The sequence below is a fragment of the Indicator indicator genome, chromosome 11, assembly GCF_027791375.1.
Source record: "Indicator indicator isolate 239-I01 chromosome 11, UM_Iind_1.1, whole genome shotgun sequence".
Taxonomy (NCBI): domain Eukaryota; kingdom Metazoa; phylum Chordata; class Aves; order Piciformes; family Indicatoridae; genus Indicator; species Indicator indicator.
The window spans coordinates 10255818-10398741 of NC_072020.1; the positions used below are offsets into that span (position 1 = coordinate 10255818).

The 142924-nt window shown below is 45.3% G+C and overlaps 3 protein-coding genes across 7 annotated transcripts in view; 2 read left to right on the forward strand and 1 right to left on the reverse strand.

Moving 5' to 3' along the window:
• Nucleotides 1-10283, forward strand: part of PDIA4 (protein disulfide isomerase family A member 4) — a 12408-nt gene extending 2125 nt beyond the window's left edge. The window contains exons 2-10 of the mRNA XM_054384879.1: nucleotides 1816-1987; nucleotides 2765-2970; nucleotides 3864-4002; nucleotides 4581-4786; nucleotides 6233-6391; nucleotides 7447-7598; nucleotides 8461-8617; nucleotides 8712-8945; nucleotides 9592-10283. Of these exons, the coding sequence (XP_054240854.1) occupies nucleotides 1816-1987; nucleotides 2765-2970; nucleotides 3864-4002; nucleotides 4581-4786; nucleotides 6233-6391; nucleotides 7447-7598; nucleotides 8461-8617; nucleotides 8712-8945; nucleotides 9592-10007 (1841 nt within the window). The 3' untranslated portion in view covers nucleotides 10008-10283. The remainder of the gene's footprint in view (nucleotides 1-1815; nucleotides 1988-2764; nucleotides 2971-3863; nucleotides 4003-4580; nucleotides 4787-6232; nucleotides 6392-7446; nucleotides 7599-8460; nucleotides 8618-8711; nucleotides 8946-9591) is intronic.
• Nucleotides 10284-56982: 46699 nt separating this feature from the next.
• EZH2 (enhancer of zeste 2 polycomb repressive complex 2 subunit) lies at nucleotides 56983-83887 on the forward strand. Of its 5 annotated transcripts, none has more exons than XM_054385180.1 (19): nucleotides 56983-57099; nucleotides 57910-58038; nucleotides 61445-61561; nucleotides 62713-62833; nucleotides 65676-65819; nucleotides 66346-66448; nucleotides 67101-67273; nucleotides 69295-69386; nucleotides 70321-70561; nucleotides 71688-71857; nucleotides 72242-72336; nucleotides 76365-76405; nucleotides 77534-77659; nucleotides 78667-78845; nucleotides 80797-80892; nucleotides 81833-81914; nucleotides 82892-82972; nucleotides 83059-83143; nucleotides 83827-83887. In XM_054385180.1, the coding sequence occupies exons 1-19, from the start codon at nucleotides 56983-56985 to the stop codon at nucleotides 83885-83887; spliced, it is 2253 nt and encodes a 750-aa protein (XP_054241155.1). The 5 variants fall into 5 exon arrangements, with proteins under 5 accessions (XP_054241155.1, XP_054241156.1, XP_054241157.1 ...); XM_054385181.1 differs by having other exon boundaries at nucleotides 67101-67264; XM_054385182.1 differs by having other exon boundaries at nucleotides 57910-58011; nucleotides 67101-67264.
• A 2970-nt stretch (nucleotides 83888-86857) lies between these two features.
• CUL1 (cullin 1) lies at nucleotides 86858-118811 on the reverse strand. Its single transcript, XM_054384714.1, has 21 exons — nucleotides 118603-118811; nucleotides 113294-113468; nucleotides 112118-112285; nucleotides 111083-111133; nucleotides 109994-110084; nucleotides 108424-108587; nucleotides 104647-104809; nucleotides 102945-103075; nucleotides 101748-101855; nucleotides 101542-101648; nucleotides 100244-100292; nucleotides 98115-98246; nucleotides 97045-97162; nucleotides 95767-95843; nucleotides 94461-94592; nucleotides 92668-92760; nucleotides 91053-91100; nucleotides 90877-90959; nucleotides 89697-89802; nucleotides 88222-88335; nucleotides 86858-87341 (listed from the first exon to the last, which is right to left on the reverse strand). Exons 1-21 carry the CDS (start codon nucleotides 118740-118742, stop codon nucleotides 87261-87263), a joined length of 2331 nt encoding a protein of 776 aa, XP_054240689.1. The 5' UTR covers nucleotides 118743-118811; the 3' UTR covers nucleotides 86858-87260.
• Between the last annotated feature and the right edge of the window lie 24113 nt (nucleotides 118812-142924).

Consider the following 142924-nt stretch of genomic DNA (forward strand, 5'->3'; position numbering starts at 1 on the left):
GCAAACTGGCTTTGTCACCAGTACAGACCCCTAAGTGTGTGACTGCTGGAGATTGGCTCCAGGAGCACTTGGCAGTTCAGCCCCTTGCACTGCTCACAGAGGCAGTGACACAGAAGGCATTGTTTGCCTGTGGATGGTGCTTTTAGCTGCCTCCCAAGTCAGGTGAAATGGTAGGTTTCTTTAACAGTAGTTAATGAAATTTAATCTCGGTGGCCACTGTTGTGTGTTAGTTGATCTCCTCTGTGATCTCTCCCCTCCACAAAAGCTTTTAATGTTTTGGTGGTGTCTGTAGTTGGGTTCTAATCAAAATGAGGGCATTTTCCCCAGGAGCTCATTTTGTTTTCCAAGACCATATGGCCTTCTGAGTTTTGATAGTTTCTACTAGCAAAGAAAGAGCCAGAGCATTTTTTTTGGCATCACTTTCTCCATGGTGAGCTTGTTCCTGTGGTCTGAAAATAGTGGGGGTTGGTTTATTCACTTTTTCATACCTGGATATATCTTTATCATTCTGTATTTGTGAATACATCATTGCCATTCCTAACTCTCAAATTCCAAGTGAACTCTGAATGCTTTCAGAATTCTTGTCCTGAATAACTAACTTACCTGTATGTGATTTGCTGTCATAGAATCATAGAATTGTTTCCGTTGGAAAAGGCCTCCAAGATGATCAAGTCCAACCATCAACCCAACACCACCATGGTCATTAAACCATGTCCCAAGTGCCCTGTCCACACATTCTTGAACACCTCCAGGGATGGTGACTCTGTCACCTCTCTGGGCAGCCTGTTCCAATGCCTCACCACACTTTCAGGAAAGAATTCTTACCTAATATCCAGCCGAAACCTCCTGAACACAATTTCAGGCCGTTGCCTCTCCTTCTATCACCTGATATTAGGGAGAGGAGACTGACTTCCACCTCACTCCAGCATCCTTTGAGAGAGTTGTACAGATCAATGAGGTCTCCCTTCAGTCTTGTCCTGCTGCAGCAACTTCTGTCTGCTTTGTCAAAAGCCAACTGAAGCTAAATAAGGAGTAGTTTTCAGCAAGAAATTTTAAAGGTTTAAATCCAAACCCTTAAGCTCCCAGTGGTGGAAAGGCCCTTAGTTGCATTGCTGTTCAGTTTTCTCGTGGGATGAGATGTTTACGAGAAAGTGGCTGCTCATGGCTTGGAGTGAAGAACTGGCTTGATAGCCAAGCCCAAGGAGCAGTGGAGAATGCAGTTAAATCCAGTTGCTAGCTGGATGGCGTCCTTTGCTGCTCAGTTTAGGGTCACCTCTCCTGTCTCCTCATCTCCGCAGCTGCAGCCTTTTCCTTCCTGCACCCCAGGGTGGCACACAGGATGGAGCAGTGCCCTTGGTCTGTAGTCCAGCTTTTGATGCTAATTCTCCCCATCAGTGTTGTCACTGCCACAGTAGCCACTGTGTGCAAACCCGCCCTGAGCTGCAGAAAGTGCCCCCCTGATCCAGAGACTAAGCTGGGCAGTCACAGCACCGAGCAGAGTCAGTGCTGGCCAGGCTCACACCAGGCCATGTCTCAGTTCCCCCATTTCAACAAGACGCCTTGGTAGAGACTGTCCCATGGGTCTGTGTACGCCAGCTCCAGATTGCAAAACACACATTGACACTTTTACTGAAATGTGGCTCTTTTTAGCTGGGTGGTGTGAACAGAAATCAAAAAGTCAAACATGGGAGTCCAGCTCTGTCACTGTGGAACAGATGCTTTGCTTTTAACTGTCAGATGCACATCTTTAACCGGACAGTGCTACTTCTGTGTGCTTGAGATAATCTCATCCGTGTTGCCTTTTTGCTTTTCCAGAATCTCTTGCAAAAGAAGCTGAGGAAGATGGTGATGATGATGATGAAGAAGATGATGATGAGGATGACACGGAGGTGAAAGAAGAGAACGGTGTGTTAGTCCTGAATGACGCAAACTTTGACACCTTCACTGCAGACAAGGACACTGTGCTGCTGGAGTTCTACGCACCCTGGTGAGCTTGCAGCCTGTGGGACCTTCTTAGGTGCAGGATAAGGTGGCTATTGGGGACTTCTCTGACAGGACATACTCCTAAGAAGTGAGTTTGGTTTTAAAGATTAGATAGCTGTGGCTTGGCTGCAGAAGCATAGGACTCCATTCCAGGGTAGGAGGCAGTTGTGGTGGTGTGGAGGTACCCTTTTCCCTGACCCCTACCATGCATCTGCACCCCTGCTCTGTACCTGTCAGGGAACAAGAAGGGTCGCAGTGAGCCCTGGAGCAGTCATGCAGTGTGGTCTGCAGCTTGCTGTCATGCCCTTGTGCTGACTCACTGAGAACTGGTTTCATTAGGCCAACTTAACTGCTGGTTTGTTGTTTGATTCAATTGAAGTGAGGGTGCTGCATAGAGAAGATGAACCTAGGTTAAGCTGCTGAAGTCTGAAATCTCATTTACAAGGGGACAGGGGGGAAGGAGAAGCACAGTGTGAGGTTTGTTGTAACAGCAATTAGTGAGGTTTTTTGTGTGAAGGTTTTAGAAAAGACCTGGAAATACGCTTTCTTTTGTTGGAATGAAGGGAGAAAACCAACCTGTAAGAGGTCTGGAGTGGCACAAACAGCACAGCAGTTATGGTTACCTTCTGCCTCTCTATCCTCTGAAAACATTGCAAGACACCATTCTCTTGCTGCGACTATGACCATCTGTCAGAAGGTGTCCTGTAGCAATGCAGAGCAGCAAAATACCCCTGCGGGCCTGCTGTGCATTGATGTGCCTGCTTGTGTCTTCCTCTGGCAGGTGTGGGCACTGCAAGCAGTTTGCTCCTGAATATGAGAAGATAGCCAAAACTCTGCAGGAAAACGACCCTCCTATTCCAGTTGCCAAGATCGACGCCACTGCAGCCACTTCCCTGGCAAGTCGTTTTGATGTCAGTGGCTACCCAACCCTCAAAATCCTGAAGAAAGGCCAACCTGTTGACTATGACGGTTCCCGGACAGAAGATGGTGAGCACCACCCGTGGTATTCTCTGTAACAAAGGCAGGAAGTCCATGCTCTTGCTTCTTCATGTGACTCTTTGGAAGGACTGTAATCTTGATCTAGTTCCTTAAGTAGAATACTGTTATGAAGGCTGAAATTTTGTCTGTCTTCAGTTGGCTGCCTGCTAGGCTGGTGAAGGGTCTGGAGATCAGATCTGGTGAGGAGCAGCTGAGAGAACTGGGGTGGTTTAGTCTGGAGAAGAAGCAGCTGAGGGGAGACCTTTTGGCTCTCTACAGCTCCCTGAAAGGAGGTTGGGGTGAGGTGGGGGTTGGTCTCTCTAGTATGAGGTGATAGGAGAGGAAATGGCTTGAAACTGTGCTGGGGAGGTTTAGGTTGGATATTGGGAAAATTTTTTTTCTCCTGAGAATAGTCAGGCATTGGAGCAGGCTGCCCAGGGAGGTGGTGGAGTCACCATCCCTAGAAGTGTTCAAAAAATGTGTGGGCATGGTGTCTGGTTTAATGACCATGGTGGTGTTAGATTAATGTTTGGACCTGATGACCTTAGAGGTCTTTTCCAACCCAAGCTATTCTGTGATTCTGTTATAGAGGATAATTTTTGCAGGTGGTGGGTAGTGCTGTTTCTGACAAAAGGTTTTTAGAAACATGAAGAGGGAGTAGTCTCATGCTTGCTGAAGGATCAGCTTGTAGCAACATCTGGTCTGTGTGCTGACTGCTTACAAAACAACCACTTGTTTCTTGCTTAGTGACTGTGTCCCACCTTCATTCAGAGGAGGTTCTGTTCAGTTGAAGGCCATGCTTGCCACTCTGACTTTAAACTCTTGCTACAAACACTTGTATTTGGTATACTACTGGTGTAGTACTGCAGACTTGCCAATTGAGCTGTTCAACTATCTTTCAGCAATTGTGGCCAAGGTCAAGGAAGTTTCTGACCCCAACTGGACCCCACCACCAGAAGCAACCCTTGTGTTGACCCAGGATAACTTTGACAACATTGTGAATGATGCTGATATAATCCTGGTGGAGTTTTATGCTCCATGGTAAGCAAGAAGGCTGTCATCTGTACTTTCCTAGCACAGCTGGGATGAACAAACTTGGTGACCCTGCCCTCTGTTGTTGTGCTGCTGCTTTTAATGGTTGGACTCCATCTTAAAGGTCTTTTTCAGCCCAAATGATTCTGTGATTCTCAGGAGGCTTTCCTCCTGCCAGGTGTGTATGTAGCTCTGGTGTATCATAGTTCCAATTTTGAGGTAGGATCATAGCACAGCTTACTCAAAGGCACAACTGGGTCTGTGTCTCAGCAAGGGATGGCCTCCACACCTTCACTAAAGATTCTCTTCTATAAATTAGTCAATTTGGCACATAGAAATACTGAAAACTAGAGGCAGTTGGTCCTCAGTTTTAAAAAGGCCTCCAAAAAATGAAGTTATGTCTAAGAATGTGGGGCCAGACACAGAGGCTAGCTTCCGATTGGAGAGACAAGGCTTCCTTGATTGAAGTGTCCTCTGTAGATAGAGCAACCTCATTTCTGCTTTCTCCTTCTGGAAGGTTTAACCTCTTCCACTTCAGAGGTAGGAGGTACCTAGAAGGAGTCATGGATTCTCCTCTCCTTCCCTAGGTGTGGCCACTGCAAAAGGCTTGCTCCAGAGTACGAGAAGGCTGCCCAGGAGCTCAGCCAGCGCACGCCTCCAATCCCCTTGGCTAAAGTTGATGCCACTGCTGAGACTGAGCTGGCAAAGAGGTTTGATGTCAGTGGCTACCCAACTCTGAAGATATTCCGCAAGGGCAAACCTTATGACTACAGTGGGCCACGGGAAAAATACGGTACTGCAGCTCCTCTTGCTTTGTGTTTTCTGAGAGCTTGACTGCAGATGTTCTGATGTCTCTATGGCAAAACAACCCCATGAACGCTCCAGGCTTGGGGCAGAGTGGCTGGAAAGCTGCCCAGCAGAAAAGGACCTGGGGATGTTGATGGACAGCTGGCTGAAGATGAGCCAGCTTGTGCCCACGTGGCCAGAAAAGCCACCAGCATCCTGGCCTGGATCAGCAAGGGTGTGACCAGAAGGACCAAGGAGGAAGGGATTGTTCCTCTGTGCTTAGCACTGTCAAGGCCACACCTTGAGTACTGCATACAGTTTTGGGGCCCTCACTACAAGAAAGACATTGAAGTGCTGGAGCATGTCTAGAGAAGGGCAACAAAGCTGGTGAAGGGTCTGGAGAACAGGTCAGGTGAGGAGTGGCTGAGGGAACTGGGGTTGTTTAGCCTGGAGAAAAGGAGGATGAAGGGAAACCTTCCGGTTCTCTAGATCTCCCTGAAAGGAGGATGTCATGCGATGGGTGTTGGTCTCTTGTCCCTACTAACAAGTGAGGGGATGAGAGAAAATGACCTCCAGTTGCACCAGAGGAGGGGTAGGTTGGTGGTTAGAAGAAAATTCTACACTGAAAAGGTTCTTAAAGATTGGCACAGTCTGCCCAGGGAGGTGGTTGAATCCCCATCCCTGGAGGTGTTTCAGAGAGGCAGAGATGTGGCACTGAGGGACATGGTTTAGCACCAGAATTAGAGAATGGTTGAACTCAATGATCTTAAAGGTCTTCTCCAGCTGAAACAATTCTATGACTTGCAGACTTGTTAACATCATAGTAGTGGCAGCTGTGGGAACCTCCAAACCTGTGCTCTCATACCTATGTAGGCCAGCAGTATACATCTGTCTCTATAACAGCTTACAGTGGTGCTACAGCTCCTAATGTGAAGAAAGTTCAGTCCACAGAGTGGAGCAGTGGCAGCATGAGTAAATGAACAGCCTTGAATTGCACTGGAGTGCACTGTAAGTGCTGACAAAGTGCTCAGTATTTGGGTTTAATAAAAGGGAAGACTTAACCCTGTCTGAGCAGAACTTTGGCTCATAGCATTGCCAGGAGACAGTGAAGGGTCTGGAAGCTCAGAAAGGAGGATCACTGGGAAAATCAGCTCCTATCCATAGAACCTGTGCTTGGTTGAGTCTTCTGAAACCAACCTAAAAGAGAATACCCAGAACTGCAGCTTGAAAAGCTTGGATTGAGGTCTTGCTTATTTGGTCTTCTTAGTTATTGTGGGAAGACTGCACAGAAAGAAAGGTGTCCATGGGCAGTGTGGTGTGAAACAGTGCTATGGAGGGATGCCTGACTCTCCCTTCAAAAGGTGTTCTAAGCAGCTTTCTGAGGATGGGTTTCTCTGATGGAATTGATTTGGGGACCAGAACTCGTCTCTGCATCGTGGTATTTCTCTTACAGGTATTGTCGACTACATGATTGAACAGGCTGGTCCTCCATCCAAACAGATTCAGGCTGCCAAGCAGGTACAGGAATTCCTGAAGGATGGTGATGATGTCATCATCATTGGTGTCTTCAGTGGAGAGAATGACAAAGCCTATCAGCTCTATCAGGAAGCAGGTAAGGAATGTTTTTAAAATAGTAATAAAATGTATGTTTTGTTGGGACTTTGGACATGGAGAGATCTCGTTTGTACTCCTAGTTTAGTGAGGGAGATTGGAAAGGAGTAAAAGGAAAGAGAGGGAAGGGTGATCTGCTTTGACCCAAGAAAAAAATCTCACACCAAATTTTAAGGATACAGCTCAAGTATCAGCCAAGCCATTTACAGGAGATACTTCCTCTTGGAACTGGTACCCAAGAAACTGCCAAATGGAGCAGGGAGAAAATTCCCAGGTTAGGAACAAATTGCAATTTCTTGCCCCCTTTCCATTTGTTACAGCTTGCTTTGTATCTGACAGTTCAGAAGCTGGGCTCTGAGGAGCTTACTCGGAGTGAGGAAAGACTGAAGAGAGCTAAACTGATCCAGAGGTGGATGGTGATTCTAAGCCATGGTTACTAAACCCCTTTGACATGACACAGTGGCAGTCCTGTCACTTCATGCACTCAGTCCCATCAATCAGTCCCCGTGTCTCACATGATTGAATCACTTGCAGACACTCTTGCTTTCTGTCAGAGCTTTGAGAAGAGCATTGTGGATAATTCTCCTGCCCTTGGCTAAGCCTGCTTCTGTGGCCACCATTGTTTATAGTTGGATTAGGAGCTGATTTGGTTGCTCCAGCATGGCAAGATACTCAACCGTTTCCCAGGCTGCCCCAAAGCAAACAGATGGACTGGGTGACCTTGTGGGTTCTTTTCCAGCTCTGCTTTCTCTTATCTGGGGGGAAGCCAAGAGGTAGGAGGCTGACAAACAAATGTCTATGTTTTGGAAGCTGTTCAGAGTTTTGAGATATGTAGAATAGCTCATCGAGGAGATGGGTTGTTGAACATCATTCACATAGTGCTACTCCAGCTGTATGTGTTATACAAGCTTTGCACCCCATATGAGCCTCTGGGTTGCTCTGTGTTCCATTGAGAATGGAAAGAGTTTCCCTGCAGTGCATTCTCCTGATTTTCAGTTGGAGGCTATCAGTTCACTTCTTGATGACCATTCCTTTTCCACAACCTTCATTTTCCAGCTAACGGCTTAAGAGAAGATTACAAGTTCCACCACACGTTCAGCAATGAGATTGCAAAACTACTGAAAACATCTCCAGGAAAACTGGTTGTCATGCAACCAGAAAAATTTCAGTCAAAGCATGAGGCCAAGATGCATGTTTTGGATCTTAAAGTGAGTAACTGGTCCAGAGCTAGAAAGTTTGTGAGCAGATTGAAGGTTCTTTCTCTTTGCAGGTATGAGCAGTGGGCATCTTCTTATTGGAAGTACTCCACTACATAATCTGAGGTGACTTGTTTTGTCCCTTGACTCTTGAGTGGGTCCAGAAGGGGCCACAAAGATGATCACAGGGCTGGAACACCCTTTCCCTGAAGACAGGTGGAGGGAGCTGGGGCTGTTCAGCCTGGGGAACAGAAGGCTCTAAGGAAACCTTATAGCAGCCTTCCAGTATCTGAAAGTGGATAAAGAAGAGCTGGAGAGGGACTTTTTACAAAGGCATGGAATTACAGGTCATGGGGTTAATGGCTTCAAACTGGAAAAAGCTGGATTTAGGTGAGACGAAGAAATTCTTCCCCATGAGGGTGGTGAGACACTAGAATGGGTTGCCTAGGAAAGTTGTGATGCCCTCTCCCTGGAGGTGTTCAGTGCCTGGTTGCAGAGGCCTTGAGCAATCTGATCTAGTGGAAGGAGTCTCTGGGTGTGGCAGGGTGGTTGGAACTAGATGATCTTTAAGGTTCCTTCCAAGCCAAACCATTCTATGAAATCATACTTCTCTCTTTGAGAAAGCTTCATTAAATTAGCCCAGGGGTTACCTAGGCAAATAATAATTCTCAATGTCCAGATTCAGTGTAAGAACAGAACACTAAATTATCTTCAGTGCTTATGGTTCTGAAGACTATGGTGACAGCATTGTCTATGACATGTCCCTCTTTCTCCCTCATGCACACATCACTATTAGTTTTCAGTAGAAAGCAGCAAAAATGGCACTGAAATCCCTTTGTTTGAGCTTCTTTTTCCCAATTGTTTTAAAACCCAGGACTCTACAGATGGGTCAGAGATTAAAGGGCACGTGCTCAAACATGCTTTGCCTCTGGTTGGTCACCGCAAGCCTTCCAATGATGCCAAAAGATTCTCCAAGCGTCCTCTAGTAGTTGTCTATTACTCTGTAGACTTCAGCTTCGACTATCGTGTTGGTGAGTTACTCAGGGTTAGCAGTGCTCCCCTTGGGGAGGAAGCAAGTGGTGACCGCTGAGACATTGCTGATCCCGTTGTGCTCTGGTTTTTCAGCTACACAGTTCTGGAGAGGCAAAGTCCTGGAAGTGGCCAAAGACTTCCCTGAGTACGTGTTTGCGGTTTCTGATGAGGAAGATTATTCTTCTGAAATAAAAGATCTGGGCCTGCTCGAGAGTGGGGAGGATGTCAATGTGGCCATTCTGGATGAAGGAGGCAAGAAGTACGCCATGGAGCCAGAGGAGTTTGACTCTGATGTGCTCAGGCAGTTTGTAGTGGCCTTCAAAAAAGGTACAGCTTCTAAAGCGGGGTTCTTTGAGCTGTGTGCTTTGGCTTACCTTTCTTTGCCAAGAATTTTTGCTGAGGCAGTGGCTATAATAAAGGGGAAGTTTATGTTGGATATTAGGAAAAATTGTCTTTCCTGCAAGGGTGGTCAGGCATTGGAACAGGCTGCCCAGAGTGGTGGTGCAGTCACCATCCCTAGAGTTGTTCAAGAAACGTGTGAACGTGGCAACTGGGACATGGGTTAGTGGGCACGCTGATCTTAGACTGATGGTTGGACTCAATGGTCTTAGAGGTCTTTCCCAACAAACACACTTCTATGGTTCTATGATTCTAACCCTGAGCAAGCCTGTTGCAGCTTTGAAGTGTGAGCTGCTTGTTCATATTTGGGACTGATACCACCAACCATCATCTACTGCAGTGTGAGTGGGCAGCCATGAGCAGAGGGAGAAAGGTTCTAGGGAACTGTGAAACTGCTTGTCAGCCCATTTCATAATTGGGTTGTGTTAACACATGCCCAGCAAGCTGGCCTGTGCTTCGTGCAGAGCTGGTTTCATTCCTGGTGCCAGGCTTCCCCCTTTTCTCCCTGGCAGAGATCAGAAGAGGATGGCTTTCAGCATGTCCTAACCATGCTCTGTGTTTCACTTCCTCCTAGGAAAACTGAAGCCTATTGTGAAGTCCCAGCCAGTGCCGAAAACCAACAAAGGTCCTGTGAAGGTGGTGGTGGGTAAAACGTTTGATGCCATAGTCATGGATCCCAAGAGTGATGTTCTCATTGAGTTCTACGCCCCGTGGTGTGGACACTGCAAGAAGCTAGAGCCAGTGTATACCGAGCTGGGCAAAAAGTACAAGAGTGAGAAGCACCTGGTGATTGCCAAGATGGATGCCACTGCCAACGACGTGCCCAACGACCACTACAAGGTGGAGGGGTTCCCCACCATCTACTTTGCTCCGAGGGACAAGAAGAACAACCCCATTAAATTTGAAGGCGGGGACAGAGATTTAGAGCACTTGAGCAAATTTATAGAGGAGCATGCAACAAAACTCTCCAGAACAAAAGAAGAGCTTTAGATGGGATGGGAGCGGTGAAGAAAAGCCCTTGGTGTGCTCTAGGGAGAAGCAAGTTCCTGACATGACTCAAGCTAGAGAAGGCTTGAGCAGCTGGAGGCAGGAAATTGTTGAGCAGTAAGGCAATTGCAGTACCTTTTGGTTTTCATGTATGGCAGAAGAGATTCTCTGGACACTGAACTTCTCTGACACAAATGTCTTCAGTTAGTTACTGTATGAACTTTTGGAGAAAAATACAGCTTTTATTTTTTGTGACTATCTTGAGCTTGATTCTTTGACTCCAATGCAGCTGTTAAGAGATGTTAGCAAAAAGAGAACCAGATCCCTCTGCTGAACAGATTGTTTGTCTTATTTGGTGGCATGATTATGGCGTGGAGCAGTGGTTTGAGCCAGTCTGTCTTCTGTGATCGTTCTGTGTACCTCTGCGTGGAATCACGGAATCATTTTGGTTGGAAAAGACCTTTCAAATCATCCAGTCCAACTATTCTCTAACAAATCTGTGGCTAAACCACATCCCTCAGTACCACTTCTCTGCATCTTTGAAACACCTCCAGGGTGGGAATTCAATGTACACCCTGGGAAGCCTTGTTCCAGTGTTGGAGAACCCTTTTAGTGAAGACGTTGCTTCCCTATCCAAACTAAACCTCCCCTGGTACAACTTCAGGCCACTTTCCGTTGTCATTGTTCCTAAAGAGAGGAGACCAAGTTGTTTCTACAGAAAGCAAGTTGTCCCCTTTCCTTCACACTAAACAGCCCCAGTTCACTGAGCTGCTCTTCAGACCCTTCTCCAGCTTCATTGCCCTTCTCTGGACACTCCCCAGCACCTGAACATCTTTCTTGGAGTGTAGGGCCCAAAACTGAACTCAAGGTATGGCCTCACCAGTGCTTGAGTCCAGGGGGACAATCCATTCCCTGGTCCTGCTGGCCACACTGTTGCTGATTTAGACCAGGATGATGTTGGCTGCCTCCAAGTTTTGGGACACTTCAAAAAAAAAAAACATTGAGGTGCTGGAGTGCATCCAGAGAAGGGCAATGAAGCTGGAGAAGTTGTCTAGTGATAATCAGCTGAGGGAACTTGAATTGTTTATCTTGGAGGAAAGAGGACAAATTCTCACTTTCTACAGCTCCCTGAAAGGAGGGTGGGGTGAGGTGGGTGTCAGTCTCCCAGGTAGCAAGTGACGGGATGAGAGGATGTGGCCTGAAATTGTGCAAGGGGAGGTTTAGGTTGGACATAAGGGACAATTATCTACTGCAAGTGTGGTCAGGTGTTGGAACAGGCTGCCCACAGCAGTGATGGAATCATCATCCCTGGAAATGTTCAAAAAACATGTAGGTAAGATGCTGAGGGATACAGTTTAGTGGTGGACTGGGCAGTGTTGGGTTGGACTCAGTGAACTTGAAGGTCTTTTCCAGCCTGTATGATTCTGTCAGCAACTGGGTTTACGTTGTGCCACTGTGCTGTTTGTGACCCTTTCCAGCATTGCTTTCTGCACCGTGCCTGAATGTCTGGCCAAGCTCCACACCCATTAACACCATGAAATCTCTAGTGCCATGTCTTGGCAGAGACTAGGTGAGACTGTGGGCATGGAGGGAGTTGGGTGTGGAAGGGCATGGCTGTCCTCCAGATTGATTTCTGCATAGAGGAAAGAAGAGACCTGCTCTGTGAATGCCCATGGGTCTTTACCTGAAATGCCAATTGCAGAGATGCTTGTTCAAATCCCAAGCTATGTGTGGCTTCATTGACAGAAAGGGAAAGGAAATGAAGGTGAATTTAAACCAATCGTGCAAAAGCATTCCACAGCCACCCCATCTGAGGTGAAAGGTCTGGAAAAACAGGGCTTGTGTGGAGCAGCTGAGGGAACTGGGGTTGTTTAGTCTGGAGGAGGCTGAGGGGAGATCTGGCTCTCTATAGCCATCTGCCAGGAGGTTGCAGGCAGGTGGGGTTCAGCCTCTCCTTAGTAACACAGGATAGGTGGAGAGGATATGGCCACAGTTGCAGCAGGGAAGGTTTAGGTTGGGTATTAGAAGTAGTTCCCTGTTTTTCTTGGAGAGCTCAGAACTGGATGCAGTACTCCAGCTGCGGCCACACCAGGGCAGAGTAGAGGGGGTGGGAGATTGTCCCTTAACCTGCTGCCCCACTCTTCTTGATGTACCCCAGACTACTGGTGGCCCTCTTGGGCAGGAGGGCATGTTGTCCACCACTTGCCATGTGCTGTAACTGGCTGCAATTCCTTTCAGTTCATTTTTGCACTGTTTACTCAGTCACACCCTTCTTAATGCATGCCAGATCTTTGGCTTTGCTTTTGCACCTACCAGAAAGTTCCCCTCCAAAAACTTATTTCATACTTGTTAGATAAAACTTCTTCCACTGCCTTCAGCACCTCTGAGGCTGGCCTCTAGACTGGGAGCTGCAACCTGCCTCTCCTTGGGCTGGGGGCAGGGGTGGCAGGACTTGGTGTATAGCGAAGGGTAAAAGACCTTCAAGCCAGAGGAGCTCAGGGAGTCAGGAGAACCCTCCCAGTTTTCTGGCAGCTCAGCAGCCCAGCTGCTCCAGCCCTGAACCTTCTCTTCCAGCTGCATAGCCTTCTCCCTCCCCCTGCCCTTGTGCGTGTCCTGGTCCCCCACCAGCACCAAGTTGCTGAGCTGGGGCAGCACCCCGTGTGTCAGTGGCTTTCCTGTCCTGGGGAGACCAGAATAGGACACATGCAGCCGCAGAAGTGCCAAAGGAGGGAGGAGAGCATTTTTTGTTTGGTTGGGTTTTTTAAAGAAACAGTTACAAGCTTTTCATTAAAAGGTGGTGACCAGCAATGTCCAGCGTCGTCCAGCGGTGTCTGCTGGTCTCCGATAATCTTCGCCGGCTTCCACCAGGGTCCCTCAGACCCCTCTGTTGCTTGTTGCGCTCCCCTGACCCCGTGGCCGGGCTCCAACAGGCTGTGCGGAGCTGCAGGTAGTGCAACAGGCTCTGCCGTGCTCTGACGTCCTCCGGCGGTATTCCATGGTCCCTGACGCCCTCTGGTGGTCTCTGACTCTCCTTCGCTCTCCGCTGTTCCCATGGGGCTCCTGCGGCTGCGGGCAGCAGGTGGCAGCTGCTCTCCGCCTCTTGCTCATGGCTCCGGGCAGAGGAGATGCCCTTCGTGAGAGGTGGTCTGGGGGGTGGTACAGCAGGGCTGAGCTGCGTCTGGGCGGCCGGGCGAGTTCTGAGGAGCCGCTGTGGATGGCTCTGCTTACAGCCGGCGGTGGGACCGGTGCCGCTTGTTTGCAGCCGGGGGCTTGGAGCATCCCTGGGAGCCCCCGGCCGTCCTCGGACGCTTTGGGCCCCATGGTGCTGCAGGCAGCTGGGCCATGGTGGAGGAGTGCCCCAGGAGGCTTGATGACATTGGCTCCACCTCTATGGGCTGTGGCAGGTCTTGAGGTGGATCCACCTCCATGGGCTGAACGGTATTCTTTAGAGGGTCAGCCTCCATGCATGAGGCTTTGCTCTTCCTTTCACTCCTGTGATTTGTCTCTTGCCTGGCTTTGACAGATCCTCCTCTCCCAAGCACATCTGATGTCACAGTATGGCTGCACAGCGAGCTGTGGGCCAGGCGCAGGCCTGCTGGTTTGCTTGGGCAACCAATCACAGGCTGCTGCTGTCACAAATGGAAATCGCTGTGGCCAATGGGCTTGAGGGCCCCACTGGGGCAGTCAGTTGAAGGCTCTGATGGGAGTGACCATTGAAGGCCTGACTGGGGAAGCCACTGAAGGCTCCACAGGGAGTGACTGTTGAAAGCCCCAATGTGGGAGGCCATTGAAGGCTCCTCTGGAGGAAGCCATTGAAGTCCCCATTGGGTGTGGCCATTGAAGTCCCCATTGGGGGAGACAAGAATCAAGAATCAAGAAGACTGGAAGAGACCTCAAGGATCATCGAGTCCAACCTGTCACCCTACACCTTATGCCTATCTAAACCATGGCACCAAGTGCCACGTCCAATCCCCTCTTGAACACCTCCAGGGATGGTGACTCCACCACCTCCCTGGGCAGCCCATTCCAATGGCCAACCACTCTCTCTGTGAAGAACTTTCTCCTCACCTCCAGCCTAAACCTCCCCTGGAGCAGCGTGAGACTGTGTCCTCTTGTTCTGGTGCTGGTTGCCTGGGAGAAGAGACCAAACCCCTCCTGGCTACAACCTCCCTTCAGATAGTTGTAGACAGCAATGAGGTCTCCCCTGAGCCTTCTCTTCTCCAGGCTTCTCTTCTCCAGACCTTTAAAGTTGTCATTGTGGGTGGCCAATGAAGGCACCACAGGGTGAGGCCATTGAAGTCCCCATTGGGAGAGACCCTTGAAAGCCCCACTGGTGGAGACCATTGATGAGCCCTTTAGGGGAGGTCATTGGAGGCCCCACTGGGGAAGATCATTGATGTTCCCACTGGGGAATGCCATTGAAAAGACCTCTAAGTTCACTGAGTCTAACTGTCAGCCTCAGACCACCATGGCCCTTAAACCATGTCCTACAATGCCAAGTCTACATGTTAACACTTACTTCTGTGGATGGTCACTCCACCATCTCCACCCTGACCAATCTGGCTGGCTTGAGTTTGCTCCAGGTGTATCCCAGACCGTCAGTACCACACTGAGTATAAAGGGGGAATTTTGGTGTGAGGAGGAGAGCCTCCTGCTTGGGCTCCTCTTCAGGCCTCCCCTCACCCTGTTTCTCTTGTCTTCCTTCTCCTGCTCTCAAGGATACCTTCCTGTATGGTGGGACTGCTGTGCCCTTTCTGGGCTGAGTGTAAATTTAGATGCTTTCTGCTGGTGTCAGTTTTGCTGTTTCATTAAATCTATTTCAGATGCAGATCATTAGCTATGTGAGTGCGGGAATATCTGGGAAAACCTTTAGTCAGAGAAGTGCAACAACTCAGACACAAAATAAGTAGAGCAGTATGAAGATGAGAATTATAGATCTTGTTTTACTGTTTGGGAGGGAGCACAGGGGAAGCCACAATACTGGTTTGGTCTGATGCTTTCCTTTTGTCGCTTTCCAGTGATAAAAGTTTCCAGTTTTATGTTTCCACTTTTCTTATCACTAGCTGAAGCCTGTAACCAATTTCATAGAACCACAGCATGGTTTCAGAGGGAAAAGATCTTTAAGATCATCAGTTCCAACCTTTCTCTAACTCTGACAAGTCTGGTGCTAAGCCATGTCCCTCAGCACCACACCTCTGCAGCTCTGAAACACCTCCAGGGATGGGGATTCAGCAACCTCCCTGGGCGACCTGTTCCAGTCTTTGGGAACCCTTTCATTCAAAAAGTTTCTTCTAATGTCCAACCTAAATCTCCCCTGGTGCACCTTGAGGCAATTTCCTCTTTTCCTGTCACTTCTTACTAGGGAGAAGGCCACATGCTTTTTGTGGTGATAAAAGAATGAATGAGTGTTGCCTGACTCAGGACAGGTGCTCTTCTGAGAAGCAAAGAGACCAACACTGACATCAGAGTCCATCAGATGTACTCAGAAGTGTACTGCTTCACTCATCTGTTTGCCACCAGAAACAAGTGGTTAGTATGTGGTCCTCTGAGGTCTGTGGTATCTCCTTCCTCCTAGGCCAAGTTTCCATTCCAGTAAAAGACTCAGTACTTTAGGTAACTGGTCCTTGCTGTGGGTTGTAAAGTCTGAAATTGGGTATTGGGGATGCACCTACAGGAGAAAAATCCTCCTGGGTAGGGAGAAGAGGGTAGTGAGTAAGGAGCGATCAAGCCCCAGTCAGCATGAAATGCTGAGGAAAGGGCCTCAAAGCCACCTCTCTTCCAGGCTTAAGGCAGACTTTGTGAGCCCACAGTCTGTACTGACCCTCAGCATCAAAATGTCTCTGGAGAGCAAGTGAACAACTTTCCCCATTGAAGACCTCTTTATGCAGGTGTGACCCTCCACATTTTTTATTGGTGGTTATAGCACCTGCCTGAGATCAGGGAGCTATCTTCCCCTCAAAAATGCTTGGATGTACATCTCTTGAGCCAATGTTCTGGCTCTCTACCTGCCAGAGACAACCAGGGTGCCTACTCTGCTTCATCTTCTGTCAGCATCAATACAGGCTGGGGGATGAGGTGCTTAAGAGCTCCCCTTTGGAGTGCTGGTGGGTGATGAGCTGGACATGAGCTGACACTGTGCACTCCCAGCCCAGAGCCACCATGTCCTGGGCTGATCCCCAGCAGCATGAGCAGCTGGTGGAGGGTAGGGCTTCTGCCTCTGCCCTGCTGAGACTCCATCTGCAGTCTGCGGCCAGCCCTGGAGCCCTCAGCACAGGAGAGACATGGTTGTTGAATCTCTGTCTCTGGAGGCCTTCAAAACCTGCTGGGACGTGTTTATAGATTCATTGAATGGTTTGTGTTGGAAAGGACCTTGAAGATCATCTGGTTCCAGCCTCCCTGGCATTGGCAGGGACATCCCCCACTAGAACAAGGTTGCTCATGGCCTCACTGCTCAAGGCCATGTTCCTGTGGGATTTATTCTAGGTGATCCTGCTTTAGCAGGGGGGTTGAACTAGGTGTTGGAAGGAACCTCTGAAGAACACCTAAGAGGGCGCTTGGAGATAACAGATACTGGATCAAAATAAGATTTTTAAAAAGCAAACTCTTGAATATATTTACGTTTCATGGATCTTGTGCCACACCAAGCAGAGGGGATGGTGGGGGTAGCTTAAAAGGGCCGTGGGGCCTCGCTGAGGTGCAAAAGACTAGTCAAGTGCAGTAGTGGGAAGGGGGGAAAGAGAGAACGAGGAGATCAATCTGTAACTGACTGTGAACAATCAATTGAGATGCCCCACTACCTTCGGACCAGCCGACAGCATCTTACCATCGTAGACGTATTTATACCTTCGTGATCTTGTCGCTTCGCACTTGTGGCTACTTGCAGAGTACTGTCCCTTAGTTTTCCCCGGAAATGCACTCCCATTTCTAATAGGATACCAACAGAAAGTCACAGAGCAAATCAGAGCAAAGCCCTTTGAAGAAGCTCAGAGAGATTGCCTCCCTCGGGACGGAGAGACCTCGCAGCATTCTGGGAGGGCGGTATGCAAATCATCATGCACCGCCCCGCCTCCCGCCCGCCCTCCTGCGGCGGCGGATCCGCCCGCACTGACTGACGGGGCTTGGGTCGCTGGGCAGCCGAAATAGCTCCAGCGATGAGATGTGACATGCCCAGGGTGCTTGAGGTTTTAGTGATGGCTGCAAAAGAGACATAGCTATTTCTGTCTTCAGAGTGCCAATAGAATCGTCCCGGTCGGAAAACCGCTCTAAGATCACCCAGTCCAACTATTAGTCCAACACTGCCAAGCCACATCCCTCAGCTACGCATCTTTTAAATCCTTCCAGGGATGGGGACTTCACTGCTTCCCTGGGCAGCCTGTTCCAGTGACTGAGAACCCTTTCAGTGAAGAAGTTTCTTCTAAGATCCAAAGTAAACCTCACCTGGTGCAGCTTGAGGTCATTTCTTCTCAGTGTGTCACGTACTACCTGGAAGAAGACATTGATCCCCACCTGGCTCCAACCTCCTTTCAGGAAGTTGTAGAGAGTGAGTTGTCCCCTCATCCTCCTCTTCTCCAGGGTGAAAAACCCTGGTTCCCTCAGCTGTTCCTCATAAGACTTTCAGCTGCTTCTCCAGACTCTTTGCCAGCTTGGCTGCCCTTCTCTTGACATGCTAGAGCACCTCAATGTCCTTCTTGGAGTGAGGGTCCCAAAACTGAACCCAGTACTCGAAGTGTGGCCTCACTAGTGCTGAGTTCAGGAGGACAATCACTTCCCTGGACCACACTATTGCTGATCTGGGCCAGGACACTGGTGGCCTTCTTGTCCACTTGGACACATTCTGGCTCATGTCCAGCCAATTGTTCATTCAATGCGTGTGCATAAGGAGACTGTCTCTCACCCACTGCTATGTTTTCTCTTTAACCCTTCCCAGAACCATGGCCATATGTGCTTTTTTATTCCTGTGGCCTTGCAAACTGCTGCTGTGATTGCTATTGCATAACCTACTGAGAAGAGCCCCAATGAGAAGATGAAAGTTGGCTGAAGCAGATTGTTAAAGAAGCCTAGTGGCTCCCTTGAATCTAGAGCAACTGTGATTAAGGGCAGAAACATGAGACAGGTAAAACTGACTGCAACAGGAAAGGAAACTCACCACTATGTAAAAACTCAGCTTTCAGCAGGGTTCTCTCATATGAAGAAGTCAGCCAGGTCATTTCCGTCAGCAGCAGTAAAACCTGGCATGGGAATGCTCGGAGGAGAGGAAGAGAAAGGGACAGCAGAGGGGAGGGGGAATCCTTCAAAGGCTACACTTGCTGCACTTGGTTTAAAATCGTATGATAAGTTCTCAGTGTTATCCCTGTAGCAGAGATCCCTTAGGATTTTGAAGGGCCATTCCCCTGTGGAAAGGAGAGGAATGCCTGCAGGTGTGGAATTTTTTGGAGTCCTGTGATGGAGACACGGCTGAGTACAACCAGCACACCCACGGCCAGGCTGGGAAAGGGAGCACAACTGTTGTCACCTTCAGTCAGTGCTGAGTTAAATATTAATGTGTGGCAAAGGAGAGTTACTGGAAGGTTACCTTTGGCCCTCATTAAGAAAAGGTTCCACACCCTTGGAGAAGGGATGTAGTGAAATACCTTTAGGGAGGGAATCAGGAACTAGCAGATAAAATCCTGAAAGAGGAAGAAAAAAAATATTGGATTGAATGCTATGGCAGCATGCAGGTTTCCACCAGTGTGTTCATGTTGTTTGGGAGTCTGTAAAGGTCCTGACACTTAGTGCTGTGCCTGCTCACAGTGCAGCTGCACCTCATCACCTTTGTGTGTTCGGTCTATGGACACAGTGAGAGGGAGGTGGTGGAGATGGTGATGGGAGTGTACCCTGCAACTTGGCCTCTGCAGCTTAGTCCACAAAAGGAACCTTTTGTTCATACTCTGTGTCTTTGAGGGGCTGGAAGGCATTCGTAAGGTAGCTGAAAGGAAGGCAGTGGAAATAGAGAGGTGAGTGGAAAAGAAAGGTAAACAGGAACAATAGTGGTTTAGCCAGCAGGCTTCAATAACTGCACAATAAATGCTGGTATAAGGAACCTACAGGAAAATGAATCTGAATTGGCTGAGAGTATGTCCCTCTCAGCACAACTGCCATCTCATGGCTGACTTAAACCCCCAGTCTAGACAGAGGGGGCTCAGATGGCTCAAGGTTTTGTGCTTCCCACCACCTGTGAGAAGCGATCATCAAAGAAATGACTGACCTGGGGCCATTCAACCTGGAGAAGAGAAGACCGAGAGGGAATGTTCTTAATGTTTACAAATATCTGAAGGGTGGGTGTCAAGAAGGTGCCAGTCTCTTTTTAGTGGTGTCCTGTGTTAGGGGCAATGGATACAAACTGGAATACAGGAGGTTCCATCTCAGCATGAGGAAAAACTTCCTTATTGCAAGGGTGCTGGAGCACTGGAGCAGGCTGTCAAGAGAGTTTGTGGAGTCTCCTTCTCTGGAGGCTTTCAAGAGCCCTCTGAATGCATTCCTGTGTGACCTGCCCTAGGTGATCCTACTCTGGCAGGATGGTTGGACTTGATCTCTGGAGATCCCTTCCAACACCTAGCATTTTACGATTTTATGATTCTATGAAATATTTGAGGCTCATGATGACCAAAAATTAAGCAGCTTTGTGCATAAACCAAAGGCCTCTGTCTTGCTTGGCTGCTGTTTTCCCTGCTAATCAAATGGCACATTTGCTTGAAGCACCTAGAGCAGAAATTCTTGTGCCTTGTATGTGAAAAGTTTAGGCAGCCAGCATTTCATCTTTGCTGTTTATCTTTTTGTCCTGCTTCACTGAGCTGTGAACAGCATGCTTGAGGTTGTAAGCATGATGTGGCATAAATGAAAACCACATAATTAAATCAGAACCTCAGGTGAGTGAGTCTTTTCCTCCTCAGTCCCCAGCAGTGAGCAACACTTTCAACTGTCGTTGCACTTTAAACACCTCTGAAGTCCAGAGCCTGTGTTGTTAACAGTGGGAAAAATCAAGGAGCAGGCACTGGCTTGACAGAGACTGGGAAGAAAGCATATTCCACAATGGATTAAGATTAAATATATGTGTTCTGGTCTCAATGCTCATGTATTCCAGAAAAATCAGAGGCTAACAACAAAATCTGTCTCTTTACAAATTAAATTAGGGAATGGAAGCTATAAAAAGATTTAAAGCACTTGGATAAGCAGAAATGGGATGGGGAAGGCTGGATGACAGGTATCCCTGGACCCAGGAAATGTCCCTGACTCCATGCATCCTCTGCCTTGTCCTGCTCTGGGGAGCTCCACACAAACGTTATTGCTGTCATGTCCAGCAGCAAAAGACTAGTCAAGTGCGGCAGTGGGAGTGGAGAAAGAACAAAGAAATCTGTAACTGACTGTGATCAATTAATTATAAATACCACTGCCATCGGACCAGCCGATAGTGAGGTTTTGCAACAGAGCTAATTACAGCTCAGAGAACCGTAGACCATTTTAGTCATGATGCTGGTTCCTGCCCTTCAAAAATCAAATGGATGTGATTTTCTCTCCTTAGAGCAATGCAGCTGAATCTCCCTTAAGCGCTAGAGTGTAAGACATTCCCCGGGAATATCTTACTTTAGATAAAACTGAGCACCGCTGCATGATGGGTAAGATATATGCAAATCAGACTCCTCCAGCCAGCCGTTCCAGCCAGCCGCGCAAGAGTGCTGCTGCCTGCTTCTTTTCCCAGCAGCAAAGCAGGCGTGAGAGGTGAGCTTTGATAGGAGAACTCCCCCCACTGTTTCCAGATATTCTTTCCCATGGGAAGCGTGTAGAATTGACAGGAGCAGCCCTCCATCCACTGCTGTATTTCTGCATCTGCAGCCCTCCGGAGACTGGCAGAGTCATCCATACTGACAGAGCCTTTCACCGATGTGTGCTGGAGTTCCTAAGACCACACGCACCTTCCTCTGCTCGGGAGGGGCTGCTGAAGCCTTAGCTCCTGCTCCACAGCACGGCAGTGCTGCAGAGGAGGAGATGGGAGACAACAGGAGATGATGAGCTTGGATGGGATCACAGAATCTCAGCGCGGTGGGGGTTGGAAAGGACCTTTGGAGATCATCTGATCCAACCCCTTTGCTAAAAAGCAGGGTCACCCACAGCACCTTGTGCAGGGTCACAGTGTCCAGGTGAATTTGAAATCTCTCCAGAGCAGGAGATTTCACAACCTCTCTGGGGAGCCTGCTTCAGGGCTGCAGCACCCTCACAGCAAAGAAGTTTCCTCCTTATGTTTAGGTGAAACCTCCTGGGTTCCAGTTTGTGCCCATTGCCCCTTGTCCTATCACTGAGCACCAAGTCCTCAAACTGAGGATCTTTTTCCCTTTCCTGATGTGTGGTTTGGTTGTTTGGTTGTTTCGGGTTTTTTTTCCTTCCAAAAGTTGCAAGATTGGGCCACCATCAGCTGCCTCTCAGTGCTTTTGTGCCACTGCTGTAGCAGGTTCCTGCAAGTGAATATGCATTGGAATTAACCTCCATTTTGCCCTTAAAAAGGGGCTTCTCTTTTCCTTGTGCTTTCACACCCCTGTTTTCATACGCAATGTTCCACAACTGAGACCTACTTACCCTCACAGAGACACCTTTCACCTACTGTGGAGGTTTTCAAGGGATGACAGGATTAGACCTGTAAGAAAAATCCCTTATCCTGGCAAAGACCCAAAATATTTGTAAGACCTGTCAGGCAACAGGAACCTTGGGCCATCCCACAGGAAGACATCAGGATTGTTCCCATGCTTATTACTGCTGGCTTCATCTTTGGCCTTGTTCCAGCCACATCTCCACAGGCCACAAATTCAGTGTTGTTTTAGCAGCCTAATTAGATACTCTGCAGCATGCACTGGGTTCAGAGCTAAAGCAGGAGATATATGTCATCTTTTATACCTCCTTTTTCAATATATGTGTAATAACACAGGCTGGAGCCTTGCTGTCTCTTGTGGAGGACACCATCTACAGTGGAGACCCACTTTGAACATGACAGGACAGGGTTTTTTACAAGAGTTCAAGAGGATTTCTCTAGATAGCTTGTGTTAAAGTCTGTTGTGAGCCACTACTCTTCCAGCTACCTCTGTTAAGTTTAATGCTGTCTTCTTTCTCATTATCCACTACCTGTCTGCTTAGCTGAGTCCTTAGAGACTTAACTTACCATCAAAATATTTGACATGTTAAGTTAGAAAGTTAATGTTGCTTCAGAAGCCTTCATGATTGCATTTTTGTGGTTACTTTTAATTAATTCATGCTGATCTGCTCGTGTTGTCTCCCATCTCCTCCTCTGCAGCACTGCTGTGCTGTGGAGCAGGAGCTAAGGCTTCAGCAGCCCCTCCTGAGCAGAGGAAGGTGCATGTGGTCTTAGAGGCTCCAGCAGACAGCAGTGAAAGGCTCTGTCAGCATAAATCCACACATGACCCTGCCAGTCTGTCTGTATGGAGCACTGCAGATGCAGAAATGCAGCACTGGGTGGAGTGCTGCTCCTGTCAATTCTACATACAAGAGTAGCTGGAAACAGGGGGTTCTCCTTCTTGGAGTTAGGAGCACAAAACTGACCTAAATACTTGAGGTGTATCGAGTGCTGACAATCCCTTCCCTGGTCCTGCTGGTCAGACTATTCCTGAGCCAGGATGTTAGTCTTTTTGGTCACTTAGGCACACTGCTAGTTCATCTTCAGAAGGCTATCAACCAGCACCCCCAAATCTTGCCCTGTATATTGTTCTGACAGTTCTGAGCCTCTCCACTCAGAAATCTCTATTTCAGTTTAAATTGCCAAAGTCTCTAGCTAGTTGCTGTACTTCATCTTTCTAACCCGACTCATTCTTCCAAAGCTCAATTGCCATTGTGATTTCCTAATTTATGATCACACGCAGGAACTCCCAGCTGCTGAAATCTTAACACAGAAGTAACATTTCACCCTGCATAAACCAGTAGATAATTACATTTGTCTTTGGAACCTCGATGTTGAATTGCTTTTGTTAGTCCAGATCACAGTATGAAACTTTGTCATGGGGAGAAGAGGGATTTAACTATAAACATCCAAATGATGGCCATGGATGTCAACACAATCACAATCTAAAATACCTTTTTTCCAACTAATATTTAGGGCTACCCCTGAGAAGTTACTAGCACATCATGGTTGTAACTTAGTGTGTTAATTAATCTTCATTATCAGTACTTTGCATTGAGCTTCCCTTCAAGTCAAAAACCTAAAATAATAGATGGCTCTTTGTGCAAGATTTTACTTACACCATGTGTTTTTATTAAAGTTACAGCCTTATAATATACAGTCAGTTTATATGTGAGCAGTTACATGGTTCATGGCAAAGTGCTCCTTAATCAAATCTCACTTAGTCACACTGACAAATGAAGTCATGGTCTGGCAAAATATTTAAATATTGGCAGTACTGTAATCGTGAGGTTCTTGCTTTAGGTGCTGAAAATATTGTGCATGAGCTTAATGACAGAATCCCAGACTGGTAGGGGTTGGAAGGGACCTCTGCAGATCATCCAGTACATCCCTCCTGCTAATGCAGAGTCACCCATAGCAAGCTGCCCAGGATCACAATGTCCTGATGGGTTTGGAATCTCTCCAGAGAAGGAGGCTCCACAAGCTCTCTGGGCAGCCTGCTCCACAGCTCCAGCACCCTCACAGCAAAGAAGTTTCTCCTTAAGTTTAGGTGGAACCTCCTAAGCTCCTGTTTGTGCCCATTGCCCCTTGTCCTATCACTGGGCAGCACTGAAAAGAGTCTGGCCCCATCCTCTTGTACCCCACCCTTTAGCTCTTGCTGAGCATTGATCAGATCCCCTCTCAGGCTGCTCTTCTCCAGGCTAAACAGCCCCAGGGCTCTCAGCCTCTCCTCCTCACAGAGATGCTCCAGTCCCTTCAGCATCTTTGTAGCCTCTGTTGGACTCTCTCCAGTAGTTCTGTGGTTCTTGAACTGGGGAGCCCAGAAGTGGACACAATACTCCAGCTGTGGCCTGACTAGGGCAGAGTAGAGGGGGAGGAGAACCTGAATGCTGCATCAAGGTCATATAGGTTTCCATCTACTCTGCTTGTCTAGACTCTGTTACAGATGTTTTCCTTCAAGAGCTTTGGCACACTGCTTATGTGTGCTACAAATGGAAATCAGTCTTCTTCTTGCCGTTTTCTCAGTAACTCTCTCCCAAATGATGGTGTTAGAAAAGACCAAGGCTTAGAGACACAAGAAATTTAGGATAATTCAGTCCCTGCCAAGCAGATGTCAAGTGACTCCCAACGTTTTTATGTCTGAATGCTTCTGCAAAAGTGAGTCTCAGTGATCTGCTACATGGCTTTAAGGAAACAAAACTAACTCATCTTTTACCTTTTCTCTCCCTTGCATCTGAGGTTTAATGTTAACATCCAAAAGAAGACATCTGGTCTGCTAGAAACCTAAGTCATAGAATCCTAGAATCATAAAATGGTTTGGGTTAGAAGGGACCTTAAAAACCATCTATTTCCAAACCCCCTGCCATGTATGGGCAAGAACACCTCCTATTTATTAGTCCAGGGTGCTCAAGCTTACGTCCAGCTTAGCCTTGAACAACTCCAGGCTTGGAACCTCCGCAACTTCTCTAGGCAACCTGTTCCAGTGCCTCACCACCCTCACAGCTACCTTCTACAATTCAAAAATGCACTATGGCATGTGAGAGCACATTTTTGTTGAAAGACTGCTGTGTGCTAGGAAAGAAGGATGCAAATTTGGAAAGATTCTCGTGGGTTTTCTGTATCAAGGGAAAGCAAAATCAGTATGTTACCCTTAAGCTAACAGCTGCAATTTTAATTTGTATTCCGAGTTGTCAGTCACAGCTAATGAGGGATTTCAACTGCAGTTGAAATTCTTCTAGGAGAGATTCACAGATTGCATTGAGTTGGAAGTGACCCTCAAAGGTCATCTTCTCCAACCCCCCTGAGGGTGAGCAGGGACCCCTCCAACTAGGTCAGGCTGCTCAGGGCCACATTAAGTCTGATCTTAAATGTCTCCAGGGATGGAGCCTCCACCACCTCTCTGTGCAGTCTGTTCCAGTATTTCTCTGCCCTCGCTGTGAAGAACTCCTCCTAATGTCCAACCTAAATCTACTCTGATCCAGTTTTAAACTATTGCCTCTTGTCCTGTTGCAACAGCCCCACTTCAGCCTTTCTGTAGGCCCACTTCAGATACTGAAATGTTGCTCTAATGTCTCCCTGGAGCTTTCTCTCCTCCAGGCTGGACAGCCCCAGCTCTCAGCCTGTCTTTGCAGGAGAGGTGCTCCAGCCCTCTGAGATGAAGTAGTGATGTGATCCTTTAAAAGGTGCTTTATAAGACCTTTGAGCAGCACTGGGCAAGCACATACACACACATGACTGCATAAATTCAAGCACAAGTAACGCTTATGTTGCTACAACAGTCAGGAATGACCTAAGGGATTTGAATTCAGTGTACATCTGTAGCTATGCAGGCTGTCATCCAAGTCAAGCCAGAGATTCTCACTCTGAAGGGCTTCCTTCTAGACTTTCTCTCCTTGTGTTGTAAAGCTTTTTTTAAAGAGCAGTTCCATGAAAACTGCTACAGTTGAAGTTCCTCCTGAGTTTGGGTTCAAACCACAGCATTTGGGTACAAAAATCCCATGTGTTTGAGGTCCTCTTCCCCTCTCTCTTTTTATTAAGTGTAGAATTCCTGCCTGTGAGCACATATTTCATTACTTTTGTTCATGCTGAGTGACAACATGAGCTTTTAGATTATCAGGTGCAATAGTAACATTTTCCTAATGGTTGTACTCTGTGATCTTAAAGGCCTTTTCCAGCCAAAATTATTTTATGATTCTATGATTCTATCTCTGCTTTTTACCTGCTAGCTTACAGAAACTGGTAAGAACATTGCAATGTAGAGTCACTAAGACTGCTATGCAGTCTTAATAGAGTTTAGTTTACTTCCAAGCAGAAACCAAGTATAGAACTGCAAAATCATAGAATCATATCAGTTGGAAAAGACATCAAGATGATCAAGTCCAGCCATTCTCTAAATCTACCAAATCTGGTGCTAAGCCATGTCCCTCTGCACCTCATCTCTGCCTCTTTGAAACACCTCCAGGGTGAGGAATCAACCACCTCCCTGGGAGGCCTGTTCCAGTCTTTGAGAACCCTTTCAGTCAATAAGTTTCTTCTAATACCCAACCTAAGCCTTCCCTGATGCAAACACTTCAGGACTGGAAATCATGGCTTTATTACTTCTGCCAAACAAACAAACTAACAAAATAGAAACCAGGAAACTCAGTGCTCCTGACACCATACATAGAACAGTTACTCACTCTTGTTTCTGAGCTAAGAGCATCTTGCACTGAAACATGTCCTGGAAAAGTTACACTAGGTGGTGAGTACTGAGAGGCACAGTACAAAGAATTTGTCTGAGAAGAAACAGCATCACTTTAACTACAGACTAATAGGTGTGGCCAGCAGCTGGCAACCTGTCAGGAAAGCAGGTGCTGGAGAGGCATCCAAAAGACCAGTCAAGGCCAGCAGTGGGGTGGGATATAGAAAGGTTAGTTTAACTAACAGTAATAATTTCTGCTAACCCACTACCTTCGGACCAGCCAATGCCAAGGCTCCTTCAGCTTTTAGATAAACCTCTCCAATCCCTGTTGCACTCTAGTTAGGATGATTTATTTAACTAATCCAGCCAAAGAAGATGTTTAATGTACGATATGAAATCATGTCATGAACACCTATTAACCAACTCTGTGTTCCCTTTCCCCATTTCTTTGCCACTTCAGGCAGTGAACTAGTTCTTGGACTGCAACAAATTTGCATGATGGGAAATATAAGCAAATGACTGAGCTGTAAACTCCTGTCTGTGCCATCAAAATATTGAGCTGAGCCACTGCTGAGAGAGGCCTACAAACAGCACTGGGTGCTTTGAAACTGGTGCAGAGAGATGGGGTTTTGGAGGGCTAGTTCTACTTTCTGAGCATCTAATGAAGAAACAAATCCTACTCCATGAACAGGGTGATAAAATGCAGCAGATGGCAGCAACATACAAAGGAAGCAGCACCCTTTGCTTATCTCAGGATTACCCTGAGCATACAGACTGTACCCTTCCTCACACTGACCCACTGGCCTAGAGCCCATGAATAGCTCCATTTTACTTGTCTGGATTTCAACTCATTTTAATTTCTGCAAGACTTCTGCAAGGATTCAACAATGCCAAATGCCAGGTCCTGCACTTGGGTAATAACAATCCCATGAACGCTTCCAGGCTTGGGGCAGAGTGGCTGGAAACTGCCTAGCAGAGAAAGACCTGGAGGTGTCAATTGACAGCCAGCTGAAGATGAGCCAGGACATGCCCAGGTGGCCAAGAAGGCCAACAGCATCCTGGCCTGGACCAGCAATAGTTTGGCCAGCGGGACCAGGGCAGTGATTGTCCACCTGGACTCAGCACTGATGAGGCCATACCTTGAGTAATGGTTCTCTTTTGGGCCCCTTACTATAAGAACATTGAGGTGCTGGAGCTAGTCCATGGAACAGCAACAAAGCCTGTGAAAGGTCTAGAGAACAGGTCTGGTGAGGAGCAGTTGAGGGACCTGGGGTTGTTTAGCCTGGAGAAAAGGATACTGAGGGGAGACCTTCTCACTCTCTACATCTCCCTGAAAGGAGGATGCAGTGAGGTGGGTGTTCGTCTCTTCTCCCTAATAACAAGTGATAAGACAGGAGGAAGTGGTCTCAAATTGCACCAGCAGGGGTTTAAGTTGGATATTAGAAAAAACTTCTTGTCTGAAAGGGTTCTCAAAGACTGGAACAGGCTTCTTAGGGAGGTGGTTCAGTCTCCATCCCTGGAGGTGTTTCAAAGAGGCAGAGATGTTGTGCTGAGGGGCATGGTTTAGCACCAGACTTGTCAGAGTTAGAGAATGTTTGGACTCAGTGACCTCAAAGGTCTTTTCCAAATGAACAATTACATGATTCTGTAACTAGTTATTTGTCAGCAGGTGTCTTAAATTAAGAATCAGACGGGAAGATTCAAAGCTGAATGCCTTTACATGTTCAAAAGAGCATCACTGAGATTCTGTCAGCATAAATAAATAACCTGAAAGGAAAGAGCTGCTGATATTAAGATGCACCTACTTCAAATAAGAGCATCATTTTGACTTCATTTTCACTATCTTTTTAAAGCATCTGAGCTAACAATTAAAAGGGTGAATCAGATGAGGGGCAATGTTTTGAAATTGGAGCAGGGTAGATTTAGATTGGACATTAGGAGGAAGTTCTTTACAAAGAGAGTAGTAAAATACTGGAACAGGTTGCCCAGAGATGTGGTTGAGGCCCCATCCCTGTAGACATTCAAAGTCAGACTTGATGGAGACGATCTTGTTGGAGATATCTCTGCTGAGTTCAGGGGGGTTGGACAAGATGACCTTTGAGGATCTCTTCCAATCTGATCCAATCTGTGATCCTGAGAACATAATAAAGGGTGATCTTAAAATTATATGTTCTCACACGTAAAAGTATCTGTCCCTACTCTGTAGGAAGCCGGAAGGGATAATTACAAGTGCAATCCATTTGTTTTGTGGATGTAAAAGGGACATTTTGTATGGACGGGCTTGAGAAGAGAAGGCTTAGGGGAGACCTTGTTACCGTGGACCAGAACATAAAGGGTGGCTACCAGGATCATGGAGACTCCCTTTTCACAAGGAGCCCCATGGAAAAGAAGAGGGGTGATGGGTACAAGTTACTGCTGAGGAGATTCCCATTGGACTTCAGAAGAAAATGTTTCCCCACAAAAACAGTCAGACATTGGAATCATCTCCCAAGGGAAGCAGTGGATTCCCTACATTGGTAGGTTTTAAAACTCAGCTTGGCAGGGTGCTGGACCATCTCATTTTGACTTAACTATCACCTAGAAAGGTTGGACCAGATGATCCTTGGGGTCCCTTTCAAGCTGGCATTCTGTGATTCTGGGACATTTTATCTGCTCATTTCATTACTGTTTGAACTGTTTCACTTTAAATCATGCCACAGACTATTTATACAGGCTCAAACAGAATATTTATTAGAAGTGACGGTGAAGCCTGAATATAAATCGAGATGTTAAGTGAGTAGTCTCAGTGGACATTTATAATTAGCATGTGAATGTATAAGCAGATATTAAGTGCCAGCTACCCAAATCTAGTGTTTTCAGTATGAAGGGGGTTGGGTTTTATATGGTTGCATTTTCTCATGCAGCACATCTGGGTAAACATGGATTCTCTGGGCTCTCAGGTCCCCTGAACCCAGAGCACAGAGATTTTCTTAATGACTGGGGGGCATTCCTTAGTCACAAAAGAAGCTGGCTAGGACTGCCATGCCCCCAGGATGGTCTTCTTACAAATCCTCCAGAGATAACAGTTGTGTGTATGCCAAGTGGTGTGCAGGCAGCATGTTTAAAGAGCATTCTGCTGACTGTAGTCCCAGAAGACCATGGCATGAGTGCCTAAATAGAGTCTCGCATTCTCTCTGGCCCTGTCATCACATGGGCATTGCTTACAGGATCACAGAATGCCAGCTTGGAAGGGACCCCAGGGATCATCTGATCCAACCTTTCTAGGTGATAGTGTAGTTGAAATGAGATCACCCAGTACTCTGCCAATCTGAGTTCTAAAACCTAACAACGTAGGGGAATCCACTGCTTCCCTTGGGAGATGATTCCATTGTCTGACTGTTCTCATGGTGACAAATTTTCATCTGGAGTCCAATGGGAATCTCTCCAGGAGTAACTTGTACCCATCACCCCTTGTTTTTTCCACGTGACTCCTTGTGAAAAAGGAATCTCTGTCCTCCTGGTAGCCACTCTTTTTGTACTGGTCTGTGGTGCTAAGGTCTCCCCTGAGCCTTCTCTTCTCAAGGCTGAAGAAACCCAGTTCTCTCATCTTTTCTTCTTATACTGCAGCCTGACAGTGATCTGAGTGCTCACTCTGCTTCCCATACTGCTGCTGGTAGGGAGGGAATTGGAATACAAATGGCACTTTCATTAGGGATTCACAAGTCCCAGTAAAACCCAGCTCACTCCAACACCTGTCTCACTATGTCGTGCTAATGGCAGTTAAGGGTCTGGTTGTGTCAACAGTACAAGCATGTAAAAGTCAGGGAGAGAAGAACTACATCATGTAGTGAAGTAACAGTTTTTAGAGATGTATGGAACTGTTAGATTGCATCCAGAGGAAGCCCTGAAGATGATCTGGGGGCTGAAGCACCTCTGTTGCAGAGAAAGGCTGAGAGAGTTGGGATGTTCAGGCCCGGAAAAGAGAAGACTCCTGAGTAAGTCAAGAGCAAGAAGTTCATGTGCCCACTCATCTGGATTGAGCACACACTCACGAGGACCTTGCAGTGCCCCAGAGTGACAGGGATGGGTGAGGAACCACTGTCTCAAAGAAAACATACTCCCTTCAACAGACGCTTCTCTGAAGATAAGATTAGCATCTAAAGTGTTTTGTTGCAGGTCTTTCTGCAAGTTCTGTTGAAAGATTTCAACACCAGGGCAAAAAAAAGTAAAAATGTACATGTTTAAGGGAATAAAAATAAGGCCAAGCAAACATAATTTGTCTTGAGTGACATTTTGCAGGACAGGTGTTCATCTGTCTTCCCCAAGTTTCACTCTTTAGGACAAACTGATTTTTGATGTAACAGAAAAAAGGGAAAAAAACCAACTGTAAAACAACAGACTTCTTTCTGCAGGCCTATAGCATCTTTATGTCACACATCAAAGGTGGCAGATCTTCAGAAAGTAGCCACAACAGGGCCCTCTGTAATTTTTCATGAGTACCTAACTGTCCACTTGTACATTCATAGAATCTTAGATTCATAGACTAGTGTGGGTTGGAAGGGATGTTAATGATCATCCAGTTCAAACTTCCCAGCCATGAGCAAGGACCCCTTCCACTTGACCAGGTTGCTCAAGGCCTCATTCCATCTGGCTTTGAACAGTTCCTGGAAGGGAGCATCTACCACCTCCCTGGGCAACCTGTTCCAGGGACTCACCACCCTCACTGGAAAGAATTTCTTCCAAATATCCAGTCTAAATCTACCCTCTTCCAGCTTAAAATCATTGCCTCTTGTCTTATCACAACAAGTCCTTGTAAAATGGTCCCTCCACAGCTTTCTTGTAGCCCCCTTCAAGTACTGGCAGGCTGCCCTAAGGTCTCCCTGGAGCCTTCTCTTCTCCAGGCTGTACTGCCCCAACTCTCACAGCCTGAACACAATACTCCCTCCAGCTGTGGTCTCACCAAGGAAGAGCAGAGGGGAGGATAACCTCTCTTGACCTGCTGGTCACACCCCTGGACACCATTTGCCTTCTTGGCCACAAGGGATTATTTGTTGTCCACCAGCCCTCCCAGATACTTCTTCATGGACATGCTTTCCAGCAGGTCAGCCCCTAATGTGTACTGGTGCATTGGTTTGTGGCCACTCTCCTGTAGCAGCTTCACAGTTAATATCTGGAACTACCTAACTAAACTGCCCCTGCTTGTTTGGAACAATATAATTAGACCCTTGCATAATAATAAAATACAGCTCGGTAATTAAATTATCAGAATCCATTGACTGCTGTGCTTCTGCTTCTTAATGCCTACTGTAAAACAAACCAGATGGACGCTGTGACCAAATTAATGTTGCTGTAGGAGCTTAATAGTTGCGTGTTGTGGTTGCTAACATCCTGCATTAGTGAGTTAGAGAACAATTCTCTGCTGTAGGATTATTTTTTTTTTCATTATCTTCTACTTGTTATCCTCAAGTGAAAAACACCCAGAAAAGTGAGTAAGCAAGAGAGGACTCCCAGCACCACTCTGCTGAGGGAGCTTTAAAATGTATACTCTTCCAAGAACTGCTGAAAGGGCTGTAGTAATTAGCATGTTCTTCACTAAGTAATGTGTGTTATTTGGCAGCTTGGTATCTGAACAACTTTTCACACACAACAGGCATTTCTGAAACATTTTTATAGTATCACTGACACTGCACATTGCTGGGTATCACAGACTCATAGAATCACAGAGTGGTGTGGGTTGGAAGAGACCTCTAAAGGTCATTTAGTCCAACCTACCTGCAGTCAGCAGGGACATCTACAACTTGGGTAGATTGCTGAGAGTTCCAAACAACCTGACTGGGAATGGTTCCAGGGATGGGGCATCTACCACCAGGTTCCAGGGTCTACACCCTCATTATATAAAAAAAAAAAAATCTTCCTTTTATCTAGTCTAAATCTCCCTCTTCTAGTTTTAACCATCACCTGTCACAACAGGCCCTGCTAAAAACATTGTCCTTTTCTTTCTTAAATGCCTCCTTTAAACATAAGGACTACCCAGAGACTTCTCCAGGCTGAACAACCCCAACTCTCAGTCTGGCTTCACAGCACAGAGTTTCCAGTGCTCCTATCATTGCTGTGGACTCCTCTGGCCCCACTCCAACAGGTCCATGTCTCTCTTGTGCAGAGGACTCCAGAGCTGGCCCCAGAACTGCAGATGTGATCTCAACAGATCAGAGCAGAGGGGCAGAATACATTCCCTCCACTTGCTGCCCGTGACTTGGGGGTGTCGGTGGATGAAAAACTCAATATGAGCTGAAAAAATGTGCTTGCAGCCCTGTGGCCTGGGCTGCATCAAAAGCATGACCAACAGGACTAGGAGGTGATTCTGCCCCTTTACTCTTCTCTGGTGAAATCCCACCTGAAGCACTGCATCCACTTCTTTTGCCCCCAGCATAAGAAGGACATGCAACTGTTGGAGCAGGTCCAGAGGAGGCCATAAGGATGATCAGAGGGCTGAAGCACCTCCCCTGTGGGACAGGCTGAGAGAGTTGGGGCTGTACATCCTGAAGAAGGAAAGACTCCCAGGAGACCTTAGAGCACCTGAATGGGCCTACAAGGAAGCTGCAGAGGGACTTTTTACAAGGGCTTGTAGTGAAAGGACAAGAGGGAATGAGCTTGAAGAGGGTAGATTTAGATTAGATATTAGGAAGAAATTCTTTCCAATGAGGGTGGTGAGACACTGGAACAGGTTGCCCTGGGAGGTTGTGGATGTCCCCTCCCTGGAAGGTGTTCAAGACCAGGTTGGATGAGGCCTTGAGCAACCTGGTCTAGTGAAAGGTGTCCTCGCCCATGGCAGGGAGTTGGAACTAGATGATATTTAAGGTCCCTTGCAACCTGAACTATTCTATGAATCTTTGAATCTGTGATCCATGGTAGACATCAAGCCACAGCCAGATGGTGACCTTTTGAAGATCTGCAAGAACTACACGTAGACAAGCATTTGCTTGCTGTGTGGTGTAACCAACATGGCACATTGCCCTTGCTTATCTGAAAAGCTGATCCAGCTGTGGACAAGGTTTCTCTCCCTGTGTATTTGGCCACCCAAAACAAATATGACATGATTTAACTCCTAGTTATCTGCTGATCCTGCATTTCAATATTGCATGCCAATCTTACAATCAAGAATATACTTTGAAAATAAATTAAAAATGTCATAAACATGGATGTCAGTGGCAACTTGCTATGGTACATTCCCATCAAAGAATGGCACCCTGAGATGCTGAAGCCAGCTTTTCTCTAGGAGGGAAAAGTGCTCTGTAAACATTCATTAATTCTCTCCTCATTTTGGAAATGTGAGAGTTACAGGATCACAGAAGCCCAGCATGGTGGGCATTGAAAGAGATCATCTAGTCCAACCCCCTGCTAAAGCAGAGTCACCCACTGCATTTTGCCCAGGATTACAATATTTAGGTGGGTTTGGAATCTCTCCAGAGAAGGAGACCCCTCTCTGAGCCTGCTCCAGAGCTCAAACACCTTCACAGCAAAGAAGTTTTTCCTCATGTTTAGATGGAACTTCTTGGGTACCAGTTTGTGCCTATTGCCCCTTGTCATGTCACTGGGCACCACTGGGAAGAGTCTGACCCCATCCTCTTGCTCCCCACCCTTTAGCTCTTGCTGAGCATTAAGATCTCTTCCCAGGCTGCTCTTCTCCAGGCTGTACAGCCCCAGAGCTCTCAGCCTCTCCTCCTCACAGAGATGCTTCAGGCCCCTCAGCAGCTTTGTAGCCTCTGTTAGACTCTCTCCAGTAGTTCCCTGTCTCTCCTGAACTGGAGAGCCCAGATCTGGACACAGTACTCCAGGTGTGGCCTCTCCAGGACAGAGTAGAAGGGGAGAAGAATCACCCTCCACCTGCTGTCCACACTCTTTGTTTATCTCAAGGTTTGATGGTTTTTTGCACAAGACCTGGACAGAATCCTAGCCTACTTTTTCCACTACATGGATAACTGGAACATACCTACATGACTCCATCAAAGCAGAAGGCACATATTTTTACCTTTGGCACTGGGCTTGCACATACACAAATGAGTAATCTGGTAGATTCAGAGAGCCCTTTTGGCTTGGCAAATCCCTAACAGCCCCCGAATTGTTCTTCTCTTTAAAGCTACTTTAAAGCATCCAACTCAAGGCCAAATACACTTGGAAAAAATGGCATACACAGAACATCAGCATTATGCTAACTTGCAGTTTGTTTGCCAAACCGTGTCCTTCTCTGGAGGACTGCCATCCCAGACCAGGAGGATGTCAAAAGCAAAGGAGAGCTGTTTTTTAAAGGATGACAAAATGGTGCAGAACACAAGATTTATGAAAAAATACTGCCAGCTGCTCAATTTGCTGAGACATACTGAGAGTGCTGTGCAGATGAGAGGGCAGGTTTTGGCTGGGGAACAGGAAATATCTTCTGCAGGAACAATCAGCCAATATGCAAGAAAAAGCCTGAAAATCTGCACTTGGGTCACACCAACCTCATGAGCGTTCCAGGGATGGGGCAGAGCGATTGGAAAGTTGCCTGGCAGAAAAGGACCTGGGGATGCTGCTCAACAGTCAGCTGAAAATGAGCCCATGTGTGGCCAGGCGACCAAGGCAGCCAACAGCGTCTTGACCTCGATCAACAATAGTGTGACCAGTAGGACCAGGGAAGTGATTGTCCCCCTGGACTCAGCACTGGGAAGGCCACAACATGAGTACTGGGTTCAGCTGTGGGACCCTCAGTCCAAGAAGGACATTGAGGTCCTGGGGCAGGTCCAGAGAAGGGCAATGAAGCTGGTGAAGGATCGCAAGAACAGGTCTGTTGAGGAGTGGCTAAGAGAACTGGGGTTGTTTAGTCTGGAGAAGACAAGGCTACAGGGAGACCCTAGCTCTCTACAACTCCGTGAAAGGAGGCTGCAGTGAGGTGGGGGTTGGTCTCTTCTCTCTACTATCAGGTGATAGAATGAGAGGAAATGGCCTGGAATTGTGTCAGGGGAGGTTTAGATTGGATATTGGGAAAATTTTCTTCCCTGAGTGGTCAGGCATTGAACAGGCTGCCCAGAGAGGTGGTGGAGTCACCGTCCCTGGTGTTCAAGAAATGTGTGGACATGGCACTTTGGGACATGGCTTAGTGGCCATGGTACTCCTAAGCTGATGGTTGGAGTCGATCATCTTGGAGGTCTTTTCCAACCAAAACAGTTCTATGATTCTATGAACCTGTAGGATTAATTATATCATATCTATCTTTCCCATAAGCTAAGATTTCAGACTAAGAATAATTTACAATAGTTAAAAGTATTTCAAGACATCACAGTGACTAAAATGCTGGTAACTACAAATGCTCAATTTTTAATTATTTTTTTTATAACCTTTCCCACTACTGGAAGTTATAAATTGTTTAAATTTGGGGGGATTTTGGCTGGTTTTTATTTTTGAGAGAAAGTGCGGGGTAATGAAGGCCAGTGAGTCCCCAGAAAAAAAAGAAAAAAACAAACAAAACCCCCCCAAAGAAACCCAAACCAAACAAACTAGCCAACAAACAAAAACAAAACAAAAAACCCAAACCAAACAAGCCAAAAAAAGAGCAACAATTACATAGAAAGGAAAAGCCTGTAAGTTTTCAAAGATTCTAAGCTATTTCTTTTATCCATACATCACTCCCATGTTTTTATTTGATTTTAGCTGTGTAGTGTTGACTCCTAACCTCTTAATTACATGCAGCTACAAAATGAATCACAGAATCACTGAATCGTCTCAGTTGGAAAAGATCTTTCACATCATCCAATCCAACCATTCTCTAACTCTGCCAAGGCTGGTGCTAAACCATGTCCTTCAGCACCACATCTCTGCCTCTTGGAAACACCTCCAGGGATGGGAATTCAACCACCTCCCTGGGCAGTCAGTTCCAGTCTTTGAGAACACTTTCAGTCAAGAAGTTTCTTCTGATGTCCAACCTCAGTCTCCCCTGGTGCAACTTGAGGCCATTTCCTCTCGTTCTATCACTTGTTACAAGGGTGCACAATCATTTCTTCTAGCACATCACTTGCTCTAGGGCCCAAGAATGGTCTGGAGAACTTCTGAGGAGCAACTGAGGGGTTCAGCCTGGAGAAAAAGAAGGTCAGGGGAGACCTTCTAACTCTCTGTGGCTCCCTGGGGGAGGTTGGAGCCAGTCTCTTCTCCTGTGGAACAGATGACAGAACAGGAGGAAACGGCCTCAAGTTGAACCAGAGGAGGTTTGGGTTGGGCATGAATATCATTGGATAAGAAGAATGGTTTCTTCACCAGAAGGTTGTTAGGCCCTGGACCAGACTGCCCAAGGCAGTGGTGGAGTCCCCATCCCTGGAAGGGTTTTGAAGCCGTGGATATGTGGTGCTGAGGAACATGGTTTGGTGGTGACCTGGCAGTGCTGGGTTGTTGGTTGGACTCAATGATCTTCAAGATTTCTTCCAACTCAAACGATTCAAGGATTCCGTGATTCTGACAAGACACCAACATCTGCCTCACTCCAACCTCCTTTCAGGGAGCATAAGAAGATCTCTCCTCAGCTTCCTTTTCTCCAGACTAAAAGTGACAATAGAACATGATTTATACATGACAGAACAGAACAAAGTTTTGTTCTGCTCTCTCTGTTATTTGAAGGAATAAGCTTTTAGATTGCCAAAATTCTTGCTAGCCTTGTTAACTACTCTGGAAGCAAAAGAGCTGACACAAAGACAGCCAAATCTGTTCCTTTATGAAAGTGTAGTAAGACAGAAAATCATTTTATTGTCAGCTAATGCTTCAGTTTATACGACACAATTTAACTTGCAATAAAATAGAAACAGATTGGGTCATGTCACTCATAACAATCATCCTGGCAGAAGCAAGGGTGAACCATTCCACTTCCCAGTGCTACTGGGCTGAAAGCAACCTGCTGTGGATTACCCAGTCCAGTTAACACCAAAACCAGACTTAGGCACATTATTCTTTGTATTTTTTTGTCCCCAAAACTACATACCAAGCTTAGCTTTAGTCTACACATTTGGCTCATAAGTCTAATCAAACGATGGGAAGAGCACACGGATATCTGGATTGCTCAGCAAGCCTGACCCTGCTCATTCACACACATGTAACAGCCCTGCCATTGACTGCTGTGTGGAACTGCTCACTAAAGCAAACAATGCCTTGCTCACTCATTTATTTCACCACCTAGTCACTGTTTCACTCACTTGGTTGACTCCTTCCTACTTACAGCCTTAGCATCTCATCTTGCTTTCCCAGTGAGTAATGCCAATTAAAATTCACTTAAGACCCACATAGACTGAGAAAAGCAGAATCACACCCTCAGTCTGAGAGATACTGAACTTCATCAAACAATCTCTCAGCATGACTTGGAAGTATTTTAAGAGCAGCTCTGAGGAGAATGACTTGGGGATGCTAGTGGATAAAAAGCTGGACATATGATGGCACAGTGCACTCCCAGCCCAAAGCCAACCATGCCCTGGGCAGATCCCCAGCAGTGTGAGCAGCAGGTGGAGGGAAGGGATTCTGCCTCTCTGCTCTGCTGAGACCCCACCTGCAGTGCTGAGGCCAGCTCTGGAGTCCTCAGCACATGAGATACATGGACCTGTTGCAGCAGGGCCAGAGGAGGCCACAACAATGATGGGAGGGCTGGAAGCCCTCTGTTATGAGGCCAGGCTGAGAGAGTTAGGGCTGCTCAGTCTGGAGAAGGCTCTAGGGAAGACTTTCTGGTGGCCTTTCAGGACTTAGAGGGTCCAATCAGAAAGCTGGGGACAGACTTTTTATCAGGGCCTGTTGTGACAGGACAAGGGGTGATGGTTTAAACTAAAAGAGGGAGATTCAGACTAAAGAGAAGGAAGGCATTTTTTACACTGAGGGTGAGATGCTGGCCCCAGTTGCCCAGAGAGGTAGTAGATGCCCCATCCCTGGAACCATTCCAGGTCAGGTTGCTTGGGGCTCTGAGCAACCTTCTGTAGTTGAAGTTGTCCCTGCTCACAGTGTCTGTGGGGTTCGGACTAAATGACTTTTAGGGGTCATAAAGCATCCTGTGATTCTATGATTCTTAGATCTTAAGTAAGACTTCAGTGCTGCACAGGCCTTGCCTGGTCTTCTTTTGTTCTCCTTTTCACCCCACTTGCCTTGAAAGTGAAGGATGAGGTTCTACCTTTGGGTTTATTTATCTAAGTAAGTGTTACGGAGAGCTAAATGTGGCCTTTTGCATGTAAATGAAAGCCAAGGTTTTAACACTTCCATAGCTGTCAGCAGTTCATCCTTCATAACACACTTCTCAGCATCAGTCTGTGCAGACACTCATTTACTTCAACATTTCTTTGGCTAAAGTCCAGTTCCCTTGATTTCTCTTAATTATATGTTTCATACCCAGCATGAAGGCTTCAGAGAGGTGCCCCATCCCTGGAACCATTCCAGGTTGGGTTGCTTGGAGTTGTGGGTGGCCTGCTCTGGTTGGAGGTGTCCCCACTGACTGCACCGGAGTTGGGCTGGGTAACATTTGGAGGTCCCTTCCAACCTGAACCAGTCTGTGATTCTATGCAAGTGGCTGTGTAACATCTTCAAGTTGTAAAACCAATGACCTCTTTTATTCTATGATACAAGTTAATGCAGTGGGTGATTCTTCACATCACATCCCTGACCAGCATCTTCAGCTCACTCCTAAAATGTTGTGTTGTCTGCCCATCTCGTGGCCAAGTCCTACATCACTGCACAACAGACTTTAACACACAGGTCTGTCTATTTATGTACACGTGCATAAAGCACTGCACTGCTGATCCTGTCTGTCATCAAGCACCAAACACTCTCATCATCCTCCAGTTTTAGAAAGGGAATGTTATTTTGCCAGGAACAGCTTTCTCAGACCAGCAGTAGAGTGAATTTTGGGTTTACTATTTTGATCTTCGGAGATATGTGTATGATAAAGAAACACATATTTGGCTGCCAAAAGGACTGCCTGACAACTAGAATTCACAGAATCACAGAGTCCATCAGGTTGGAAGGGAACCTCAGAAGTCATCTTGTCCACCCCCCCCTGCAGTCAGCAGGGACGTCTCCAGCTAGATCAGGTTGCTCGGGGCCCTTGCTGAGGGCCCCAGCAAGTTTGACCTTGAATGTCTCCAGGATGGAACCTCCACCACATCTCTGGGCAACCTGTTCCAGTACTTCACTGTTCTCATTGTGAAGAACCTCCTATTAATGTCCAACCTAAATGTACACTGCTCCAGTTTCAAACCAGCCCCTCATCCTATCACTACAAGCCCCCAGCCTTCCTGTAGGTCCCCTTTCAGGTACTGGAAGGCCACTGTAAAGGTCTCCCTGGACCATTCTTTCCAGGCTAAACAGCCCCAACTCTCTCAACCTGTCTTCATAGGAGATGTGCTCCAGCCCTCTGATCATCTTTATGACCTTACTCTGGACCCTTTCCATCAGGTCCGTGTCTTTCTTCTGTTGGGGGCCCCAGAACTGGACACAATACTCCAAGAGGGGTTTCACCAGAGCAGAGCAGAGTGGCAGAATCACCCCTCTTGACCTCTGGCTGCACTTCTTTTGATGCAGCCCAGGATGTCATTGGCTATAAGGGCTGCAAGTGCACCATTCCTTCCAGCTCAGAAGTGAACTGATTGACACAATGTCACAGGAGGGAGCGGGGCTGTAGATTCCTTTTTTTACAATTTGCATTTATTTGTGAGTATTTTTGTCAAGGCTAAAACATGGGAATAAACTTAGCTTACCACAGGCTCTCCATAAACATGCAGAGAAGGAAGAGGAACGGGGCAGCAATGTTGTATGGTCCTGGACCTGACAGAAGCTTTCTGCAACTCATGCCTAAGGGATGAAATGTGGAATAGCTATGATTTCAAAATGCTCCTGAGTCAAAAGAAACACCAGCACAACCCAGAAGCATATTCAATTGGATATATATTGGGTACCTGGCATCTCTCCATAAACCTGTGTGAAGAACACCTTGTTTTTATGATTTGCACTAGAATCATAGAATTTTTGAGGTTGGAAAGACCTCTAAGATCATTGAGTCCAATTATCGACCTAAGACCAACACAGCCATTAGTGGACGAGAAGCTCAACATGAGCTGTCAGTGTGCACCTGCAGCCCAGAAAGCCAACCAGATCCTGGGCTGCATCAAGAGAAGTGTGGCCAGCAGGTCAAGGGAGGTGATTCTCCCCCTCTACTCAGCTCTGCTGAGACCCCACCTGGAGTACTGCATCCAGTTCTGGAACCTCTATGTCCTCTAGGGATATGGACATGCTGGAAGGTGTCCAGAGAAGGGCCACCAGGATGAGCAGGGGGCTGGAGCCCCTCTCCTATGAGGACAGACTGAAAGAGTTGGGGCTGTTCAGTCTGGAGAAGAGAAGCCTCTGAGATGACCTTCTTGTGGCCTTCCAGTATCTGAAAGGGGGCTACAAGAAAGCTGGGGAGGGACTTTTTAGGTTATCAGGTAGTGACAGGACTAGGGGGAATGGAATAAAGCTGGAAGTGGGGAGATTCAGGCTGGATGAGAGTGGTGAGAGCCTGGAATGGGTTGTCCAGGGAGGTGGTTGAGGCCCCATCCCTGGAGGTGTTTAAGGCCAGGCTGGATGAGGTTCTGGCCAGCCTGATGTAGTGTGAGGTGTCCCTGCCCATGGCAGGGAGGTTGGAACTAGATGATGCTTGTGGTCCCTTCCAACCCTGACTGATTCTATGATTCTATGATTAAACTATCTCCTGAAGTGCCATCTCCACACATTTTTGAACACCTCCACCACCTACCTGGGCAACCTGTTCAAAGCATGACCAGTGGGAGCTTATTTACTGAGCAGAGGAGTATCGTTATATTTTTACTTCCTCTCTGAAGTCTTTCATCTTCTTAATTTGGCTTTCTGGAGAGTATAATTTCACAGAATCACAGAATATTAGGGGTTGGAAGAGACCTCAAAAGATCATGTAGTCCAATACCCCTGCCAGAGCAGGATCACTCAGAGTAGGCCACACAGGAATTTATCCAGGCAGGTTTTGAATGTGTCCAGAGAAGAAGACTCCACAACCTCTCTGGGAAGCCTGTTCCAGTGTTTTATCACCCTCAGAGTGAAAAAGTTTTTCCCTATGTTCACATGGAACCTCTTATGCTCCAGCTTGCAGCTGTTGCTTAATCAGTGCTGAGCCCTGGGGGACAATCACTTCTTTGGTCCTGCTTGTTGGGAAAAAAATAGTAATTGTTGGGTTTGTGTTTTTTTGCTGTTAAAAGCAACAGGTTGGAGGAGGCCTTGAGCAATCTGGTGCAGTGGAAGGTGACCCTGGCCATGGCAGGGGACAGGACAGCAATGTGGCTAACACTTCCTTGACGTTACCTGCTTTTCTCAGAAGCACTATTGCACATTGCCATCACTAATTCACTCTTTTCAGAATGACTCTTCAAAACACCAATTTGTCATTATTTCCAAGACTTTTGCCTGAAGATGATGTCTGAATGTCTCTGTGTGAAGTAGATCCATGTTCAGATGGGTGTTCTTTAAAAATACAGCAGAAACAGAAAACCATTTGGGAGGTTTATTCTATGAAAGCAGAAAGCCTGCATGAAGGTCATTGCAACATTAATCTGCCCTGTGCAGAAAAAAAACCCACAAACAACTAACCAACTGCTAGAGGAGTTCTGGGTTTTGAGGCAACCTGATGATTCCATCAGAAAATGGACACCTAACAGATTTTGTCACTGGGAAGCATATTGCTTTGAGAGTCTAGAAGGGAGCTTTGGTGGAAAGGTTGTTTTAGAATCATAGAATCAGTCAGGGTTGGAAGGGACCACAAGGATCATCTAGTTCCAACCCCCCTGCCATGGGCAGGGACACCTCACACTACATCAGGCTGGCCAGAGCCTCATCCAGCCTGGCCTTAAACACCTCCAGGGATGGGGCCTCAACCACCTCCCTGGACAACCCATTCCAGGCTCTCACCACTCTCATGGGGAAGAACTTCTTCCTCACATCCAGCCTGAATCTCCCCACTTCCAGCTTTATTCCATTCCCCCTAGTCCTATCACTACCTGATATCCTAAAAAGTCCCTTCCCAGCTTTCTTGTAGCCCCCTTCAGATGCTGGAAGGCCACAATAAGGTCACCTCGGAGCCTTCTCTTCTCCAGACTGAACAGCCCCAACTCTTTCAGTCTGTTTTCATAGGAGAGGTGCTCCAGCCCTCTGCTCATCCTGGTGGCCCTTCTCTGGACTCTTTTGCTACAGTGCAAAAGAGTAACTTAATTCAAAACGTGTTTAATTTTCTAGTAAGAGTTCAGTTATAATGGGTGAATAATCCTCTGTGCAAGAGACAGATGAAGCGATCTGTGCAGAGGGTAGTTTGCAGGGTAGGTTCAACGGCAGAGATTTTTCCACCTTGTGCCTTTTAAGTCACTCTATGCTTATTTAGCAATGATTTATGTCTACTGTCTGACTAAAACCAGACTCCATGAAGTTCAACTCTTACAAGAAATTACAAACTGTAGGTTCTGAAGAGGCTGGGTAGTCATTTTGGTGGTGGCTGCCAGCTTGGGGCAGAACAGATTCAAGTAGCTGAATATCCAGAGATAATATCTTTTTGCAGATCTGAGAATTTTAAGATAATCTTACCAAATTGTCAGCCACTGCACTAGATATAGAGGAAGGGTATGGCAACCTGCTGCACTGATACGTAACTGTAAGAGGAATGATTTCTGATGCACACTTTTTATTCTTAAACTTTCACAAAGTTAACAGTAAAAATAAGCCACTAGTAGAAATCTGTTTTCAAGGCCATGAGGTAACTCAAAACCAAACTGTGTAGGAACGCCCATTCTTAAGATCTCATTGAAATGCAATGAAGTCAGGAAATGTGGAGCACTTACACACAGAAAGACAGAGACTATAAAAACACAGAAGCACATCACCTTCAGAAGGGACACTGAGCCTCATTTCACATATAAGACAACTTCATGAATTGGGAATGAGGATTGCATTATGGTGGTATCTGCTTGAGTATGGAGCTTCGCCCCTGAAGATTCTGGAGCCCTTAACACAAGAAGGACATGGAACTGTTGGAGGGGGTCCAGAGGAGGACATGAAGATGATCAGAGGGCTGGAGCACCTTTCCTATGGGGACAGATTGTGAGAGCTGTAGCTGTTCAACCTGGAGAAGTCTCTGGGGAGGCATTCCAGTACCTGAAGGGGGCCTACAAGAAAGTTGGGGAGGGACCTTTTACAAGGACTTTTAGTGATAGGACAAGAGGGAATGGATTGAAGATGGAAGAGGGTAGATTTGGACTGGATGTTAGGAAGAAATACCTTGCAGTGAGGGTGGTGAGACATTGGAACAGGTTGCCCAGTGAAGTAGTGGATGCCCCCTCCCTGGAAGTGTTCAAGACCAGGTTGGATGAGGCTTTGAGTAACCTGGTCTAGTGGAAGGTGTCCCTGCCCATGGCAGGGAGGTTGGAACTAGGTGATCTTTAAGGTCCCTTCCAACCCAAACCGTTCTATGATTCTACATAGAAAGGTAATCAAAAGAAAAATGGGAGTAGCTCTTCTTACTCTTTGAGGAACAGGATAAGTTAGGATGATGGGAACAGACACTGGAAACATGGACACAGCTCATGCTCCAGTACACCTCAGAAGCAGCATTTAATGTGGATTTTGCAGAAAAGGGATATGGTCACAAGGGAAGGCCTAAGCACCCATTAGGGAACTTGTTTTTCACTACTGATGATACAGAAAGGCTGGAGTGACCAAAGACTGAGATGAAACCTGACAAAAGTAGAGGGAATCCTCAAGGTTTAAACACAACTTCAGCAACAAGACTGTTGAGCATGGCTCACAGATTAGAAATGAGGGAAAACAGCTGGAGGTTGGAGACATAACAAGCACTGAGATGCAAGCCTGGTGTCAACATCTTACTGCTGCTGTGGTTTATTACTGCTGCCATGACAGGGTAGGGCAGTTTTTACAGCAGAGAAAACAAGGGAAATGGCAAGGTGCACAAAAAAACCCAGGGCAGACGCTTGCGAAATTTGAGTTAGCAAAGGTCAGACAACGAGAGGATGACGCAGTGAGGTGGGTGTTGGTTTCTTCTCCCTAGTAACAAGTGATAAGTTGGGAGGAAAGGGCCTCAAGTTGCACCAGGGGAGGTTCAGGGTGGGTATTAGAAGAAACTTCGTCACTGAAAGGGCTCTCAAAGACTGGAACAGGCTGCCCAGGGAGGTGCTTGAAGCCCTATCTCTGGAGGTGTTTCAAAGAAGCAGAGATGTCGGGCTGAGGGACGTGGTTTAGCCTTGGTAGAGTCAGATACTGGTTGGACTCGATGATCTGAAAGGTCCTTTCCAACGGAAACGATTCTATGATGCTATGGTATCACGAAACATTAGAAAGTGACTCAGACAGCCGACATCCGCCGGGGCCCCGGGGAGCGGCCGGAACGCCGGGCGGGAGCCAGGCTGTGTGTGTTTGAGCACTTTTCTCGGTTCACAGAGCCAGCCGCAATCTTCTCGCTGTGGCGCCGAGACCCCAGCGGAGGCGGGAGCACAGGAGTCGGCGCGGAGAGGCCACCCGTACCCACGGGGGGAAGCAACAGGCGAGGAGAGGCAGCAGTGGCTGAGGGGAGGGAGAGACCGCCCGGCCCCCGCCTCACCCACAGCGCTGCCGCCTCCCGCCCGCGCAGCTGTGGGACCGTTAAAAACGTTACAGCTCCCACTTTCGAACTGATTCAAACTCGGCGACCGCCGAACGGCGCGGCCCCTCCCCGGCCTGAGCCGCACTCCCCGCCCGCTGCCCGCCAATCCTCTCTCCTCCCCTCCTGTCCCCTCCCTCTTCTCCCACACGCTCCACGTGAGGCGGCGGAGAGTTTCGGGCTTCTCGCAGCCCGACGCGCCCCAGCCCGCTGCGGTGAGGGGGGGACCGGGGTCCGGGAGGCGGCGGGCGGGCAACGGGAAAGGGGAAACTCGAAGCCCAAGCCCCGGGCCCCGCGGGCGGCAGCAAGAGAACAAAGAATCTTACCCGCCCCTCCCCCGCTCCGCCATGCACGTGGGGAGTGAACTCCCGCCCCCCGCCCCGCCCCTGGCGCCCGATTGGCGCGGGCGGGCCCCCTGTCCGCCTCCATCCAATGGAGGCGGCACTCGGTGCTCGCCAATGAGCGCGGTGCCGATTGGGCCGCCGCGTTTGGCGCTCGGTCCGGGAGGGTGAATCCGGCAGCCGGAGGCTGGAGGGGAGGGACGGAGAGCGGGCGGGCGAGCGGAGCGGAGCTGGCGGTGGCGGCAGCGGCGGCGGCGGGGCGGCAGCGGCGGCGTGAGGCCGGGGGGCGGGTGAGTGAGCGGGCGAGCGACACCTCGCGGGCTTGAGACGTTGGCGCCGGGAGCGGCTATTTATAACCGGCTCCCTTTGTAATGGCGGGAGGGGAGGAGGCGGCAGGGGCGACGGTTCTCGAGGGGTAGCCACCTTTCCTTCAAGGAGCAGCCGCCTCCCGGCCCCTTCCCGCCGGCGCGGCGGGTGGCGGGCGCCCGGTGAGGGAGTGTGAAGGGGAAGCCGGCAGCGAGACAGGCGCGCTGCCGGCCGGTGACAGCTGGAGGGGAGAGACATGGAGTCTGAAGTGTCCTTTGTCTAAGTTGGCTCCGTCTGGCCCGGCCGGCGGTTCCCGTTCCGATCCCTCGCCCGGCGGAGCGTAGCCCCGTGCTCAGGACAAGCTCGTCGTCGGTCCTCCCCGCTCCCTCTAGGGGTGGTAGGCGGGGTGCTGAGGGGAGAAGAGGGGAAAGGGGAAGACCCGGCGGTTTCCTTCCCCTCCTCCCAGTTTTGCCGACTGCATGCGACGGCGGCGGCGGCTCCAGGCACAGTTGGATTCAGGGGCAGCGGGGAGGTGCATGTGTGCCCTCAGCACTATCGGCCGGCAAATCCGCGGACCTGCGGCGCAAAGCTCCCCACGGCGAGGCACGCTCCCGGGAGGCTCGGACCGGGCCGCTCCGGCTCGGGCGCTCGCAGCCTCCCGAAAGCTGGCGCTCGGCGGGGCGAGCCGGGCGAGGAGACTTGAGTGCGCCCCGGGCCCTGCAGATCAGTCATGGGCTGGGGATTGGCCGCCCTTCGGGGTCCGCTTCTGGTCAGGGAGGCTCCCTGCTTAAAGGAGGGAGCCGAAGAGGGCGAGGCGGTAAATGAGAGGTGGATCCGGCCAACTTCCTAACGGGGAAAGGCACCGCGCCATCCTCATCATCCAGAGCGCCGCAAGAAAGTTCGTAGGGAGCTGGAAATTGTGGCAGTTGGATCTGATGTCACCAAGGACGGGTATACAGAGCTTACTCCAAAACCGGGATATCAGGGGGCTTGCGGAGGACGGTGCTGGGCAGAGCCGTCCCTCCTCAACACGTGTGTTGCAGGGTAGAGATGAAGAAATCGCTGTGTGGTGGCATCATGCAGCGTGCCTGACACCAACAGGTTTTCAGGATGCTCCAGAAATTGGTATTAGCAGGCAAAATAAGAGCAGGCTGTGCACAGAATGTGACAGAAATGGGATAATAAACTTGTACGTTACTCAAGATCCTCATTTCTCACCTCTAAAGCGCTATCTTTATTGGAGCTAGAGAAAAGTTTTGGATTTCATTGTTAACTGTGGAGCTGAAAGTTCAGACCGTCAGCCTCCCTAATAAGCGTATAAGAGTTTGAACACGGTAGTTAATTGTTGCAAGATGGCTTTGTCTTTGTTTAAGCCTTGCAGCTGTAGTTGTGAGATTTCAGTGAAGATTTTTACTGATGTTTTTAGTGTAATCTTCCAAACTGGGATATCCTCATAGGTAGCTTCACCTCTGTTTTTTTTGTTTTGTTTTGTTATCCTAGGGATTGGCAGATTCTTTATGTGATTGATAAAAGTTAAAAGGCCATTCTTTGTCTCCAGTATCTCTATCAAACTGGGGAATCTTATTTGGAAACAATAAAACATCATCAGAAGGCTGAATGTTGCTTGTACGCTTAAGTTTAATTAAGATTGCTCTCACTTAAGATTATTAAAATGTGGCTATTTAAGGTGTACGCACGTAGGTAGCAGACATCTTTCAGAGGAGACGTCTTTCAGAGAAGAAGACGTCTCCAGGATATTTGGGGACAGGGCTCAAAAGTTATGTGTTTTTAACTTGGAGAACTAGTGCTTTATCAAGTACTGGCTTTTTGTTACGTCAAAACAGGCTACATTTCTTATTGTGGAGTTTCTTTTACCAATAAACAGGAAAAATACCCTTTTTCTTCTTTCGTCCTCCCCACCTCGTCCTTCCTCTGTCTCCACAAAGAATGAAAGTATCAATTAACCTGTGGATATATCTGCAACAGTAAAATATTCCATGTGATGCTAACAGCTGTTTTTGTCTGGAACTTTGGAAGAATTCAAGATTGTAATTTAGGACAAATATTAGGGAAACACCCCTCTTTTATTTTTCAGAGTTTTTTGGGTTTGTTTTTTTCTTAATCTGTAATTTCAGTCTGGAAAGTGACAGACGTGGAAAATCCTCATCCTCAAAAGGTCATACGATGTCTTGACTCAGCTTAAAACAAACTAAAGCAGGTCATACAATGTCTTTGCTTGGGTGACTAACGGAGTAGCATGTAAACTTAGGCCAGAGACTTGCAGTCCAGCCTCATTTTTTTTTTTCCTTGCTGTATTTTTTTTCCCCTCTTTTGCTAGAATCGCCAGTGAGGTGAAATGTGGGGATTTTGTTGAAGAAAGGCATTCAAATGGTTTGTTGTCTGTCCTGTACCATTGCGACATTCGTGGGTGCAATGTAAATAGGGTCCTGCGCTTCTGCTCACTTGTGGAGCAGCTCTGGCTTGGTGAGAAGGGGGTTTTAGTAGTGCATTATTGAATGCAGTAACTCTGCAGGGAGAATGGATGAGCCAGCTTCTGTAAAGCAGCTCACGTCAAGAGGAAGCCATATCTAGTATCCAGTGCACTCCAAAAATGCTACAAGAAAATTCAGTGTGCTCCTCCAAAGTTCCTCCTGAAATTAGTCAGAAGAATTTTTTCTTGTCACCGTTCACAGGACAACTCAGCTCCTTTAGTTGACAGCATCATGCGTGTGTTTCACAGCTGCAATGTTAAAATGGAATGTTTTGTGACTGAGCAGTGAGAGTTACTTCTAGAAATGATTGCAATACTGATAGAATACTTTAAGTGTGTTCTTTAAGTTGTGTTTGAGCACAAGTGCTGTGGGAAATTCTCAGTGTTGGCTGTAATCTGAAAGTTCTGTAATTCTACAGCTGGCACTTACAGATGCATCTTGGCTGACTTGAGGAAAAGTCTGTGAAACTTCAGGGAAAATAGAAGATTTCCCCAGCAGGCAACAGAATGTGGCCTTTGCTAAGTGAGGAGGTTTACTGAGTCAAGGAGGTCATCTTTGCAGAATTACCTAGCCAAGCAAAATTCTGCCTACCAGATCTTTTTAAGATGTGGAGGAAATGGACTGCATGCTGTAAATGTAATTCTTAATGATTTGATGAGTTCAGATAATACATGAGGAAACAAGACTCCTGTTATTAGAAGCTGTAGGGCAGTAATGGGAGATCTTTTAGTCTAAAAGCTACCAGCAACCTGTTCATACTTTTGTCAAGGCCCTTGGAGAATGGTGCTGGCCTCATTAAAATGATGTCTGTTTGGAGACAGCATCTATGCTGTCTGTATCTACACATTTAGCATCTATATGTATGACTGGTACAACTGTTTTAGAGTGGCTAAGCCTGCCTTTAAATGGCTGAGTTATTCCAGTACTTACACAGCTGAAATGACAATTTCAATGGACAATAAAAATGGTGGTTACAAGTTAGCAGAGTGCTAGGGCTTGATTTTTAGCTCCAGGTAGATGCTTGGGACTTGTGTTGAACTAAAGATTAAAAGGAAATCAGTGTACAGAATTTTTTAACTGGGCATTCTGTCTGTTCTTACAGAGATCAGTCAGAGACTCTGTGAAACTGAAGAGTGACATTTGTTGGAGGAGGGAGTAGGTTCTCGTGAGCTCCAGGCAAGAAACAGGAAAGTTCTCTAAAATACAGTAGTGACAGTGCTGTTTTCTGGAAGTGATACTAGGATACAGGCCTTTTGTACACTAAGATGTCCACAAAAAGGGTCAGACCATGGGCTTGAGATCTGGGTCCTCAGCAATAAGGAGAAAACTCCCTACAGTGTTAAAAATCAGAATATGTATTCTGAATTGAAAGGATAAAGTAACACGAGTAAACTTGGGTTGATGCAATCCTGAAGAAGAGTGAAAAGTAATATTTGCATACAAGATTGGCAAATGAAGCTTCTTTTAAAAATAGTTCAAAAGAAGGGAATTCTTAAATATCTAATGAATTACTGAACCACAGATGTGTGATGGTTGCCATTTAATAAAATACCGGGACAGAATAGGATGTGTTCAGAAAAAAATCATAAACAAATCCCTCCTAGATGAACATGGTGATAAGATTCTCTTATTTTAGGAATCTTTTGGCTACCTGACAGAAGAATCTCCATAGGATTTTCCAGTAATTGTAGAAGTAATCCCTGGGGTTTACCTTTCTTACCATCATTCAATCTAACACCTTTGCTCAATTTGTGATCAACACTGTTGTCTTGGAAGGGTTTCTCCTGGTAATCTCAGTAGTGGTTCTAAGGTAAGAAGGCCATTTGGAAATCCCAGTGGAGACTGTGCATTTTCTGAGTGCTGTGGATAAAAAATAACAGTGTAATGATGTGAGTGGATTAGGGCAGTATTGTCATCTGCTTGGAACTATCCAAATCAGCAGCTCTGGAAGCTCTACAGGACATATACCATTTCATTAACAAATGAGGGGAAAAATGATGCAGTCGAATACTTGATACATGACTGCAGAAGAACTTCTTAATTTCCTATTTTTTTTTTAATATATGTATGCATCTGATGCCTATTTTAATGATGTAGTGTGTGTCATTTTGCAAGCAAAGTTATACAAATTTCCGTCCAAATCCTAGGCTTTCCAAGATGTGAATTGAAAAGAAACCTTAACAGGAGGGTGTGATTTCTTTATACTTTAAAGTGATGGTTTTTAACCCAGGAGCAGGCCTGTTTCCCTTGTCAGTGTTTGTTGTATCTTGGCTTCTTCCCATATTCTGCCTTTCCATGGCTGGTTCAGTTTTTCCTGCCATGCATTCCCTTGTTGACAGCCTCCGTGTTCGGTTTAAATCCCAAAGCCATCAGATGTCATTTAAAGAAATAAAGTACTTGAGAGGAATAAAACTTAAACCTTATGACATGTCTATGCATAGAAATAAATAAGTATACATATATATATAGTTTTTGTTGTTATTTTAATTTGAACTGTTTTCCTTTCGATATTTCTTAGAGTGACTGGCTCTGGCAAGCTTTATATTCTTCTTGTGGTGTTGTCTGATTTAATTTTTTACTAGCAAGGTAAAAAAACTACAGAGATGTTACACAGTTTGCTGTTTCAGTCAGAAATCAGCCAGGACAAATGCTTGATGTACCTACAAAACTGTACCATGGCAGATGGATTTAAGTCATTAATTGTTGGCTGAACATGAGCCAGTGTGTGCACAGGTGGCCAGGAAGGCCACCAGCATCCTGGCCTGGATCAGCAATAGTGTGGCCATTGGGACTAGGGATGTGATTGTGCCCCTGTACTCAGCACTGGTGAGGCTGTACCTTGAGTAATGGCTTCAGTTCTGGGTCCCTCACTCCAAGAAGGACATTGAAGTGCTGGAGCATGTCCAGAGAAGGGCAACAGAGCTGGGGAAAGGTCTGGTGAGGAGTGGCTGAGGGAACTGGCATTATTTATTCTGGAGAAGAGGAAGCTGAAGGGAGACCTTATTGCTCTATGGGGGCCAGTCTGTTTTCCCTAGTACCAGGTGACAGAAAAAGAGGAAATGGCCTCAAATTGGACCAAGCCAGGTTTAGGGTGGATATGAGAAGAAACTGGCAGGGTTTTCAAAGATAGAACAGGCTTCCCAGGGAGATGGGTGAATCCCCTTCCCTGGAGGTGTTTCAAAGAGGCAGAGATGTGATGCTGTGCGACATGGTAGAGTTAGAGAATGGTTGGACTGTGTGATCTGAAAGGTCTTTTCCAACTGAAACAATTCTTGCTTGTATGATTCTAAGTTATCATTGCCTCATTTAGTGACATAACCTGTGTATATCTTCTAGTTTGTGCTGTGTTTTCATTGAGTGCTTAGTGCAAAGTTAAATCCACTGTTCCAACTACTGGAAGAAGAGATGGATGATTGTCATTTTACTCTTAAATTTGTTTAATCATTACTTGCTTTCAATCCATTATTTCAATGAAACTGGGTGGCATAACTGGTCTCTTTACGTTACTATCTACCTTATCTATTGGTAATTCTCTTCCACAGCCTAAGGCAGCTGATTTGGCTTTGGTTTTATTTTTGTTTTTTCTCCACTGGAGAGTGGTTGAGTTTGTTTGGTTTCTTTGTTTGTTATTTCTTTGTTGGTTTGTTTTGGTTTGGCTTTTCGATTTGTTTTGAAGATAAACTGTTTCTCCTTAATTTTCTCTGTAAGATCAAGCTTCTGGTAAAGTAGGACCACAGAATTGTTTTGTTTGGAAAAGACCATTAAGATCATTGAGCCCAACCATTCTCTATCTCTACCAAGGCTGGTGCTAAACCATATTGCTCAGCACCACATCTCTGCCTCTTTGAAACACCTTAATTTCCTCTTGTCCTATCACATCTTCCTAGGAAGAAGAAACCAATATCCACCTCACTGCAGCCTCCTTTCAGGGAGTTGTATAGACCCAGAAGGTGTCTCCTCAGCCTTCTTTTCTCCAGCCTAAACAACCCTAGTTCCCTCAGCTGCTCCTCACCAGACCTGTTCTCCAGACCCTTCACCAGCTTAGTTGCCTTTCTCTGGACTCACTCCAGAACCTCAGTATCTTGGAGTGAGTGACTCAAAACTCAACCCACTTCTCAAGGCGTGTCTTCATGTGTGCTGAGTCCATGGGGACAATCACTGCCCTGGTTCTGCTTGTCACAAAAAAAAAAGTAACCTCTGGGTTTTGCCTTTCTAAGCAACACATAATCATAGAATTGTTAGGGTTGGAAGGGGACCTCAAGGATCATCTAGGTCCAACCCCCCTGCCATGGGCAGGGACACCTCATGCTAGATCAAGTTGCCCAGAGCCACATCCAGCCTGGCCTTAAAAACCTCCAGGGATGAGGCTTCTACCACCTCCCTGGGCAACCTGTTCCAGTGTCTCACCACCCTCATGGAAGGTGCTGATGGATTAATGTCCATCTACCTTATAGAATAGGGATGCCATACATTAGACCCTGTTATTTTGAGGACTTTGAGAGTTTTGTAAATCACCCTTATGGTTGATTTCATCATTTGAGGCTAATTTTGAAATTTTTCAGGCAATTTGCAACCACTATTTGAGCTCCAAAATCTGCCAGACTATTCTGCAATAAATTCTGCTTCCAGGGAAGTGTGATGCCTTTCAAAGTTTAGGCTCTTTGCCTCTGCAAGAAAAAAAGTGTGGAGTAAATTATTGATTTGCTTGATTGTTGTTTCCAGTACAGAATGTGGATTGGTTTTGTGCTGAAGATCCTGTGTCTAATTTAGATCTTTTTTGAGTAAAAAAGGTGTGTCCACGAAACAAGTTTGGGTGGAATATTAGGTGCACTTCAAATTCACACCCTAAATGACTTTGCCTGTGGAGACATGCCCGAAGTATTCCCAGCAAGTGATACAAACCTGCCAGATTTATCTAGGATATCGAAAAGCTAAATTTTAAGATATGGAGGTGTTAGGTAACAGACATTATTTGGAATGTTTGTGGGAGTCATCTAACCCTTCTGGGTGTCTGAATTAATGTGAATGGAGAAATCTGAAGGTACACATCTGAGCAACTCAAGGGAAAGTTCAAGTTTTGTGCATAAAACTTTGGTTTTTCCTGACAAAGAGTCAGGCTTGGTTCTGCATAAAGAAAGTGAGATGGTTTTAATGGTCACTTGTAAGAAACGTCATCAGAAATGGACTTGAAACTTTTTTCTGCTGCTCAGTTCTAAAATGTTTTGTTCTTTATGTCCAAGTAGTCTTACTCACACATGCAAATATAGTTAAGTATTTGACCATGCAGATACCAAATCACAAAGTAAATAGTTGCCTTACCAACTGCACTGTGTTTTGTTGATGTCACCCCAACTGAAGGGAGACATCAGTTGATTTCAGTTAGTGCCAATTTTGGTTTTATTTTTAATATGAAATAGAATCATAGAGTGGTTTGGGCTGGAAGGGACCTCTGTTGAAGGTTCCAGGTTTCAGCCTATCTTTGTAACAGGAGTACTCCATCCCTCTGATCATCATTGTGACCCTTCTCTGGACCCACTGTAACAGTTTAATGTCCTTGTGTAGGAGGCTGGCCACAGCACTCCAGGTGGGTCAGTGGTCTGGAAAAGAAAATTCCACTGTTGGCTTTACCTGAGCATGAGACTGGATCAGATGACCTTTGGATGTACCTGCCAACCTGAACTATTTTATAAGTCAATACAATTCAGAACTGGACTTGCCAACTCAAAACCAAGGACCATGCTGTTGCTAAAGCTGATGCTATGGAGTTGGCTTGCCTTTTAAATTCCAGTTTAGTATTTCAGAAGATGAAAACAGTCACCACTGCATTCTAAAAATCTTGTGGTTTTTTTCAATCACCTACATGTACAATTTGGGAAACATGCATTAATAAAAGAAAATAATTTGTCAATCAAAAATCTTAAGGGCTTAATCAGAGTGGACTCTTCAGTTTGTTGTGTAATCACTGATGGTTCTACTCAGTAGAAATATTTGTTATGCTCCAGGCTTCTTTCACAACTCCAAGCCTTTACAGAATCATTGAGTGGTAGGGGCTGGAAGGGACCTCTATTGGAGGTCAAGTCCAAAGCCCTCTGCCAAAGTAGGATCACCTAGGGCATGTCGCACAGGAACGTGCCCAGGCAGGTTTTTAAAGTCTCCAGAGAAGACGACTCCACAACCTCTCTGAGCAGCCTGGTCCAGTGCTCTGTCACCTTCAGAATAAAGACTTTTTTTCCTCATGTAGAGGTGGAACTTCCTGGGTTCTAGTTTTGTGTCAGTTGTCCCTTGTCCTATCACAGGACACCATTGAAAAGAGACTGGCCCCTTCTTGATACCCACCCTTAAGGTACTTGTAAGCATTAATAAGATCCCCTCTCAGCTTTCTCTTCTCCACCCTAAACAGGCCTAGGTCTCTCAGCCTTTCCTCATTAGACAGATGGTCCAGTCCCTTCATCACCCTTGTAGCCTCTGAGGGACTTTCTCCAGTAGTTCCCTGTGCCTTTTGAACTGGGGACAATACTCCAGATGATGTCTCACCAGGCCAAAGCAGAGGGGGACGAGAACCTTCCTGACCTGCTGGCCACACTCTTCTTAATGCACCCTGGGATACAATTGGCCATGAGGGCATATTCCTGTCCCATGGATAACTTGTTGTCCACTAGCACTCCCTGGTACTACATGGAGCTGCTTTCCAGCAGGTCAACACCTAACCTGTACTGGTGCAGGGGGTTATTCCTCCCCAGGTGGAGAGGTTCCCCTTTTTCCCAACTCTCCAGATCTCCTGGAATGGCAGCACAACCAGCGGCTGTCAGCCACTCCTCCCGGTTTGGTGTTATCAGTAAACTTGCTGAGGGTACACTGTGTCTTCTCATCCAGGTTGTTGCTCTTCCTCTCTGCTCTACTCTTCCCTCTGCTATTCCCTGGGTCTGCTCATTTGCAAAAAGCCTTCTGGAGCCTTCAGTTCTACCTCTTAGAAACCATATTGTGAAAGGACAGATCAGAAAGCTTATTAAGAGTATCAGTAGAGTGCTAGGTACTCTCCATCACCTCACCATTAGCTTTCAGATTAAAACCATGCAGGAGCTGGTTTTCCAAATTAATTTTCTTCTTATGTTAACAGAGTTCTGCTTCTCTTATGGCCCAACCTTTGTATCTTTGATGTGTCACTCTTTTTCAGACCTCTTACTTTCCCTTAAGTGACTACAGCCTTACTCTGTACTTGCTGTGCTTCAGACCAGGAGCCTAACCTCTCCCATGGAACATTAAATGTTTGGCTGTTTGGGGATTTTTGGGGAATGTGGTGTTTCAGGCTTCAATTTTGCTTTTTTCATTTTTAGGTATACTTAAAACACATTCTGGAAGGTATCGAGAAGCAAGTCCTGGGGTGTATGTGTTCATAAAAAGCATGGCCTGCTTCTCCACAGTTCTAAAGATGTGCCTCTTTCCCAAGCACAATGGCTTTCTTTTACTAGTCCAAAAGCTCCTTAAAAGTGAATAGCCCAGCTGATACTTCAGGTTATTCAAACTTCCTGAGATGCTTGTCTCTGTATTTTGAGAAAGAATTTCAGCTTCTTTCCAAAGAGGCTTTCAAAAAACAAATCAGTGTGTTGTGTCAAATTTACACTTGGTCATCACATGCTACCTTGATCAAGATGTCTATCATAAACAAACCAATGAATGATTTGGTTTGGAAGGGACCACAAAGATCATCTGGTTCCATCCCCTGGCCATGGCAGGGACACCATCCACGAGGCCAGGTTGCTCAAGGCCTCATCCATCCCATGGTGGATACCTGTTTTCAACACTTGCAGGCTTGAAGCCTCCACAGCTCCTCTGGGTAACTTGTTCCAATGCCTCACCGTGCTCCTGGGTTCAATTTCCTCATAATGTCTCATCTAAATCCAACTTCTTGCAGTTTGAAGCCATTACCTCTCATCCTGTCACTCCATGCCTTTGTCAGAAGTTCCTCTCCAGCTGTCCTGTAGGTCTTCACATTTTGTGGGAGTCCTTCATTTAGAACATTTACTCAGCAAGAAAAAATGGTATGGGTGCTTCTTGTGGTTAGTTTTTTCTCAGTGGTGAAAAATACAAAAGAGAAGCCTGTTATTAACAAACTAAAATGTCAATAACTAGATTTCCAACACATTTCCTTAAACAAATAAAAGATTAGACTGAATAAAACCCCCCACAATCTAGTATAATTTCTTTTGAGACAGCCTTAAAAGAGATAAATCCTTACTGGATTGTTCAATCAGTATGTATCTGCAAGCCTATGACTTCCAAAGGTGTTCTTCCCTTTAAAAATTAACTTTTTCTGTATCCTTAGAGCTTCAGGACAGGCTGGAGAGGTGGTCAGTGCCAACCTCATGACGTTCAACAAAGCCAAGTGCAAGGTCTTGCATCTGGATTTGGGACAGTCCCAAGCACAAATCCACAAACACAGCTGTCCAGAAGTTAATTTACAAGGATTCTGGTTGGTGTTTTTGCAGTCGGAGTCTCGATTTGGCCTACCTTAGCCCTTTCAATCCCTTAGGTTCCCTTTCCTAGAGAGCCACTAGAAGTGCTGAAAGCAGAGATGAATGGTCTCCCTGGTTTGTAGTTAGAATCACTGGTGTTTGGTGTCTGTCACTTAAGTATGTTTTAATTTACTGTTTTAATTTTTTTGAGATGGTGTTGCCAGTGTCTGATTGGAAGGAATTCAAGTAATTAGATACAAAAGATATTAAAATAATGTATCCATCTTTGTCAGATGTTGAATAATGTCTGCCTTCACTCTTCTCCTGTAAGCAGTGGCATCAGATTTGCTAATATTAATGTTTCTCTTGCAGGATAATCATGGGTCAGACAGGAAAAAAGTCTGAGAAGGGACCAATCTGTTGGCGAAAACGTGTGAAATCAGAGTATATGAGACTGAGGCAGCTCAAGAGGTTCCGCCGTGCGGATGAGGTAAAGGTATGTCACCTGCTGGTGCTGTGGCTTAAAATTAACCGATTTTCTTCTGAAGTATGAGGTGTCCTGCAGCAGCAAACAGCCTGCTGAAAACTTGTATTAGCTCTGTGACTTTAGAAACAGGTTTGATACACTTATGTCTGATTGAAGCATAGAATTGTTTTGGTTGGAAAAGATCTCTGAGATCATCGAGTCCAACTGTCAGTGCAACACCACCATGGCCATTAAATCATGTCCCAATGTTCCATGTCCACATGTGTCTGAAACACCTCCAGGGACAATGACTACCATCTCCCTGGGCAGCTTGTTCCAATGCCTAACCACTCTTGCAGGAAAGAAATTTTTGCCAATATCCAACCTAAACCTCCCCTGGCACAATTTCAGGCCATTTCCTCTCATTCTATCACCTGATACTAGGGAGAACAGACCAAACTCCTTTCAGGGAGTTGTAGAGAGCGACAACATCTCCCTTCACCACCCTCTTCTCCATGCATGTTAAGTACTAGAAGATACTGTAGAGAGCAAGAGTGGCAAATTCTTCAGTCACGTACTCTTGTCTAATTCAGTTTAGCATTTAATGCCATGCTAAACCTGTGAGCTTTTAACTGTGAGAACGTGGTTTGAGCTAAAGGGATAATGAAGTGTGCTAAGCCTGACATTGAACTACAATTTGGGTGGCTGACTTTTGAGCTCCTTATCCTGTCTGCTTTTATGTGGCTGGTTATTAAATGTTACAACATGCTAAGATGCTAGCAGATGAATTCAGAGCCTTTGATTTGGTAACTTTTACACCTGTGGTTTGTTTTTTTTTAGAGTATGTTTAACTCTAACCGCCAGAAGATACTGGAAAGAACAGAAATCTTAAATCAAGAATGGAAACAACGTAGGATACAGCCTGTCCACATCATGACTTCTGTGAGCTCATTGCGCGGGACCAGGGAGGTTGGTTAACATGTGTTGTGGTAACTCCCCTTGCGAGGTCCTTAGCATGGTTTTGTTTTATTCCTGCAAAGTTGGCTGTTCTTGATTTTTCTTTTTCAGCATGAAATGACTTGGCAGCTGCAGATATTTAGTAGGAGTCTCTTAAGGAGTTTATTTACTACTTATTTTGGTCATAGAGGTTTTGGAAAGCAATCAGTGCGTAGCAGGCTACCTAACTTTGAACGACACACATGACAGTGAAACCTCTTTATTTCTGTTAACACTTGAATCATACCTCAGCAGCCTTCATCAAACTGGTTTTGTATCCCTGATGTTGGGAGTTTAATCTTGCTCCTATTACGGCTGGCCCCTGCAGAGGTACAAATGAGTTGTTAACTTTGTTTCTTACTGAGTTTTAAGCACATGAAAGCTGTCAACGTAGTGACATGACCGAGTTGTCTTTGTATTAATTGAACTCAATTAACCACAGAGGTTCTTAGAGAAGTTAGCTGAGTTGTTGCACCCTTGTGTTGCACAAGCAGACGGGGTACTAAGTTCATGAAAAACACTTCCATGACTACAATGCAATTTGAGCACCTAAACTGGTTTTCATGTTGGTAGTTCAAGCTTCCTGTATTCAGCAGATGTTAACTTTTCTCAGTTGCTCTTCAGGCGTTTTTCTGAACTATACCAATTTGAAAATACTGTCATAGACTCATAGAATTATTTGGCTTGGGAGGGACCTTAATGATCATCTCCTTTCAGCCCCCTGCCAGAGGCAGGGACACCTCCTACTAGACCAGGTTGCTCAAGGCCCCATCCAACCTGCCTTTCAACACTGCCAGACTAGGAGCCTCCACAACATCTCTTGACAACCTGTTTCAGTTTTCTGGGGAAGAATTTCCTAATAATGTCTCATCTCAGCTTCCTTCAGTTTTAAGCCTTTACCCATCATTGTGTCACTCTGTGAATTTGTCAAAAGTACCTCCAGCTCGCCTGTAGCCCCCTTCAAATACTGAAAGACTGAGGGTGCCTCAATCCCACCATCAATGTTGCTGACAAAGATGTTAAATACCACCTGTCCCAGCACCCCAACCCCTAAGGAACACCACTTGTTGCTTGCCCCCACTTAGACATCAAGCCTTTGACTGTAACTCTTTGTGTACAGTACAGTCATAATCCCAAAAGTGAACTCCTTTCAGCAGGATGAGAAGGAAGAGGCTTTTCTGTGAGCAAGTTAAAACCAAAACACTCCACTTCTCTTCAAGGAAACTTCCCAGATTTTCCTTTTCCTAAAATTACAATGGGGAGCTTGGGGAGAGTGTGTGTCCTAGAGGTGCATTTGTCTGTCTGCATTGTCAAACTCAAAGGACCTCTGAGTGTGTTTTGAAACATGACTGAATAGGTAGCTACTGATCTACACCTCTGATAGAGAACTTCTGATAATAATGAGCATGGGTACACACCCAGTGTGGGTGCTTTTGTTAGTGAAAGATAATTTTTTTTAATTGATTCACTATTTTTTAAATGTTAATTTCCTGTCTGAATTGATAGAGCACACAAATTGCTGAATTCAAATCCAATCTCTACCTCATGAATCAGAACTCTGATGTTTGATTTAAGATTGCCATAATTTATTAGTGAGAGAAGTGAGACAAAGCAGTGGTGAGGGTTTTAAAAGATCACTTTAAAAAATCTTTAAGCAAGAAGGAAAAAGAAAAGAAAAAAACACCACACTTGCCTAACATGCTAAATTCATTTTGAGTTGCACAGGACACTGGCTAGAAATTTAGTGACCTGATGGAAAGGTTTTGAAAGAGTCTTCATGTGCTTGGTGAGGTTTTCTCCTCTGATCCAGCCAGAATCAACCAGAGAGTGCAAGATATCCTGTGCTGGCCTAATAAACACATTAAGCTGAGCTCCACACCAAAACAATCATAGAATGGTTTGAGGAACCTTAAAGATCATCTAGTTCCAACCCCTTGCTATGGACAAGGACACCTTCCACTAGACCAGTTTGCTCTAAGCCACACAACAATGGGGCAACAAACTCAGAGTTAGTACCAAACACTTTGAGTCACTGTGGACTCCTAGAATGGTTTGGGTTGGAAGAGGCCTTAAAGATCATTTTAACATTGCCCATTTGTCAGCATCAGGCTTCTAGTTCCAAAGATAAAAGTTAGTATTTTTTTTTTTTTACTGTTGTGTTTTTCTTGGAAAACACCTGAAAAATATAGTCAGTGGCTGCTGGCTAGAAAATGAAACATGAACCTGAATGGGAATAAAGCTCTAGCATAGGACAGTGTTTTGAATATTGATACACACAGCAGAAATCTTAATTTCATTTGCTGCAGATGAAAAAGGAAAGAAATAATTCTGGCTTGTGTCTGTGATGCTGTTTGTTACATTACTTTGTGTATTTCTTTAGAAATGTGAAGCTCTGTTCATCTTTCCCTTCTGGAAAGGAGAAAAATCTTTTGTCTCCACTTCCTTTTTTCCTTTCAGGTAGCTATGATAGCTGTTCTAAACTTTTTTTTAACCTGCCTCCAAATCCTCTTTGTTGTACTCTCCCTGGCTTTGTGTGTTCCTGTCTGCTGTTGTTTGTAACCTTTTTATTTTTTCAGATTTCTTCATGCTGCTGTCTAAATATTTGAGAAAAGTCTGTCTGTGTCTGTTAAGTGTTGAACAGATGCAAGAATAACCCAGTTGTCTGTTTTTTTCTATAGCAAGTTTATACTTTGGAGGCTACAGAAACCTCTGAATCTTAGACTGCCTCTTCCCCTCCCCCCCCAGATTCCTGTAGCTGAAAACCTCACTGACACATCCAGAGCTGTGTATTAAGAGTTAGTTTTCATTTCTCTGTTGTAGCAGTGAGGCTTGAGGCTAGGATAAACAGCTGATAATGGGGAAACAGGGCAGGAATTAACAAGAGATATGGGGGGTTTATTTACTTAAGATATCTTGCTGACATTAAAGTAGAATTCTATTAAAAAAAGAAAAAAAAGAAATAAAATACGATTTCTGTGCTGTATTGATCTCTAAGCCAGAGGGAATTCAGTTGCCTCTCTGGTGGCCTGAGTAAATACTCAAACCTAGTGCAGCAGCAACAGGTACTGAATGAGTTTTGAGATACCAAACATGATTTGAATAATCTGAACAAAATACTATCACAGCCACTTACCCCTAAGTGGAAAAAAACCCTCATCATCTACTGGCAAATGTTGTGACAGAGAAATAATTCTAGCCTCTTTTTTTCCTGCTAAACCTGTTCTTCTAATTATGCCCTGAAGACCTGGTGCATTTCTCAAAGGCTGATATGGCTGGTTTTGACAAACACTGAATTTGGTATGTTTTAGACTGTCCTTCTGTGATTTTGGTTTTGTTTCTGATGTTGCTATGTAAATGTAACTTCAGCCTCTTGTTGCAGTGCTCCGTTACCAGTGACATAGATTTTCCCAAACAAGTCATCCCACTGAAGACTCTCAATGCTGTTGCCTCTGTGCCTATAATGTATTCGTGGTCTCCCCTTCAACAGAATTTTATGGTAAGTTTAAACAAGTGCTGGGAGGAGAACTTTGTGTAGAAAAGGGAAATAAACTAGCAAAAATCTGGTGCCAGTTACCCTCCCTGTCTTTTCGATATTGCTAGTAAGGCAGTAATAATCACAGAATCCCAGCATGGGGTGGGTTGGAAGGGACCTCTAAAGATCATCCAGTCCAACCCCTACTGCTAAATCAGGGGCACCCACAGCAAGCTGCCCAGGATCACAATGTCTGGGTGTGTTTGGAATCTCTCCAGACAAGGAGACACCACAACCTCTCTGAGCAGCCTGCTCCAAGGCTCCAGCACTCTCAAAGCAAAGAAGTTTCTCCTCATGTCCTGATGGAGTCTCCTGGGTTCCATTTTGTGTCCATTGCCCCTTGTCCTGCCACTGGACATTGAGAAGAGTCTGACTGCATGCTCCTGATGCTCACCCTTTAGATATTTATAGTCATTAATGAAATTCCCCCTCAGTTTACTCTTCTCCAGGCTAAACAGCCCCAGGTCTTTCAGCTGTTCTAGCTTCCAGTCCCCTCAGCATCTTTGTGGATCTCCATTGGATTCTCCAGTAGTTCCCTGTCTCTCCTGAACTGAGAATCACATAACTGTGGAAGCAGTATTCCAGATGAGGCCTCACCAGGCCTCAGAAACAGGCTCCTTCACAGAACAGAAAGTAACTGATTGTGAACAAAACCTCTATCCTCAGTGAACCAAAGTCTTGCTAAAACCTTGCTATAAAGAGACCCTGAGTTAGCTTAATTCAGGTGACCACTTGTATGGCATTTAACAAATGTAGATCTTCTTGAAGTCATATTATTAATGTAAGGAGACCTTTTTTCTGAGGAATATGAATGTCATAAAATCGTAGAATGGTCCAGGCTGGAAGGGATCTCCAAAGGTCATCTAGGCTGACCTCCCCACAGTCAGCAGGGACATTCCTGACTAGACCAGCCTGTCCAGGTCACTCTGGATGACAAGATGAACAAAGATTTGAGGGCTTTGTTTTATTTACCTGGTTAATGGTTCATGTGCCAGAGCAGTGAAGCCAGTTGGTAAACCTTCATAGCCAGACGCTGTGGGTGTGAAAACAGCAAAGCCGGAGTGGTCAGCTGGCAGGGCAGTTCCTCATGGTTTGATAATAACTGTTGTTACCAGGTAGAGGATGAAACTGTTTTACATAACATTCCATACATGGGAGATGAAGTGCTTGACCAGGATGGTACATTTATTGAAGAACTGATCAAGAACTATGATGGGAAAGTGCATGGAGACAGAGGTGAGCCCAAACACTCAGGTATACTAATCACTTCTTCCTACTTAAATAATTGTTGTCACTGTTGCTTGATTGTTACAGTAGAATCTCTAGAATCCTTAAATTGTGTGAACATTGGGTATCAGAGACTTCCTTAGTTCCATAGATTACTTTGTGTTTTCATAAGCCTGCAGAGTGTGGTAGTACTGGAAAACTAAATGCATTAACTTGTTCCCTATGACCATACATTGATTCATCTTAGTGCCTAGGTGCAACCTTGATCTTCAATTTAATGTTCAGAGCTTGGAACGTAGTATTGTAATTTCCCTATGTGTGTCCTGGCTAGCAGAAAGTGGCAGGAGAAATGTGCAGGGCTCTGATAAATGATAACACTTGCAACTGTGATTTGATTTTGATGGAATAACCTCTTGTGGGTTTTCATTTGTTGTTTGGTGGTGGTAGGTTTTTATTTTGTTTTGGGAGTTAGTTTGTTTGGTTTGGTTTTGCTGGGTTTTGGGGTTTGTTTTTTGGGGTTTGTTTCTTTTTCTGATTTGTTTGGTTTGGGTTTGGGGTTTTTTTTGTGTGTGGGGTTTCTTTGGGGTTTTTTGTTATTTTGTTCTCTGTGGGTTTTTGGTTTTTTGCTTTCATTTGTTTTTTTTTTTCTCTAAGAAAATTATTAGCTATTTAAAAACATTCCTGTAAGTCAGCCCTGCAAGGTTGTATCCTTCTGTTGATACACTATAGCTATGTATTATGAGGTGTAGTTTGCCTTTTATTCTGTGTAGGAGCTGGACTACATGTCTTTTGGTTTGCTAAAGTCTCAGTGAGTCATCAACCTTCCGTGTCCTCTGTGTGCTCACTCAGAATTGGCTTCTACAAGCCTGAGCTACACAGTTGTTTTTCTGGCCTCTCTGTGTCCCCCTTCACAGAAATATTCCCAATCCCACCCCAAAATGGGCACTCATTTCCTAAAACTCATTACACTTCTGTTCATGCTGTCTGAGACAGAGAACTGCAATTTTTGAGTACATCATGTGTCACTCATGAAGGTTCAGGCTGCAGTTCAACAAGAAATGCTGCCTAGTCCTATACCAGCTTTGTTAATGTCCTCAGGGTATCTTGATATTTCGTGAGGAACATAAAATGTTCCATGGAGGATATTTTTACAGGTATGCTGAGTGTTGACATTATTGTCAGAAAACTGGTTATGGCAGGATGGTGACATTACTAGTAAATGTCTTCTGTTATTGTTTTAATTTATTATTAAGTGAGTCTAGCTTTAAAATTAATCTTGTTTCACTGTCTTGAGTACCAGGATTATGATGGCAATTGCTGTTATTATGGGTCATTCAAAAACTATGGATTGAAAACAGAAAGCTATTGTATTTTGTTTGCTCTCCCAATAACTGGTTTTCTTGAGTGACTGTAATTCAATGTAAAGGCTGTAGGAGTCTGTAAGCCAGAGGCATTCCCATGTAGGAGTCAGAATTGTGAACATCCCCTGCAATTGCACTCTTGGGGGAAAAATTCATATTTATATATATGTGCATGTTAAATGAGGCATCTGCCTAGGGATAGACTCATTAGTGCCCTTCAGCTTGCACTTTGGCCTCCAGCACAGCAGTTCCACATAGCTCACAGTTTAGTGAAAAAATCACAGAATCCCAGCATGATGGAGGTTGGAAGGGGCCTTTGGGGATCATGTAGTCCAACCCCTGCTGCTAGAGCAGGGGCACCCACAGCAGGTTGCCAGGTGGATTTGGAATCTCTCCAGAGAAGGAGACTCCACAGTCTCTCTGAGCAGCCTTCTCCAGGGCTCTAGCACCCTCACAGTAAAAAAGTTTTTTCTGTCAGTAAGAAGTGCTGAAAAGAGCCCAGCCCCATCCTCTTGGCCAACGCCCTTTGAGCATTGAGATCCCCTCTCAGGCTGCTCTTCTCCAGGCTAAACAGCCCCAGGGCTCTCAGCCTCTCCTCCTCACAGAGCTGCTCCGGTGCCCTCAGCATCTTTGTAGCCCCCACTGGACTCTCTGCAGTAGTTCTCTGCCTGTTTTGAACTGGGAAGCCTGCAACAGCACCCAGTACTCCAGATGTGGACTGACTAGGGCAGAGTAGATGGGGAAGAGAGCCTCTCTCAACCTGCTGGTCATACTCTTCTTAATGCACTCCAGGAGACTGTTGGCCTTCTTGGCCACAAGAGCACACTGCTGGCTCGTGGTTGGCAGCAGTCTCTGCCAGCACCAGCTCTGGTTTTCCCCTCTGCAGCAATGCTCTGTGGGTCTGTGCAGCCCTCTGAACATCACAGCAGACTAGAAGCCAAGAACCAGATCTGTACAGCTTTGTATCTTTAGTTTGCTCTTGAATTGTTTGTAAAATAACTTAATTCTTTTCTAGCACCCTGCCAGTGGGGATGTGGATGCTCTGGAATTACCTTCATACCTCTTCCTTAGCTCTCCAGAGGATAGCTTCATAGACTGTTTGCATGCATGTCCAGGCTGGCTTAATCAAGCCGTGCTGGAATTGGGATTCTGGCATAAAGTCTCTTCAATAGTCTAGCTAGGAAGTGGTTTTTATATTTTACAAGGAAGAGATTTATTTATGTCTACTGATATGAAGCACAGGGAGTCAGGAAAAGAATAACTCCACTAAGATTCCTTCACCCCTTCCCAGCTGTCTGCCCAAGAAACAGACACTGAGTGTTTTTTACCTCTTCTCAGTTCATCCATGGAGACAAAGAGGGGAAAAATCCCAAGCTGTTTTTCATAGATGACAACATTTGCCATAATTGAATTCAAATATAAGCAGGACTGAAAATACTTCATCTGTTCCTCGTGCTTTTCTGTTCACTCCAAATTTTGCTGAATTTCAGAATGTGGATTTATCAATGATGAAATATTTGTTGAGCTGGTCAATGCACTTGGTCAATATAGTGATGATGAAGATGATGATGATGGAGATGATAATCCTGAGGAAAGAGATGACAAGCAAAAAGATCGGGAAGGCAGCAGGATGGGTATGTCTGTCTGCAAACTTTAAAACCAAAAAAAAAGTCTTTTTCTTTAATCACTCAATAAATTTGTTCACCCCTTTCTACTTGATAGTTTCCAGCTCTAGCTCTAACATCATTTTCTTCAGCATTTCTTTTGACACCTACTTCAAGAGTTGTACAGACAACACGACAAAAGGTGCTTTTGCCAGTTTCTGGTTTATCTGTGTACTGAGACAGTCAAATGCACCCCAAATTAGTCATATTTCTGTCTGATAAATGCTTTGGTACTTCTCAGAAATGAAAATACAGTTCTGAAGTAGGTAGAGATCTGAACTGCCATCTCCATCTGCTGGTGGAACATACAGTTTCTCCAACATTTACTAGCAGGTTTTGTCTGTAATTTAGAAAGAAACCTCTTTTGCTTCCTCTGTTTTTTATTTTATTATTAGTATTTTGGTGAAGTCACCCTTTCTCTGAGCAGCATCTTGCAGCAGCCAAGGAGAAGAAACATAATTGCTTTTGTTTTCCCAATGTTGTGCTTCTTTGACAGAGAAAGAAAGCCACCCACCTCGCCGGTTTCCTTCTGACAAGATATTTGAAGCCATTTCCTCGATGTTTCCAGACAAGGGTACAGCAGAAGAACTGAAAGAGAAGTAAGAAAGTATTTCTTAGGATATATTACTGCATAGGTTTGTGAAACTTGACTTTGCAGTATTTGTTGATTAGGAATGGTCCACCTTCCTGCTCGGTGCTGCAACGGTTGTGCAACTTGAAGGTTGGAATTTATGATCTTAGAGGTCGTGTCCAACCTTAACGATTCTGTGAACTTCTACAAGTGATACTTGAAGGGAACTGGCTGCTCCCACCTAGTCAAACAACACAGAGGTGCACCTGCTTCATAGTTTGTGTTAATTTTTGAGATGGTAAAATTAGGGATGTGGTTTAGGGGTGGACTTGACAGCGTTGGGTTAACGGTTAAACTTGATGATCTTGGAGGTCTTTTCCAACCATAGTGACTCTATGAATTAAAGCTTAATAAAAAGGTCTCCTTTTTGGAGTTGGTGAGTAATATATATGAGGGGATGATGGTCCAGAAAACAAATGCATTCTTTCCCAACCCATTTTATAGTAAGGAATTAATTACTTGTCATGTTACTGACACAATGACCTTTCTAGCCGGCACCTCTTTCTTACATCTTTTTTAGTTTGTCACTGAAAATGCAGAGTGGTACTGGAATGAAAACCAACTTTTTTGTCATTATTGTTCTTATACTGAATAAATAACCCCTATTTCTTTCTTCTCAGATACAAAGAACTCACTGAGCAGCAGCTTCCTGGAGCTCTTCCTCCTGAATGCACACCAAACATAGATGGACCAAATGCCAAATCTGTTCAGAGGGAGCAAAGCCTGCACTCTTTTCACACACTCTTCTGTAGACGCTGTTTTAAATACGATTGCTTCCTACATCGTAAGTACAGTCAGTCTTCTTGTCTAGCTCTTATTTTCTTGCAAGCCAGGAACACTTTAAAGTACTGCAAGATGCCATGCAGACAGAAAGAAAGAAAGGGCAGCTAAAAATTGCAGCAGTAATATTGCTGAAACTCATCAAAACAACTTAGAGGATTGTGGAATTGTTTTGTTGGAAAATAACTAAGATCATCGAGTCCGACCACCAACCCAACACCACCATGGCCATTAAAACATGTCCCCAAGTGCCATGTCCACACGTTTCTTGAACACCTATGTCCACACATTTCTTGAGCACCTGATGGAAACCATGAACCTGGGGACATTGGCATTGATGTGGCCAAGAGACAAGGGAGGGTAGTGCTGGATGATGCTGGACCAGAGAGCATCAGCTGGGAATGCAGCCCCCTGAAATGGCCCCAGCTCAAACTGTCCTCGGTTTCAAGCTGATTTTTTTGGTTAAATTCTGAATTTACACTTGGTGTGGAGCAAAAATTTTAACCAAAAGTCTGGATACCACCAGTCCAAAATGCAGCCCAAGAAAAGCAGGGAATAAATGATACCCTTCCATCAGTCCTTGAAGGGATTTGGCTGAAGTCTGGGAGGAGCTGGTTTACAAAGAGGTTCCTCTGCATCTCTGACATCATTTTGTAGTGAAAACGAGACCTCAAAACACTGAATGCACCCATGTTGGGATTGTTTGTGTCCCCTTTTTATGAGTTCATACAGAATTTGTGGCTTGGACTAACCTGTAACATTACTTCTCTTTTTATATCTTCATGAAAAACTCATAGTTTCCTACCACTATTTCTGTGTTAGACTTTCTCAGTTTGTGCATGGAATATATTTGTCCATAAAAATACCACCTGGTTCAGAGGTGACTTCATTTTCCAACAGGGAGAATGAATATCTCTGAAGAGTTTTATCTTTTATTCTCTCAGGTTACTTTCTAGCCACATTACTTTGATGGGAAGAATAATTTCACAACTGAGTCTGAGAACTTGCGATGTCCTTCCCACTGAGTGGCTTTCCTGTTGCCCCATTCTGTTGAGGGAAGGATTTAACAGTGATGTGAGTTATGATGCCAGTTAGCAGCGATGTTAGTTTCCATGGAGAAAGAGGGGGATCCTGAAGTGCTTCTTGAAACAATTCTTTCTCTAAGAATGGAGCTAAACGTAAAGGGGAACCTAACAGTCCAAGCTGAAGTGGTTTGAGCTTGCAGTTGAATATTGTGATGCCCTCTGTTTCCAATTAACTTCCTCTTTTGACTCAACTTCACTTGCATGTTCCACCCTGAGTGTGCATGCATGGGGGCTGTTTAATCTGGAGAAGAGGCTGCTCTCTACAACTCTCTGAAAGGAGCTTGGAGTGAGGTGGGGGTTGTTCTCTTCTCCCTAGTATCAGGTGATAGAATGAGAGGAAATGGCTTGAAATTGTGCCAGGGGAGGTTTAGGTTGGAGATTAGGAAAAATTTCTTTCCAGCAAGAGTGATCAGGCAGTGGAACAAGCTGCCCAGGGAGAGGTGGTGGAGTCAGCATCCCTGGAGGCGTTCAAAAAATGCACGTGTTTTAGTGGTGGATTTGGCAATTTTGGGTTAATGGTTGGATTTGATGATCTCAGAGATATTTTCCAACCCTAATGATTCTATGATTCCATCTGAATTTGTTGAGTGTCTAGCTGCAGCTTTTCCAGATTTCAGTTAAGGAAGGTGTGTTTGGAAAAGTTTCTAAGACTTCCAGCACAACCAGACAGGTCAGTCTCTCTGAAAACATCCTGCTGGGAGGCAGGGACTGCACGGGAGGAGAGCTGGTAGAGATGAGCTCTGGCCAGTTGAGTGGGTAGGAAACTGCCATTCTCTGTGTGCTTAAGTGGCAAATCTGACGTCACTAGATAAGGTGTGTTGGGCTTTTTTATATTTACTATCATTTTTATTCTGGCTTAGGCAGAGGCTTTGTCCACTTTGTGTTCTTGGTGCTGTTTGATGTCTTGTTTCACATTCAGCCTTCGAAATGTGATGTTTTGATCCAACAGCATTCCACGCAACTCCCAACACCTACAAACGGAAGAATACCGAAACAGCGTTAGACAATAAACCCTGTGGACCTCACTGCTATCAGCATCTGGTAAGATAATGTCATCTGGTGGGATTCCCTAAGTGGAATTATTAAGCAAACTACACTTAGAGTAAGGACATGATAGGTCTGTGAGCCGTGTGTGCTCCAGTGTGTTGTCTTCAGTCTGTGCGAAAGAGTCAACTTCCAATCATCAAAGTCTGAAGTAGAAATAACTTTTAGCTGTACAAGATGTAGCCTGAGGTACTTGTGGGAAAGAAAGATTATCCTGCATCAAAAGCAGTGTGCACAGCAGGTCAAGGGAGGTGATTCTGCCCCTCTACTCCATTCTCTTGAGACCCCACCTGGAGTACTGTGTCCAGTTCTGGAGTCCCCAGCACAAGATGATGTTAAACTGTTAGAGCGGGTCCAGAGGAGGCCGCGAAGGTGATCAGAGGGCTGGAGCATCCTCTGCTGTGAGGACAGGCTGAGGGAGTTGGGATTATTCAACCTGGAGAAGAGAAGGCTCTGGGAAGGCCTTAGGGCAGCCTTTCAATATTTGAAGGGGGCTACAGGAGAGCTGGAGAGGGACTTTTGACAAAGGCATGGAGTGACAGGATGAGGAGTAATGGCTTCAAACTGGAAGAAGTTGGTTTGAGATGAGACACTGCGAGGAAATTCTTACTTACGAAGTGGAGAGGTACTGAAACAGATTGCCCAGAGAAGCTGTGGAGGCTTCAAGTCTGGCAGTGTTGAAAGGCAGGTTGGATGGGGACTTGAGTAGATTGGTCTAATGAAAGGTATCCCTGCCCATGGCAGGGAGGTGGGAACTAGATGATCTTTAAGGTCCTTCCCAACCCAAACCGTTCTGCAATTCTGTGGCTTGTAGGATAATGCAAAGTTAGTGGTAGAGTATGCAAGCAGAGCATGTTCTCCACCTAGTGCCTGACCACAGAAAAAACACTTTTTAACTCTTCTGCTGACAATTGTGGTGGTTTGTGTTCAGGAAGGGGCAAAGGAGTTTGCAGCTGCCTTGACTGCTGAGCGCATCAAGACACCGCCAAAGCGCCCAGGTGGCCGCCGAAGGGGAAGGCTTCCAAACAACACAAGCAGACCCAGCACACCAACAATAAATGTCTTGGAATCAAAGGACACAGACAGCGATAGAGAAGCTGGAACTGAAACTGGAGGGGAAAACAACGATAAGGAAGAAGAAGAAAAGAAAGATGAAACATCCAGTTCATCTGGTAAGGCCAGGTGGTGCTGCTTTGTTCAGTTAGCTGCAGTGCTTGAGAGGAGAGAAAAAAAAAACAAACAGTAGAGCAAGGAGATCCTAGAAACCAAGTATTGGAATGTCAGGAATGGAGTGAAAAGCTAGAGTGCTGCTGTGGGTTAAATCAAATAGAGCCTTGGAAGGAGATTTCCAGATTGTCTCTGTTTCTGTGCAGAGGTGAGATCTAGCAAGCAAAGAGTCATTTCCATAGCTACTGTGACCTAATTCTTCATTTCTTTAAGAGGGATGTGAAGAGGTTAGAGGTTGACCTACTGGAAAGCCACTCCATGCAGAAGGACCTGGGAATGCTGGTGGACAGCAAGTTCACCACGAGCCAGCAGTGTGCTCTGGTGGCCAAGAAGGCCAACGGTCTGCTGGGGTGCTTTAAAAAGACTGTGGCCAGCAGGTCAAGGGAGGTTCTCCTGCCTCTGTACTCTGCCCTACTCAGGCCACATCTGGAGTATTGTGTCCAATTGTGGGCTCCCCAGTTCAAGAGAGTCCAGTAGGGGCTTCAAAGATGCTGAAGGGACTGAAGCATCTCTGTGATGAGGAGAGGCTGAGAGCCCTGGGGCTGTTAAGCTAGAGAAGAGCATCCTGAGGGGGGATCTTCTCAGTGCTCAGCAAGAGCTGAAGGGTGGGGGGCAAGAGGAAGGGGCTGGGTTCCTTTCAGTGGTGCCCAGTGACAGGACAAGAGGCAGTGGGCACAAATGGGAACACAGGAAATTTCATCTAAACAGGAGATAAAACTTCTTTGCTGTGAGGGTGCTGGAGCCCTGGAGCAGACTGCCCAGAGAGGTTGCAGAGTCTCTTTCTCTGGAGAGTTTCTAAACCCACCTGGATATTGTGATCCTGGGCAACCTGCTGGGGATGCCCCTGCCTCAGCAGAGGGGCTGTACTACATGATCTCCAGAGGTCCCTTCCAACCCCCACCACGCTGGCATTCTGTGAAAAGTGCTGTTTTGTTATGACATATAGGTGAGGAAACAACTACAAAACCCTGGAATATTTTTAACTACAGTTAATAATTTGACATTTTATGGTCTCCATAAACATCCTGCATCAGCCTCACACTGAACCACACTCTCAATTGTTTTTCACAGAAGCAAATTCTAGGTGTCAAACACCAATAAAGATGAAGCCAAATATTGAGCCTCCAGAGAATGTGGAATGGAGTGGTGCAGAAGCCTCCATGTTTCGAGTTCTTATTGGCACTTACTATGACAACTTCTGTGCAATTGCCAGACTGATTGGGACCAAAACATGCAGGCAGGTAAGAAGGGAAACTGCTTACTAAGGGTGGTAGTGCTTGACTTTTAAAATTGAAGTAGAGAGATGATAGTATTGATTAGGACAAGGGAAAATGATGTCATTTTCTTGGTTTGCCCAGGGATGAATGCTGTCATCCAAAATTTGTGCCACAAACCTGTAAAAGTTAGCTTTGAAGTGTTTTTTAAAATCAAATTTACAGGAAGTTTTAAGTTAAACTGTCCTTAAATGACAAAAATAATCAACTTCAGGCATACTGAAAAGAGCCTATGACTGGGTATGATCTGTGAGTTGTTGGTTGGAGGAAACCATACTAACTTAGCAAATGAGCAGCTTTCTACTGGTGAGAGATTTATTGTGGATGTATTATGGTATCTCTTGTTGTTAGGTGTATGAGTTTAGAGTAAAGGAATCTAGTATTATTGCTCCAGTCCCTGCTGAAGATGTTGATACTCCTCCCAGAAAGAAGAAAAGGAAACACAGGTAAATCTGTTACTAAATTACCTTAGCCTAACAGTAAATTGGAGATACAGGGGATCAAACCAAAAAGTGTTTTGGAGGAAAAGTCATGCAACTCTTTTTCTTTTTTGCTTCCAACAAAAAAAAAAATTTGCAGGAAATAAAAGAAAATGGTGTTTGGTCACTTTTCTTCCTCTGTCCTTTATTTTGTTTCCCAGCTCTTTAACAGCCAGATTCATATTTGCAGGTTCTTGTAGGTGTTTTGCTGCAAGTAGTCAGACTAAGTTTAAATTAGAAATACTCTCACACAGCTAGCTGTTAACACTCAAGGCATTGTGGTCTAATTCTGTTTGCAGCAGTAAACAGGAAATTTACAATCATAATGGGATTCAATAATGATTAGGTAGTGTTTTGTAAAATAAAACTCCTGGGGTTTTTATAGTGAAGTGTGTTCTATTAATAGCAATAAGCAAAAATGTAGCAAACCAGGGGCATTGCCTAATTTTTTCTTTAAGAGAGACTATTCCTTTGTAGTACTCCAGTTTCATTAGCAGCTAGAACTTTAAAAACTGAACTTAACCATTTATTATTTTAATTTGCTGCAGTGAAGAACAAATTTCAGCTTTTTGCTGGAGCCCCAAAGTCCACCTGAAACAATTTCTGTTGAAATTATAAACTTGATGGCTACCATCTGTCAGTGAAATGCATTTTGCTTTGGGTAGGCTGAACGTTTGAAGAGTGTGACTCTGCACTGATTATTTTTATTCCCAGGGAAAAGAACATATGAGACAAAAAAAAAAAAATGACTGAAAATTAGCAAGAACAGGTTTGTTTTTTTTTTCCTTCTGCAAGGAACAAGTACACTTTTTTTTTAATAAAGTTTCCTATTTCTGTCTATATTTCCTCATTTTCCCCCCAAGTTTGTTGTTCTCCAATCAGTTCTTGATTCTCTCAAGCATATTACTATTTCCAGGCTTAGTGACATTCCTGATACAGGCTCCAAGATACTGCTGACATGGAGTAGAATGTTTCAGCTTTGTGGTACAGAGGCAGCCAACATGAGCTAGGAGGAGATTTTGTGAGCATCTGGAAGTGCTTCTAGCAAAACCTGTTGATTTTTTTTTTTTTTAATGCTTTTGGCACAGTTTTGAAACTGTTTTGGGTATGTGGTGGGTTTGGCTGCTTAGATCTGCAATTATTAGCCACAGTGCAGGTTTGGAATGTGCCAGATGGGAATCAGCTTGCTTTCAGATTCCAGCAGCTGGCCACAAAAATGATGCCACCACATCTATTTGGAAAGAGCAGCTGAAGGGCTCAACTGTATTCTGAAGCTGAAATGCATTGTGTTGTGAGCAGGTTGAAACATCATTGTGGAGGAGCTTAGAGATGGTTTTGCTTCGAGTTCTTTTTCCAAATTACTAAAAGCATGTACTCTTACAGAGAACCATAGACCTTAAAGGTCATTGAATCCACCAAGTCTGGTGTTGAAGTCCACCAAAGAGGTGTTTCCAAGAGGCAGAGATGTGGTGCTGAGGGACATGGTTTAGCACCAGCCTTGATAGTGTTAGAGAATGGTTGGACCTGATGATCTTAAAGGCCTTTTCCAACTGAAATGATTCTATGATTCTGTGGTATTAGGTCCTTATTCTGGTGGACTGAGAGACATGCTTCTGTGAAAGAATTCTTCAAAACCAGGTGTTACGTTTGCTGAATGCCAGCTAGACCAAACAAAAATTATTGTGATGTGCATTAGAGTAACTCAAGTCACAGCTGCACTACTTTCACTTCTGTGGGAGCTGTCTTCTTGTGAAGCATCAGCATCTCAGAATTCATAAACAGATGTTGGTAGCCTTTCTTCTGGACTCTTTAATAGGAATTTATTCTATTTATGACAGCCCTGATGGTCTTGGGGTTCTCCTGAATCTCACTGACTTGGACGAGTCTCCCTCTGGCTTTGTAACTCCAGTGGGTTCCTTCAGATGCTCATGAGAAATGCTGTTGAGCACTTAACATTGAGTCTGAGAGTAAAGTTCTGAGAGGCCAGTTGCACAGAGGATCTTGCTCATCAAAAGCTGCTGGGTGTGGTGGGTGGCCAGCAGGAGTAGTAGCAGCTAAAAAGTCCTACTGAAGTAGTTACAGAGATAAATCTTTCGGAGTGCAAACTTCTGAGTGTTGTGTCCACTGGATGGCAGGCAGCTCTCCAAGTTGCTGGGACCTTTTAAGTCCCTGTGTTCACCAGTGTTTTGGCCTGCCAAGTAAATCTGCACAGAAAGCTGCCTGCATGAATCAGAGAATCACAGAGCTGCTGAGGTTGGAAGAGATCTTTGAAATCATCAAGTCCAACTGCTCACCTAGAGCTCACAATCCCACCACTACTGCTAAACCACTACCACTAAACCACATCAGTCAGCACCACATCCATGCCTCTTTTAAATACTTCCAGGAATGGTGAATTCACCACCTCCCTGGGCAACCTGTTCCCAGGGCCTGGGAACTCTTTGTCTGAAGGATTTTTTTCCCAATATCCAACCTGAACCTTCCCTGACACAAGCCGAGGCTGTTTCTTCTTGTCCTGTCACTTGCTGCTTGAGAAAAGAACCAACTTTCACCTGGCTCCAACCTCTTTTGAGGGAGTTGTAGAGAGCAGTGAGGTGAAATATGGGTATTATTTGGCCAGGAAATGAGGCTTCTCCCATATTCTCCTAATGTTGCTCTAGGATGTACTAAGAAAGCCCAAGAAGTACAAACTTTGAAAACCATTCATCTAATTTTTGTTTGTTCGCTGTAATTCAATTGCTGGCTAAAGCACATAGAATTGGGAAAAAACCTAAAAAACATTGATTTCTCCTTTAATTTTATGGCTAGTAAAATTTAAGTCTGGTTTTCCTTCTGCTACCTAAGGTCCAGACTGGTGGTTTTGCTGCATTGCTTCTGCCACAGCTATTCATGGGATAATAGACATTTCCTGCCCAAAGAGTTCCAGTCTGAAACAGATACTTAAAAGGGGTAGTTGTAACCTGGAAGAACTTTTAATGCATGATGACTCAACCTGGTGACAACCAAAAGCATGATGTGCTTAAAGGAATCCACCACCTCCACACCACCAAACCATCACTTCTTGCAAAGGCAGTGCTTAGCTGAGCTGAGAAAGAGAATGCTGAAGGAAAGCTGCAAGAACATAAGAAAAAGGCATCTAGAATGTGATGGAGGAGGGAAAAGGCTTAGCACAGTGAAACCAGTGAGAACAGGGGAAAACCCTGTCCAGCCAGAAGAAACAGTGAGACCCACATGGCTGTGCCAGATGTGATCTCCTCTTGTTGAATACTTGGAGCTCAGATGAAGAGTAGCACCTGGCTGTGATCCCTAGATCACCAGTGTGGTACTGAGGCCAAGTCCAGTGAAGACATTAGATTGGATATTAGAAGAAACTTCTTGACTGGAAGGGTTCTCAGACACTGGAACAGGCTACCTAGAGAGGTGATTGAGTCTCCATCACTGGAGGTGTTTCCAAGAGGCAGAGATTTGGTGCTGGAGGACATAGTTTAGCACCAGACGTGGTAGAGTTAGGCAGTGGTTGGACTTGATGATCTTGAAGGTCTTCCAGCTGAACTGATTCTGTGATTCTATTCTATGATCCTAAGCAGGTGACAGACCTTCACCCCCTACCTAGACGTGTCCCTCCATCTCTGCAGTGCTGTATCCTTCCTCCAGCTGCTGCCTCAGCCTGCTAGAAGCAGCTCCAGCAGCCTCCTCTTCGCAGACTTTCCTTTGAGGCCACCTGAATTGAAACCTCTCTGTAGCCTGGACTGGGTGGGGGCTGCTGGGCCAAGAGGAATGGCATGGGGAGGGGGAGGGAGCAGCCCTCAGAGCTTGTCAGCTCCAGGAGCCTGGGCCAGGGTGGTTCTGCTGCAGGCACTCCTGACGTGCAGGCGGTCAGGCTGCCAAATCCTGCCCCGTTTTCGGTCAGCCTGGGTGCCGGACGCGGCCGCCTCTCGCAGCCCCACTGCAGGAGGAGTTCCTGTCAACCTTCTTCTGTTCTGTGTTTTTTGCAGGTTGTGGGCTGCTCATTGCAGAAAGATACAGCTGAAAAAGGGTTAGCATCTTTCCATTCCATTTATGTCCTCAACTTCTAAGATCCTGCCATTGCCTTTTTTTTTTTTTTCTCTTATTTTTTTGGTTGGTTTTCTGTTTTGGGTTTTTTTTGTAATGTCAGGCCATGCTCTGCCTGCTTTGGGGAGCTTGAAATCAGAGGGGGAATAAAAAGACACAAAGTAAGCTCTCACTGTAGGTGCTGCAGGGACAGAAGGTGCTGTTTGATTTACCTGGCTGGATGAGCTCCTCAATGAAAAGAGGAGGTTGGATTTGTAGTCTTCTCAGTATGGCCTCATGGAAGTACAGCACAAAATTGCATTTACAAGAGCTGCAGTGAAGAACAGCATTTGGGTGGGTTAAAACCAGCTTATTTTAGCCTATTGTCATCTGAAAATTGGTTGAGGGTGCTTGGGACTTGTAGCAACATAAATAATTGGTCAGTTTGTGTCTCTCTCTCTCTCCTTTTTGGTTGCCCCTTGCTAACTTGAGCATTGTAAGGAAGCCAAGCAAACCCAACACGAGCTCAGGAGGCTTAGCAATAAATACAGTGTACATAACACCAAGTTCTCCTAGCTGCTCTGCAGGTCAAGCTCAAAGCTTATCCCTCAGAGTCTCTCCTTGCCTACAAGATGTTGGTGTTGTCCTTGTTGGAAAATTGACCTGGGAGAGCACAGTGGTATAATGACCAGCTGTTATTTTGCCAGCCTTATCTGCTTGAAAGCTGACTGTTGCTCCAGAGTATAAATGACTTTGGGTGTTTGAGCAGATGTGACTTTGCTGATTGACACCAGTGATGCTCCAGAGGATGCTCAGACAGGAAATTATACCATTGCTGTCTCGTTCCTCAGTTTTCCACAGTACAGTGTCCAGCTCTGAATGCTCCAAGCAGTGAAGCACACCAGGGAGGAGGAGGCAGCTCATGCTGACCAACACCTAACTGATGTTACAGCCCTGCTTTGGTGCCTGTGGAGCTTTTCACCCCACTCATCATAGCTTTGGGGGTTTTTTGAGTCATTCTTGGGGCTTTCTTAAGTTAACTGACAACAAGGGAATTTCTGATGTAAAGAGAGAACTGGGCATGGTTTGTTTGTGCCTTTCAGCTTGACAAAATGTTGCTCTTTTCACTCAGATGGTTCATCCAATCACGTTTACAACTACCAGCCTTGTGATCATCCCCGGCAGCCTTGTGACAGCTCCTGCCCATGTGTCATTGCCCAGAACTTCTGTGAGAAGTTCTGTCAGTGCAGCTCAGAGTGTAAGTAAAACACTTAGAAGCTATCTCATAAGTTTCTTTTGCTGCCCCAACCCCCAGCTCTGTACTAGCAGCCTGTGTGTGCTGCTGGCAGTGTTTGCAGCAGGAGTAAATGGTGTTGGAGTGAGGAAGGAGAACACATTCGGTTTAAGTGTCAGATGGTGTGAGAACCAGCACTGTGCCCAGGTGACCAAGAAGGCCACCAGCATCCTAGCCTGTATCAGCAATAGTGTGACCAGCAGGAGTAAGGAAGGGATTGTCCCCCTGGACTCAGCACTGGTGAGGCCACACCTTGAATCCTGGAGTCAGTTCTGGGGCCCTCAATCCAGGAAAGACATCAAAATGCTGGAGAGGTTTCTGAGAAGGGCAACAAAGCTGGTGAAGGGTCTGCAGAACAGGCCTGGTGAGGAGTGGCTGAGGGAACTGGGGTTGTTTAGCCTGGAGAAAAGGAGGCTGAGGGGAGACCTCATTGCTCTCTACAACTCCCTGAAAGGAGGTTGGAGCCAGGGCTGGGATGGTCTGTTCTCCCCAGTGACCAGTGATGGGATGAGAAGAAATAGCTCAAGTTGTACCAGAACAGGTTTAGGTTGGACATTAGAAGAAAGTTTGACTGAAAGGGTTCTCAAAGGCTGGAACAGACTCCCCAGGGAAGTGGCTGAATCCCCATCCCTGGAGGTCTTTCAGAGATGTGGTCAGGGACATGGTCTAGACCCAGACTTGGTGGAGTTGGATAACAGCTGGACTGGATGATGTTGAAGGTCTTTTCCAATCAAAACAAGCCTGTGAGCAGGGAGTGCATGCTCAGCTGAGTTGTTGACTCTTCTCTAGCCATTAAATGAAGCCAGGTTTGAAGCTGCAGCAGACCAGAGTAAAGCCAGCAAAGAATTCCCACACAGTGCTTCCAAACACAGACACCAGCTACTCTGCTGTGCTAACACCTGCACTGGCTCAGTTTTGCAGCCTGCTGTTCTCACCCTGGCCTGTTCTGTTCTCCCCCTGTCCCTGTGCAGGCCAGAACAGGTTCCCTGGCTGCCGCTGCAAGGCGCAGTGCAACACCAAGCAGTGCCCCTGCTACCTGGCCGTGCGCGAGTGCGACCCTGACCTCTGCCTCACCTGTGGAGCTGCTGACCACTGGGACAGCAAAAATGTTTCTTGCAAGAACTGCAGCATTCAGAGGGGATCCAAAAAGGTAGGTGGGCAGTTACACCATCACACGCCTGCTGCCTTGGGGTGTGAGGTGGGAATTGCATTTTCCCACCGGGGAAAGGAATTTCCTGGCCTTGGTGCTGTCGAACAGCACAAGAGCAGACAGGGAAGTCATTGTCAGGCTGGTTGTGTCCAGGTGCTGCTAAGCTCTGTGGGGTCATGCCCATGCAGCTGGCATTTGCTTTGGAGCACTGCAGTAGAACAGCTCTTTGCCCACTCTGCTCACAGCCCACACCTGCAGCACTGTGTGCAGTTTTGGTCCATGCTGTACAAATAAGATGTAGACAGGTTGGAAAGTGTCCAAAGAAGGGCCACAAGAACAATGAGAGGGCTGGAAGAGCTGCCATAGGAGGAAAGGCTGAGAGAGCTGGGTCTGTTCAGCCTTGAGAAGACAAGGCTTAATGGAGACTTTATTACCATGTACCAGTGCATTAAGAGTGGCTACCGGGACCATGGAGTCTCCCTTTTTACAAGTAATCCCATGGAAAAGATAAGGGGTGATGGGTACAGGTTACTGCTGGAGAGATTCCCATTAGACTTCAGAAGAAAATGTTTCCTCGTGAGAACAGCCCAAACCATTGGAATCATCTCCCAAAGGGAAGCAGTGGTTTCCCTACACTGGACAGTTTTAAGGCTTAGCTTGGCAGGGTGCTGGGCCATCTCATTTCAACTACACTACCAGCTAGAAAGCTTGGACCAGATGATCCTTGGGGTCCCTTTCAAGGGATTTCCCTGATCAGGCTTTGCTTGTGATCTGCACACAGGCTGCTCCTTTAAAGTACTCAGCCTTCCCCTACATCAGCATAAGCAGGTTTGGCTCAGGCACAGGCACTGGTTTTCCCTTCAGGTGTTGATTCTAAACATGCAAGCTTGTGCAGGGTCTGCTTAAGGGATCTCCAAAGCCCATCCAACAGTTAAATAAACAAGCCAACCTACCAAGGGTCATTTCAGCTCTAGAATCTCTTCTGGCTGACTATTCTCAGCCAAGCACTGAGCTGATCAACACTGATCTGCAGCCCTTCAGGTTTGAAATCCCCAGTGTGTGTTTTTACATAACACCCTGTTCTGGTTTCAGCTGGAGCAGAGTTAACTTTCTCCCTGGCAGCTGGTTCAGTGCCATGTTTTGGGGTTTGTGTGAGAAGAACATTGATAACAGACTGATGTTTGGGTTGTTGCTGAGCAGCACTTATCCCAAGTTAAGGGGGGCAGGGTTCAGTTTCCCATGCTCTGCCAGCCAGGAGGTGCCCAAGAAGCTGGGAGGGAGCATGGCCAGGACAGCTGTCCCCAACTAGCAAAGGGGATATTCCATACAGTATATAAACTGGGAGGGGCAGATCAGTGGCTGGTGAGAACTGCTTGTCTTGGGTTTTATTTCTCTTTCTTCTTGTTCTCTTCATGATGGTGATGATTGTATTTTACTTCAGAACAGAAACTGTGCTTGAGAAGAAATTCTTTACAGTGAGAGTGGTGAGACACTGGAAAAGGTTGCCCAGGGAAATTGTGGATGCAAGGTCAGGTTGGATGAGGCCTCGAGCAAGCTGGGCTAGTGTCTGTGCCCATAGCAGGGCAGCTGGAACTAGATGATCTTTAAGGTCCCTTCCAATCCAAACCATTCTGTGATTCTCATCTCAACTTGTTTTGGATTCTCCTCCCCTTCCCACTGGGAGCAGAGGAGCAAGCAGCTGCATGGTGCTTGGCTGTGGGCTGGGGTTAAATCAGGACACACTCTTATTTCAAGGTTGAACTAAAACTTGTGTTAGGTTGCAAGTGCTGCTGACCCACAAGGTGGGATTTTAGTGGGTGTTTGAAGAAGAGAAGAGTTGGTGTTTGCACATTTCATTAAGTGAGGCAATTAAAACTCAACCAACCAACAAAACAACCCACCCCAAATCTAAGTCAGGTATGTCTCAATGGTTCTTTTTTTTCTCCCCTAGCACTTGCTGTTGGCACCTTCAGATGTGGCAGGCTGGGGAATTTTCATCAAAGATCCTGTGCAGAAGAATGAATTCATCTCTGAGTACTGTGGAGAGGTAAGGGTGGAGAGCACTGTTCAGCTGAATTGGTGAAGTTGTGTGTTGGGGCCAAGAGATTGCCTGCAACTCTGTGTCATGTTGAGGCAGAGAGATGTGACCAAGGTATGGCTGCTGCTGGCAGATGCTCCAAACCCAGCAGCCAGACAGCTGAAGTGCCACCAAAAATTAGGATCTCTGTGAGAGCAGGAGGCTGGAATGGTCGTTTGGTCCTGGAGATGACTTCAGTGCAGGCATGCCTAGAATTCTGTGCAGAACCATTTAGGAGGGCACTGAAATTCAGTAGGCTTCCACCAAGTTAAATTCTGTCACAGTAAACCCCTGAGTTAGTATGCAGCCTCTGTTTTGAGAACTGACTCCTGCTTTCCTTCTGCTCTGCAAGAGCTTCTTTATGCTCAGAGCAAACCAGAGTTGGTTGATGAGCACAGGAGGCTCCCTGAAAACGGAATTTACCCTGAATATTTTCAGTCCCAGAGAACAAAAAGCCTACCTTTCTTTCAGAGTTCATAGAATCATAGAACTGTTTGGGTTGGAAAAGCTCTCTGAGATCATCAAGTCCAACCATCAACCATGGCCATTAAACCATGTCCCATGCCCAAGTGCCTTGTCCAAACATTTCTTGGAACACCTCCAGGGATCATGACTCCACCACCTCCCTGGGCAGCCTGTTCCAATGCCTCAATGCCTGACCACTCTTGCAGGAAAGAAATTTTCCTAATCTCCAATCTAAACCTCCCCTGGCAAAATTTCAGGCCATTCCCTCTCATTCTGTCACCTGATACTAGGGAGAAGATTCTGACCTCCACCTCACTCCAACCTCCTTTCAGGGGATTGTAGAGGGCAGTGAGGTCTCCCCTGGGGTTTGGGACCTTAAGCTGCTATGGACAGAAGAGGGAAGAGGATCTCTCTTGCTCTCTTTCACAAGTGCTCTTTCTTGCAGATTATTTCTCAGGATGAGGCAGACAGAAGAGGCAAAGTGTACGACAAATACATGTGCAGCTTTCTCTTCAACTTGAATAACGGTACGGACGGACAGCTCAGCGCCCTGCACCAGCAGCAGCACAGAGCCCAGTTAACATGGTGGGGCTGGAAGGGACCTCTGGGCATCTTCCAGTCCAACACCCCTGAGAAAGCAGGCTCCCACAGCACTCTGCCCAGCTTGCCAGTGTCCAGATGGGTTTGAAATCTCTCCATCTCTCTGGGTAGCCTGCTCCAGGGCTCTGGCAGGTTTGGGCAGCCCTCTTCGTTTGCAGGCTGCAGGGAAGGGTTAGGGATTTTCCTCTGCTCCTCCTTTCCCAGCAGCCTGTGGATTCCCAGACTTGAGAGCTGGTGCTTTTTTTGTTCCCTAAGTGCCAGTCAGCTAGATAGCAGCCACAGAGCCTGCGACCAGCCATGATGAGCTGAGTAGAAGTAGAATTAATGGGGTAAAATGCTGTGCAAGCACTAAGTAAAGCAGCCCGAAGAACGTAAAAGGCTCACTGGGAATTGTCTGGAAAGGTTTTATTATTTATTTACTCATTATCTATCTATCTGTTATTTATTTTACTTAAATTAGCAGTGATGTCTGCTGGTAGTTTTGTGGGGGGTGAGAGAGAAATGCAAGCACAGAGATGTGGCAAAGAAAAAAGCCCAACCTGCAGCCTGTCAAGTGTGGAGCATCAGGAAAGATTGGAAAGGAGTTAAAAAAAGCTGTTCTGTGAGCATTACCCTTGGTGTGTTTATGGAGCTTGTCCCTGGGAAACAAAGGCAGGGAAGCTCCAAAGGAGAAGGCAGGGCAGTGCTGCTGTGGCAGGAGGTAAATGCAAGGTCAGTGTGGGGCAGCAGGAGTACTTGGAGTCCTCCAGAAAATAAAGCCAGCCCTTCCTTGGGGGTAGCTGGGCAGTTACCTCTGTCAGCCGATCCAACCCAAGCCCACTGGGGGTTAAACACAAAAGCTGTTTCCTAGGTGACCTCTCCATCACCTGTGGGGTTTGTTGTTGTTTTTTTTTTGTTCCTTTAGATTTTGTGGTTGATGCAACACGCAAGGGCAACAAAATCAGATTTGCAAACCATTCAGTAAATCCCAACTGCTATGCAAAAGGTAAGTTCTGCACTGGTGGGTTTGGTGGGACATGAGGTGGTGCAGGGCTGGAGCAGCCTCTTGCTAACACAAGTTCTTCCCAACAGTGATGATGGTTAACGGCGACCACAGAATAGGAATCTTTGCTAAAAGAGCCATTCAGACTGGTGAAGAACTGTTCTTTGACTACAGGTGGGCAGATGGCTTTTGTCACCTCTCCGTGGCATGGTCTGGTTAGCTGTCAGCTCAGGGCTGTGCCTGTCTCCTTCCCCACAGCTGAGGAGCTCAGAGCCCCTGGCATTTGGGTTTTAAGCCATAGTCAGACTGACTATGCAAAGCAGCAGGGTAAGGACCATGCGAACTTAGAACTGCAGCTTGTAGAGGGGAGGTTTAGTAACAGCTGGGGCCAGGCCTGCCTGTTAAACTTTTATCTGGTGGGGTTCCATAGCGACCAGGGTGGGTTGTCTCACCCATCACTGTTCCTGTGTTACTACAGAGAAGGGCTTGTAAGGCTGTGTTGATGCTGTTCTCTCAGATCAATCTTTCACCTCAAGTGAAAAAAGGCAGCTGTCTGGTGAGGACACTGCCTCAGCCAGCCCTGGGAAGTGCAGCTGCCTTCCTCGAGTTAAGCTGAACCTCAGCATTGTGAAAGCCAAGGCAAAACAAAGGAGCTCTCAGCATTTTCCTCCCTCTTGCTCACTCCCCTACAGGCAGCTTTTGGGGCAGTCAGTGTTGTTCTATGGTTCCCACAAGGACTAAAGGCCCCAGCTTGTGAGGAAACACTGGGGAAACAAGTCTGAGAGCGCTGCCCTGTTAGAGCAGGCTGCCAGGGCCAGCAGCACTGCTTCTCACTTGTCTTCTGCTTTTAATTTCAGATATAGCCAAGCTGATGCCCTCAAGTACGTGGGCATTGAAAGAGAAATGGAAATCCCTTGACACCAGCTACCTCCTCTTTTAAAAAAAGAAACAAACAGCTGCCTTATCTTCAGGAATTTCTAGTACTGTGGGCAAGTTCGGAGCGCTGACGAGCGATGCAATTTGAAATCCTGTATTTGCAAAGTACTGTAACAGTTAATTTATAGTAACAAGTTTGACAAGAAACAAACCAACTTTTTATTGCCTTCTCACCAGCTGCAAAGTGTTTTGTACCAATGAACTTTTGCAATAAGGGTGTGGTACATTTTTCAACCTTGAATAAAGGATACTTGAACTTCTTCATTTATACTGTGAGCAAGCTGGGGGTTTGTGTCACCCACTGGAGGAAGCAACTCCACACTCATCCCCTTCCCTTGGTTCAGGTCACATCTAAGATTCATGTGAAGGTGTAAACAGGGTAGGAAACCTCAAGCATAAAGTAAAGAGTAAAACTCTTGGTCTTGCAGCTCTCATGAATCATAGAACCATAGAACTGTTGAGGCTGGACAAGCCCTCTGAGATCATACAGTCCAACTGTCACCCACCACCACCATGGCCATTAAGCCATGTCCCCATGTGCCATGCCCACAGGTTTCTTGAACACCTCCAGGGATGGTGACTCTGCCACCTCCCCTGGGCAGCCTGCTCCAGTGCCTAACAACTTTTGCAGGGAAGAAAGTTTTCCTAATAAACCCTTGGCATGAGGCCACAGGCACCCTCACTAAAGCAGTGGCTGCAGTTTAGAATCTCTGCACCCAAACTCATGTCTGCATCAACTGCACTGAACTTGTATTTCTGTCCATTAGCATTCAATGGGAGGGGAAGAGGGTCTCCCCTCAAAAAAAACCCAGAACAGCTGCAATTTCTGGCACAAACCTGACTGTCAGGACAGCTGTGGTATGAGGCACCACGCCAGGAAGTGTTCAAGGCCAGGTTGGATGAGGCTTGAGCAACCTGGTCTAGTGGAAGGTGTCCCTGCCCATGGCAGAGGGTGTTGGAACTAGATGATCTTTAAGGTCCCTTCCAACCTAAACCATTCTGCAAATCTCTAAGATTTGCTTCTAGCTGCCCGTTAGCTTCAGGAGCCAAAGATCTCTTCACTGTTCACTCAGTGTGGAAATAAGACAGACAAGGACAAAATTCCAACATGGTGGGGGGTGGAAGAGACCTCTGGAGATCATCCAGTCCAACATCCCCCACCTGCTAAAGCAGGGTCATCCACAGCAGGTTGCCCAGGATCACAGTGCCCAGGTGGGTTTGGAATCTCTCCTGAGAAGGAGGCTCCACAACCTCTCTGGGCAGCCTGCTCCAGGGCTCCAGCATCCTCACAGCAAAGAAGTTCTTCCTCATGTTGAGGTGGAACCTCCTGGGTTCCAGGTTGTGACCACTGCCCCTTGTCCTGCCACTGGGCCCTATCCTCTTGCCCCCTGCCCTTTAGTATCTAAAGGGATTGGACAGGATTTGAATAATTTTCTCAAGCAGCCAGCACTGGTAGCCCAATGAACTGGAACCTTCAATGGCAGCTTCTCTAAAGCAATAAACTGCCCGAGGACAACACGCCGATTACAGAAACGTTTCTCTCCTGCATCTTCTCTCTGTAAGCAATCACCACTGTGCTTATTACTGCCAGTTACTGTTCCTCACTACAAAATTTGCCAGCTGAGGGTGAGCTCTGCAACCCCCTTCATACCACTCATCTTGCTCAGAGTCCAAAAGTCAAAACTTGAGTAGTGGCACTGGTCTGAAGCTGGACCTCCCTCCAGGGGTTTAGAAGAGACAGTACAGAAAGCAACAGCACTGGGTTAAGGCTTTGAGAGGCCCCTTCTGCATGTGAACATTCAGCCTGCTTCTTACCCCATCCCTTGCATCCTCCATGAAGGGTTTACAAATACAACACACAAACCAGCACCTCGCCACAGGCTCCATTCTGCTAAACTTCAGAAGCAGTTTGAAAGCTGAGCAGCAGCCTTTACTGCAGTTAAAGTTCTTCCAGCACAGTGCACATAGAAGCTCAAGTGGGGCTGAGACTTTTCCCCTCTTTTCCAATCCAGCTGGGATCATAGCTAACACCACTCCATCAGTCTTCATGGAGTTAAACCCAGACCTTTGTGTAAGTCAAAGCTCAAGTATAACCACAAAAAAACAAACAAACAAACAAACAAAAAAAACAAACCCCAAAACCCCCAACCAATCAACAACAACAAAACAGTTTTCCTCAGAGAGCAGCAGTATCAACATGAAACCTGGCTCCCTTTCTTCATGCCAGAACAAACACTGAACATATCATGAATTCTAAGGGGAAAAAAGGGGGTTGGGTTCTTCCCACCATCAAGAACAGAGTATTTAACAGGGTGAGATAAGGACAGCCCTTCTAGTGTGGAAAGCCAAGGCTCATTTCACATGTGTAATGAACACCAAAGACCCTGAGAACAGAACCAAACCTGGTCAAGCACTATAGACGTCAAGCACTATAGACATAGCAACACTCAAGAGCTTTAATTCCCATCACAGGTCACATTCCATGGGAGCTCATCTTTAGGAACACACTCAATTTTCTCTTCCAATCAAAGAAAAGGGCAACCCAAGCCCAAGTTAGTCAGGGCAGCCCTTAAGTAAAGGTGATGAATTTTATAGTGCACCATTAAAACCAGCTCCAGTTTCAGCTGACCAAACACTGCCAGATCTATTCCAAGTATTTTCCAGTGTGTCTCTGGTGCAATCATCCTGGATTTCTGCTCAGAGCACAGCCACTGCCTCCAGCCAAAGCAGTAACCTGCACTCACCGTGGTGATGCTCACTCACTGTCCAGGTGATGATTTCTTCAGCCTGCTGGAGCCAGGGAGAAAGAGGCAAAGCAAAACGAGTTTCTTTGGCTCTCATAACCATTATACCTTTTTATTTACATTTAGAAAGGTTAAAGTCGTGAAACTTAAAACGATAAAACCAGAAGCGACTTGTACAGAAACCTTTTTAATTCCTTTATTTATCACACATTAAAAAATGAAACACACTATACAAATGGGTTTTCATAGCAGAGTACACATGGCTCCATTCAGACTCGCTCTCCAAGTGCTGCCAAACATTTCAGCTATAGCCAATGTATTGATTTAGATGCAGTAGCATGCAACCCTGGGAGGAGAAGGGTTTGGTTCCTCTCTCTTCTTAAATTAGGTTAAATGGCATCGGTGTCCGTATTTACATACTTGAAATGTATCAATCCTGAGCAGTTCTGATGTAAGCCTGAGACTGGCTGATGGGAGTCCTGGTCTCAGTCAGTAAAAAGGGAGGTCCAAATGGCAGCAGGTGGCTGCTATGAAGTTCGGCTGCGTTGGTTCTTCCCGTCACATACCTAGTCGCTGGGTGTCACACAGTCAAGTCATTGCTAAGGAAAACGTTAAGCCAGGTAACTGTAGGTGTCCTTCTCCCCATCCACGCGCTCCAAGTACTCCTTCTCGATCAGAATGTCGATGCACTTCTGTGGGACAAACACAGGTGAGTGGGAGGATGCTGGCACAAAAGCCCCCCCGAGGGCTGCCAGTGATCTGGGAGGATTTTGGCCACCCAAGATCCAGGGCAGGTAGAGGATGGGATCAGGTGAGGGGCACAGACCATCGCAGTTTGCTCCCCCGTTTCTGACCACATCCACCTGGATGTGTTCCTGTGTGACCTGTCCTAGATGATCCTGCTCTGATGGGGGGGTTGGACTAGATGATTTCCAGAGGTCCCTTCCAGCTCCTAACATTCTATGATACCCCACCAAACTGCACCATACTTGATGCCATTGTAGGGCAGAGACTGGGAGATCAACTGCTCACCAGTATGCTGAGCAACTCCATAGTAGTCCAATAAAGAACTAAACCAAGCTGCTTACTGTAAGGTTACTAATGACAGTAACTGGCTGCCTGCTTCACAATTTGACTGGGAGCATCACTTCCATCACTGGTGCCAGTTCTATGCAGTTGCTCTCCACTGCCCAGTGAATGTAAAAGTCACCAATAAGACCACTTAGAAGTGATGAGTTCTGTACAATGCCCCCCATCCCAACACTGCTCTTCTAGGAGGGAGGAGGAAACTGTTCTAGTGAGGGAGGCAGCTCACAAGCAGTGGTACTCCCACAGCTGGAAAACAAGGAACAAGAGGGGAGCCTGAGCAGAGGCTGCTGTGAGCTGGCACACTGCCAACACTATGAAACATGCATATTACTCTACAGCAGTATCGGTGATTAAAGTATTTCTTAGTTATTTACGAGCCCTCCTTACCCATCCCACCTCCTCAGCTTCCCTTTTGAATTCAGAAGTGTGTTTTTTGTCTCTCACCTTCTGCAACATGGGTTCAGAGATGTGGCTCACACATACCTTAATGACTGGAACTCGTGGCTTGAACCTTGAGGACAGCTGTGTTAGCACTTCTCCGAGCAGTTGCTGGTGTTTTAGAACCTTCCTCATTTTCATGATTCTCACAATAGCAGCCTGCACAGCAAAGCCAGAGAGGTGTGCCTTAGGAGCTGACTCCTTGTCCTTCTGGATAAAGCCATTTTATTGCCCTGGCAGATGAGGTCTGCTGGTGCAAAAGCATCACTGCAGCAGACCTGAGAAGCAGGTGGGCAGAAGCCTGCCTACAAATGGCAACTACTGCACAGCTCTCAGAGCTCCAGTTCTATGTAGCAGCAGTACTGCCATGCTCTCCTGGTAGAACATTTGAATTTCCTTCCCTGCTCCTTTGCTTCTCAAGTAGATTTGAAATGACATCACTAAAAGACTTGGTAATAAAATTCTAAAGCTGACAGGAAAGCCTGGGATGCATACAGAAGACTGTGACCAACAGCTGAGGGAGGTTCTCCTCCCATGCTACTCTGCCGTGAGTGACACTACGTCTGATGTATTGTGTCCAGTTCTGGGCTCCCCAGTTCAAAAGGGACAGGGAACTATTGGAGACAGTCATGGAGAGACCACAAAGATGCTGAGGGCCCTGGAGTCTCTGTGAGGAGGAAAGGCTGAGAGCCCAGGGGCTGTTTAGCCTGGAGAAGAGCAGCCTGAGAGGGGATCTGATCAATGCTCAGCAAGAGCTAAAGGGTTGGGGCAAGAGGATGGGGCCAGACTCTTCTCAGCATTGTCCAGTGATAGGACATGGGGCAGAACCCAGAAAGTTTCACCTAAGCACAAGAAAACACTTCTTTGGTGTGAGGCTGCTGGAGCCCTGGAGCAGGCTGCCCAGAGCAGTAGTGGAGTCTCCTTCTCTGGAGAGATTCCAAACTCGCCAGGACATTGCGGATCCTGGGCAGCTTTCTGCAGGTGACCCTGCCCATGGCAGAGGGCTAGAGCTAGATGATCTCCAGAGTTCCTTTTAACCCTAGTCTGTGATTCTGTGTAAGCACTGCTGATTTCATGCTACCCAGTCTTCACTCAGGAACTGCTGAGTTGTGCATCCATGAAAGGCAAACGGCCATCTGCATGATGTTAGAACAGGATGAACAGTGCCACAGACTCACAGAACGGTTAAAGAGCATCTAATTCCAACCCCCTGCCATAGGTAGGGACATCTTCCACTAGAACAGGTTGCTTCAGGCCCCATCCAACCTGGCCTTGAACACTTCTCCAGGCTCGGAGCCTCCACAACTCCACATCCTAACACGCCTTCCTCCCTGTCCTGCTTCAGAGTCCAAACACCTTTAAGAACGCTGTAGACACATTTTAGCTCCCCCAGAGCATGCTGCAATGGCATGTTGGCTTTTGATAGAAATTAAGACAACCCCAGGGAAGGGTCACATTGAAGGGTCACAAAGCTGCAGGTCTAAGTTGATAGCCCAGCAGCGTTCTGCTAGACAAGTCACCTGGATCAGTAGTTTCCTATCTTCCTCTATATTTTTATGTGTAGTTTCCTGCTCCTGCTTCTGTTCAGTCTTCATTGGCACATTGATGTTTACCCTTAATTTTTTGCTGTAAAGAGGAACAGAAGTTATTTTTAATCAATTGTTTATTAATAAAGCAATGAGCCTGCTTAAAAAAGAAAACAACCAACAAACCTTCCCCTGCCCCCCTGCAAACAGCAAACTAAACCCAAGGCCAGAGTAAATGCCACCCCACCACAGCCATCCACAACTAGTATAGGTGAGTGCTCTCAAGACCAGGTGCTGTGTCACCTCTGCACTGGGTGCCCAGCCTGCTGGCCCCACTGGGAAATGCTGCAGTGGAGAGGGGATCTGTTATTTTTTTCCTCAGTTCTGTGTGTTACAAATTGGGATGTATCAAGCCACACAGTGCAGTGACACTGAGCTCTTTCCACCCCCACATTAACCTCACCAACCATGAATTCTCAAACCTCTAATTATTGGTCAAGGAGGGGAGAAAGCAGGTAAAGAGTGAGGTACAGGGAAAGGTTTTTAAATATTTCTTGAGATGTTATCTTCAGGAAGCACTGAACTCCTCACTGGATTTATCTGTGTTTATGTCCATGCTCTGGTAAGCTTGATAAAGAGTCACCACGACTTGAAACACACTAGTGCTGAAAGCAGTGCTGGCTAAAGTAGACAATAAAGCTACTGAAAATCATGCTGATTAACTTCTGCAATCCCCACACACTCTGAAGTGCTAAAGTGAGCCTGCTGATCTTCTCCACCTTGTCTCCAGTGGATGAACATTTAAAGCTTTGACTTTTGATGGCCACTCTGCACTCCTGTAGCCTTATAAAAGGTGCAAGTCACACACCTCACTCAAGGCCAGCACAATTGCTTACCAGAAATAAACTATAAAAGAACAAAACAAGAACCAAGGAACAAAAGGACACAGAAAAGTATGTCTAGGCCTTGACAGACTTCATGACAAAGTCAGAGAGCTGACCAGTAACCAACCCACTCCTTTAGCTGAGACACGTCGGATCTACGCTTGAACTGGCACTGAAACCCTGGAGCTTTCACACCAGATAGAGTAGATTTTACCCAGCTTCTGAGAGCAGAGGAGGAGGCTGCTACCCCTCAGACACAAGTGATGTATGCTGCTGAAGGGTCTCCTTACTTTTTATAACCCAGATACAGTTTTATTAAGGTATCTGGTTTTAACTCCACCTCATCAACGTTTGCATTTTCATCTTCCAAAACCTGCAAGAAACAGACAAAAATAAATATTAACTGACACCTTTTGCTGAGGGTGAAGCAGGCCATAATAAAAAACAACAACAAAAGAGTACTCACAAGCAATTTTGATTTCAGCAGGATCTGAAGAACTTGTGCCAAGATATCCTACAAGTATAGAAAACATGATCAGCACAGGCAGACAGCACCTTTCTCCAGCTCCAAACACCTCAACAAAAATACATTCATTATTTAAGACTAAGGACTAATAAGTGCAGAACACTGCAAAAACAGAGAGCTAAAAATAAAAGGGCAGTAAAAATAGAGTTGACAAAATGGAATAAAGACCTTGTTGGATGTTAGGCCAGCTCCCTCAGCCTTTCCTCAGAAGGGAGATGTTCCACTCCCTTCATCATCTTTGTGGCTCTGCGCTGGACTCCTTCAAGCAGTTCCCTGAGGTCCTTCTTGAAGTGAGTGGTCCAGAACTGTACACAATATTCCAGATGTGGCCTCACCAGGGCAGAATAGAGGGGGAGGAGAACCTACTAATCACACCCTTTCTAATACGCTAGGATGTCGTCAGCCTTCTTGGCCACAAGGGCACATTGCTGCTCACGGTCATCCTGCTATCCACCAGGACTTCCAGGTCCTTTATACCAGAGTTGCTCTCCAACAGATCAGCCCCCAGCCTACACTGCTCCATGGGGATGTTCCTTCCCAGATGCGAGACTCTACACCTACCCTTGCTCAGTGATCTAACTCTACCAAGTCCAGGGCTAAACCATGTCCCTTAGCACCACGTCTCTGCCTCCTGGAAACACCCCCAGGGACAGGGATTCAACCACTGTCCTGGGAAACCTGCTCCTGAGAACTCTGTCAGCCAAGAAGTTTCTTCTAATATCCAACCTAAACCTCCCCTGGTGTAACCTGAGGCCCCTTCCTCTCCTCCTATCACTTGTTACTAGGGAGAAGAGACCAATCCCCACCTGGCTCCAACCTCCTTTCAGGGAATTGTAGATAGCGTGAAGGTTTCCCCTCTACCTGCATACACATATATACAGATGTACATATATATATATATATATGTGTGTATATATACACACAGAGAGATATATGTACATATAAATACACAGATACATATATACACACACATATATATGTATGTAAACAAACACCTGTAACAAATGGCACCACCACGGATCAACCATTTAGGCAAAATGTTGGATTTCCTACAAATTTGTCTTTTAACATCCAAATGTATGTAGTGGAACACTGAAAACTTCCTACCAGAGGTCAGCAGGACATGAGAGAACTCATTTGCCATGCTCAGAGGTGTATATATATACTAAGACTCATCAGAAGACTAGACAGTTGTGATTAGGATCACAGAATTATTTCTGTTGGAAAAGACCTCTAAGACCATCAAGTCCAGCCATCAACCTAACACCACCATGGCCACATGTTTCTTGAACACCTCCAGGGATGGTGACTCCACAACGTCCCTGGGCAGCCTGTTCCAGAGCCTGACCACTCTTGCAGTACAGAAATTGCTCCTAATATTCAATGACAGGAAAGTAAACCAGGAGAGCGAGTTGAGCAAGAGCTGTCCTTCAGGACAGAATGAACTCTGGCTATCCAATTGTCTAATCCCAATGTCTTATGTGAGCATGAAGAGCCCTGAAGACCAACAGCCTTGTTCACAAGGAGGTGGTAGTAAAATGTGCCATGCCAGTACCATTTTGATTTGAGTGCTGTCTGTCAGCTGCTGCACGGTGTAGGCGTCTTCTGTGTTGTACTGCAGCAAAATTGCCATCTGGAATGTGGATGCCTAATGGACCACAAAAAGAAAAACAAAACAGAGAAGGAAGAGAGGGGAGTGGAGAAGGCAGTGAGAATGAACAGGTTCATGAACAACCTGAAATTCACCAGTTAAACACATACACTGGAGTATTTGGGCAACAGAGAGTACCCAGCTGGTGCTGGTCATGACATAATACAGAAAAATCTGATGCTCCTTACACAGCCAGAACTTGACCTTCCAGCGTTAGCTAAACATAAACCCTGAGATGATGATCATTTAAGACACTTCATCAAGTCATCTATTACGGTGTCAAAGCCTTAGCTTTCTACTTGCTAATGCAATTTAAATATTTTCCTGTCACCACCTGACCCTCACCCATTTAATCTTCATTAAAACCTACAGAGTCTACTGACATCATCCTCCCAACTGCAGCAGAATAATGAACCCCATTTATAATCTGGGCAGATACCAGTGGCTTATTCTTGTCTGTCACCAGATGGTTAACATCTGCTGATGACAAGTTCAGAGAGCCTGAGATGATCTTGTTTCTTCTCCCTGTTCTGAGCTTCCCTCTATCTATTCTAGGAGGGAAAGTGAGAAGGAAGCCTCAATATGTTAATGAATGTTCTGACATACAAATAACGTCACAGAATCATAGAATGCTTTGGGTTGCACCTTAAAGTTCCAACCTCCCTGCCACGGGAATCTCCTACAAGACCTCCTAGAACACTTGCTTGCTACTAGAACAGGTTGCTCAACACTCCATCCAACCTGCCTTTCAACATCTCTAGGCTTGGAGTCTCCACAAATTCCCTGGGCAACCTGTTCCAGTGCCTCACCACCCTCGTGGGGAAGAATTTCTTCTTAATGTCACACTTAAATCCAGCTTCTTCCAGTTTGAAGCCATTACCCCTAGTCCTGTCGCTCCACACCTTTGGTCAGAAGTCCCTCTCCACCTCTCCTGTAGCCCCCTTCAGGTACTGGAAGGCTGCTCTAAGTTTTCCCCAGAGCCTTCTCTTCTCCAGGCCTGAACAACCCCAACTCTCTCAGCCTATCTCCATAGCAGAGGTTCTCCAGCCCTCTGATCATCTTTGTGGCCTCCTCTGGACCCATTCTTAACAGTTGCATATTCTTCTCATGTTGGGGGCTCCAAAGCTGGACACAGGACTACAGGTGAGGTCTCAGCAGAGCAGAGGCACAGAATCCTCTCCCTCCACCTGCTGCCCACACTGCTTTTGATGCAGCCCAGGACACGGTTGGCTCTGGGCTGCAGGCTCACATTGCTGTCTCATGTTGAGCTTCTCATGATTCAGCATCACCGAGTCCTTCTCCCTCAGCACTGCTCTCCATCCATTCTCCACACATCCAGGATTTGTGCTTGGGATTGCCCCACGCAAGGTGCAGGACCTTGTACTTGGCCTTGTTAAACTTCATGAGGCTGGCATGGGCCCACCTCTCAAGCCTGTCCAGGTTCCTCTGGATGGCCATCCCTTCCCTCCAGCGTGTCAGCTGAGCCCCATCTTGGTGCTGTTGGCAAACATGCTGAGGGTGCCTCACTCCCTCTGTCCCTGCCACCACCACAGGCCCATTTCACTGTGTAACGGATGACAACCAGGCAGTGTGTGGGCAGAGGTATTCCCATGAACTCCACTGCAACACAGACACGGCGTTCATCCTCTGAATGCAACCATAGGCCAGCCTGTCTCCTGGCCCCAGGCCCAGCTCACCTGTAAGGTGTATCTGTTTTTGAAGCAGTTGGTAACCAGTTCCCCTTTGGACAGCTGGTACAACCATGTTAGTTTTCTTCCACTGTGGCGACTGGCATAAAACGCAGTAAATCTCTGATAGCTGCGCTCTAACTGCACGGAAGCAACAACAACAGAGATTATTATTTACCTTCATTTACCATGCTCTGGAAGACAGAAAGAATTAAATCTCATCACCCTTACTTGTCTGAGTAAGGCAAACAGAAATACAAAGTATTCAAATTCTTCAGACCAAGTGAAAATTTCCCTTTGCTACAAGTTGTCTTCTCTTTTAAGAGTCATTGACAGCACAAACCTAAATGCTTGTTTAGGTTCCATTCTTCCTTTGATGATGTGACAGAACTATTTGGCTTGGAAGGCACCTTAAAGATCATCTAGTTCCAACCTCCCTGCCATAAACAGGGACACCTTCCACTAGTCATGAAATAGGTGAAGAGGGCCTACAAGAAACCTGGGGAGGGACTTTTTACAAGGGCTTGCAGTGATAGGACAAGAGGGAATGGATTGAAGCTGGAAGAGGGGAGATTTGGACTGGATGTTAGCAAGAAATTCTTTACAGTGACAGTGTTGAGACACTGGAACAGGTTGCTCAGAGAATTAGTGGATGCCCCTCCCAGGAGGTATTCAAGGCCAGGTTAGACAGGACCTTGAGTAACCTGGTCTAGTGGCAGGTGTCCCTGCCCACAGCAGGAGGGTTGGAACTAGATGATCTTTAAGGTCCCTCCCAACCCAAACCATTCTGTGACTTTATGACAGAGCAGTTATTCATTAAGCAAGGACAGAAAGGCAATTTCTTTTAACCACCTTCTTCCTCCAGGTAAGACCAGTTAGAACCTAACTCTCCTGTGAAGTATTCATGTCTTGTCTATTCTGGTTAAACGCTCAACAGAAAATGAGTTATTACAATAGTTAAAGGTTTTACTGGATGGAGCTGAAGTGACAGCAAGAGAAATGTTTCTTCAATACAAGTGTACACAGAAAAATACACTGACAAAGATTTGTTTCAGCTACCCTTGAATGTTCTGAAGAAAGATCCATTATCCAGGCTCTTTCCACAGAAGAAAACAGTTTTGTATTTCAGACAATTCCCTCCTGCTACCTTACTCCCTGATCTTGCTCCAAACATCCTCCAGCCAAAGAGGCAAACACCAGAGACCGTTTCAGACCTCCCCAACACACACCAGAACAGGAGGAGACACCAGCCTTGTAAAACAAATTTCTCACATGATCATTCTATGTTGGGATGAAGCAAGTGCAAGCTCCTCACCTCAGATGGCAGAGCAAACGTGCAGGATTGCTGGAACGGCCATGATCCAGAACTCAGCACCTGGATGCTGAAATCCACTGTAAGAGAGGTGGAAAGGCTGAGCTGCATTATTCCCCATGCAGCCACTCCCTCCCCAAACACTTAGTCTCAGTTCTAATACCGACAAGAAAAGGTTCTGCCTTTTGCTCAAACTAACACAATGAAAAAACATGAAGCAATCTGTACTTTTTTCACCCAGACAACAAAACAAACAAATTCATGCAAGATGTTGCTGCATGTGGAAGGCTTCAGATTGACTGAGACAGACACTCCATGTTCTCTTGTTTGTAGAAGTTATTGTCTGGTTTCTATCTCCACAGGGAATTTCTCTTTTAACATGCAAGTTAAAAAGTAAAAAAAATGGAAATGTTCCTTTTCATGTATCTCAAACTCATCACTCCACAGCACACAACTGCAGGAGTAAGCATTTCTTGTTTATACTTGTAAGGTATTTTGGGCTGGCCTCTAAAAATAAAGCAAAACTAAGTAGAAATGAAGGCTGACAATTGATAGGTGTAACTCTAATCCCACAAATTGACAATTCTTTAAAGAGTTTGTTTCAACATGCTTCAATGTAAACAACATTTCTTTATAAAGAAGGGGTGGGGATGTCTAACAACACAACACAGATTTAGCAGCACATTTGTTACATTATGGTTGGGCTTGATCATCTTGAAGTTTTTTTTCCGAACAAAACAATTCTACGATTCTATCCCTTTTTAACTTCATGTTCTACATAAATATGAACTTGAACCAAGGAATCATTAAGGTTGGAAAAGGCCTCTAAGACCATCAAGTCCAACCTTCAACCCCACACCTCCATGACCACTGGAGACCATGTCCCAAAGTGCCACATCTACTCTTTTTTTTTCTTTTTTTAAACACTTCCAGGGATGGTGACTCCAGCAGGTTGTGCTCAAAGTCTAAACTGTTTAAAGAAAACTGTCTTTTCAGTCACAAAAAAAGGAATAAAGACAGAATTCAAATGATTACAGTTACAGAGATAAACATGAGGTTCAAAATCAGGAGGAGGCTACTCAGAGGATATGAAGTGCTATTAGAAGACAAAGTCAAGAACTACAAGGTTGATTTAAAAATCCTAGCTAGCTATCTTGGTCAAAGTAATACCAACTTCTGCTGGGGGCATGATGTCTAAATTTGACATTTCCTTCATTCAGTCAGTTCTGTAGAAGAGGAAGTCAACTACTCAACAGCAGCTTAGGTAAAGGTATTACTTACAATCTAAGGGTTCTGAGTTGGTCAGGTGCTTCTTAAATTGTTCATTCAAGTCCTTGCTTACACCAATATCTTGGAACATCCGCTGCAGCTTGGAGGTATACTCAAAACCACAAGCTTGCTGTATTTTAAAAGCACAGATAAGTCATTAAGACATGCTTTTGACACTGGAGACTGAACAAAAACTAAGTATGGGAGCTTATTTCTTTAAAACGTGATGGAAAAGGTTCAATATTTCCCTTAGTCAAAGTGTTGATCCCTGAGACATGTCGTCAGAAAAAAAGCGAAGGAAATTTTGGTTAAGAATGAAGCAAAATACCCAAAGAAAGAGAAAACCAAAGGAGTATTAGATTATATTTTGCTTGACCCTGAATGAACAAGGCTTAAGGAAATCAAGCAACTTTCCAGCAGTCACCCCACTGGATCATAGAATCATAGAATCGGTCTGGATTGGAAGGCACCACAAGGCTCATCCAGTTCCAACCCCCCTGCCATGGGCAGGGACACCTCACACTACATCAGGCTGGCCAGAGCCTCATCCAGCCTGGCCTTAAACACCTCCAGGGATGGAGCCTCAACCACCTCCCTGGACAACCCATTCCAGGCTCTCACCACTCTCATGGGGAAGAACTTCTTCCTCACATCCAGCCTGAATCTCCCCACTTCCAGCTTTATTCCATTCCCCCCAGTCCTATCACTACCTGATATCCTAAAAGGTCCCTTCCCAGCTTTCTTGTAGCCCCCTTCAGATACTGGAAGGCCACAAGAAGGTCACCTCGGAGCCTTCTCTTCTCCAGACTGAACAGCCCCAACTCTTTCAGTCTGTCCTCATAGGATAATTACATCCACTTCATTCACTGGGATAAGAATAATGAAGCTTAACTCCCTCAGACAGACAAGCTCCTGGGAGGTTAAATGAAAGGGTTAAGGTCTACCTTTTGTGCTTTTCTACTGGACATAAGATCACAAAATGAAAAGAAGCACCCCCCTGAAAGAAGCCCCACCAATGCTGACCCAAGGTTGGCTGAAGGCTTGCAACATGGTAGGTGATGGGACAGTCATGGAATACTCACTTTTAGTTTAGAGATCATGCTTGCCTCAGCATCATCACTGGCACTGTTCTGATGCACAAGTCGTTTGGCCAACATTTTCGCGTAGAATTTTTGAAAGACGTCTTTGTCCTCGATGTACTTGAAGACAACCATCTGGAAAAGATCAGACAATTTGTAAGGGGGGAAAAAAAAAAGTCCCAAACAACTTAGAGACCAATGTATTTAAATGCCTAAATTGGAAAGGCAGGGATGTGGTGGGTGGAACACTCAGTGAATAAGGAATTGGCTGGATGGCTGCACTCAGAGAGCTGTGACCAATGGCTCAATGTCCAAATGGAGACCAGTGACAAGTGGTGTCCCTCAGGCATTGGTACTGGGACCAGTGCTGTTTAACACCTGTCAGCAACATGGACCTTGGGATTGAAGCACCCTCAGCAAGTTTGCTGATGACACCAAGGTCTGTGGTTGACATGTTGGAGGGAAGGGATGTCATCCAGAGAGATCAGGAGGCAACCATGTCCTGGGCTGCATCAAAACCATGTGGGCAGCAGGTCAAAGAATAGGTTAGAACAGGTCTAGAGAAGGACTATGAAGATGATCCGAGGGCTGGAGGACTTCTGCTATGAAGACAGGCTGAGAGAGTTGGGGTTTTTCAGCCTGGAGAAGAGAAAGCTCCAGGAGAAATTAACAACAGCCTTAGAGTATTTGAAGGGGCCTAGAGGAGACCTAGAGAGGGACTTCTGACAAAGGCATGAAGTGACAGGACAAGGGGTAATGGCTTCAAACTGAAAGAAGCTGGATTGAGATGACATATGAGGAGGAAGTTCTTCCCCATGAGGCTGGTGAGGCACTGGAACAGGATGCAGAGAGTACCTGTAGAGGCTCCAAGCCTGGAAGTGTTGTAAGCCAGGCTGGATGAGGCCTAGAGCAACCTGGTTTAGCAGGCATCCCTGCCTATGGCAGGGGGTTGGAACTAGATGTTCTTTAAGGTCCCTTCCAACATAAAACAATTTGAGATTCTATGAATTTTCTTGGAAAAAACCCAAAACAAAACAAAACTATTTGAGGTAGCTGTAGCTACTTCATTTAAACTTAGATTTTAAAGAAACAAGGTTCTGGGCTTTTAATTTTTTTTTTTCTTTGGAGCAGAGAGTGGTGGCATGGGTTTGTTTTAAATACAGATACTATCTTGAACACATGAAGTGCATGTTCCTCATCTATATTGATATGTAAGGTGTACATGTCATGTGTCTATGTAATTAAAATATACTATCAAAGTGATATATATCTATATGTACAGAAAAATGAAGTGAAAGCATAAATTCCATGTAGCCATTTCACATCTGCTGCAACAGGCTTTTTTCCATTAAAAAAAGAAAAAAATACAACTACCCAGCCACAGAGAGGGCAAGGTTATTACTGAAAAAACAATATTAGAAATGCCATAAAAAAACCCCAACAAATAAAAGTTTTGTTCTTGTCTGACTTGTGTGAGTTGAAACCATGTCCTGAGCTTCATCAAGAGGAAATGTGTTCAGCAGATTAAGAGAGGTGACGCTGCCCTTTTACTCTGATCTTTTGAGACCCCACTGTGTCCATTTCTGGTGTCCCCATCGTAAGGGCAGAGAGCTCTTGGACTGAGCACAGAGGACGGCCACAAAGACGTTTCAAGGGCTGGAGCACCTCTGCTCTGAGGGTAGGCTGAGGGAGCTGGGGTTGTTCAGCCTGGAGAAGACCCCAGGGCAACCTTACAGCTGCCTTCCAATACCTGAAGGGATCCTACAGGAAGGCTGGAGAGGGACTTTTCATAAGGGTGTTTGGCAACAGGACTAGAAGGAAATGGTTTTAAGCTGAGGGAGAGTAGGTTTAGACTGGATCTTAGGAAGAAGTTCTTCAGTAGTAGCAGGGTGGTGAGACTCTGGAATAGGTTGCCCAGGGTGGTTGTGGATGCCCCCTCCCCAGAGGTGTTTAAGGCCAGGCTGGATGAGGCCTTGGGTAACCAAGTCTAGTTAGAGAGATGTCCCTGCCCATGGCAGGGTTGTTGGAGTAAATGATCTCTGAGGTCCCTTCCAACCTAAGGCATTCTATGATTCTGTGAATGTTCCTAACTTGTCAAAGCTTACAGAGAACTGTATTCATAGACAACTTACCACTTGATTGAGGGTATCTTCCAATTCTGCTTCTTCTGGATTCTTTGAGCTGCAATTCAAGAAGTGTATTTTTAACAAGTCCTAAGCCTGCTGAATTAAAACAACATATGGATGTATAGGGAGAAGTTTATAAATAGAAGGGACAAAGATTGAGTAGCTCTGCTATCAAAGACTCTTTAGAGAGAAAACAGGGTCATGAAATGAACACTTTACTACCCCACATATAAGCAATTCTGAAGTATTTTGGAACAGTAAGGTGAAGTTCTGGACTACGACCACCAGCCTTGGTAGAGTTAGATAATGGTTGGACTTAATGATCTTAAAGGTCTTTTCCAACCAAAATGGTTCTATGAATTGCTCAGGATTTCCTGCTAGCCTGATACTTCTCAGCATTTATGGGCTTGAACATGAATGTCTCTCTTCCTGCCTTTTCTTCTGCTGCTAAATGCTATCAGATTTCTTATCTTAGACAGTACAGCTCAGAGAGCTTGACTGTATGAGAGTTCAGAGGGTACCACATAGGTTTTCTCCGTAACAAGCTTGTGCATCAGGCCTGCCCCGAGTCTCCCCTGTGGAAGAGGAAAAGTAAATCCTTTGTGGAAGGAAAGAGGGAATGGGGAAGGGAAAAGTTAGCAAGTTCTGGTTTTGGGTTGCTTGATGGTGAGTTGTTTCCTCCCCTAAACCAGCTACAAAAGCTGCCAGTGACAAAACTGACACCAGTCCAGTAAGAACTGAACTGATGCCAACACCAACTCAACATGCAAGCTGCCAAATCATTTGAAACCATACATCTTAGGTTGGAATTAAGATATCTTTAAGGTTTCTTCCATCCCAAACCATTCTATGACCTTCCCTAACAATGAACCATGAGAGGTTAGAAAGCACTTCTTGTCCTCCTCAATTGCTGCCCAGGAGGAAGAAGATAATAGAAAACAACAGGAAGAAAGCAAGATATCTCACAGAAAAAGAGAATGCATGTCTCCTCTTTACAACATACCTCAAATTTTTGTGGAAAAAACCAAACCAAACTAAAACCCCCCTTCTGTTTTATTGAAAACATGTAACTTGGCTTCCAAGATCTTTTATTATCTCCACTCTATCATACAAGAAAGAAAAGTAGCCTCCATACAGTCTTCAGGAACGGGCCTACTGAATTTTTTGCATTCAGAATGTGGTACAAACCATTTTTCTTGGAAGGTTAAGTTCTGTTCCTGAAGACTTCTATAAAACTTCATGTGCTAAACCCTTTGAAAGGCAAAAGCCAACCTGAATCAGTAACTTTGGCTTTGAGGACATACCTCTTCTTTAGTAAAGAGTCACAGTATCGTGCCAGGAGCTCTGGGGATTTACTGGATGACTGAGCCATTTTTGTCACTGCATTATTGTTTATAAATCGACCACAAGCCTGTAAATCACAAAAGACAGTGAAATTTTAAGAGACAAAACACTGAGTAGAGGGGGGGGGGGGGGAAAGTGCTCACCTTATGCCACTACATGTACTTACCTTGTCTAGTGCAGCCACAAAGCCAGCATCATTGTTGAATGCAGACATGACTAAAGCATTGTATTTCTTATGGACATCCAACACTGTCTGTACATACATTTTTGGATCCTGCAAGAAAAAAGAGATTGCTTTGGGAACCCATCAACATTCTGCTACTTCCTCTACAATGAAGCTAGTAAATTTTTATGGGCAACATCAGTGAACCATTAGAAATATTTTAAAGGTAAAATAAAAACCAGACTAGCTTAGGGCATGGGTTCAGGACTGACTTAATTAGCACAAGGTTTCATTTACACCAACCAGAGTGCAGTGTGCTACGCTATGTAGTACAACAAGACAATAAAAGCAGTTACTCAGCCACTGCCACCACTTCCTATGAGCACCTCTCCCATGAGAGAATTCTGGCTGTTCAGCCTTGAAAACAGAAGGCTCTGGGAAGACCTGAGAGCAGAATTTTAATATCTGAATAGGACCTAGAGGAAGGCTGAGGAAGGACTGTTTAGAAGGGCTTGTAGTGATAGGATGAGGGGCAATGGTTTGAAACTGGAGCAGGGGAGATTTAGGTTGGGCATAAGGAGGAAGTTCTTCACAGTGAGAGTGCTGAAATACTGGAACAGGTTGCTCAGGGATGTGTTTGAGGCCCCATCCCTGGAGACATTCAAGATCAGACTCAATGTGGCCCTTGGGCAACCTGATCTAGTTGGAGGTGTCCCTGCTGACTGCAGCAGGGTTGGACAAGATGACCTTTGAGGGTCCCTTCCAACCCAGTGCATCCTGTGAATCTGTCAGAAGCTGAAAATGAAATAAAATACAGGCCACTGGAGATAATGCTTCTTGAAAGAGTGGACCTGTGCAAGTGTAAGGTACTCTGTTTGCACAGCCATCCTTCCAAGCAGCATGACACCCTGACAGAGAGCAAACCCACAAGGGGAAAACCAACCAGCCAAACAGCAGCAACACCAAAACCCCAAAGAAACAAATCCCAAACCCCAAAGCTCAATGCACAGTAACACAGGGGTGTGACTTGTTTTAAAATGATGATCAACCCCAGATTAGGACTGCCTGGGCCTCAAAAATTTAATCAGAGAGAGGGAAAACACAGTGGAACAAATAAAGTGGAAATGGTATCAGGAAGAGTTCCCCCTCATGTGAAAGTGGCAAAAACCACACACAGCCTTATTTTGGTGGGATACTTGCATTTAGAGCAGCTTCTCCACACTTCTCAATTGCAGCTAGACCCTGGTTATGAATGTGGGTTTCCAAAAGCTTTTTCAGCTCTCCAAGGCCATCCTGGATTCGAGATACAAGGTTATACATGCGTCCCAAGTCTGAAAAAAACACAAGAGAAAAGCCAACATCTCCCATTTGTACCAGGTACAACTCCAGTTTCTTGTTTGCCACTTGTCAATAGGAGTTAACATCCATCACCAACAAAAACATACCTGCAGCTGCCTCTGCAACAACCTAGAAAACACTACAGGAGGAGAAAAGCAAAACAAAACAAAACCAACAATAACCCCAAAGCAAACAAACAAAAGCCCCACCACAGCAGCATAGCAAGTCTTTGCAGTAAGCTTGAAAGTTAAGACTGGTTAAAGAGAAAACAAGTTAACATCTGATTTACCTACACAATGCTGCATAAATCTCAAAAAAGCCCAGCCTGATATGCAGAAATCTATTTACTTTTGATTTCTAGGATTCAGCAATTTAAAGAGATGAAATGGTTTAAAAATGGAGTTAAAAATCTCTCAAGTAGATGAACTTTTCAAGTGTTACAACAAATTAGGACTGTTATTATACATAGAATCATTTTGGTTGGAAAAGACCTTTAAGATCATTGAGTCCAACCAGTATCTAACTCCACCAAGGCTGGTGCTAAACCCCCTGCCTCTTGGAAACACCTCCAGGGATGGGAATTCAATCATCTCCCTGGGCAGCCTGTCCCAGTATTTGAGAACCCTTTCAGGGATGAAGTTTCTCCTAATATCCAACCTAAACCTCCCCTGGTACAACTTGAGGCCATTTCCTTTCATTCTATCGTTTGTTGACCCACCTTGTTCTATCCTTTCAGAGAATTGTAGAGAGCAGTGAGGTCTCCCCTCAGCCTCCTTTACTCCAAACTGAAGAAGCCAAATTCCCTCAGCTGCTCCTCACCAGACCTGTTCTCCAGATCCTTCATGAGCTTTGTTGCCCTCCTCTGGACCTGCTTCAGCATCTCAATGTCTGTTTTGTAGTGAGAGACCCAAAACTGAACCCAGTACTCAATCTGGGACAGCCTCACCAGTGCTGAGCCCAGGAGTACAATCACTTCACTACTCCTGCTGGATACACTATTGCCCATCCAGACCAGGATGCTGGTGGCCTTCTTGGCCACATGCTGGCTCATGTTCAGCCAGTTGTTTATCCAGTTCTTTCCCTGCTGGGCAGTTTTGTGTATTTTAAATATTTTGATTTAGAAGCTCCTTATTTGCTTCTACTCATCTTTTAACTTCCTATATGCACTTGTGGAAAACTTGGACTTTCAAATTCTCCCTGCTGACTCAGAATCACGGATGAAACTGAAACAGATGGTAAGACTACTGGTCTGGCATTCGTCTCACACCTCCCTCATGCGAGCTTCAGCTCCTGTGGGAAGGGCAGTTCTTGGAAGTTCTTCCAGCCATGCATGGAGAAATCAAAGTTGGTGCTGTTTTGCCTTTATTTTGGGGATAAGAATAGATTTGAGACAGCACCCTAAACCATCTCACTTCGATCAAAAGCTGCTTGTCAGTTCAGTGTCTATCTTCTCTCTCCATTTAATTTCTGAGCAAACCAGGCCTAGGTATCACCAGGATTTCCAGTAGTCACCAACTACCATGGAGGAGCTCTAAGCCTAAACCCAACGTCTCAATCTCCTTACCTTCATTTTTGTCAGCATCCAGCAGATTCTGGAACTCTGTGTGGAATATCTCCAGGTGCTTTTCAATAAGTACCTGCTCACATTTTCGTGCTAGCTCATCTTGTGTGCTCTCGTGGAGGTACACCTGAACTCTACGCTGCTCCTCCAGCAGGCGAGCTTCAGCCTACAGAAGAGAGAGAGAAGCATGAAACCTGTGTGGAAGGCACAAGAGAAACCCAACAGCAGGCAACAGGTGACTATTTGGTGAGGTCAGCTAGAAAGCAACAACAAAACTCTCACTAATGTGCTGTGGAGCCAGTGTTTATGACGATGGTTAACGTTATACAATGTTGGAATGGAGAGGAGAATCACAGCAAGATTGCTGTCCCATTGCTTCTGAGCAATGGGGGGAAAAAAGTTTACAGATGGAAATCTGCTGTCATGAGAGGCTGGCTGTTTTAGCACCAGCAAGCTCTCCAGCTACAGAGGTAGTTTTAAGACAAGCATGAACCTATCTCAGACCTCCACAAAAGTAAAAAGCAGAAAACTCCAATTTCACAGTGTGCCTGTGAAAAATTTATCATGGAATCACAGAATGCACTGGGTTGGAAGGGACCCTCAAGGATGATCTTTGTCCAAGCCCCACTGCAGTCAGTACAAGCACTGCCAATTAGTTCAGGTTCCTCAGGACCCCAGTAAGTTTGACTTTGAATGCCTCCAGGGATGGGACCTTAACCACCTCTCTGGGCAATCCCATCTCCATCTGGACATCAAAAATGTGAATGCTCTCATCTACATTCTTACACAGAACAGCTTTTCAATAATTTACAACCATTTACATCACACCAGCATTTCATCTGGCACATGTAATGCTACATATGTCTGTCTTTCTGGCAAAGCAGAATGCTAAATGCCACTGAAGAAACCCTGCTTACACCAAAATGTAAACCTGGAGTTGTTTACGTAACAATGACCTCCAGCTTGTTTCCAAAAACCTTGAAGATTCACTTTATTGTTAGGAATAAAGTGCCCAGGTCTCCTTCTCAATCCTAATTATTTAAATTATTACCACACCAAGGGAAGGAAATTAAGTTAGTGCACTCTCCTAGTATTTTAGAATACTGAGCACACATGAAAGGTCGTATCATGGCCAGCAACAACAGCACAATGACACTGCAAGTACACACAGGGGCCTTAAATCATGGAATATCAGAAAGGCTGGGGCTGGAAGGAACCTCCAGAAATCCAACCCCCCTGCCAAAGCAGGGTCACTTAGGGCAGGTCACACAGGAGCACATTCAGGCAGGTTTTGAAAGTCTCCAGAGACTGAGACTCCACATCCTCTCTGGGCAGCCTGCTCCAGGGCTCCAGCACCACTCTCTGGGCCTGGCCACCCATGCATTTTTTCACCCAGGGAAGTGTCCACCCATTCAAGCAGCCAGTTTCTTCAGGAGGGTGCTGTGGGAGACAGTGCCAAAGGCTTTACTAAAGCCCAAGTAAACAACATCCACAGCCTTTCCCTCATCCCCTGAGCAAGTCACCCTGTCACAGAAGGAGATGAGGTCTGTGAAGAAGGACCTGTCAATTCATGAACCCACGCTGAGTAGGCCTGATCCCCTGGCTGCCCTGCCTATGTTGTGTAATGACACTGAGGATGATCTTCCCTGGCACCAAGGTCAGACTGACAGATCTGTAGTTCCCCAGATCCTCCTTCCAGCCCTTTTTCGTAGGTGGGCATCACATCTGCAATCTCCAGTCCTCTGGGACCTCCCCAGTTAGCCAGGACTCACTGTTCTACAGGATACAACACACTGGTGTGCAAGAAGGTGCTCCAATAGGTTTCTTTTGGGGGTTTTGGGGTGTGTGTGTGTTTGGATTTTTTCCTTAAGTCTGTACCATTTGTGAGTTATGGTCACAGTTACTGCATAGTCTAATGCACATCTTGTCCAGTTTCACCAGTTAGATCCCAGGAAGTATGTAACAAAACCAGTTTCTTGTTCAGTTTGATTTCAGTATCTCCATGTTATCCATGAGGAGATGCCAAGATAGCCCAACCAGCTCACGTACATCTCTAGTATAGTAATTTGAGCAGAGACTCAAGGCTACACCCTTTGTTGATGAAGATTCCTCCTGCCTTCTGCTACCTTTAGATGTGTTTTCAGCTTCGGCATCAGGTTCAAGCAAAGTGAGTTGCCCTTCTGTGGATTTCTGAAGTCTTGAGGACTGCTTAGAGTAAAAACTAAGTTCTTTGTACTTGCCACTAATCTCTAGTTCTTGAAATAGCAATGACCTTCAGACAGCTTTTTACTGTCCTGCACCAAGGAAGCCTGGATTAGCCCAGTCATTAGCTGACCGAAATTCCCTTACTCTGGTTTTAGATATATTTTAAGATTGAAGACAAGCAATTGAAAGAGAAGTAGCAAAAATAAAAAAAAATCATTAATTCAATAAGAGAGAAGCAAACACAGGTAGATCTGAGCTTTGCTGGACAACTACCTCAATGCAGGGTTCATTTTACTGTGCAATTTCTAGGACTTCTTTTGTTTTGTTTTGGGTAAATCAAACTTTAATTCCAGCACTCAGACAGGATGTGTTCTGTGGCAAAAGAGTTCCCAAAAATAAACACAAAGATCCTGCAGGGAGGGACATGTATCTGCTTATTGCATACTCAAAAAGCTCACTCTCTGCCTTTTTTTTTTTTCAATTGAACTGAAAAGGAAAAAAAAAAAAAAAACAACAACCAAGCAGCAATTCAGAAAGTGAGGAAATGTACTGAGAAAGATACATAAAGCAGCACTTGTCCAGGGTAGAAGATGATCTGTCTGTTGCACATTAGTAAGACTGACCCAACAACCAGGCTAGAGTCAGTGTTTATCCAGCCTGCTCTTACATTGCTCTTCCTGATCCCCTAAACCAGAGACTAAGAATATAAAAATCTGATCAAAAACATTGTCTGGGGTTCATTACATTACAATATTCTGTGGGAATTAAAGCTAATTAACAATCTATTTCCCTGGCCAGCTTGATCAGGAAGAGATTTCAATAAATGTGCTGACACACAATTGTATAGGAAGAGTAAACTTCTAGATCAGAATTAGAACAACTATTTTGGTGTCTTGAAGTCAAATAAAATCTGAATTTATTTTAAGATTCTCTTCTGGTTTGCCTAATACAAAGTTTCAAGCTTTCATGGTACTTCCTGAAACAGAATCATAGAATGGTTTGGGTTGGAAGGGACCTTAAAGATCATTTAGTTCCAAACCCCATGCCACGGACAGGGACGCCACCTATGAAACCAGGTTGCTCAAGGCCCCATCCAACCTGGTTTTCAACATTTCTGGGCTTGAAGCCTCCACAGCTTCTCTGTGCAACCTGTTCCAGTGCCTCTACACCCTCATGAGGAAGAATTTCTACCTCATGTCTCATCTAAATTGAGCTTCTTTCAGTTTGAAGCCATCACCCCTCATCCTGTCACTCCATGCCTCTGTCAAAAAGTCCCTCTCCAGCTCTCCTGGAGGTCTCCTTCAAATGCTAGAAGGCTGTTCTAAGGTCTCCCTTGAGTCTTCTCCAGGCTGAACAACCCCAACTATCTTATCCCATCAACACACTAAGGAGACAAATACCAGACCAGATTAATACAGAAGCAAATCACCACCGGGAAAACCAGTTAATTTTCTCTGTAAAATCATTAGCATTTTAAAAAACTGATAATAAAAGCCAAGAGTTTTTTAATTCCTTTACCTCTAAAAAAACCACCCATATCCAGAAAATAATGACAAAGCTTATTAAATAACTCACCTTCTTCATGTACTCTGTGACTGGGTTCTGTTGCAAGAATTCAGTACTTTCTCGTGTATAAAATCTCTCTGTGTCAGCAAGAAACTGAGATTCAAAGGATTCTTTATAGACAGTTAGTGTAGGTCCTTTTGCAAAGGCATCATCTTCATTCAGTCCCAGCTCCACTACAAAAAGAACAAGTAATGACACAATTATCTTTTATCATAGAATAACTGAATGGTCTGGGTTGTAAGGGACCTTAAATGATCATCTAGTTTGAACTCCCCTGCCATGGGCAGGGACACCTTCCACTGGACCAGACTGCTCAAGGCCCCATTCAACCTGGCCAAGAACTCTTCCAGGGAGGGGGAATTTATGAAGTGGTCTCTTGCAAATGAACAGGTACCCTCCTCCCAAATTACACAAAGGTGATCAATTGTGACAGCATGATCACCCCTTCTTTAAAGCTTTGAGAAGAATCCATTTATTTTGCAGTTAAAAAATAAGCAGCACAAGACATTACTCCTGCAAACTGTACTTTTTGATACATGGATGACAGGATTTGGAACACATCACTCAACATTGTTAGTTCAAATTGCCCTTCCTTTTTTTTTTTTCCACAGATTCACAGATTGCATTGGGAGGGAAGGGACCCTCAACAGTCATCTTGTCTGACCCCACTGCAGTCAGCCCAGACACTGCAACTAGATCAGGCTGCTCAGGGCCACATCAAGTCTGATCTTGAATGATTCCAGGGACAGGGCCTCAAACACATCCCTGGGCAACCTGTTCCAGTATTTTACCACTCTCTCATTGTAAAGAACTTCCTCCTACTGTCCAACCTACATCTAACCTGCTCCAGTTTCAAACTGTTGCCCCTCGTCCTATCACTACAAGCCCTTCTAAACAGTCCTTCCCCAGCCTTCCTGAAGGTCCCCTTCAGACAGTGAAATGTAGCCATAAGGTCTTCCTGGATCCTTCTCCTATCCAGGCTGAACAGCCACATCTCTCTCAGCCTGTCTTCATAGGAGAGGAGCTCCAGCCCTCAGATCCTCATTTTGTCCCTCTGGAGCAGATCCATGTCTGTCATGTTGGTTGTCCCAGAGCTGGACACAGTACTCCCGGTGAGGTCTCACCAGAGCCAAGCAGAGTTTTCCTCTTGCAGTTTTAAATTAAATGCTGATTCTTCTTCTTATTATTGTTAATGACCACTTTCAACAGTAATAATAGTAATCAGAATGACAAACTCTCAGTTTCATGTAAGGGGGAAAACCCAGTCCCACTCCACTTTGAAAACTGCTATGCTTTCCCTCTTCCAGATTTAGCTCCTACATGACTGAGTCCTAAACAATGAATGCTCTTGTCAGTTGCACATTCAAGCCTTACAAATGTAACCAACTAATTGCATCCAGTGCCTCTACAAACATGAAGTTAAAACAGTATATAAATGTGTTTATTCTACTGAAAATCTTTACTGGGCATCCAAGGCAGTGCTCTGATAGAGGATATGTTTTTACTTTTTTTTTTTTTTTTAAAGAAAGTAACAAAACCTTAAAGCAAGTTTATTTATTTATTTATTTATTACACTTACCATAAGATTGTACAACTCCACTGATCAGCCTTGTATTGATAGTTTCCCCATTTCTCTCCTTTTCAATCAGTTTCAAAACAGCATTTGTTACCTTGGAAAACAGGCATTAAAAGTAAATCAGGCACAGAGAAAGCACCTAGTAGTCAAGCACAGTAGTCAAGCAGAATTGTATTCCTCTATTCAAGGCAAGTCAAGCCTCTTGAGAACAAAACTGAAGGCCAACTGAGCATACAAAAATTCCTACACAGTATGCTGCACCTTTAAATTCTACAATGTAATTCCAGTCCAATTAATGGTCAGCTGTAAAAGACTATGAAAGTGCTTGGTTGTTTCTTGTTTGGTTGGTTGTTTTAATTTCAAAAAGCACCTTCTAAACAAAATTTGGTTTACACCTGAAATACAAGAAAATTTTGCACTGAGAGCTGAGCTAACCATCTGTACTTCACACAAACAAAGCTATTGGTTCATGCTGAAAAATATGTTACAGCTACTGTTCCTCTCCACTGCAACCTAGCTTTGTAATAGAACGGTGTTTTCAGCATAAAGTACTGAAAAATAAGAGTGAAATCAACATACATAAATAGACTATTCTGTTGTGATGGAACATTTTGTTTTATGTTGTGCTGATTTGCTACTTAAAAATACTTGTCTGAGCTGAATATTCAAGGCATCAATGTAATGATTCACAGTAATATTAGAAGAGACCAAAATCCCAGGCCTTCCACCATCTGTTCCCACACAATCTTGACCCTCAAACCTTAAGACATGACCTGTAACTCCTGCCTGGCTTGGAAACAGCTGAAGTTGCTACTTCATTTAAGACAAGTCCTCTTAGCATTTAAAAGAAGCCAAGGGTCCTGTGTGCAAATCAGTAACAGGGCAGTTTTGGTGTAAAAGTTCAACCACAAACCCCGAGAAAAGCTCATTCCCCCATGAAAGTTTATCTTTTTAGCATCACAAAGGAAGGCTCCTGCTTCTTTTCTGGGTCTTCCTCTGCCAGCCTCCAAACTCTCCTTGGAATAATTAATAACAATATATAAAATTAACTTTATAAAATAACACTACAGCTGTAGCACATACAATACATACCTGCTTATTTAATGGCCTGAATAAGCAGTCCCTCCAGGTCACCAAGGCAAGCTGGAAGTAAAGGGAGGGAGATGAAAGAGGGAATTAAGAAAATATATTTTATATACATATGTACACAGACATATTCATGCAGGTAACTCCTTAAGGATGGCTCATATAGCATGCTAAATACTCAGAAATCCTTTAATGATTATGTTTTGACACACATATTTCTCATGCAACAAGAAAAATCACCATTTGCTTCATTACTACCTCTACCTAAGGTAACAGAGGCACCTCTACTACCCTTTTCTGACAGTGATTCACTGCCAACTCTGAAAATTAACAAACCCTGTGATTTACTTTGACAACAGAGCTTTTTTTTGTTGCCCATTTTTTCAGGCCAACACTGACCCTTAGCATTAGGTAGTGAAGTTAGGAGGGAAGGAGGTAAAGGAAGGAAGTTTATTTTAGTGAAGTGGTAAAATAATAGAATGCTCTCCTAGAGATTCATCAGTAAGGACAGTAATTATCCTATATATAAAAAAAAAAATCTTTTAGTTATCTGAGACACAGAACTTCTGCTATCCTTCCCTTTACATTACAATAAAAAACATCAATCATCAATCTTTCACAACTGTACCAAAATAACTTCTACTGCCAAACAAATGTTGACTGAATCTCAGCAGCTTGCACATTGTAGAGATGTATCAAAGTTGATGTAAAAATAAAACGCAATTTACTTCATTCTCTATTTGAAACACTTGACTGAATTCTAATTGGGAAGACGAGGCCACACTGCTCCCAGAAACAGACTACCCTCTCCAGTCTGATACTGGTAATCCCAGTACAAGGCAGCTGAATATCTCACAAGTTTAGATCCAGGGGATTTTTATGAATACACTGGAGATGAAGCATGGAAAGCTGGGAGATGTCCACTTTGCCCACTTCTTTAAAACTTCTGGGAACTTCCTACAAGTTTCAAAGAGCAATCTGCAGGATGAGAATGCAAACATGACAGAAGAAATGGGTAAGTCCCTTCCAAAAACTACTTACTGAATAAATTTCGTAGATTCCTTTACGACCTTCATCGCACTCACGCCGAACCCAGTGTCGATTGAGGTAGGCACATATCCCATTCAATACTTTGCTTGAAAACCTATAATCTTCCCACTGCTGAGTGTAGAACTTCAGCACGCTCTCATCCATCAAATCTTCACCATCCTGAAACAACAACAGGTTGCCAGTACCGTTGGGTAGTTTGAATGCACAACCGAGGTAGGTGAGGGTGTGCAAATTCACTGTGTAATCAATCTCCACCATGCCCCCTGTTTCTGGGAAACACAGCACTGCTACATTTGCTTCTACACTAAGAAAGCACAAGGCCAGATTGGACAAGGCTGCTGAGCAACCTGGGCTAGTGGAAGCTATCCCCGCCCATGGCAGGGAGGTTGAAACTAGATGATCTTTAAAGTCCCCTCCAATCCAAACCATTCTATGATTCTGTGATTCAGAAATTAAAGCACTGTTAAACAAGAAATGCACAGCATGGATTAAGCTCTAGAAGACACTCCCATCCTTCCCATGGGTGAGACCAAGAGGGCACCACATTACAATTAGGCAGCAAACACCAATGAGTGTGCTAGGTAAAACATGCCAGTGCCATGGCAGTGCATTCAACAAGGAGGATCTTCCTAAAACATAGCGCCCACTCCCACTGCTGCTGCCTATGTGGCTGAAACACCAGCATGGACAAGGTCTTCTCTAGGAGCCTATCAGGTAGGAAATGGAACCCTGTGTTGTTAGAAAAAGGAATGGTATTATAGAAGCAGAAAATGGTTTGGGTTGGAAGGGTCCTTAAAGATCATCTAGTTCCAACCTCCTGCTGTGGGCAGGAACACCTTCCACTAGACCAGATTGCCCAAGGCCTTATCCAACCTGGCCTTGAACACTTCCAGGTAAGGGACATTCACAACCCCTGGGCAACATGTTCCAGAGTCTCCCCACCCTCACTGGAAAGAATTTCTTCCTAATATCCGGTCTAAATCTCCCTTCTTCCAGCTAAAAGCCATTCCCCCTCATCCTATCACTACAAGCCATTGTAAAAAGTCCCTCCCCAGATCTCCTGTAGCTCCTTCAGGTACTAAAGGCTATGCTAAGGACTCCCCAGAGCCTTCTCTTTTCCAGGCTGAACAGCCCCAAATAGAGCTTTGACTTATAATCCCTTCTTACCTTAAGGAGATTTGTCAAGTAGTTCTTCAGGAATTCTTTTAGCCGTTTGTACAATTCCAAGCCAACAAACTGAGCACCCCCAGGTGCCTGGCCCTTTTTGGATTTGGAAGGGGGCACTCCAGCTCCCCGTGCTTGGTTGGACTGGTGGACGCTAGTACAGTAGTTATAAACATGACTGACAGGGGAATTAAGGAACAGGTCAGCTTGAGACTTGAAAAACACAGTGAACAACGAGATTTTCATTTCTATCAGCTATCTTTGTGTGACTGTACATGACTGAGCCATGATACAAGATGCATTAGTCCACACAAAACCATAGAATCATTTAAGTTGCAAAAGACTAAGATCATCAGGTCCAACCATTCTCTAACTCTACCAAGGCTGGTGCTAAACCATGTCCCTCAGCACCACACCTCTGCCTCCTGGAAACACCTCCAGGGATGGGGATTCAATCACCTTCCTGCCTTTGAGAACCTTTTCAGTCAAGAAATTTCTAATATCCAACCTAAATCTCCCCTGGTACAACTTCAGGCCATTGCCCCTCATCCCATTACTTGTTACCTGCAAGAAGTGATTTATCCCCATCCGGCCACAACCTCCTTTCAGGGAGCTGTAGAGAGCAATGAGGTCTCCCCTCAGCATCCTCTTCTCTAGACTAAATAACCCCAGGTCCCTCAGCAGCTCCTCACCAGACCTGTTCTCCACACCTTCCAACAGCTTCCTTGCCCTTTTCTAGACCCACTCCAGCACCTCAATTTTCCTGGTATTGCCTGCTACTTCAGCCACCTACACGATGACTTCAGAATTCCCTGGTCACGTAGGGAAAGCCACACGGCGTAATGATTTTTCTATAGAGAGACAAGTTACTTGCTTTCACAACCAAGAAAAGCAGGGCTTACCTCAGAGTTGAACTTCAAAATAGTTACTATAACGTCCTCTGAATTGTGCAGGGAGAAGTCTCTCCATCACAATCCACGGAATTTAGGGCCAATTCAGAAATACCCAGTTGGCAGCCTTGATTCCTTGTTCACCTACCTCTCCTATCCCAAGTGGCTCTGAACCAACCTGAAAACACAAGTATTGTCCAGATCATGGGTAATTATTGCAGTGCTGTGAATATTTGCCTGGTTACAATATCCCTGGAGAAGAACAGAAAGAATAACCATAATAGACCTGAAGAAGATAAAAGCCCAGATTTAGAAGAGAAAAGCCTGTTAAAACCAAGATTCCTTCATTGAGAGAGACTGAGAGTAATCAGCTCAGAGCTGGATTAAAAATACACCAGTAAAGCCCATCCTTACTTGTTACTCCAACTTGAGTCTTGCTAGCCAAAACATCCAAGGCAGCACTGTTTGAAATGCTCAGGTTTTGTTGTGCTACCCAAGTCCAGCTGCCTCTGCAGAAGTGAGCTAGCAAATGTGAATTATTCCTTGACACATTATACACACAAGAGCACCCTCTCACACTGCTGACAATCTGTGTCCCCACCGACATACTCCAAACAAACTCAAAACTTGTGTACAGGGAAGTACAGGGCACTCCAGCTGAGAATCATAAGAGGAACACTGTGAGAAGAATTCTTGGTTGCAGAAGGCAAACCAATCCCCTCAACTGCTTCCTATGCTGGGAGCCATGCATGTACCCAAACAGCTCTTAGCAAACTGGTCTGAGGGGATCTGTGCTATTCTGCAGAGCAATCTGCATTCTACAACAAGCAGAGAAGTTAATTCATCAGGTGAACAGGTTGCACTACAGCAAAGCCATGCTGCTTCCCAAGTATCTGGCTGATGAACTTTGCCATTTGTCCCAGAGGATCAGGAAGAGATCACCCTTCTCTAACTTCTTCACTTTCTTTAGGGTGAAAAAGTGATAGAAGGACAGGAAATGGCCTGAAATTGTGCCAGGGAGGTTTAGGTTGAATATGAGGAAACATTTCTTTCCTGCAAGAGTGGCCAGGCATTGGAACAGGCTGCCCAGTGGTGGAGTCACATCCCTGGAGGTGTTCAAAGAACATGTAGACATGGCACCTGGGGACATGGTTTAATGGCCATGGTGGTGCTGGGTTGAAGGTTGGACTTGATGATCTTAAAGGTCTCTTCCAAGCAAAACAATTCTGTGATTCAAAGTTATATTTGCTTCTCTAAATTAAAAACTTGAGGTAGAAGACAGCAAGGAAGTTTATAAATTGTTTCAGAATTGTGCTGTTCAAGGTGAAAAAAAACTTTTCCAGAACTTTATTCTTATCTGGAACTCTTCAAAATGGGTTACAAGAAGCAGCCAATGACTAATTCACAACCATTGTCTTCAATATAATTAATGCTACTTTTGACAGCCTTTCTAAAGCTGGGAAATGCAAAGGATTAAAAACAAAAACCTTGGATGATGCCACACCATAATGTATTTATTGCCTTGTAGGAGATCGTTTCTACTGAAGGCACCGATCCTGACACATGATGCACCTGGAGGGCCACTTGTTCTTCCAGTAGCCTGGGAGTTCATGCAGGCAACAAGCAATTTGGACTGGGGAAGTGACTAACCACTGTCCCTGTTCCTAGATCCTTCACTGTGCAGGTCTGAACTTCAGTGTCCACATCGTGGCAGCAAAAGAGGCTCTTTCAGTCATGGTGCATATGCTTTTTGAGCAAGTACTCCATCAAAACACAGGCTTGAACATGCCATGGTCACCTCTGATCTACTCTCCCATTCCAAGAAGTACCACAGTACTTCACTCTTCCTCTAGAAATTGCACAAGACAATTACCAGTTTTGTAGTTCAACACACAACAGGCAAACACTCATGCTTTCAACCAATGGGTGCAATTATTCAATTTTGCATGAGTCCCTGCTCTTCAATTTTGTACAAAGAAAACATTTCTGCTGAACCACAGAACGGTAGGGGTTGGAAGGGACCTCCAGAGATCAAAGTCCAACATCCCTGCTAAAGTAGAGTCACCTAAAGGTCACACAGGAGTACCTCCAGACAGGTTTTGAATGTCTCCAGAGATGGAGACTCCACCACTTCTTTGGGCACCCTGTTCCAGTGCTCCATCACCCTTACATTTATGACGTTCCTCCTCATGTTTAGATGGAACTTCTTATGTTTGTGCCTGTTATCCCTTGTCCTGCAACTGGACACCACTGAAAAAAGACTGGTCCCATCCTCCTGACACTCACCCTTTAAGTATTGATCAGAATTGAAGAGATCCCCCACCGAGTCTGCTCTTTTCCAGATGTCTAAATTCTAAATGTCAAAATGTCTAAATTGTCTCAGTCTTTCCTCATAAGAGAGATGCTCCAGTTCCCTCAGCATTTTGTAGCCCTTTCTTGTTCCCTTTCAAGCAGTTCCTTGTCCTTCTTGAACTGGGAAGCCCAGAACTGGACACAATACTCCGGATGTGGCCCCACCAGCGCAGAGTAGATGGGAGAAGGACCTCCCTTGACCTGAAGTAGTAACTTATTTCCCTTCTAGCAGTACAATTATGTTCCCAGAGTTTTAAGGAACTGAAAGGGAAGGAGAGTTCAAGTGTAGCACAAAACTACAGGGCAGGGAGAAATGACAAGGAAGCTTTTGCAAAGGAGGAACACACAACAACAAAAGATGAACAAGTCTAACAGAACTTCTCTCTCCTCACTCCTAGCCTCTGCAATAAAGACCAGGTTTAGGTATAAATTTACTCTTTCACAGATCACAGAACGGTAGAGGTTGGAAGAGACCTCAGGAGATCATTCAGTCCAACCTTCCTCCTAAAGCAGAATCACCTAGGACAGGTCACACAGGAATGCATCCAGGCAGGTTTTGAAGGTCTCCAGAGAAGGAGACTCCACAACCACTCTGGGTAGCCTGCTCCAGAGCTCCAGCACCCTCACACCAAAGAAGTTTCTCTTCATGTTGAGGTGGAACCTCCTGTGTTCCAGCTTGTACCCAATGGCTCCTTGTCCTATTACTGTGCACCACTGAAAACAGACTGGCCCCTTCTTCAGACACCCACCCCTCAGATATTTATAGACACTAATAAGATCTCTTCTCAGCCTTTCCTCATCAGACAGATGCTCAAGTCCCTAAATCATCCTCATTGCCTTCCATTGGACTCTCTCCAGTATATCCCTGTCCCTCTTGAACCGGTGAGGCCAGAACTGGACACAGTACTCCGGATGTGGTCCCAACAGGGCAGAGTAGAGGAGGAGGAAAACCTCCCTCGACCTGCAGGCCACACTTTTCTTAATACACCCCAGGAGACCATTGGCCTTCTTGGCCACAAGGGCACCTTGCCATCCCATGAATAATTTTTTGTCCACCAGGACTCCAAGGCCCTTCCCCATGGAGCTACTTCCCAGCAAGTCAACCCCTAACCTGTACTGGTGCAGAGGGTTATTCCTCCCCAGGTGCAGGACTGTTCAACTCTAGAGAGTCCCAGATCTTAAGCAGTAATGAACTTGTTATGCTGAGTGCTGTGTCACCTCAACAGCTGGCCTGCAGGAACAAGTTGAGGTGAGTTTCCCTGCTCTCACAGGTTCCTGTTTTCCCAGATTACACCAAAGGCAAAGAACAACATAGAGAAACTCACTGAAAATACCGATAGGAAAATTGCCAGGAGGGAGTATGGAAGTTTTGTACTCTTGTAAAAGCACTTGTAATGCAAACAATACAGCCTACTGTATTTGCTGGAGAAATGTTGTCTTTCATATCATTAAAACCTCTTCAGCTCCTGTGTCATCCAGAAGACACAGATCTAACCAACCAGCACTTAACCACACACTCACAAGGGTGAACACCAGCCCAGCACCTTGTAACAATTCCCTGAGAGGGTAGATGCTGGAAAATTTTCACGGCTCTCTGATGCAAGCTAGGAATTCAAGAGAAATCCACTGGGAGTATTCCATTCCAGATGGAAAAGCATAAACACAACTCACAAGTACCACCCTGAAACTGACAAGAGTTAAAAAGCTTCCAGTGAGACCTGCAGCATAACACCCAAGACAGAAAAATAATTTCTGTGTTCTTCTGTTGTGTTGTGGACTCAAAATTTACCTATTAACAAAATCATTTTAAATATCTCTGCTCTGTCAATTGCAATCCAGCCTGAATTCAAGGGTAGCCATAATTATGAAGACAGTTTGTATCAGAAAACAGAATGTTCCTGCTTATTTGCCAGCAAGACTAAACAGAAAAAGCTGCTCTTCAAAATAAAGATGTATTCTTAAAAGGCACTAAGTCAAACAGTGATGAAGCAATTCTGAGTTTAGAAAAGTAAAAGTTTCTTTCTAATGTACTATTAGTGAAAGTACTAACTGGCTTAGGCATTAGGATACGTGTAGAGTTCCATGTATCTGGATTTTGCCATGCTTTGTCTGGTGTAAACCTGCTGAATTCCAGCTCTTAGGTCATCCCATATCTGGTCAAGACCGATCTGCTTAAGTCCATGTGGGTTCTGACTCCTATTGGATGACATTTTGTCCTTCCTGTAAAGTCTTCCAGCACAGCAGCCCAAGATCTGGTTATTCCTCCATCAGAATCTCCAGTAACATTCTAAACTCAGTTGCAGCAACACAGCAAGATATTCTCTACATACGAAGAGTGATGATTCCTAGGAAGGTAATCTGCAAAAAGGAAAAGAAAACATGTTAGGGAACAGTGCAAACTCATTCCCACCAGGGAAAAATGAACAAAATTAATGATTTCACTGAAACATTTTCAATTGCACATTTAGTAAGCAGTCCTTCCTTCCCATACAACAGTAAAACTCCAGAATTTCCAATCAGCTCAGGGTTCTGTGGTAACTCACTGTTGATCAAGCATCCTGATGGATATTCAAAATTAACCAGAACTAAAAATTACTATTTTCCTTTGGTTACCAATAACTCTTCCAGTCTTGAGATTTTATTCCAGGTAACCTGAAAGCCCAAGGTATTCTGGAGCAGGGAATCTTTCTCTCTGGAAACACCTGCTCGCAGCTGGGGCTGTTCAGCCTGGAGAAGGCTGCAGGGAGACCTTAGAGTGGCCTTCCAGTACCTGAAGGGTACAGGAGAGGGACTTTTTACAAGGGCTTGAAATGATAGAATAAGGTGGAATGGCTTTGAGCTGGAAGAGGGGAGATTTGGACTAGGTATTAGGAAGAGATTCTTTACAATGAGGGTGGTGAGACACTGGAACAGGTTGCCCAAGGAAGCTGTGGATGACCCTCCCTGGAAGTGTTCAAGGCCAGGTTGGAGGAGGCTTTGAGCAACCTGGTCTAGTGGAAGGTGTCCCTGCCCATGGCAGGCAAGTTGGAATGAGATGATCTTCAAGGTCACTTCCAACCCAAACCATTCTATGATTCTATAAATGTCTGTGATAACTAGATGGACACCATTTCCTCCAACACCATTATGATAAACCTGTCCTCTAATGGAGCCTGCCATCCAAAACTCTTATGACCCCTTCCATAACGTCAAGGACAGTACAGGCAGAGACCTGATAAATCCTACTATTTGGTTTTGACCTTTTGTGATGGTTTGAAATTGCCTTTTTAATTTTTTTCCTTGCAAAGTTCAAAACAGAGCAAGTGAAAGAGTGTAAATAAGTCACTATTGGGTGTAAGAAAGCAAAATACTGATTGTTCTAAACACTTCCATTGGATAGATAGAAATGTTTAAGAACTATTACCCAAAACAAAGTGGGCACTCTGCACATTCTGCGTTCTGCAGTGGGGGCAGTTGCTGGGCTGTCTGGCTGCTGTTTCTTCTCTTCTGGCTGAAGATAACACGTACTGACCTTGGCAGCTAAGTTAACAACTTTCTGCTTAACTAACTCTGCTTCTGTGTCCAGGGGGGTCTGGGAGGAAGCTCCTGGGAGAGAGAGAGAGGCCCCTTTGGGAAGGGTCCCCTTGGGGGGAAGCAAAGGGAGATCGGTTGTGCTTTTTCTGTTGATTGTATATATTTGTAAATGCTGTGAATTTTGTATATTTGTACATATTCATTGCATTTCATCGTAGATTGTAGACTCTGCTTGTAAATACAGCCTTCATTTGCTTCCAGACTGGGCTAGCCTGGTTATTGTCGGTGGTGGTGGGGAATTTCAGCTTACACCGACACACCTTTGAGCAGTGGAAAATAAAGATAGTCCTCAGGATTTACAGGATCTTACAGGCACTTCTACCCTACTGCAAGCTCCATTTCAGGCTTCACTCAGTTTTAAAGTTTTGTGTAATAGCGTGCCCATTTATTTGCAGGGCTTCTCTCCTGCCTTTATCCTTGACCCTAAGAACACCAGCAAAACCAGAGATATTTCTTCAGTTCTTTTAGTCAATGACTGTCTTAAAGCAGTAACATAGAAGTTATCAATGCTCATAGTTTATCTACTATTCATCCATACATAGTCCAGCTAGTATCCCTCACCCATAACCATTTTAAATCTCAGTCTCTAAGTACAGAGCAGAACTATGTTCATTATGTCAATCTCAGCAACAAGGACTGTCTCATGGCCATCAGGCAAACTGCTTCTGTAGTTGATTTTTCTTTTTCTATGAGCAACAACTTGAACGACCAGGCTGAAAAACAAGAATTCAAAACATATCTTAAAAAACACACTTAAAATTCAACCTTTCCATTCTGTTTCTATAATTACAGCAAACTGGTTCGTAAAGACACAGAGGAATAATGCTGGAGTGCAATATATACTATACTTTGGTTGTATTTAAACTGCTGTCAGTTCTGAAAACCAAACCTGCTGCAGCACTAACAGTGACAGACTTTCATGCCTGAGCAACGAAATCCAGAAGGAACAAAGGTTCACTAGCAGCCCCTCTGTGGGCAACACTATGCAGGCTACACACCCACAATCTTGGACTATGATCTTAAGTTAGCACTGTGGGACAAAGCAAGAAAATTCATTCCGCAATGACAATCCAGAAGGGAAGGAATCTTCTGGTTCCTTAAATCAGGTGCTATTTGAATTTTCCACAGATGCAAAAGAAGACACAGGAATCTACAATTCTACTACACCTACGTATGTGTAAAAAGTAACTATTCCTCTCTTATTAACCTGCAAAAAAGCAAGGAGCCTAGAATTATCACACCCCTCACTAAAGATGTTTGGTGTAACTAACACAAACTTCTCAGTGCTCTACAGAAGTTCGTAACAGAAGGCCAAGCCCATGCTAGCTGGCAGAAAGCACAACCATTACAGTAGCTCACAACTGGGCCAAGGTCCTTTCCCTGGCGCTCCACAGAGAGGAGGAACAGCCACAGCTTTTACTCAGTCACCCCTCCATGTGCCTCACTAGAGGCAACCACCCTTCCATTATAGAACCACAGAATCATTTTGGTTGGAAAAGACATTTAAGATCACCCAGTCCAACCATTATCTAACACTACCAAGCCTGGTGCTAAACCATGTCCCTCGGCACCACATCTCTGCCTCTTGGAAACACCGCCAGGGATGGGGATTCACCCACTTCCCTGGGCAGCCTGTGCCAGTCTTTGAGAACACTTTCAGTCAAAAAGTTTCTTCTAATCTCCAATCTAAACCTCACTGAGCTTTCTCACTAAACAGATGAAACCTGCTGGCGACCTGCTTCAATGGTCAGGACTACCTGTCACTCTAGCTCTGGACCAGAGAACCCAGACTTCGTTTTATCCTCAGGGCCAGTTATACTTTCATGAAGTAAGTCAGGCCTGCAGTTTCCAGTGATAGGCAATTTGATGCAGTGTGCAACACCACCTGCTTTCAACCCTGCAATTACAACTGTCAAGCAGCAAAACTGTAATTTTGTCAAATGTCATTAGAACAGCCTTGAAGGACAGAGGGAAATGCTGTTTTCACTACTGAGAAGGACACAGCCTGACACACCTCATATGCAAAGAAACACATCACATTGGAAAGCAGTGGCTTTGCTTTTACTGTCTAATAAAAATTGGTATTTGCATTTGATATCCCTTTCAAGGAAAATTATGTGTATCCTAGAATTGTTTGGGTTGGAAGGGACCTTAAAGATCATCTAGTTCCCATGGAAAGGGACACCTTCCACTAGACCAGGTTGCTCAAGGCCCCATCCAACCTGCATTTAAACACTTCCAGGCTTGGAGCCTCCACAATTCCTCTGGGCAGCTCATCCCAGTGCCTCCAAGTGCATGTCAAATCAGGCCTAGAAGAAAATCTGGAAGTTAACAAAACCCATCAGATTTAGCCACCATCAGACCATTTCATGTTCTAACACAACAGAACTGTCAACTTCAACAACCACTTTTTAAACTTCTGATTTCAGGACAGATGACTTCAAATTCTCTGCTATTACTGAAGCTGTCAGCTCCTTGGCCCAGTAAGAACTTCTAGGTCCAGAGCAAGGATTTCCAGATGACCCAAAAGCCATTTTTCATATACCTTTTTTTTTTAATATTCAAGATACCACTTTTTAAAAGACATAGCAGAGAGGCACAGGACCTAGACACAGGAATTTCCAAGTATTTTATCCCTTGTCTAATTTCAAACATTAGGAAAACATTCTTGACACTCCCAACAGCATGAACTAAGGTGAACAGACTTAACCATACTGAAAACAAACATGTTCAGGAAGAGAAGGAAATTTTACTAACAAGCTATGGTGGAGTGAATGCCATTAAAAATAAGCTTAAAGACCTTTAGACTGACAAGTTTTCCAAAGTTTACAAGTGAGTATTCAAAGTCAGAATTTCACCTCTGTACTCTGCCTCAAACCCGTTTGCTAAAATTGAATCCAAGTTTTCTAGTCTATAGAAGAAAAAAGCAGCACCAAAAAACCCCAGTACAAGCTCATCTAGACACTGGCTGTAGTTTGACATCTGCAAAGACTGGTGCAGTGACCATGTTCACTTAGATGGCCATTACAAGCATCTGTGCTGAAAAGATAAAGCATAAAAAGATCAAGGTCTAGAGAATAGATCTTATGAAGAGTGGCTTGAGGGAACTGGGATTGTTCAGTCTGGTGAAGAGGAGGCTGAAGTTAGACCTCATTGCTCTCTACAACTCCCTGACAGGAGGGTATGAAGTGAGGCTTGGTTTCTTCTCCCTAGTATCAGGTGATAGGAGAGGAAAACTGCCTGATATTGTGCCAGGGGAGGTTTAGGTCAGGTATTAGGAGAAATGCCTTTCCAGTAAGAGTGGTCAGGCACTGTAACAGGCTGCCCAGGGAGGTGGTGGAGTCACTCTTCCTGGAGGTATTCAAGAAAGGTTTGGACATGGCACTTTGGGACATGGTCTAACGGCCACAGTGGTGCTAAGCTGACAGTTGGTCTTGTTAATCTTCAAGGTATTTTCCAACCCAAACAAGTTTATGACTCTGTAACAAACATTTAACCTTTGGCTTCGAAAGGCAAGAAAAAAAGAGTAAGTTTCATATAGCCACAGATTTTAAAATGGAAGATGAATTTCCTCTTGCCAAACTCTTCCCTCTCCATTTTTCCAGCTTGACTCCTCTAATTTATTTCCTCCTGTTGCTGTATTTCAGGAAGCTCAATCCAGAAAATGAACAGATGCTCCTGTATTCAGCAAACAGCAACACTTCCCAGGTTCCCAACCAGTTTTATTCCCTCGAAGTCACTACCTCCACACTAAGCCAAGGCAACCATTAAGGTTTATTCACCCAAGATATGCCACACTGACTGAACCAACACCACGTGAGTACATTCAGAGAACTAAACCAGAAGCAGATAAAATGCTACCTTCCTTCTCACACAATCTGTTTGCTTGGCTTTATACTATTTTTAAAACCAATTAAGATACTGGATGCTGGTTTATATTCAATCTCACAGAAACTTCCAAATTGCTGTAGCTGAAGTCGCCCTCAAGTACTATCATATCAAAATCTGTGATAAATTTTGGCCTCACAATAAACATCCCAAGGCTCATCTATCTTTGTGCTAGGTTTGATACAAAACATATTAAAAAATAAAATAGTGCAAACCCCTCTCCTAACCAAATATTCAATTTATTATTCATATATTCTCTCTTGCCTAGCATGGACAGTTTCACAGATGATCCACCCTACAAGCCAAGCTTAAGATGGCTCTTGAAATCATGTGTTCAAACACAAACCTCTTGAAAAGGCAGGTACATCTGAGAACACACCTGCCTCCACTGCTGGTTAGTCTGCAAGATACAATCTATAGACAAAAGCACTGCTTTTGGCTTTGCTTCCACTTGACAATTTACAAGCTGTTTCTTGGAAATGTTTATTGCAGGTTAAAAAACACCTCTTGAATCCTGAAGGACACACCTTCCATTCCAATACACACTCATGTCTGATGGAGTGGAAAAGAGCCAAGAGAAATAATTCTCTTTTGTTCCTATAATCACTTGCACTCACAATTTATCATTTCAGAGGGACTTTATATCCACGCTTCCACAAATAATTAATTTGTGCTTACTTGACTTCAGTTGAGGTTACCATTATGAGCTCAAAAACATAACATAGTTCAGTCACAGTCCTGCACCCAATGTTTTGTACTGACATTTCTGTCCAGAAGTATTTTAGGTCACTAAATCCACAGACTATAAACTAGGCAGACAATCTATGGATGTAAACTGATCCAATCCTTGGAGCAAGCACAATGCCTGTAGCATTCCTTGTGCTCCAAGTGTGGAATTAACTGACACCTGGAGAATCTCTCCACAGTAGATATTTCTACTGTGGCCCAGCAAATGAAATGGTCAGGTTGCCTTGGAGGTTTTGGGTAGAAGGTTGGACTTAATGATCTTAGAGGTCTTTTCCAACCTCAGTGATGCTATGATTCTGTTGTAAAACAGTTATTCCAAAAATCGTAACAGAACCTGGAGAGAAATATTTGAATATTTTCTTCTTTTTCAAATTTATTTAAGGGACAAATTATGCAGACTACAACATTCACTTCTTCTGTATTCTTACAACATCCTGACTTAGATGTAGCAGAAAAAGCTTTATTTTCCAGAGAGTTAAATTCAGCTCATTTCATTATAATTAAAAGGCAGATGTATACATGCATACACTCCTCCCATCCAAAACTTGTCTTCTTGCAGCAGCTACCTTCCCTCCTGGACAATGCCTTCATTGAGGGCTCCAGTGTTCTTCCCACATCTCCTCTTCAATCATACTACAGCTCTAATCAATACCTACAGCACTGCAAGGAACACATCCCTACATTACCTCATGTGCCAATGACACAGCTGCCAGCTGAAGAAAAATAGAAGCCTGGATGGAGAGTTGCATGGAGGGGAAGCTCATGAAGTTCAGCAAGGGTTAAGTGTAGGGTACTGCACCTGGGGAGACACAACCCCCTGCACCACTACAGGAAAGGGGCTGTCCTGATGGATAGCAGCTCCATGGAGGACCCTGGAGTGCTGGTGAAGAACAAGTTCACCATTAGCCAGAAGTGTGTTCTTGTGGCCAAGAAGGGCAATGGTGTCCTGGGATGCACAAAGAAGAGTGTGACCAGCAAGCTGACAGAGGTTCTCTTTCCCCTCTACTCTGCCCAAGTGAGGCTGCATCTGGCGCACTCTGGCCAGTTCTGTGATGTATTCTTTACAGCTAGAAAGACACTTTAAATTCAGCCTTATTTTCTAATTTAGATAGAAGTAACTTGGAATTGCAGTTTGTACACCTTTACCTAAATTATGCGTGACCAGGTTCACTACAAGCCTTTTTAAGTGACATGGCTTCAATTTGGATGCCTGATTACATGGATTTTTCCAAAACATGAATGACTCTTCCTAAGAAGAGCACCAAGCAAATCTGAGTGTGCCACTTTTTCATTTCCCTTCACCCATTCTTTTATTAGTTCTTTAACATTCTCCCTTACTTCTTGATTCCAGCTTTATCCTCACCTTCTTGGAACAAATAGCTCCTGCAGCCTCTGACAGAAATCTCACTACACTAACACAAATACAATATGTTAATACAAAACAGAAATAAAAAAACATATCCCTGAGCCTAGGTTTGGACTAGACAAGGTTGCTGATGTGGCTGTACAACAATCTCTCCCTTCTGGGCTGGCATCAATATTGACAGTCCTGCCAACAAGAAAAGTTTCATGGTACTCTCACTGCATCAACCTCACAAATGAAATTGTTTTGGTTGGAAAAGACTCTTAAGATTGAGTCCAACCATCAACCTAAGACCACCATAGCCATTAAACTGCATCCCGGAGTGCCATGTCCACATGTTTCCTAAACGCCTCCAGAGATGGTGACTCCATACCCTCAGTAAGTTGGAGATGACATTAAATTGGGTGAAAGTGTTGATTTCCTTGAGGATTGGAAGGCTCTGCAAAAAGATCTGGACAGACTGAACCAATGGGCTGGGGTCAGCTGTATGAGGTTTAACAAGGTCAAGTGCTAGGTCCTGCACATGAGTCACAACAATCCCACAAACGCCCCAGACTTGGGGTAGAGTGGCTGGAAAGCTGCAGAGCAGAAAAAAAAAAAATGGAGGTGCTGGTTGACAGCTGGCTGAACATGAGCCAGCATGTGCCCAGGTGGCCAAGAAGGCCAACAGCATCCTGGCCTGGATCAGAAAGTGTGGCCAGCAGGACCAGTACAGTGATTGTCCCCCTGGATTCAGCACTAGTGAGGCTGCACATTGAATACTGGGTTCAGTTTTGGGCCCCTCACTCTAAGAAAGACATTGAGGCACTGCAGCAGGTCCAAAGAAATGCAATGAAGCTGGTGAAGGGTCTGGAGAACAGATCTGGTAAGCAGTGGCTGAGGGAGCTGGGGTTGTTCAGTTTGGAGAGAAGGAGGCTCAGGGGAGACCTCATTGCTCTCTACAATTTCCAGAAACGAGGTAGGAGTGAGGTGGGGCTTAGTTTCTTCTCACTAGTATCAGGCGATAGAATGAGAAGATATGGCCTGATATTGTGCCAGGGGAGCTTTAGGTTGGATATAGGAGAAATGCCTTTCTGGCAAGAGTGGTCAGGCATTGGAGCAGGCTGCCCAGGGAGGTGATGGAGTCACCATCCCTGGAGGTGTGTAAGGAACTATATCCTTAAGTCTACTCTACAGGTAAAACTTTTCAGGTTTTCTTTGGTCACCTTTAAGAGAGTTCTCTTTTCTACAAAGCTTGTAGACTACTCCTGAACTGAAGTGTCCTAACCTGGGCTCTCAAGTTTTCCTGGGGGGGATGCAGATCCCAGAGTGTATTTTAACTGTGCCTGAAGTAATAAGCTTCACAGCTTCTTAGAACTCTGATTACGCTCAACTCTTACACCTTGGAAAAGGAAGGGTGCAAACTAGGAAATGAGCAAGGCTGTTAGTAGAGAGAATCAAGTCAAGATAGAAGTGCTTTGAAGAGGAGGAAGAAAGAGTTAGAGAAGACAAAGGGCCTTGAGTGTTCTCTTTCTGGCTTAAATCATATAGAGATAGAACCTGCATTCAAGCCCTCAAAACAGCAGCTAAAAACAAATACACATACGAAGATGCATTTCTTGACTCAGCCAAGAAAAGGAAAATGAGAGAGGACAAGCTGTGAAAGCACGATGTTAGGTACCCAACATGCTAAGTAGAACACAGAACACCACAACTTTTTGGTAGGGAGTTTTTTAGAGGGGAGTCAGACCAAACACAATTTAGCAAGAATAAACACAGAAGGCTCTAAAATACCTTGGGTCACCTTAGAGACCTTGATGCTCCTGCAGACAATTCTTAAACATAACTGCTTCCTGAAAAGCTCTTACCACCATCAAAACTGTAACAAAATCCAATTTAGCAAGGTGAACTGCTGTGATCCTACTGATCTCCAACAAGAAAATCTTGCTATGGTCTTCATAGCCTGCTTCAGACACAGCATGACCTTCACCAGACCCACAGGGCAAGCCTCTGAGATCTGACATAAATCCTCCTGAGGAGAAGTACTAAGGAGAAGCTGCTGTATGATGACAAGTACAGGATTGAGCCAGCAATGTGTGCTTGCAGCCCAGAAAGCCAACCATACCTGGGCTACATCAAAAGCAGCAAGAGAAGCAGGTCAAGAGAGGGGTTTCTGCCCCTCTGCTCTCTTGAGACCCCACCTGGAGTACTATGCCCTGCTATGGAGCCCCCAACATAAGGAGGGCATGGAACTGCTAGAGCAGGTCCAGTGGAGGGCCACGAAGATGATCAGAAAGCTGGAGCACCTCTCCCATAAAGACAGGCTGGGAGAGTTGCAGTTGTTGAGCCTGGAGAAGACAAGGCTCCTGGGAGACCTCAGAGCAGCCTTCCAGCATTTGAAGGAGGCTACAGAACAGCTGGAGAGGGACTTTTTACAAAAGCATGGAATGACGGGACAAGGGGTAATGGCTTCAAACCAGAAGAAGCTGGATTTAGATGAGGTCTTAGGAGGAAATTCTTCCCCAAGAGAGTGGTGAGGTACTGAAACAGGTTGCCCAGAGAAACTGTTGAGGCTCTGAACCTGGAAGTGTTCAAGGCCAGGTTGAATGAGGCCTTGAGCAACCTCATCTAGAAAAATGTGTCCCTGCCCATTGCAGGGGTTTGGAACTAAATGATCTTCGAGGTTCCTTCCAACCCAAACCATTCTATGATTCTATGACTTCGTAAACGACAAAGCTGATGCACATCCCTAAGAGCCACACTTAAATCCTGCTTATTGCTTGATTTGGCTTGCACCATTCAGCTTTAAAGCTAAGTTTCCACTGAAATCTTACAAAATAAATTTCATTCCTTAAGCATATACATTTGATTTTATACTACATCTGTTAGTGGTGGCACCCTTGCAAGGGCATGCTTTCAGAGATAACACAACTTTTCCAAAGATATCTTTGAAAGAAACACACTGAGGGAACAGTTTGTTTTCTTAAGAACACAGGGACATTCTTAAAAAGCATTTTCAACTTCAGAGTGAAAACCTTCTCCTTTGGCTACCCAGAAGCAAGCAGAACATTTGACCATGACATTATTAGAAGCAAGATGAAAAGACTAACAGCTAACAAAACAAGAACTACTCCTATAAGCCCCTTTTTTTCCCCTCAAAACCTTTCAGAACTCCAAATACAAGCTAAGAATTACACAAGACAGTCTCCACTGCTGTCAGCCTAGAGGAGCACGCAAATCTACATATGAAATTAAGTTTAAATTACAGAGCTAAACAGGGTGAACCAAGGTCATCGCAGCAGCCTTACTTCTGAACTCTTAATCCACATTAAAATATCGTCCCCACCTTAAACAGAGAGTTAGGAAGAGCCAAGTTACATCAGATGCAAATTGAAAATACAATGTTTGCAAGTGTAGCTATGGCTGAAATTGCATTCCCAGTAACTCAAATTCTTGTAGCTGCCTGTTTGAACTCAAAAAATTAACTTGGGTCTACTTAGTACATCTGGGTCCCACCAGCACCTCCATGAACATGGGTGAAGTGTGTACATGTCTTCAAAAGAGCTGTAAGTAGCCAGATCAGAGTGAGAAGCTCCCCACACTGCAAAAACAGTCAACAGCATTGAACCAATATTCAAATCTAGTGCAGAACTACAAAGACCTCAGATGATCCTTTATTCATAGCACTTATGTCAAGCAATGTGTCCTACCTTCTAAGCCAGGATACATCAGGGAACCTTCTGAGTCCAAAATCAGAATAATCAAAAGGCAGATCCAATTATCCAAATTCATTTGGATAGTTTCCATTTGGACATTTTACAAAGGCATGGAGTCATAAGATGAGAGGTAATGCCTTCAAACTGGAAGAAGCTGGATTTACACGAGGTATTACAAAGAAATTCTTCCCCATGAGGCTGGTGAGACACAGGAACAGGTTGACCAGAGGAGCTGTGCAGGTTCCAAGCCTGGAACTGATCAAAGCCAGGTTGGAAGTGGCCTTGAGCAATCCAGTCCAGTGGCAGGTATCCCTGCTTATGGCAGGGGAGTTGAAACTAGATGATCTTTAAGGTCCCTTCCAACCCTAACCATTCTATGATTCTACGAACATTAACTTTTCCTAAGTTTTTAGAAAAACATCACATCAAAGTTATACTGTTTATTCAAGAATCACAGAATGGTTTAGGTTGAAAGTGACCTTTAAAGATCATCAAGTCCAAATTCTGCCACAGGCAGGGGCAGCTTTCACTAGATCAGGCTACTCAAAGCCCCATCCAATCTGACTTTGAACACTTCCAGATATGGGCTATCCACAAGTTCTCTGGGCAATCTCCAGAAGTGTCTCACCACCCTTGTAATACAGAACGTTGTCCTTACATCCAATCTAAATCTACCCTCTTTCTGTCTAAAACAGTTGCCGCTTGTCCTGTTCCCACATACCCTGGAGAAAAGTCTCTTACCATCTTTCTTATAAATCCCCCTTTGACTACTGAAAGCCCCCAACACAGTCTCCCTGAAGCCTTCTCTTCTCCAGGCTGAACAACCCCAATTCTCCCAGCCTGTCCCAATAGCTGAGGTGGTGCTTCAGCCCTCTGATCATTTTTGCAGCCTCCTCTGGACTTCAGGAGGCCATTGGCCTTCTTACCAGTTCAGGACAACTTCATTACCAGTCCTTTAGTCATGTCTGCAACACATCAGAACTGCAGTGTTGTAGAAACACTGCTAGTCAACCCGTACTAGTTCCTCCACTGAAAAAGCTACCACTCTTCTAATACAATAGCAAATTATTTCTTATGTAGACAAGCTCAACAGCCCTCTATAATTTTCCAGTCATTAGATAAAAAAAATTAGTTTAAGTTTGCACACTGTATAGGTGATAACGCTTACCTACACCTCTAAATGTTATTTCCAACATACAGTTTTTCACACGAAGACTACCTTGAAAAACACAGTAAAGTTTTTATTAGTATACTCAACAGGAAGTGAATCCTAGCTTCTAAGTACTCCCTTTACAGCAAGTTCACACATTGCTAAAGCACAGGCAGAACTTCCAAGACCAAATTTTCCATGTTCCTCTTTCTTCCAGCTCTATGCAGCAGAAAGACTGTCTCAGCCTACCAGCTGCTGGGACTGCCTGTGCATGTTCTCCTGGCATGCCCATCCAAGTGAGACACCTACTCGTTTTCTTCCTAATGTACACAGACAGTCCATGTTGGACAGCCACACTGATCTGGCCACCTTACACAATTATCTAATTGTGCCCTCAGCAAGGGACAAAATCCTGGTTGCAAAGTGTAGTACACGTGACATTGGTATCCACCTGTGAGACTGACAGCCTTTTAACTGGACAACCCTCCTCACTTCAGTGATGCCACCAATTTTTCATTTGGAGAGAAGTACAAGTAGAAGTGGTACATCTGCAAAGCTGTTTCATTCACTAGGATAAAAAAAAAAAATATCTCCAACACCACAAACTTCAATGTCAAGAGAGAAGACTCCAGGTATTCCCAATTCAGGCAACCTCTGACTCCCAAGATGTGACTCCTCTCTAAGCTGGGCCATACTGGAAAAATTGTGACTGCACAAAACCAGGTACTATTTGAGACACGCAAGGGATGAAAAGATCTTCACATCGCTAACTCAAGAGGTCTTAATGTGTAAGTTGAAAGAAAATGCAAACGCTTTTAAATTGAACATCTGAGATAACTTTCTGAAAGGACTCTACTGTTTTCAAAACAAAACACAGAATGGTAGAGGATGAAAGGGACTCCAAAGACCATTCAGTTCAATGCCCCTGACAAGGCAGGTTCACCTAGAAAAGGTCATACAGGAACATGTCCAAACAGGTTTGAGATCTCTCCAGAGATGGAGACTCCACCACCTCTCTGGGCAGCCTGGTCCAGGGGCTCCATCACTCTATAAATTAAAGATGTTCATCCTCATGTTTATATGGAATTTCATATGTTCAAGTTTGTGTCTGCTATCCCTTGTCCTGTCACCGGCCAGCTCTGAAAACACAGAATTTAAGACCGTGCATCAACACTAATCTAGATTAAAAAAAAGCGAACCCCCAAATCAGTATCCAAGTAAGGGGATGCATCAAGTTGTAAAGTAAGGATGTAAAGTAAAGCAACGTGATTTTCTCATGCTAACAGTCTAAGTAACAGGCCCAAGTTGCAAGGCAAGTTCAAACAACTAAAGCAGTTGAATCGTTTAGTTAACTCAGCATAGCTATTTTTGCCATCCACGAAGCAGGGTGCATATGCCTAGTTTAGGTACCAAAACTAAGAAATTGTTCTCTACATGATCCCTGGAGAGGCGCTGGAAAGTCTCCTCCAGACGGCTACTTCAGAGCAGAAGCCCAGTTCTGCTGCCCGTAGTTGTTGCTGAGTTATTAGGATTTGTGCACAGTCAGCTGAGAAAATAAGAAGCTGTTAACACCAGGCACCAAACCTGAATTCTAGAGCTGGGCACATAAACCACTCCCTAGACCAAGCAACTCCATGCTCCCTACAACTCCATATCCAACTGCACCCCAAATATACAGGGATGATAGGACTCTGAAATGTCCTTAAGAACAAAAATAAACAAAGGCATAGCATAAGAAGTTGGGCAACAAGTACTGAGAAACAAAGAAAAGCGGCAAAGCAGAGGGAAGACTTCTTCCTGGTAGAACCACCAGCAGAGAGGGTGCCAGTCCAACACAGCCACCTAACAACATCAAGGTCTACACACTGCGGTACCCGTGAAATACCTTATGACATCCCCAACCCCCTCCATATCAACCTCACAACATGGTATTACAAACAATATTTGACCTAATTGAAGTTAAAAGGCCACGTGGTGTTTCTTTTCTCCACAGACCACTCCTACTCCTGCCAAAAGACATCAAAGACAGACTTTTTTTTTTCCCCATGGTAGGTACACCAAGGGGGTGTGTGTGTATGATTATCTAAAAACACTTAGGCGAGGGGGAAAGTTGTTGAGGAAGTTGAGAAAACAAAGTAAGATAAACCAAGTAATTTCTGTCTCCTTCACATTGACTGACCAGCATACAGGGTTAAATTCCTTTCTTCTCAAAGGCACAGCTGGAGGATTTAGAGACAAAGTAGGGAAGACAGCATGTCAGCCTACAAAGGAAAGGAGTGTGTGGAAAGAGTATTAGATGAGCTCACAGGGAAGATTTTAATGACAGGAAAAGAAGGGCAAAAAATCACGGTAAGGGAAATAGTTACTGTGAGGAAAACTGAAAAGGGAAAGGTAATAAAGGGATAATAATAGTGATCGAATGCAATTTGAAGAAACGAGGATGAGAAAAGGATCGCTGTAAGGACACAGCTTTCAGTAGCAAAGTTACTGGGAAACAAATGAGGTGATAATTTGCAATGACAAAGAACTGCAGGAGTAGTCATCTGGATGGAAGCAATGAAAGCACAAACAGATAAAAGGTTACAGGGGGCACCTTCTCTGTTAAGGCCACAACAGTAGGTGGTAACAAGGGGAAATCTGGTGCACAGTCCTTGACAGTGAGAGAAACCTGGAGAAGGTGACAAGGAGGAGCTGGGGGAAATATCCCCCAACAGCCACGACAGCACTGGCGATAAAGGGGAATTTCTCGTGGAACAGCCAAGCAGCTCCTAGACAGACCCAAGTGTCACTATGGCTCTGGGCACGGCTGGAACACACGAGAGTGAAAAGAGGCAGCAGAAAGATGGGCAAGGAGGCCATAAAGCAGGTGAGCACCCAAAACCAGTGCCCAGTGAGAATATGCAAAGAAGCTCATGGGGAGGCAAGAATAGAGGCCTAGCAGGAGCAAGGCTGGCTGGGCAGTCCCGAGGACGGGGGCGGTAAGCAGAGCGAGGGCCCGGGAGGGCGGACCGGAGGTACCCGTGGCGGGGGGGGCGGGGGAGAAGGCAGGAGCAGCCACCGAGACGGCCCCGGCCATGCGAGGGCCGCGGTCACGGAGGGCAGAAAGGCGGAAGGGAAGGCCAGCCGAGCCAGCACGGGGAGGGAGCGGGCAGGGGGCAGGGGGCCGGTCGGCAGATCCGGCTGCACCGGGGTAGCCGGCCAGCCGGCGGGGGGGGGTCCGGCGCCCCAAAGGGGGCGATGCATTATGAGTGCGCACTTCGGTGGCCTTCTCACTCCGACCCGCGCTCCTGGGGCCGGATACGCGAGCGGATCCCACAGTAGCACCCGCTGCCTCCTCCGCTCCGCAGCCAGGTGCGCGCCCGGGAGAAGAAAGGCGGGCAGGCGGCAGGCCGGGGCCCGGCCTCCCCTTCCCCCGCTCCCCACGGCGTGACTCGGTTGCCGGGCCTCGTTCCGCCAGGACCATGAAGCCTCGGCCCAGCGGGGCCCGCACCGCCGCCGCCTCCCGGGCCGAGCCCAGCCCAGCCTCACTGCGACACAACGCCGCGGCCTCCCCGCACTCACCAGCATCGCGCGTCCCGCAGAGTCAGGCCGCGTCCGCCCGCCCCTTCCGCCTCCGCCAGGCCCGGATCTGCTGCCGCCGTCGCCTCCCGCCCCCCCCGCCCAGCGCGGCCCGAAGAGTGCGGACGCGCCGCCCCTTCGCTGCCCGCCCCGCCTCGGCTCTCGGAGCGGGGAGGCCCCGCGGGAGCGGGGCGGGTTCGGGTGAGAGTCTAGGAGAACGTCCGCTCCCTCCTTCCTGTGCCCTGAAGGCGGGCAGGGCCTGTCCTCACCCGCTCCGCTGGCAGAGCGCGGGATGACCCGGGCCTGACCGCCTCCTCTGCCTGTCCTTCCATTGGAGAAGAGCTGGTGTAGGTCGGGGCCTGGCCCTGCAACCGCTTTTGCTGCGGATAGCGGGAGGCCTGGGCGCGGGGTCCCGCGGGTGTTAGCGGGGCTGGGGGCTTCTGTGCTAAGCGGCTGCTAGTCTATTGAGAAATACGGGTTTCCAGCGTGTTCTGGACGAACCCAGCTGCAGCGTGCCCAGTTCCGGAGCCCAAGTGGATGGCACAGCGGTGCGCTACACCAGCTTGTCCTTGTCCACCAAGCGTTGAACTGCAAGGCTCTCTTTAGAAGCCTTCTCTGAATCGCATTATTTAGATTGGATGTTGGAAGGAACTTCTTGACTGAGACAGTTCTCAAAGGCTGAATCAGGCTTCCCAGGGAGGTGGCTGAATCCCCAGCCCCTGAGGTGTTTCCAAGAGGCAGAGATGTGCTGAGGAGCATGGTTTAGCCCCAGCCTTGGTAGACTTAAGGAATGGTTGAACTGGATAATCTTAAAGGCATTTTCCAACAAAAAACACCTATGATTCCATGAATTATTCCCATCAAAAGGCATTATCTCGAAGTGAACATTACATTTAAAATTTGTGATAGCAATCAAAGTGTGGCTGTTGTGAGAACATAGTTATAAATGTGTTTATAATCGTGAATTGCAGATTAAAAGGGAAATAGAGAACAACAGTGAAGAGAGAACCAGGTAGAAACAGAATGAAGGGCTGTTTTATTCTTCACCTGTGAGCTGGCTGGAAGATGTTTGAAGGTAGTTGGTCTGACTGATTTGGGGATGTGCAGTTACGTGAACTTTTTGGCAATCTATGAACAAATATAAGCCAAAATACCTAATTGCAGGTAGTTTTATGATAATAAAATCTAAACTTCCTGGCATGTTTGCATTGCTTTTATATGGGTCACAAGCGGCCAATTAATTTTTCATTGTAACAGCATGAAATTGATGACAGAAAGTCATACCAAAATTGAGACAGGTTTCAGAAAATGAATGTTTTTGCAGTCAGTCCTGTCTTGTTTACTCCTGGGGAGTGTGGGATTCTGTTGCTGGAGCAATGCTGCAAAGGAAAAGAACAAGGTTTGCATAGCCTTTATAATCTGCTCTTGCTGATTTTCCCTGCCAAGCTGAATAATTCAGGTTCTGATCCAAATTATACCAGAAGGCATTTAAAGTAACACAAATGAGGTCATTAAAAAGTTCGTATCTTTAATATGAAGAGTTAAACACTGAAAATGCAGAAACTTCATAGGAAAGAGAGAAGAAACAGGGAAGCAATAGGAAGAAACCGATTTTTGGTTTTTTTTGTCTCCAAAATTCACTTGCATTCTGGTTCTGCCAGCTCTACACCATGTTTGAAAGTTGCTCTTCTCAAAGCTAATGGCCCTTAGTCATCTAAGTGCTTGAAAAGTGGTTTCCCTGTATAATGATGCCTTACCATGGCACAGCCTGCTGAAGGGGACACAAGCAAAGTTCTTCTTAGGGAACAGTGCTGACCAATCACCCAAGAATCGCAGAACGAGAGGGGTTGGAACGGACCTCCAGAGATCAGACCTCCAAGGCAGGTTTACCTGGAGAAGGTCACACAGGAACGTGTCCAGGTGGGTTTTGAATGTCTGGTCCAGAGAGGGAGACTCCACCATTTCTCTGGGCAGCCTGGTTCAGAGCTCAATCACCCTTAAATTAAAGAAGTTCCTCTTCATGTTTAGATGGAACTTTCTATGTTCAAGTTTGTGCCTGTTACCCCTTGTCCTGTTCCTGGGCACCACTGAAAAAAATGACTGGTCGCACCCTCCTGACAGCCACCCTTTATTGATTAGCATTGATGAGATCCCCCTCAGTCTGCTCCTTTCCAGACTGAAAAGCCTAAATTCTCTCAGTCTTAAAATAGATGTTCCAGTCCCCTCAGCACCTTTGTAGTCCTTTCCTGTACCCTCTCCAGCATGTCCCTGTCCTTGAACTGGGGAGCCAGGAACCGGACACAGTATTCTAGATGTGGCCTCACCAGGGGAAAGCAGAGGAGGAGAACCTCTCTCCACCTGCTAGCTTCACTCTTCTTGATGCACCCCAGGATACCATTTGCCTTCTTGGCCATAAGAGCACATTGCTGGCTCATGGTCATCCAATTGTCCATCAGGAGTCCCAGATCCTTTTACCCAGAGCTGCTGCCCAACAGATCAGCCCTCAACCTGTATGGATCCATGGTGTTGTTCTTCCCCAGATGCAGGACTCTTAGTGAATTTCATTAGATTTCTCCCCACCCAGCTCTTCAGCCTGTCTAGGTCAAGAAGCACTGTCAGATGAGCTGGTTAATGTGTAGCAGGGCCACTGACTCAGTCAGCTGGTTGGCATCACAACCCTTTTATTAATACTGCCCCTGTAGACGTGCTTCATGAATACTGTTCCTAGGCATGACTGAATTCCTGGCTGACTGAAGTACATGAGTTGTACTAGGGGAGGGTTTGTGTGAGTCAAGCTGGATGCTGCATCAGCATGGCCAGCCTGTGTAGGTTGTTAAAGCCAGGGCAGAGTAAGGCCAAATAAAAGAGTATCTGAGAGACAGAAACTCAAAGGAGGGTGAGCAGATCATAAAAAAGAAGGATTGATTTTTCAGTAAGTTTTAATGATGTGTTTTACGGCACTTATATTTACACAGAGGTAAAGCCATCATTGCTTTTAAATCCTAAACCAAGGGGACAATAGAGCCATGGATAAGCAAGGAAAGTGGAGAGAAATGACAGGAAGGGAAGAAAGTATGGGGAGAAGGAAGGTCTAAATTAGCATCATCCAGCACTAGCCTGGGTAATTTGCAGGTAAATTGCTTTTGTAATTTTCTGTGGTACAAGTTTGAGATCTCACAGTTTGGAATGATGAGTGGGGTTTTTTGTGAGGTGTTTTGTTTTTTAATTTTTTTTTCCATAAGAATGGTTTGTATAGACTTCAAAAAAGCAAGGCACAGAATGGTGGGTGTTAGAAGGGTCCTCTGGGGATCATTTGGTCCAACCACCCACAGCAGGATGCCCAGGATCACAATGTCCAGGTGGGTTTGGAATCTCTCCAGAGGAGACTCCATAAGTTCTCTGAGTGGCATGCTCCATAGCTCCCACATCCTCACAACAAAGAAGTTTCTCCTTAAGTTCAAGTGAAACCTCCTGTGTTTCAGTTTGTGCTCATTGCTCCTGGTCCTATCACTGGGCACCACTGAAAAGAGCCCAGCCCCTTCCTCTTGCCCCCACCCTTTAGCTCTTGCTGAGTGTTGAGAAGACTCCTTCTCAGGCTGCTCTTCTCCAGGCTAAACAGCCCCAGGGCTCTCAGCCTCTCCTTGTCAGAGAAATGCTTCAGGCCCCTTAGCATCTTTGGAGATTCTGTCAGACTCTCTCCAGTAGTTCCCTGACTCTCTTGAACTGGAGAACCAGCAGCTGGATACTGTAATCCAGATGTGGCCCCACTAGGACATAGTAGAGTAGGAGGAGAACCTACCTCAACCTGATGACCACGTTCTTCTTCGTGCACTCCAAGATGCAATTGGCCTTCTTGACCAAAAGAGCACGCTACTGGCTTGTGGTACACTTCTTGTCCACCAGCATTCTCAGGGCCTTCTCCAGAGAGCTGCTTTCCAGCAGGTCAGCCCCTAAATTATTTAAACTTCTTGGATTTTATTCATGGTGGCAGTAGCTCAGTTGGCACTCTGAAAAGGTAGGCCCTGAAGGAGTCCTCACCAGACAATGTAGACATGGTGCACAACATGACTCACTGATAAACCCACTGAAAGAATTCCCAAATCAGGATAAGTGGTTATCAAATTTCTCTGAGTAGGATGGCTAATACATTTTGAATCACTTTGCATGAAATAAGTTTTCCCTTGGTGCTGAGGCAGCCAAAATTTTAAGCACAGATGTCAGGGGACACTCCAACTCCACTCATTTTACTGAAGAGGCTTTGCAGAGCTGCTGAGAGAAGCCTGTCTTGAAACTAACTTGCAGGCTTGACACTTGTTGCATCAGCAATGAATCAGCACACACCAAGCAAGGAAATTATCATTACAGTGTTTCCTGCTGGAGCAAGTAGAAAGCTGGGTTGGCAAAGAGGGAAAAGCCTGAATCATTCAAAGACACAGAGGTGCAGTGGCTGCTGGTTTATTGCTGCTGTCAGGAAGCTGTGGGATGGGGAGGGGTATTTTCTTGCTAGTTATATCCACAGTGGTTTTCTGGAACAGGAATTGTGTTACGCCCTCACTGCAGCCAGGAGGACAGAGTAAATGTAGAAGATAACCAGATTTTTTGCCATATTCATATCAGAGTTCTGTGGTGCTGGCAGTGCACCAGTGACTGAGGCTGGCAAAAACCAACCAACCAAAACAGAACCCAACCAACCAACCAAAAACCCCACAAAAAACCAAAAAACCACAACTGAACCACACCCCAACCCAAATACAGAAAAGAACCAAAACCCCCAAACAAAACAAAAACCAAAATAAAAAACAAACAACAACAACAACAAACTCACACAGAGAGATAGAGGCAATGATATTGCAGAAGTATTTAACCAAACAATGTAACCCATCTGCTTTTCGGAATCTACTGACTCCATAAGATGTGCAAAAGTAGCAAACACAGGCAAACCCACCACATGATGATGTCTTCTACAAACCACAGCCAGCTTGAATATAAACAAATACTTCTTTGATTATGATGCTGACCCAAAAGCAAACAAACAAAATCCCACACCACTGTATAAGACCTCAGCTTGTAAGTAATAGTTTTGAAAAAATAGATAAAGAAAATTCTTATATGACTGTAACTAGCTTGGATGCAAAGTTCTGGAAGGAGTGGTTGACACACCATGAGGCTGTGATGCAATTAAGCAAGATCTGGACAGGATGAAGAGTTGGGCAGAGGGAAAGCTCATGAAGTTCATCAAGGGCAAATGTAGGTTCCTGCACCCGGGGAGGGACAACTGCCTGCACCAGTACAGGTGAAGAGCTGACCTTCTGGAAAGCAGCTGTCCAGAGAAGGACCTGGGAATGCTGGTGGACAAGAAGTTCACCATGAGCCAGCAGTGTGCTCTTGTGGCCAAGAAAGCCAATGGTCTGTTGGGGTGCCTGAAGAAGAGTGTGACCAGCAGGTTGAGGGAGGTTGTCTTCCCATGCTACTCTGCCCTAGGCAAGTCACATCTGGAGTACTGAATCCAGTTGTGAGCTCCCCAGTTCAAGAGACACAGGGAATTACTGGAGAGAGTCCAACAGAAGCTCCAAAGATGCTGAGGGTCCTGCCACATCTCTGTGAGGAGAAAAGGCTGAGGGGTCTGAGGCTGTTTACCCTGGGAGAACAGTGTCAGGAAGGCTGACATAAGGAGCTGCTTCTGATCTTTGTTGTTCATATGCATTGCCTTTCTTTGACCACAGAACATCATTTTCTCATGTCTTTTCATTTGTGTTCCTGAGATCAGACAGAGAGTCTCAAAATAAAGCCAAGCTGAGATTAAGTGGGATCAGCTACTTCTGTGCTTGTTTGTTGGTTGTAATGAGTAGCATCAAATCTGCCAGTTACTGGCCACTTTTGACAGCATGGTGTTAAGGGAGTAGTACAATTGCTGCTAGTAATGCCTAGTTACAGAATCATGGAACGATTTGGGTTAAGAAAGACCTTTGAGATCATCCAGTCTGACCATTATCTAACTCTGCCAAGGCTGGTGCTAAACCATGTCTGTCAGCACCACATCTCTGCCTCTTTTCAACATCTCCAGGGATGGAGATTCAACCACCTCCCTGGGGACCCTGTTTCAGTGTCTGGGAACTTTTTCAGGGAAGAACTTTCTTCTAATATCCACCCTAAACCTCCCCTGGTGCAACTTGAGGCCATTTCTTCTCCTCCTGTCACTTGTTGCTAGGAAAAAGACCAACACCCATCTGGCTCCAGCCTCCTGTAGGACTGTAGAGCTGTAGAACTGCAGGGTAGTAGTCGTGTGGCTGTAGGGCTGTAGAGCTATAGAGCTATAGGAACTCAGCCTATTCTGATGGCTACCATCAACTGACTCCACACCACTGTGAGGAAAAAGTGGTAGACTTACACCCAGAAGCACAACTGATCAGTCTTACCCTGATGTTTTCTCATAACCAAGAACTAAACTCAGATAGTGGCAGATGATGTAAATATTTTTTTTCTTTCTGTAAAAAGGAAGCTAATTTGCAAGTGGAATGAAAATTGCCACTGCTAAAATAAACTTAGTACATTGTGTTATTTGCAAGGGATGCTTTTGGTGATTTGTTTGCTTGCTTTGTTGAGCAATTTGCAGTGGGTCTCCTGCATATTTGTGCAAATTACTTTGATGGATAACAACCCCTTTTATCTCTTCACTAAACAAAAGAGTGCATAAAACAACCAACAGGAACATTAGTAAGTGAAAAAGCACAAGTTCCGTAAAGCCATTCTGAGTACACTTGAGCAATAATTACAGGGAACAATGCCTCCACTCCTTGAAACTTGTCATAGAACTTGAGATAGTTCCTACTAGCTTCATTTTTTTTCTGCTGAAGACACAAAATAGCATAAACTTGCATCCTATACATAGACTTCTCTGTCTGCTTGGGAAGGAGGATTACTTCTGTTTAATATCATGGCAATTTTTTAAAAATCAAGAGTATCAGACTGATGGTCACACAGCACACCCCACCCCCACCTCTGCACCATTTAAGGCTATCTGTCAAGATCATGCTATGCCAGTAGGGAAAGTAATGTTAAATAACACAAGTGATTCCCAAGGAAACTAATCCCTAATGTGAACAACATAGAAAAACATCTGAAAAGAATTCTAATGCCATGAAGGTCAGCAAATCACATAGATGCATTGTACACCCTCCCAGCACACACTGGAATGGTTAATTCACAGCCTATAATGGCAGAGGCTGAGCACAGACCAAGTGGTAGACAAGAGACATCTAATTTTTCATCTGTTCTTACACCAAAAGATGCTCCTTTTCGATTCCTTGTCATGTAAGATGATAAAACTGGGACTTACCAATATAATTAAAGAATGTGTACTGAACTAACTGCTCAGATGTTGTTTGTTTGTTTTTTTAACCTTGCCATGTGCAGGAAAGCACTTGAAAGCAAGCAGATAAAAGTCTGTGTCCAATAGATTGCATAAACTGGAAGAGAAAAGGAGGCTGAGGAGAGACCTTCTTGCTCTTTACAACTCCCTGAAAGGAGGTTGGAGTGAGGTGGCTGTTGGTCTCTTCTCCCAAGTGACAAGTGATAGTAGGAGAGGAAATGGCCTCAAGTTGCACCAGGGGAGGTTTTGTTTGGATATCGGAAGAAACTTCTTCCCTGAAAGGGTTCTCAAAAGGCTGGGACAGGCTGCCCAGGGAGTTGGTTGAATTCCCATCCCTGGAGGAGTCTCCAAGAGGCAGAGATGTGGTGCTGAGAGACATGGTTAATTCCAGGCTTGATAGTGTAGATAATAGTTGGACTGCATGATCTTTAAAGTCTTTTCCAATTGAAATGCTTCTATGGTATTTTCCCCTAAGTCCCAGGTCAGCTAACCAGTTGTGATGCAACCTGTAAGTTCGGGATGACTGTAAAGCTTTGATAAACTCTAAAATTACTAAATTATCATAGTTATTACATTATTACAATGCTTTTATGGAGGCTGGTGTGTATTTATCTCTTGCCATATGAAGGAACGTGCTTTCATTAACTCTCAGTCCTGTATACTTAACCAAGGCCACTGAACTCTGACTGCATTCTTATCATTTTTGTTGGTGTTAATAGCCATGCTCTGGACCAAACAGCCTGCAGCTACACCCAGACACCTTTGCTTTCTATGTCAGCTTTGCAAACACCCTGATTGAACCTCCACTTGGACAATTGCTTTCAATTTTCCTGAGAAAGTTACTGCCAAAGCTTAACTTTGCCCTTAAAAGGTACTGGAATATGTGCCAGGAGCAGAGCAGTTGCTGAAAAGGGGCTTGTTTTACATGGTCAAACACAGGGTTTTACCACAATTTCAGACAACTTTCTGGTGTTGCCATCATCAGCTCTCACTGCTCTGCTTATGGAAAGCAGCCATTGCAACCAGTTCAGCCAGTCCCTTGAGAAATG

Coding starts and splice junctions, on each gene's coding strand:
- EZH2 (XM_054385180.1), top strand. CDS start 56,983: ATGGGTCAGACAGGAAAAAAGTCTGAGAAGGGACCAATCTGTTGGCGA. Junction 58,039..61,444: donor CATTGCGCGGGACCAGGGAG/GTTGGTTAACAT, acceptor CTCTTGTTGCAG/TGCTCCGTTACCAGTGACAT. Junction 61,562..62,712: donor CCCTTCAACAGAATTTTATG/GTAAGTTTAAAC, acceptor TGTTGTTACCAG/GTAGAGGATGAAACTGTTTT.
- CUL1 (XM_054384714.1), bottom strand. CDS start 118,742: ATGTCATCCAATAGGAGTCAGAACCCACATGGACTTAAGCAGATCGGT. Junction 97,163..98,114: donor GCATGATCTCTAAACTAAAA/GTGAGTATTCCA, acceptor TTTAAAATACAG/CAAGCTTGTGGTTTTGAGTA. Junction 88,336..89,696: donor ATAGGAAACTACTGATCCAG/GTGACTTGTCTA, acceptor TTTGCTGTGCAG/GCTGCTATTGTGAGAATCAT.